The sequence below is a fragment of the Furipterus horrens genome, unplaced genomic scaffold, assembly GCF_987537825.1.
Source record: "Furipterus horrens unplaced genomic scaffold, mFurHor1.1.pri manual_scaffold_13, whole genome shotgun sequence".
Lineage (NCBI taxonomy): Eukaryota > Metazoa > Chordata > Mammalia > Chiroptera > Furipteridae > Furipterus > Furipterus horrens.
Genome location: NW_028327183.1, coordinates 45446834 through 45589540, shown reverse-complemented (window position 1 = coordinate 45589540; position 142707 = coordinate 45446834). Strand labels below are relative to the sequence as shown.

The 142707-nt window shown below is 47.4% G+C and overlaps 2 protein-coding genes and 1 pseudogene across 3 annotated transcripts; 2 read left to right on the top strand and 1 right to left on the bottom strand.

The window, feature by feature from the left end:
• Positions 1 to 2104: 2104 nt before the first annotated feature.
• Positions 2105 to 11354, bottom strand: AP2S1 (adaptor related protein complex 2 subunit sigma 1). Its single transcript, XM_090260259.1, has 5 exons — positions 11231 to 11354; positions 8177 to 8326; positions 3179 to 3292; positions 2665 to 2724; positions 2105 to 2471 (listed from the first exon to the last, which is right to left on the bottom strand). The coding sequence occupies exons 1-5, from the start codon at positions 11231 to 11233 to the stop codon at positions 2370 to 2372; spliced, it is 429 nt and encodes a 142-aa protein (XP_090116385.1). The 5' UTR covers positions 11234 to 11354; the 3' UTR covers positions 2105 to 2369.
• A 12097-nt stretch (positions 11355 to 23451) lies between these two features.
• Positions 23452 to 139668, top strand: ARHGAP35 (Rho GTPase activating protein 35). The gene is made up of 7 exons (XM_090259002.1): positions 23452 to 23515; positions 67171 to 71047; positions 81494 to 81638; positions 129938 to 130015; positions 131634 to 131765; positions 138377 to 138482; positions 139252 to 139668. Exons 2-7 carry the CDS (start codon positions 67364 to 67366, stop codon positions 139607 to 139609), a joined length of 4503 nt encoding a protein of 1500 aa, XP_090115128.1. The 5' UTR covers positions 23452 to 23515; positions 67171 to 67363; the 3' UTR covers positions 139610 to 139668.
• LOC149994938 (pancreatic progenitor cell differentiation and proliferation factor pseudogene) lies at positions 23459 to 33556 on the top strand (annotated as a pseudogene). Its single transcript, XR_016507597.1, has 2 exons — positions 23459 to 23515; positions 32551 to 33556. The product of XR_016507597.1 is annotated as a pancreatic progenitor cell differentiation and proliferation factor pseudogene (transcript).
• Positions 139669 to 142707: the final 3039 nt, after the last annotated feature.

Here is a 142707-nt window from a genome sequence, read left to right as displayed (position 1 = left end):
CATATTTACCAATGATACTTCAGACAAGGGATTGGTCTCCAAAATATATAAAGAACTTACACGTTTGAACACCAAGAAGACAGGCCAATTAAAAAATGGGCAAAGGACCTGAACAAACACTTCTCCAAGGAGCACATAAGAGGGTCCATAGACACATGAAAGAATGCTCAACATCACTAGCCATCAGAGAGATGCAAATAAAAACCACAATAAGATACCACTTTACACCTGTCAGAACAGCCATCATCAACAAATCAACAAGCAACATGTGCTGGTGAGGATGCGGAGAAAAGGGAAACCCAGTGCAATGTTGGTGGGGATGCAGACTGGTGCAGCCACTATGGAAAACAGTATGAAATTACCTCAAAAAACTAAAAATGGAACTGCCTTTTGAACCAGCGATTCCACTGCTAGGATTATACCCAAAGAACCCTGAAACTCCAATTCAAAAGAACTTATGCACCCCAATGTTCATAGCAGCCCTGTTTATAATAGCCAAGTGCTGGAAACAGCCGAAGTGTCCATCTGTAGGTGAGGGGATTAAAAAACTGTGGTACATTTACACAAGGGAATACTATGCAGCAGAAAGAAGGAACTCCTGCCATTTGCGACAACACGGATGGAACTAGAGAGAATTATGCTTAGCGAAATAAGTCAGGCAACGAAAGAAAAATACCATATGATATCACCTGATACAGGAGACTAATGAACAACACAAACAAATGAACAAAATTGAACAAGGAACAGAAAAACAGTTATCGGGGGGAGAGAGGAGGGGGAGACGGGGTTAAGTAGGGGAAGGGTCTAGTCAAAGAACAGGTATAACGACCCACAGACATGGACAATGGGGTGGGGACTGACTGTGGGAGAGGGGTGGGCTGGGTTGGGGGGAGCAATGAGGGAAAAAATGGGACAACTGTAATTTAAAGACAATAAAAAAATCATACACAAGTAGATACTTTTCCTAAATGAGGTATTATTTCAAAAACCAATAACGAATGCCCACTGTCATAAAAACAAACAAACAAGCCGAATACACGGATTGTCTCTGTAAAGGAATTACCTCTCCCAGCCTCTGCTCCCCACGTGTAAAACAACGGCCATCAGAGCTGGGGCTCCTTGTCCACCTCTTCAGACATCTCGTGTCTCTGACGGGGCCGTGCGCACAGAGGCACTAACGTCTGTTGAGTGACTGCGTGCTCACTACCCTAAACTTTCCCATGATTGGCTCATTTAATCCTCAGGCGCACCCTGTGAGGTAAGAGCCATCAACCCATTTTTCAGATGAAGATACTGCGGCAGGAGCACCGAGGCGACCTGCCCAGAGGTTACCCAGCGGGGCCGTGGCTGAGTGGGGGGCTGGGGAACGTTAATCAGAGCTGTGGCGACATGCCTGGTGTCGCTCTCAGCCTGCCACGGGCACCGGGCTCGGGCACGGGTGGGGCCAGCAGCCATCACCCTGGTCTCCGTGGGCATAGGGGAGGGGACACCGCCACCACACACCTGGGTGTTTCCTCATCACAAGGGCCAGAGGGCCGACAGTCCGGCCATGCCTGGGACAGTCTCTCACAGTGAAGAACTGTCCTGCCACGGGTGCCAGCAGTGCCATCGCCGGAGGCACTGAACGCCGGGCTCGGTGCCTGCCCTTGCAATAACCGTCAAGTCTGGAGGTTAAAACCACCACCACGAGGATGCTAGGGCCACCTGCCTGGGCTCAAACTACAAACATGGCTCAACCACTGACTGGCTCTGTGGCCTTGGCTGAGTCGGAACCTTCCTGAGCTCATCTGAAAAGCAGGGGTGCTCCCTGTCCCTTCCGCATACTTTCTGAGGATGAAGTAGACATGTCAGTGCTTAGAGCAAGGCCGGGGAGAGGCTCAGGGCTGTTCAGTGTTAGCTATGCATGTTGTGATTTTAGTAGCAAGTGCTTGCTTTCCGAACCTGTAGCCCCTTCCAGTCCTGGGGGCCCTCTGTGGGCGGGAGCAGGTGTGGACGTGCGGCACTCAGCACAATGAGGGGTGTTTGTTGACTGACTGACTGTCGCCCGGCTGTCAGGGAGTCCTGCATGCCTGTGGCTCCCAGGGAAGACGGACAAGAGGCCAGGTGGGGACCACAGGTTTATTGGGGGCTCCACGCACGCACATTCACAGCGTCACACGACAACGGCACAGTGACTCCACACACGCACGGTGGCCTCTGCCCGCAGCCGGGGCCCAGAGGCAGTGGGGTGCAGTCTCCTCCCTGGTGGCCCAGACCCAGCTGGTGCCTTCCTCCTGGGCAGCTGGGGGAGGGGCTGCTGGGGCGGCCCGGGCTGGGAAGGGGAAGCGAGCAGGCGAGTCCGGGGAGGCCGGGGCGGAGGGCCGCAGCCCTCACTCCAGGGACTGCAGCATCAGCAGCTGTTTCAGCACCTTCGTCTGGCTGGTCTCGCGGATCTCGCCTGCCAGGAACATCTCATCCACGACCGTGTAAACCTGAGGGGAGCGAGGGAAAGGGCACCTGGTGTGAGGAGGGGTCTGGCATGCTGGTCTGAGCCCGGGAGCTGGGGGCTCCGAGGCCCGAGAGCCAGGCGACCGGCACCAGCAGAAGCGCGGAGGCCGCACCGGGGTTACGGTGCCCTCTCCCCCGCCCGTGGTTCCCGCGGCCTCGTCGTCCCCCAGAGCCCACCTTGTAGAAGTTGAACACCAGGTCCAGTTCACAGACGTTGTGGAAATACTCGTTTAAGACCTGGGAGAGGAAGAGAGAGATGGTGAGATTCTGGGCAGGGGGAGGGAGACACACACAGACAGGAACGGAGGTCACCACACAGGGACCAAGGTGGGGAGCGGGGGAGGGAGCGAAAGAGAGGAGACGGAGGCAGGGATGGTGAGAAACAGAGAGAAACAAGCACGGAGGTCAGATGACGATAGAAAACGGTGGCAAAAAAGACAGGCAGAGGGAGAAAGAGACCAAAGAGGGACAGGGACGGGGATGGGAACGGGGACGGGCACAGGTGCTGGTGCAGACACAAGGAGAGAGACGAAAAGAAAGAGTAAGGTGGGCAGAGGAAGACCATCGGCGGGCCGCTGCCAGGTGCCGAGGGGGGCGGAGGAGGGGCTGCGCCTCCCGGGAGACGCAGGGCTGGTGCCCAGTCCCAGAGGGCCCCGGGGCTCAGCCCGCACACCTGCCCGCCCGCACACACCTCCACGAAGTTGTGGATGGCCTCCAGGTAGGCCAGGTTGTTGTCATTGACGTCCACGCAGATGCAGAAGTAGAGGCCAGCATAGCGTCGGTAAATGATCTTGAAGTTCCGGAACTGCGGGGCAGAGAGGCTGTCAGGGACCAGGCGTGCCCAGGACCCGACATGCTGGGCAGAGTGGGGCCCACACATCTAGTTCTTCATTCCTCTCATGGTCCCTGAGGCCCTGCTCTGTGTCCGGCTCTGTGCTGGGGACACAGTGATGGCCGAGATGGGCCTGGCCCTCCCTTCCAGGGCTCAAAGTCCAGTGGTGAGAGCGCCATCCTCAGATATCCCCAGACAGGGAGGGGCTGCGTTGCGGGAGCCTAGAAGAGGGGGCAGCTAAGGCAGCCTGGGAGTCCAGAGGGCTTCCTGGAGGAGGGGTCACCTGACCTGAGATCTAGAGCATGAACAAGCATGAATGGGCAGGAATGTTCCAGGCAAAGGGAACAGCCTGTACGAAAGCCCAGAGGGAGCCTGGCGTGTCCCACAGCATCTGTCCCACCTTTTCATGGCTCCCTGTTGCCTCTGAAGAGAGTCAAGTTCCTTAGCCTAGAACTAGTTCGTTCATTCATTCCACAAACATTGTGTGAGCGCCGACCAGGGGCAGGGTCTGTGGAACCAAGACAACCCCAGCCTTGCCCTTAAGTGAACTATAATATAAATATTACTGCAGTAACACACACACAACCCAGTACAAATACGCATGGACGGGAGACGCGGCCTCCAATTTTACTTGTGTGTGAGCAGACAGAGACAGGCAGACACAGAGACAGATATGTGAACGGAGGGCAGGCACCGCGTCATCGCCAACCCCTGAAAGCCCCAGCAGCGGTCTGGCAGGGGCGCGGCGCCCCCTGGCAGCAACTGCAAAGGCCAGCGTTAGTCCTTGATTTTTATTCATTTCCCCCCCAGCTTATCCTTTTGTTCATTTTTAACATCATTACAGTAATGCCTGCACATCATCCATAGATTAATAAGGAAGTATCAGGGTTCATACTCTGCTTAAAAAAAAAAAGATTGTATTTATTTATTTTTAGAGAGAGGGGAAGGGACAGAAAAGGAGGGAGAGAAACATCAATTGATTGCCTCTTGCACACCCCCAACCAGGGACCTGGCCATAACCCAGGCGTGTGCCCTGACTGGGAATTGAACCAGCAACCTTCAGGTCTGCGGGACAATGCCCAGTCCATTGAACCCCACCAGCCAGGGCTCTGCTTCTTTTTTTTTTTATGAATACAGATTGGGATCAATGGTTGAAGACTTCTGTCCTGGGGAGATGGTTCAAGACAGAAGGCCCGGGGCAGAAGTTTATCTGGGGACATTACCAGCTGACTGTCAGAGCCAGCGTGTTCCCCGCAGAATGCCACTGAGCAGCACTCTTCCTTCCTTGAGATTCTCCCTTTCCTGCCAACGCCCGCCTCGCTCCTTCCTCTGCCTCTGTGAATGCAACCTCCTGGCTTCTGAGTCTGCTGCTACACACAGTTAAGCCTCTTCCTGCAGGCTGGGGTGGGCCCCCTCTCTGAACACCTTGGGCCACTGGGGCCCTGTCCCAGCCCTGACCACTCCAGGTGTCACTGTCTAGGGACAGGTCTATCTCCGCATTGGGCAGTGAGGCCCAAGAAGGAAGGCTGGGGCTGTCACCACTGTGTCCCCAGCACTATCCAGCACCGCCCTGGACACTGAATAGGTGCTTCAGTGGACAGAATAATGTCCCCATCCCCCAACCCTCAGGGGTAGCCACATCCTAATCCTTGGAATCTGGGAACTTTTCCCACATGATGAAAGGGACTTTGCAGATGAGATTAAGTTAAGGATCTTGAGGCTGGGAGATGACCTTGGACTGTCTGAATGGGCCCCATGTAATCACAAGGCCAGAACAAGGGAAAGAGAAGGGCAGGAGACTGTGAGTCAAGAGAGAGCTTTCAAGATGCTAGGCTGCTGGCTCTGAAGACGGAGGAGGAGGCAGGAGCTGAGGAGCCCAGTCTGCCTCCAGGAGCCAGACAAGGCAAGGAAAGGGCCTTCTCTTCTCCCCTGGAGCCTCCAGGAGTGAGCCCTGCTCACCCTTTTTGGACACCTGACCTGAAGAACTGTAGGACTAGTTTATGTTATTTTACGCCACTAAGTTTGTACTAATTAGTTATAGCAGGAACAGGGAACTAACACAGGTGCTAAGGAATGTGCATTGATGAGTAAACAAGAGGAAGAAAGTTTGGATGGCTGCGCCTTCTGGCTGGCTACTCGCCCCTTTGTTTCCCCTCACAAGTCTCCTCCAGGAAGCCTGCTGTGACCTCAATCTCGTAAAAGAGACATTGAATATCTCTGCCTCCTGATACTCTCCAGTTTGTTGAGGGAGGGACCAATTCTTTCACTCCCCACTGCATCTCCTCCTCCAGGAAGCCCTCCCTGACCCCCAAGCTGGGTCAAGTGCCCTCCTCCTGCCAGGCTGCTCCATGCTAGCCCTGCCCACTCCAGGCTGTCACTGTCTGGAAACAGGTCTGTGTCCCTTATCGGGTTGCCTCAGTCCCCACTGTGAGCTCCGCACAAGGCTGGCCATGGAGGAGGCACAGAAGGAGGCGTTGGTGAGTAAATTCATGAATAAACACATGAATGAATGCATCTGGATTGGGAGGAACTGAAGATCTGAGGGTCAGGCCTCATGTGTCACTGACCAACCGGCCTCTCTGGCTGCTCTTGCCTGTCTGGGTCTCTGGGAGTCCCTCCCTGTACCTCAGAGGTTCATTCTCAGCACTCAGGATGCGAGCCAGCACCGCACGGGCCACCAGGGACCTCCACTGGCCACCTCCAGGGCCAGTCCCTGTCCTCCTCCTGGACATACTTTCCCCTCGGCTGCTGGGACATCCAACTCTCCTGGCTTCCTCCTCCTCTGCCACCTCTAGTTGTGGCCTCTCCTCATCTCTCCTCACCTCTGTCTGTCCTCACTCCCCTGGCGAGTCCCACGGCTGTAGTTACCCTTGATGTGCAGAACCTCCCGACACTGTATCCTGCCCAGCCCCCTCCCTGAACTCCAACTGGTCACTCCCTCCTGGAGGTCTCCACTGGAATGGGGACAGACATCCCACTCCTGAGCTTCACCTCCACCTGCGCTTTCCGAAGTCTGTCCTGCCTTAGAAAATGACAGTGCCGTCCTATCGGTGGCCCAGCATTCTCTCACACCCAAGACCCAATCCTCGGTCCTTCCACTGATGCTCCCTCCAAGTCCTCTCGCCACCCCCAGGGCTTCCATGCCAGCTCCAGTCACCAGCATCTGTGACCTGGACCACAGCCACAGCCTGCTGCGGTCTCCCTGCTTCTTCTACTTCCCCCTATAGAGGGATCCCTAAGTTGGCCCATGTCCCCCTTCAGCTCAAAACCCTCCATGGCTGCCTCCTCCCTCAGAGGCAGAGCCCAAGTCCTCACCACAGCCCAGAGGACCCTGTGCCATCTGCCCCTGTTACCTCTTTGTCCTCACCTCCTCCCTGCCCCTCACCCCACCTCAGACAGGCCGCCCTTCTCGCCATTCCAGGCATGTCCCAGTGTGTTCCCACCCCAGGGCCTTTGCACTTGTCAATTCCCTGGGCTTGGAATGTTCCTCTCTCAGATATCATGTCTTTTCACCCCATCAGCTCCTTCAGGTCTTGGCTCAAATGTCACCTCTTCAATGAGGACTTGCTGATCAAGCCATTCAAAGCTGCATTCCAACTGCAGGGCACACACCCCAGTATTTACACCCCCACAGCTGCTGCCTTATGCTCCGGGGCATCTATCCCCACCGGCCACACTGTATCTTTACCATCATCTCTCTGAGGGCGGGGACTGTTATGTTTGCTGCAGTATCCCCAGCACCTAGAACAGTGCCTGGCACACAGTGGCCTCTTGTACAGGCTACACCATGGGCGTTAAAGGTGGAGACAGAAGAGACAGCAACCAAAGCAAGGCAAGGCCCCCGAATGGCTTTGAACAATCGGCACTGACAATGTAAAGGAAACTTAAATATTCATTGGGTAATAGAGTAATATTAGGGAAGTATGACGAGTTTTATCAGGCCTGCTAATAATATTGTGGCAATGTGCCCTGGCCAGGTGGCTCACTTGGTTAGAGTATCATTCTGTACACCAAAAGGTCACAGGTTTGATTCCCAGTCAGGGCACACACCTAGGTTGTGGGTTCCATCTCCAGTGGGGGTACATACAAGAGGCAACCAGTCAATGTTTCTCTCACATCGATGTTTCTGTTTCCCTTCCTTTCTCTCTAAAATCAATAAACATACATCAGGTGAGGATTTTTTTTTAAATAATATTGTGGCAATGTAAAGAAAGGCCTTTGTCTTCCAAGATGCATCCTGAAATATCATGATGGCTATAACTTAATTTCAAACACCACTGTAAGGGATGGTTCGTTATAGTATTCTCTATACTTTTGGGTGTTTGAACATTTTATAGTGACTTTTTAAAAGGTACCCAAAAGCCCTGGCCAGTGTGGCTCAGTTGGTTGGAGCATCGTTCCATAGACCACAGGGTCGCAGGTTCGATTTCCAGTGAGGGCATGTACCCAGGTTGCGAGTTTGATCCCTGGTCAGGGCACATATGAGAAGGCATATTTGTTTCTCCCTATCTCTCGCCCTCTCTCCTTTTCTGTCTCTAAAAAGCAATGAAAAAATAATTTTTTAAAGGCACCCCAGAAATTCTTCAGCCCCCCCAAAAGAGAAAAAGGTAGAGCAAAAAGGCAAAATATTAATACCAATTAAATCTGGGTAGTGGGGGCACGAACCTTCAACCAACTTCTCCCTCACTGTACTCATCTGTATGTTTGAAATTTTTCACAATGCAAAGTACCCAAAAAAGCGTGCTGGGTGAACGAATGACTGTGGGAAGGACGGAGGGTCTGAGGGGCCACTGCACGCAGAGGCTGGGCAGGAGGCTGGGAAGCGGGCGGCCTGGGGGCGGGGCGGGGACCTGTCACCTCCACAAAGTTGGTGTGCTTGGCATCCCGGACGGTGACCACGGCGTGCACCTCCTCGATCAGCTTTTGTTTCTCATCGTCATCAAACTGCATGTACCACTTGGCCAGGCGCGTCTTGCCCGCCCTGTTCTGGATGAGGATGAAGCGGATCTGCGGGCAGCAAGAGGAGGAGGAAGTGAGAGAGGGAGAGGGGGGGGGGCCAGGGCCACACGCCCAACAGCCCCACCCACCGCCGCCAGGGCGCTAAGGGCCACGCCCCCCCGCTGCCTGCCTTCCCCGGGGCCCAGCCAGGCCCGCCTGGCCACAGGCTCCCAGCCTGGGTCCCGCCGACACTCCTGCAGTGATTTCTTTTCCCAGAGCAGCCAACTCTGAACTCCTGGGCCCTGTGTTTGAGGTTCCATCACCTCCTGCCTTCCTGACCTTGGACAAAAGATCTGCCTCTCCAGGCATCCATTTCCCACCCTGGCAAAAAGTTTCCTTAGAAGAAAGAGCCATCTTATCAGGCTGTCATTTTTTTTTTTTTTTTTTTTTTTTTTTTTTTAGAGAGAGAGGAAGCAAAGCATTGATGTGCGAGAGATTCATTGATTGTCTGCCTCTCACACTACCCCTCCGGAGACCCGGCCTTCAAGCCAGACACGTGCCCTGACCAGGAACTGAACCAGCAAGCCCTTGGTCCACAGCCTGGTGCTCAATCCACTAAGCCACACCAACCAGGGCGGTATTTCATTTCTTTTTATGACTAAATAACATTTTATACTATGGAGAGACCTCATTTGGTCTATGCATTCATCAGTTGATAGACACTGGGTTGTTTATATTTTTTGGTGATTATGAATAATGCTATGAACATTTAGGTATAAGTTTTTATGTGGATGTATGTTTTCACTTCTCTTGGACAAATAACCTAGGAGTGGAATCGCTGGGTCATATGCTAACCCTGTATCTAACTTCTTTCAGGAACTGCTAAGCTATTTTCCAAAGCATCTGCCACTACTTAAGGGACTTAACTGCTTGGTTCCTTAGTTTATCCACCTAGAAAATAGGGCCACATAAGGGTGTGATGGGTAGTACTCAGAGCAGTGCCCAGCTCAGATTACGTACTGGGGGTCAGTCACGATTCTCATCGTGATGGCTAGAAATTTTGTTTGTTTATTCTGAAATGGCAGGTCAATTATCATAGAACTACTATGAAAACTGAATGAATGCTTAGCAGAGTACCTATTACATACTGAACATTCAATAAAATTAGCTATTATTGTTCTGGCTGGTGTGGTTCAGTGGACTGAGTACCAGCCTGTGAACCGAAGGATCACAGGTTCAATTCCCAGTCAGGGCATATGCCTGGGTTGTGGGCCAGGTCCCCAGTTGGGGGCGTGTGACAGGCAACCACACATTGGTGTTTCTCTCCCTCTCTTTCTCCCTCCCTTCCCTTTTCTCTAAAAATAAATAAAACCTTTTTTTTTAAAAAAGCTATTATTATGACTGAGAGGCATTTGGCTAAGTGGCTAAGGCACAAACTCTAGAGTCTAAATGAATCATGGTACTGTTCACCATGTGTCCACGGGCAAGTCATTTAACTTCTCTAGGCCTTAGTCTCCCCTTCTGTGTAATGGACATAATGAGAGTCCCTCCCTTATAAGACTGTTGCACAGGTTAATAAACATAAGGAGTATAGTACAGTGACTAGCACGTACTAAGTGATATGTAAGTATTAGTTCTTAGTAGTATAGTAATTCATCCTCATTTGACTGAGAAAACCATGGCCCAAGTTCACCCAGCTAGGAAGCCTGCCTTTGGACCCACTTCACTGGAGGCAGGCTCAAAGAAAAATCCCACAGTCAGCAAGCAGAGCTGGGAGTCCAGTGACTTGGCTCTGCACCCGCTTACCCTGCCTTGTGGGAGTCTCTACCCTTTCAGGAGAGTCCACTCTCTTTCCTAAGCCTCATTCTCCACAGTCATGCCCCCTCCCCCAACCAATCAAACCGGCTGGGAACAGGATATTACACTCTCCTTCCAAGAACCCCTTCTGCTGAGCCAGAGAAAACCACTTCCTAGCAGGGCAAGGGTCGGAGCAGAAAGGAAACGGGCACGGGTGGAGGTGGGGTGGACCCACACGAGGCAGGCTGTGGCTCGTCACAGAGTGGGAGATACATGGGGCATTCAGAAAGGAGAGCTAGAAGCAAAGCAAACCTACAGAGCTGAGGGAGAGCTGTTTAGACACCCATCACCTTCATCTCTTTTCCCAGCTCCCTGCCCAAAGAATCCTTTCTTACGATCCAAGGCTTTGGATGCTTTGGGTTTCAGGTTTCGGGTGCCAAATTCAATTCCCATTCCTTGCTCCAAAAGCCCCCTCCATCTCTCACTTTCACGCCTACTCCGATCCCCCAACTCATCTCCCCCCGCCCCGTGGAAAGACCTGTTACATTGCACCCCATTCATTCCTAGTATCCATTCCCTACCTTCGAGCCTTCTTTCCTTTGCAGCAAACTTTCCCAGAGTCTAAAGGCCCATTTCCTACAATGGTCTACTTTCCGCATCCACTTCCCAGTCTCTCAGCAGCAGAATCCCGCCCATTCCAACACCCCCTCTTCCCCTGCAATGCCCGCTTCCAGCCTCTAGAGACCCCTTCTCTTCAATCCCGATGTTCCTCATTCTTCTCCCACGCTCCTGTCACATTCCCAGAGGGCCCTCTTCTTGTGATTCGCCCTCCCCATCTCCAAATCCTTCTTGTTACCCCCGAGACATTGCCTCGCCAACTGCCTCCCTGTTTCAAACCCTCTCAATCATCCCCAACATCCCCCACTCGCACAGCCCTCTCCCCTTGCCACCTGCCTCCAACGACCCCTAGCCTTCAGACTCTCGATATACCCCCGCGCCTAGAATCACCCGCCAGTTCTCCGGTTCCCGGCCTTTGATGGGCCCCAATACCAAGAGCTCGCGCCCGGCCCAGACCATCGCACCGCGACGCGAGGGCTTGTCAGTACCCGACAGAGCCTCTTTTCTGCACGTGGACCCACCCTCCTCCAGTCCCCAACGTGAGCGCGCCCCCGTTACCATGGCGACCCCCGTCCGGACCCCAGCTGCCCCGGGCCCTCGGCGACTGGGCGGCTCCGGCTTTGGAAGCTGTTGGGGGACCCAGGCCTAGAGCGGACTTCCGGCAGAAGAGCACTCGTGCCCTCTCGCGCACAGCCCGCTGGGAATTATAGTCCCCAAAACGGGTTTGCGAGTCCGGTTGACAAGCCGGGGTAAAGAGACGGTCCTTCTTCCCAAGGTGCTGCGCGACTGCCCATTTCGCATCGCACGGCACGGTTAAGGAGATGGGGTGGGGCGGGTTGTGTGTGTGTCTTCGGAGCACTACAGTTCCTGAAATGCGTGTGTGTGTGTGTGTGTGTGTGTGTGTGTGTGTGTGTGTGTGTGGGGTGTGTGTGTGTGTGTGTGTGTGTGTGTGTGTGTGTGTGTGTGTGTCTTCGGAGCACTACAATTCCCGAAATGCTTGCCAGCCAGCAAGGTGAGCGTTGCGTTCTGGGAAATGTAGTTCTAATAGGCCCTCCTCCAACGCGAGAAGGCCATGCTGGGAATAGTAGTTTTCTTTTAAGATCTCACTTGTTCTTTTTTTTTTTTTTTTTTTTTTTTTTTTTAGAGAGAAAACAAAGGAGGAGCCAAGAGCGGAAGAGAAACATCAACCAGTTGCCTCTCACACGCTCCCGACTGGGGGTCTTGTCCCAGCCCCTAGCCCAGGATTGTGCCCTGGCTGGGAATAGAACTGGCAACACTTAGATTTGCAGGCCAGCAGGCAATCCGTTGAACGACACGAGCCAGTGCTGAATAGTAATTTTAAAGAAAAACTGCGTCCTGGGGGTGCGGGGAGTAGAGAGCTGGAAATGTAAGTGTCTTTCCTGCTCACCCAGTGCTTTCTTTAAAATATGTTGAGTGTTTCCTAGTGGGAGACCAAGAGTAGTTTAAGAGCGTGAAGTTGGAAGCTAGAATTGTGTGCAAATCCTGCCTTTGCATTTCCTAGCTGTGTGACTTTGGGCCAGCAACTTCTCTGAATTTCCTCTGTTAAATAGGAGAGATCAAGGAGTCACCTCCTAGGTATGGTCATTGTAAAGCTTTGTGAGTTTCCAAAGTACTTAGCACAGGGCTTGACGCATAGTCGTCGTCGGCAGCCGTCCGTCTCGAGAGACGATGGTGTAGCTTCTTAAGAGTCTATCGGCACCGCCGAGAATGGTTGTGCAGTCCGACTCGGGAGTGACACGGTATCTGTCTCCTCCCGTGTTGAATCGACATCTTGCGATGACGCTGGAGTGTCCTCTCCAGTGAAGCTGAAGCTACAGAGCCTGGGCAGGGTGATATGGAGGGTCTGCTGTTGCCCATGCAGCAGACCCCCCCTCTCTTCGCAGCTGAAGGGTCCAAGGGAAAGACGGAGTCAATACAGCTTGGCTTCAGGTGCGCCGCAGGAGTTGCCGGTGTTGACTACAGCGTCAAACCGCCTTAGGGACTCCGGCTCCGGATTTTCTGTCGGGGTTTACTCCCTTAGCCTTTCCCCTGAAGAGGTATGCCGCAAGGCAGCGGAGGTTTTTTGGAGTCAGAGTTTTCCTTCTCTGATGTGCCCTGACTGGAAGATCGAACCAGCGACACTTAGCTCGCAGGCTGACGCTCAATCCACTGAGCCAAACCAGCCAGGGGCATGAAGTATTATGTCTGCAACTCACTTTGAACTCTTTTATATATATGGGGAGAAAGAAAGCAAATCTAGCAAAATGTTAAATATTAAATCTAGGTACAGGGTTTATGAGTGCTTTTTGTACTCTTGACGCATAGTAAGTGCTCAAAAAGTATTAGTTAACATCATAAATGTTCATCGTTAACATACATCCAGTAATAGGGATCTTCTTACTTCCTATCCAGAGGTACACTCTTTTATTTTCTTTTTTAAAGATTTTATTCGTTTATTTTTTAAAAGAGGGGAAGGGAGGGAGAAAGAGGGAGAGAAACATCGATGTGTGGTTGCCTCTCACACTGGGGGCCTGGCCGGCAACCCAGGCATGTTCCCTGACTGGGAATCAAACCAGCAACCATTTGTTTCACAGGCTGGTACTCAATCCACTGAACCCCACCAACCATGGCTACACTGTTTTCTTTAAGCTACTCAAATAGGCCAAGGGCTTTCCCACCTCGCGCCCTTACTTCGTGCTTGCTATTCCTGGGAAGGCCTTCCCCTTTCATTCTAAGGCTGACCTCTTTTCTTCCTTTAGTTTAAACACCACCTTCACAGACCTGTTTAGAACACCCTACTTACAAAGTTTCCTTCTGCTCCCCACAAAATTCTTTAGGTAAGCAGTTGGTTTAATTTTTTATAGCCTTTATTACAACTTTTAATGTTTTTATTTGGTGCATGTGTGTTATCTACATCTCCCATTAGGTGGTAAGCTGTTGAGGGTAAGAACACTTTCTATTAACTGTCTCCACATTACCTAGAATATGCTATGGCCCATGGAAGCACCCAACAAAGGCATTATTGTTGATACTGAGGGGAGACTTGCCCTAATAAAAACAAAGCATATCCTAGAACAATGTAAATTTAAAGTGTAGTATTGGCAGAAGAACCAACAGAAAACTCAAATAATTGCAGTGGCAAAAAGAGGTCAGTGATCATTTCTGTCCTCTGCACTACTCAAGTCTCCAGCAGGGTTGGGACTGGGATAAGATAAGCAAGGTGCTCAGGGTGGAAAATTTTAAAAGGCACTCACACTTAGGTGCTGATCGAGCCCTCGCATGAGCCTAAAAGTGAGCACATCCTTGAAGTTTGTTCTCTGAGCACCTTGCTTGCTTCACCTTAATCCCAGCCCTGAGCTTAGTACCTGGCACCAGTCTTGGTGTCCAAGAAATATTTACTGAATAAATGAATAAACAGGAAGACTATCCCCATCCTAGACAGCATTTAGGGGAAATAGACTTAAAGACATTATGCAAATAAAAAAAGTTACTTAGCAAACAATTGACATTTTTTTATCTCACAGTTTCTGTGGGTCAGGAGTTTGGGAGCAGCTTTGCTGGGTGGTTCTAGCATAGGGTCTCTCATAAAGTTGCTCACTCATGGGGTTGGCTGATTAATACTGGCTATTTGAAGGCCTCAGTTTCTCACCAGGGGAACCACTCCACAGGGACATGTAAGTGTCCTCACATGGCAGCTGTTCCCCTCAAAGCAAATGATCCAAGAGGGGGCAAGGCAGAAGCTGCAGTCTTTTATAACCTCGCCTCAAAAGTAACACCCTGTCGTTTGCACAATATCTTGTTGGTACACAGAGCAGCTCTATCTAATGTAGGAGGGGACATGAACACCAGGTACAGATCATTGCGGTTCACCTTGAACACTGGCTACCACAGTTGCTTATAGGGAGGCTCCTGGCCTAGCAGAAGACTTAGGGAAAGAAGATGAATGTAAATTAACCAGGTAAGCACTGGCCAGTGTGACTCAGTTGGCTGGAGCCTTGTCCCCGTTGATGTGTGTGGGAGGCAATGGATTAGAGTTTCTCTAGTGCATTGATGTTTCTCTCCCTTCCTCTCTTTCTTTTTTATTTTTTTTAAAGATTTTATTTATTTATTTTTTAAAGATTTGTTTTTTATGTTGTTGTTTATTTAACAAGGTTACTTTATTTTATTTTATTTTTATTTATCTGTTTTAGGCTGGTTTGGCTCAGTGGATTGAGCGTCGGCCTGCGAGCTAAGTGTCGCTGGTTCGATCTTCCAGTCAGGGCACATCAGAGAAGGAAAACTCTGACTCCAAAAAACCTCCGCTGCCTTGCGGCATACCTCTTCAGGGGAAAGGCTAAGGGAGTAAACCCCGACAGAAAATCCGGAGCCGGAGTCCCTAAGGCGGTTTGACGCTGTAGTCAACACCGGCAACTCCTGCGGCGCACCTGAAGCCAAGCTGTATTGACTCCGTCTTTCCCTTGGACCCTTCAGCTGCGAAGAGAGGGGGGGTCTGCTGCATGGGCAACAGCAGACCCTCCATATCACCCTGCCCAGGCTCTGTAGCTTCAGCTTCACTGGAGAGGACACTCCAGCGTCATCGCAAGATGTCGATTCAACACGGGAGGAGACAGATACCGTGTCACTCCCGAGTCGGACTGCACAACCATTCTCGGCGGTGCAGATAGACTCTTAAGAAGCTACACCATCGTCTCTCGAGACGGACGGCTGCCGACGACGACGAGAGAGAGGGGAAAGGAGAGAGGGAGAGAAACATCAATGTGTGGTTGCCTCTCACGCGCCCCCAACTGGGGACCTGGAGTGCAACCTGGTCATGTGCCCTGACTGGGGGTCGAACCAGCGACACTTGGTTCTAAGGCCGACGCTCAATCTACTGAGCCACAGCAGCCAGGAAGATTCTATTTATTTTTTAAAGAGAGGGGAAGGGAGGGAGAAAGAGAGGGAGAGAAACATCAATGTGTGGTTGTCTCTCGCGCGCCCCCAGCTGGGGTCCTGGCCTACAACCTAGGCATGTGCCCTGACTGGGGATTGAACTGGTGACCTTGTGGTTCACGGGCTAGCACTGAGCCACATGAGCCAGGGCCCCCTTTCTCTCTTTCTGAAAGCAATGAAAAAATATCTTTGGGTGAAGATTTCAAAAATTAAATTAAATAAGCAATGATCGGTGTGTGTTGGGGGACAGGGTGCTAAAGCAGGCAAACAGACTTTGTCTCTGCCCCCAGGAATCTCTCACAGCCTCAGTGGTTAGGAGTCTAAGGTGACATTCCACAGACATAGAAAGGACCAGTCCCAGTACTTTAGTATGGACCCTGGAAAGAGTTTCTCTTTTGCAATGTCATTATAGTATGCTTGTCTTTGGGAGAAATTAGAAAAGACAAAATATGCATCAATAGGGGAAATGTCAATTAGTCCATACACAGTCACATAACAAAATATTATGCAGTAATTAAGATGAATGAGAACCCTAGCAGGTGTGGCTCAGGGGGTTGAGCACCGGCCTGGGAACCAAACACTCGCTGGTTCGATTCCCAGTCAGGGTACATACCTGGGTTGTGGGCCAGGTCCCTGGTTGGGAGTGTGCTAAAGGCGACCAGTTGATGTTTCTCTCCATCTCTCTGAAAATAAATACATAAAATCTTTTAAATAAAAAGATGAATGAGAGAGATCTCTGTGCATTGACCTGGACAATCCCTAAGATGTGTTGTTGGAGAAACAAAGGGAGATGCAGAGTGATATCTACACATTGTATCATTTGATTTTTCTTTCTATTTATCTCTCCAACTTTTTATTTAGGAAATGTTTGTATCTACAAGTTGTGATATTAGCTCAGTGAACTCTAATATATTATTGATCTTAGATTCACTAATTGTTGACATCCTGCCGCATTTCTCTCTATATTTGTTATATATATTTATTTGAACCATTTTTAAGTGAGTTGCAGACATTGTGCCACTTCATCCTAAAAAGCTTTACGCTTCAACATATTCCTCTTAAGAACAAGGATGTTGCCCTGGCTGATGTGGTTCAGTGGATGAGTGCCAGCCTGTGAACCCAAAGGTTACTGGTTCGATTCCCAGTCAGGGCACAGGCTTGGGTTGTGGGCCAGGTCCCTGGATGGAAACGTGCCAAGGCAACCGATTGATTTCCTCTCACACGTTGATGTTCCTCTCCCTCTCTTTCTCCCTTCTTTCTCCCTTTTCTCCCTTCTCTCTAAAAATAAATAAATAAAATCTTTTAAAAAAGGAGAGAGAGAACAAGATATCTCCTCCATAACCACAATACAATGATCACATTTAGGAAATTTCACATTAATCCTACACTATTATCTAACATAGGTTCATATTAAAATATCCCTGATCATCTCAGTAATATTCCTTACAGATCTTTTTTTTCTTTTCCAGAATCCAATCCAGGATCACAGGTTGCATTTAATAGTCACATTCTTTACCTTGTCAGTCAGTATTTCAAGACATTAGCATTTCTGAAGAGCCCACATCAGTTATTTTGCAAAATGTCCCTTAATTTGGGTTCGTCTGATGTTTCCTCATGATTGGATCCAGGTTTGACATTTCTGGCAGGAATATCACAAAAGTGATGCTGTATCCTTCTAAGAGTCTCCCATCAGGGCTGTGTGATGTTGATTTGCCTCATCCTCGGTGATGCTGAGTTTGATCATTCGGCTTATGTCTGCCATGCTTTTCTTTTCAAAAGTTATATGATTTATATGACACTTTTAGCATAAGCAACAAAAGAAAAGATAAATTAACTTTATGAAAGCTTAAAATTTATATGCACCAAAAGGACAGTACTGAGAGTGAAACGACAGCCCATAGAATGGGAGAAAATATTTGCAAAGCACATATCCAGTTAGGATTAATACCTAGAGTATACAAAGAACTACAACTCAACAACAACAACAATCAACTCACTTCAAAAATGGGTAAAGGACTTGAATGGACAATTCTCCAGTGAAGATCTACAAATGGCAATAAGCACACGAAAATACACTGGACATCACTAGTCTTTGGGAAATTGCAAATGAAAACCACAGTGAGATACCACTTCACAGCCATTAGGATGGCTATTATCTCTCTCTCTCTCTCTCTCTCACACACACACACACACACACACAGAAAACAAGTGTTTGTGAGGATGTGGAGTAATTTGAGCCTTCATACATTACTGGTGGGAATATAAAATGGTTTAGCAGCTGTGGGAAATAGTTTGGTGACTCCTCAAAAAACATGGAATTACCATCTGACCCAGCAATTTTATTACAAGGTGCATACCTAAAGAATTGAAAACAGGGACTCAAACCAATGTTCATAGCAGTGCTATTCACAATAGCCAAAGACCTAAATGTCCATCAACAGGTGGATGGAGAAACAAAATGTAGTATATACATACAGTGGAATATTGTTCAACCTTAAAAAGCAATGGAGTTCTGATACATGCTACAACGTGGATGAACTTTGAAAACTTCATGCTAAGTGTAATAAGCTAGACACAAAAGGACAAATGTTATATAATTCCATGTATATGAGATACTTAGAACAGGCAAATTTACAGAAACAGAAAGTAGAATACAGGTTACCAGAGGCTGGGGCAAGGGAAGGAGGCAAAAAGGGAGTTACTGTTTCATGGATAGAGTTCCAGTTGGGTATAATTAAAGTTCTGAAAATGGATGGTGGTATTGGTTGAACAACATTGTGAATGTACTTAATGCCACTGAACTGTACCCCTGAAACTGGTTGAAATTGTAAGTTTTATGTTATTTGTATTTCAACACAATAAAAATGTTACGCAAGTTACATTAAAAAAATAACTTTACATCTCAGTCTTAGCTCTCACCAATATAGTGCTTAGCATTGTATGTTCCAGATATTTTTCTAAGCAATTCACCTATTGAAACCTCAAAACAACTCTGTAATGTAGTACTAATATTATCAACCTCATTTTACAGATGCGGGAATAATTGAGGGACTGAGAGATTAAGTAACTTGCCCAAGGTCACACAGCTTGTAAATAAATGGTGGAGCTGAGATTCTAGATCAGGCATTCTGCCTCCAAATATGATGCCTCTAGCCAGTATACTATGCAGCATTCATGTAAGTGTAGAGAGGGATCTGGAAGAAAACACATTTCTGGAGAGGCAAGTGGGTTGTCCAAGGAGACTGCATTTCAAATTTTTGCAAGGACAAGAAATTTATGAATTATTGTATAATTCAAAATAAAGTAATGAATATATAACACAATAGAAAATTTGGTAGAAGATTTGAACAGCCCTACAAAAAATGCTATCCAAATGGCTCATATATAGTATATATGAAAAAATGTTCAACCTCATGAATCATTGGGGAAAGACAAATTAAGACCATAATGGGACACTGCCACGCAGCCATTAGAATGGCCAAAATTAAAAAGAAAGACAGGCCCTGGATGGGTAGCTCGGTTGGTTAAGGTGTCCTCTCAAAACACCAAAGTTGAGGGTTCGATCCCCAGTCATGGTACATACAAGAACCAACCAGTGAATGCATGAATAACTGGAACAAGAAATTGAGGTCTCTGTGTGTGTCTCTGTCTCTCCCCTTCCCTCTTCCCATCTCTCTAAAATCAATCAATAACCAAAATTTTTTTTTAATAAAAAGTCAATATCAAGCGTTTAGGAAAACATGGAGCAGCTGAAATTCTTATGTATGACTCCAGGTATGTAAATTGGTATATTCACTTTGGGAAACTGGTTAAAGAAATTGAAGATATGCCTACTTTGTGACCAGCAATTTCACTCTAAGTTACATACTGAGCAGAAATGAGTCCATGCATAGTTTATTAAAGGACATGTTCTAGACCGCTCATAGCAGCACTATCCATTATTGCTAAAATGTGATCACTAAGATGCTCACCAAGAGTAAAACCGATAAATACATCGTGGTTCATTAACATGGTGGAATACTTACTACACAGCATTGAGAACGAACGATCTACATATACAAATAGTAACATGGATTTATCTAATAAAGTGTTGATCAAAAGAGGCCACTTAGTGTATACTTGCATTTATATAAAGTATAAAAACAGGCGAAACTAATCTACAGTCACATAAGTCAGAACAGTGGTTCTTGTTTCGGGGAGGGGAATGCCTGGAAGGAGACACCGGAGGCGGGGAGTGATAGTATTGTTTCTTAATCTGGGTTCTGGTTATAGGCATGTGTTCTCTTCGTGCACACTTGTGATTTGTGCAGTTCTCAGTATGCATGTTATATTTCAATTTTTAAAGTTTATAGAAATTGAGAGGTTCATCATCCATTCTTCCATTAGATATTCAGTGCGTGCCCACTACATGTCAAGCACTGGTCCTCAGGCGCTGGAATAATACAGTGAATCCGAGCCTTCCCGCCTCCCGTTCCTTTCTCGTGATTGGCTAATCTTGTGGCCAATGGCGGGAGAGCTCGCCGCTCTCGGACTTCTGCCGCAGTACCAGCGAGCTGTAGCTTCCTCAGATCGCTTGTAGGCGGCGCTGTGAACACACCGACGCCTTGGTCAATCGCAGACTTGGTCTCCACCCTCTCTGATTCTTTCTCCTTCTTTCCTTTTTTAAAAAAACTTATTGATTTCAGAGAGAGGGAGAGAAAGAGAAGAGAAATATCGACTCTGTATTTGCCCTGACCGGGATCGAACCCGCAATCCTGGTCTATCCAGATGATGCTCCAACCAACTGAGCTCCTAGGGACCTCTGATTTTTTCTGATTCTGAGAAATGGAGAGAGAATATGCTCCAGCACCTCCACCCTCTTTGCAAAACTCTTTTATGGGTTTTTCTGCCTGTGCATCTCACCCATGCAGGTCAGGATTCCCAGGTCTCGCCTCATACCTATTTTGCCTCTCGGGTTGGTGTGGAAATCTTGACAGCGGTCCAGGCCAGCAGTCGGCACTTATCTCTGTCGGGTAATTGTTTACTTGCTTGTTTATTTATTCTGGACCAGAGGCTAGTGGGGTGTGCGGGGGAGACTGCCCCCAGGGAAGCCTGCTTCCTGTGGTTGGCTTGCTCAGCTGACACCCCCCCTCTTGCGCACTGGAAAGAATTGCAGAGCTGGGAGGACCTTTGTTCATTCAGGGAAACCCTGCTTGAGCCCCTGCCTTGTGCCTTGACCTGTGCTGGGAATATCAACGGTGATGGAGAGTCCCAGCCTTGTCCTCACGGGACTCGCAGTCTGGTGGGAAAGAAAAAGACCCATCGCTAGACAGGGACGACCCAGGGTGGTCAGGGCTTGGATGGAGGACTCAAAGGGGCCGTGTATGGGAGCCTAGACAGGAAGCCTGATCCAGCCTGCCAGATCAGGGAGGGCCTCCTAGAAGAGGGGCCATCTATGCTAGCATTTGAAAGAGGAGTAGGAGTTAGTCATTGGACAAGGTCTGTGTGTTTTTGGATACCATACATGGCCCCAGTGCCTGCCATCATCCCCTTTATTTAGCATTGGATTCTTTCATTTATTCATTAACAAATATTTATTGTGGGCCATTTGCCAGACTGAGGAAGAGCCAGAGTCCCTGACTTCAATGGGCTCACATATAAAATGGTGATACCAATACGTAACTTCAAACTCTGGTGGAGTGCTATGAAGAATAAAGATAGTCCTCTCTCCAATTGTCTGGGTTTGAAACGCAAATCTGCGACTTACTAGCTGTGTAACCTCTCTATGCTGTAGTTTAGTAACTATAACCTCCTCAAAAGGTGTTGTGAAGGATCAAGTGCTTAGAATGTTGCCTAGCATAAAGTGTCCATTTTAACCAAAGAATGAAGGGTCAGTATAAATCCAGGAGGCCATTCTGAGCAAGTGGCTTCAAGCCGAGACTTGGAAGAATAAGGTGGAGTTGATTGGGTTTCAAAAAGGGGAGGGGTCATCTAGGTCCAGTGAGTGAGCCCAGTCTTCTCTTTTCTCTAGGTGCTGTCAGTTCATACATTTCCCAAGGTTGGAAAGACCTGGTACACTGCATTGAAGTAATAAAGACATTAATTGGAGCTAGGAGAATCCTGTGTCCCCTCCCTCCAGTCTCTCTGGTGTTTCCTCAAGGAATCTCAAAATCACAAAACAGGGTTTGCAGTGGCAGCCTAGAGAAAAATCTAGCCCACACATGTGTTTGGTCCACGGTGTTTAAAACAAACTTTAAAAAACATCACTAACATCTAAAAATTAGATGTAATGCATTAAAAAGTGCTTAATTTAAAGAAGAAAAAGGTCATGGAAACAACCGTGATCAGTAATCAGAAAACTTTTATTTAGTGGGATGTTTTAAAAAGTGAGCTCATGTAATTTTATAATCGCTTATAGAGCAAGGCATGATTTTCAGTGCTTTACAAATATAACTCATTTAATTCTCACAGCATCTTTATGAGGAAAGTTAGATGATTATTCCATTTTATAGATGAGGGAACTAAGGAAAGAAACGCAAAACGCAATAGGGAGCATAGCCTTTCTTCATGCATTCCATAAATACTGACTCGGGGCCCAGAACGCTCACCTTCCACGATCCATGCTTCCGGAGGGGTCCCAGAGGAACCCTTCCTCAGTTCAGAGGAACTCAAGTGTTACAGCGAGTAACTTTCTATTACTACTATTTCCCCTCGAGTCGCCCAAACTGACGTTTGCAGTCATTTGTATAATGCTGACTGGGAGGCCCCTCACCCCTCTCCCGGGTTTCTGGCGATCACAGAAACCAGAACAAGGAGTATTAACGCGAGCGTTGTCTGTAGATTTCCTTCACTGCCAGGGGAAAAAAAGCACGCGCTCCGCAGCCCCGCCTCTTCTTCCGCAAGGACCAATTGTGAGGCTCGGATTGGGCTGAGGCGGGCCTCGCCTCCTCGTGTTCCCCAGTCAACTTCCTTGCTGGGTGCGCTCCCTCCTTCTTAGCCCCTCCCCACCGCCCCACGTTACGTCTTTCCCTCTCTCCTCCTCCGTTATCCCGGGGGTTGCGGCTCGCGCGGCAAACCCACCTTCCGTTGCTTCCCATTGGCTAGTCAGGTCCCGCGCGAGCGGAATCGCGCTCCTCGCCCCCGCCTCCGCCGAACGGACCAGGCCTCTCCCCTCCAGCTTTCTCCTAGAGCCAGCGCGAGGTGGTGGTGGTGGGGGGGATAGACTTCTTCTGACGCGCGCCTCCGGTCTGCCACTCCCTCCGCCTCGTGCTAGTAGCTGCGGCGGCTGGCAGCGCCTGCCGCGCATGCGCACTTGCCCACCCCACTCTGCTTGGTCGCGGGTCGCCTCGAGCTTTATCTCGCGCCGCATTCACTGCAGTAGTGGCATTTTCTTGGGGCGCACGCGCAGTGCGCCCTGCGCGGCGGTTCCCAGCCACAGGCCGCGACGGTGACAGTGAGCCCCTCAGGCACGCACGCGCTCTCGCTTCTCACCCTACTTCGCGCCTGCTGTTCCCTCGCGGCGCGCGCCCAGGGGGCCGTTATCCTGCAACGGTCCCAGCGCCACGCACGCGCAGTAGCGAGGGGGCGCGCGCGAGGGAGCGGCGGCCGCAGGAAAGAGGGGCTGCCGCCGCCATTGCGAAGGAGGGAGGGAGCGCGCGAGCGAGGCTGGTCCGCCCTCCCCTGGTTCCCGCCCCTCCCCCTTCCCCTCCCCGCCCCCCCCCGGCCCCGAGGGAGAGCCGCGGCGCGGCGGGAGGAGGAGGAGGTGGAGGCGGAGGAGGGAGTCCGCGAGGGAGGGTCCGCCCGGCCCCCCGCCGCTGGAGCCGCCGCCACCGCCTCAGCCACCGCTAGACGAGGAGCAGCAGAACATGGCGCCGGGGCCGCCGTCGCCGCTGCCGGGATCCCGGAGACCGGGGCCGCACTGAGGGCGCCCAGCTGGTGAGTGCGCGAGCTCGCGAGCCCCGGCAGCGAGGCTGGGCGCCGCCCCGCTGCGGGGTCCTGGGGGAGGCGGGGACCGCGGGACCCGGAGCCCGCGAACAATGGAGGAGCCGGAGGGGGAGGGGAGGGAGCGGCCCCCCCAGCCCCCCGGGCCCCGTGGGCCCCACAGCTTCGTACTGCGGCCCGGCTCGCGGCGCCCGCCGGCCCCTCGGACATGCCCTTAATTGCCCCGGCCCCACGGTCCCCGCTTCTGTCCCCGCTCCCCGATCGGGATCTCGGGATCTGCTTCGTCCACCCCTCCACTTGAGCCGCTCTGCTCCCAATTCTGCGCCCCCCTTCCGCCTCCGCCCCTCCTGGTCTCTGCAGTGCTCATGGGACCCAAGTCCTCAGTGGCCCTTCTGCATCCCTTCATGCTGGATCCCCACTTGGAGATGCGTGGCCCCTCTGCCTCCTCTCCGATTCCGCTCTTCCCACTCTCCGGATCTGCCCCCTTCGCTGCCCTCTCCGCTCTCACTCCTCCTCGCGGAATCTGTTGCATCCCCAGGAGCTGTCCCTCTAGGACCCGCGATTCCACCTCGTTAGAGGTCGCTCCGAGACCCCGTCAGTGTCGCACTGCTGACCCCAGGTCTTCTCCTCGGACTTCATTCCGCCTCTCTCTCGGGCCCTGCTGCCCACTCACACAGACCTGTGGCGCCCACCCGCCCGCGCCTCAGTCCTGCCACCTGCTCCCCCGTGCTCTCTTCTCCCCGCCTCAGGTCTGGCTTCTCTCGGCCCATCAGCCCCTTCCCTCGCCTGCAGACCGCTCTGCCTCCCGCCTCCGCCGCTTGCCTGACCTCAGCTCCTGCTGCGGCCCCTAACCTGCGTGCTCCCCGACTCTGCCCTTTCGGAAGCGGCCCCCGCCCGCCCGGTCCTGACCCTGCAGTTCCCTTCTCTGCCGTCTTTTCCCGGCCCGGACCCGGCCTCCCCGCAGCCTCCGCGCTGCCCGAGGCCGCGGGCTGCCCAGTGTTCTTCAGCTTCGCTCCCCTCCTCCTTACTGGCGCTCGAGCTATTCCATTCATTTGCTCCTCCTTTCTTTGACCTGTCTCCCCTTCGTTCTCTGCTTTAGACCTCTTTTCTAGCCTCCTTGCTCCAAGTCCACTTGTCTCCGTTTGGGCCCTTCTTAGATTTGCCCTTTCCCTCATGAACCCGGCAGTAACTGCCCTCTGTCCGGTCCCCGCCTTCCTTCCCGTTGCTCATCTCACTGACCTGCCCAGTTCCTCTTTGCACCTGCTCTTCCATGTGTTGGTTTCTGCCCTCTGTTCACTGTGTTCCTCCCGGCCCCGTCCCTTTGGAGCTGTCCACTCGCTCACCTATCTTTTTGGACTCACTTCAAGTTTCCCTGCTGCTGCTCCCTGTTGGAGTGGTCCTCGGTGACCCCGGTCTCGGTGGGGCTGCCTCCCACCCCTGCTGCCTCTCAGCTCTAGGATTACCGCCTGACCTCTCCGCCACCGTTGTGATTGGGCTCTCAACCTGCGCTCCGTCCAGGCTTGTATTGTCCTCGCCACTTTGCCCTGCCTCCCTCCCCCAGTCCTGCCCGATATTAGAGATGCTTTCTCAACCTTACTTCCTATCATCGCCCGCCTCCCACCCCAGAGCCCCTCCTAGAGCCTCCCGAGTTCTCAGATGGATTCTTCCTCCCTTTGGAAACCCTGTTCCCAGTTCTGTGCCTCACTCTGCCTTCTTTTCTCCCTCATCTTTCTGTCCCCTTGTGTCCTGCCAGGCTCTTTCTCGTCCCATTCACTTTCTATCAGACTCGCTTCTCCAGGCTCCCCTCCCTGACCCGCCCCTTCCCCACGGAGTGCTCCCCCCTTCAGGTGTGCCTTCCTCTAGTCTCCATCCTCAGCTTTGGAGAGGAAGGGGCTGGGTCGGGCCTGGGGTTTTCTAGGCTCTGATTTAGACTGCGGATTCCCTGGGCTCCCGGATCCTGTGGGCTATATCCTGAGGGGTCCCCTGAGACCTGGGTGAATAGGTGGGCGCTGGCTGACTGGTTACCACTCTCTGAAGTCCGGGAGTGTTCCCCTGTCTCCCTGTCCCCTTTCACCAAGGTTAGTGGTGGAGGGCGTAGGTCTCCTTGCTCTGTCCCATTTTCTTCCCTCTCCCATTCTGCTCCCTGGCCCCGTCAGTTCCCTGGGCTCTGCCGCTTTGTGTCCTTCAGGGAAGGAGAGTGCGGCTGCTCTCGGGTCTTGCTTCTCTGTCCCCCTGGCCCTCCCCTCTGCTCCGAGCTATTGTAAAGATACCCTCTCCCCACTGCCACCTCCAAGCCAGCACCCCCTGGGAGAATTTAGGAGTGTGCTTTTTTGGTTTTAGTTTAGTTTTTTTTTTTTCCAACTGACAAGTAATATTTTTGTTTTACCCCTGGCTGGGGAATAGCCAGTTCTCAAGTTCTCCCAAATCTCACCGGGGGTTATGCACACACTTGGTGTTTACTGCTCTGGGTCTGCTCGAGAGGCTTGCCTTCCCCAGCGGCCTCTGGTTTGCAGTGTAACCTTTGGGGAGCGTGGGGGAGAGTGGGCCTGTTTCTTTTTCACCTCTGCCCCAGGAAGGTTCCAGCTTCCTGGTCTTCATAATAATGAGGGCCTGGCTTTGGAAAGCTCTTTGCGGTTGTTTGTTGAGAGAGAGAGTGCCAAGTGTCACTCAAACTTCTGCCCTCCGGTATTGCAGGCGCTCCCACCCACAGGAGCTGAGCGAGGCCTCTGGGCAGATCCATGCTGCACTGGGGGGAAGGGGGCTCCCTGGTGCACAGAGGTTTGTGTGGGTGGCCCTGCCATTCCCCGCCTTGTGAGCGACCTGACTCGATGGACAGAGAAAGAGGTGCCAGGAACTGGCTGATTTGATTGGATTTTTGGTCCTATTACCTGGGAAATGTACCTTAGCTACGTTGGGGGGTGGGGTTTAAGAAATTCATTCAGAGTAAGAGGTGGTTTTTACAGAAAAGCCATCCAACTATTTTTCTTCCTTTATTTAGGACAGGGAACCTTTTGCATGTTCTAGGTTTATTTATTTTGTTTCTTAAGTAAATCAAAAGCTTGATTTTTCTCCCCTAGGAATTGGCCTAGGGCAATTGCATATTAAAGCATTCATCCAGCTGTGAAGGAGCATTTACTGGAAGGACTTTATTTCTTAACTGAGCTATGATCAAATTTTATTTACTTCAGCACTGATTTAAAAATAGTTCTATGTGAACACATTTGAAAAAAAAATACATTTACTGTCATCAACAGATTTGGACCATTGACTCAAAACATGTTAGGGCATTTGTATGTAAGACATTGAGCTGGGCTGGATAGTAGATCCGTAGGGCTCTTTTAGCTTCTAACTTCTGAGGACTTTAAATTTTTTGACAAGCAGAGGCTGGTAATTTTAATTATACGTGGCATGTGTCTTCACCATTATTGACTTAAATGAATTTTGATTCATTTCCGCTGGTTTCTGTTCATCTCTGAGTTTTGGCCTTGTGAATCATGATTAAGTCTCTGAATTTGAGAAGTCATGGTCCCCATTTGGGTATAAATAGGTTTTTTAAAAAATTCTTAATGTGGAAGTGGCAGCTAATTAAGAATAAAAATAACTGTATGTAGCACCGCTTAAATTTGTGTCCCAGAGTTTTAACATCACTGGAAGGACAAAGTTTCTGCATGCCTATAGCCTAAGTTGACAAAATAGGGGGAGAGGACACAGCAGAACAAAGAGCTGGTTTTTTGCCCTAACTGGTACCTGATATTCCAAAGACTGTCAGATTTCTCTGATGATAGTGGAGGCTCTAACCCCAGTATTAGCGTTTGCTTCCATGATGGAACTGGGTGCTACAGAAAATCTGAGCTGGTAGCCTTCTCTAATAGTTAATGTGCCAGTTGAGGGGGGTTGGGTATGGAGCAGGCAGGCAATGGTGGTAGACCACTGTTTTCAACCTAGTGACGTGTCTTCAAGGGCTCTTGCCCTGTCTAGAAAAAAATCTGCGTAAGACTGGCCTGATCAGAGCTCTGCTCCTTTTTTTTTTTTAAACCTTTCTTTCTGGCTTTGACCCTCCTCCCTTACACATCTCCCCTTTTTTCTTGGCATGGTACATTTAGGACAATAAGAAATAAAAAATATTCATTCCTTTTCACACTGCACACATGGAAGGAGTTGTCCATGTTCAGATCCTTGGGCTTGATGGTGGCTTTCGGCAAAGGAAAGTCTGGGAAGGGTGAGGATTGCACAAATGACCGTAAACCGCAGCTTCATAGGCATTCAGCCAGTCTGGATGCGACTGGAAAACGTATCAGGTCAGCACAGGTGGAGACTGAAGGGGTGAGAGTGGTTTTCCCTCTGTGGTCTCCTTTGCTTTGCTGTCCTCTGTCTGCTGTGGGGCTCGGAGAGGCAGAGGCGTTAGGCCTCTTGCAGGGCCTGTGACCGGCTATATTGTCACTCACTGCCTGGTGGTCTAAACAGCCTTAATTTACCCAGTCATTGGGAACATTATGTGGATCATCTAGTCCAGCTGTTTAAATTACCTTTTCCACACTACATAAAATAGATAAACTTGGAGACTGCTTGAAGGGGAAGGAAGTCGACTAGCAGAAATCCCTTGGGTTTGGAGCCACACAATTTGAAAATCAGTGCCTGGTTTGGCCTCCTCACTTACACGTGGGGAAATGGAAGGTTTGCAAAAGGGGCATAGTGACAGGCTTCCTGTCATAGTTGAAAGGCTGCTGGACATCCTTCTGGTCTAAGTCTTATCTCAATTAGTTGGGACATTGGACAAATCGCTTCTCCTCTTCAGATGTCACATTTCCTAGTCTGAAGTGGAGTGTGCTGTTGAGCTGATTGTAGATTCTTGTTGTCCTGGGTCACATACCAAGTTAGAGCTTGAACCAGGCTCCTGATGCTACCCTAACCATTTCCCTTTTAAATTATATTCTGTAACCCTGAAGGGGGGGGGGGGCTGTTTCCTGGCGGATGCAGTAAAATGAACTGGATTACCTTTGTTGTATAGTTTTTCAAATGTAAAATAAACGTTGCCTCTCAGCTATTTGCATGAAAATTAGTTTATAATTTAGGGGGAATGGGGCATCCAGATTGTATTAACTATATAACTAAAACCATATACCACTTTTGAAAATAATATGGAGCCCTGGCTGGTGTGGCTCAGTGGAGCATTGGCCCAAAGACCGAAAGGTCACAGGTTCGATTCCCAGTCAGGGCACATAACCAGGTTGTATGTAGGTTTGATCCCCACTCAGGGTGCACACAAGAAGGCAACACATCACTGTTTCTCCTTCGCATTGATGTTTCCCCCGTCCCCCGCCAAGAGCAATGACAGCATGTCCTCGGGTGAGGATAAATAAATAATGAAAATAATATGGAATTTTTCAAGCTGAGTCATTGTTACCCTAGGCTCTCAAATAGCAATGGTCTGAATAGCACTTGAATTGCTGTTATTAAGAAATGCAAACAAATCATATTTATCCTGAAAGTTTATTTCCTTAAAAAAGTTTTTAAAAAATTTATTTGATTTTAGAGAGAGGAAGGGAGAGAAACATTGATTTGTTGTTCCACTTATTTATACATTCATTGGTTGATTCTTGTATGTGCCCTGACCGGGGACAGAACCCACAACCTTGGCGTATTGGGACAGTGCTCTAACCAACTGTGCTACCCCGACAGGGCCTTCTGAAAGTTTATTTTTATTTACGTTTTGATACAGTGCTTTGTCAGGCTTCATCTGAGAAGAATTCTTGAAAATAACTTTTGGCATCTGATAGTCTAATTTTCATTTATTTACTTCTCTGATATTAAGAAACACCATTGAATTGATGTATTAGCAGAGAACCAAGTACTTTCAGCCATGAAGCATCATCACAGGAGAGTAATAACTCATTTTAATTGAAAATGGCAATACTTGCCTATCTACCTTATTGAAATTAATGTTTTCATTTTATGAAATTTCCAACTGTTGCATTATGCGTCTATAGGTATTTCATCCCTTTTTTGCTCTTCTAGTGTCTCTGCATTCTTATTTGGAAATGTCCTTTTGCTGGTCACTATAGTAATATTTGCATTTGGTAATAGAATTTGAACGATTAAGAGGCAGCTTCCCATGGTATAAAGAATGTTGAACTGATAATGAAGAAACCAGTTTCCCAGCCATGGCTCTGCCATTTACTGGCTCTGTGTGACTTGGGCCAAATCGTTTTCACTTTTCTGGGCTGCAATTTTTTCTTTTCTTTTTTTTTAATTTTTTTTTTTTCTATTACCATTTAGTCCCTTTACCTGCCACCCCCTCAAAATCTGAGCTGCAATTTTTTCATTTACAAAATGAAGGGATTATACTGTTTTCCATTCTGCCTTATTTTGTAGCTAATAATACTCTAATATCTTCTCTCTCTAGTTAGTAGTCTCTTTGAGGAGGGGGACCCCCTCATATATCTTTTATTTCCCATCACACCTAGAAAAATACCTTGTACATAGTAAGCCCCCAGTACCTAAGATTGATTGAATCCAAACAGGTGCCAAATCCTTTTTTCTTCCTTCCTTCCTTTCTTTGATGGGGGGAGATGTGTGTGCCAACTATAAGGCCGTTTTTAGGCTTTAAACTCTTAGGGGGTATGCCTTCCTGGTCAGCATTTTAATTTTCATATATATATATACATACATCACAATTATCCATGGTTACACAGCTAATACGTAGTAGAGCTGTGTTATGAATCCATGTCTGTCTGATTCCAAAGTTTATGTTTATTTTATTAGGCTGCCTTTCCTCTCTGGGATATAACAAGAAGCTATAATTCATTCCCTTGAGGAATTTATAGTCTGTTATAAACAATTAACTATATGTATACTATATACTGTAAAATACAAGGTGGCGTGAGGGAAGTAAATGTTGTAGAGCAATCTGATTAATTTCTGGCTCCTTGGGAGGTACTTCCATAATAATAAAGATTTTCATATTCAGAGACTGAGCACACAGTGTGTTCCATAACACAGGATTTAGAATAGAATGTATAGCCACAAGTACCAGCCTCCCTTTCTAACCAGCGTATTGAAAAAGTTGAGCATTTTGTTTCTGATCTGAATTCAAATTCAGGTATAACAAAACTGTATATAAGTACACTTGTCTAACAGAAGATAGAAGTGTTTGGTCATGGAATGACTCTTAAATCTATATTTTCTTTGGCAAATAGAAAAGTATCTGAGTACCTCGGAATCGAGAGATTTTTCTTCTCTGAGAAAACTCTAGGCAACTAGTAATGTAGAGACAAAAATATACTTTTTGTCCCTTGATTTATTTGTGTGGAGATCACTATAATTAAAAAACACTGCAATTCAAAAAATTATTAACTAATGTTGGGGGGATGTTGGCCAGCTTCAGCTAATAGCTTTCTGAAATGTAAAAAAAAAAAAAATTAAATATTGTTGCATTGTATTTCTCTCATCTCCACTTAAAGAAAGGTCAAAACCATGGCTTCGTCTATTGCAGCCTGCACTACTTAGGAATAAGACAAAGGAAAATGATTACCCTTAATTGCCACCCGCAATTAAAAAGGATTCTTTGTTCGGTAACAAATTGATTGTGTACAAATGAAAGTCAGCACTGTATTAATACAAGATTATTAGATTCTTGAAATCTGCATCTTCAGCTAGAATGACTTTCACTTGAAGGAAATTGTTTCTCTGGGAATGGGGGACCTAAATGCATGGTAATAAAAGTAGCACCTGGCCTTTATTTTTCAAAAATGTTTATTAAATCTGTAGGTGGGAAAGCTGGTGGATGCTGCTTCTGTGGTACCATTTTTAATGGCCAGAAATTATTGAGTACTTTTTTAATGTTGCCGGCCTATAGGAAATTTCTTTCTCTGATTGGTCAGTCAATTGAGGAATGTAGATAAAACCTTTGATAAATGAGGAAAAAGGGGGTAAGGACCCCTAAATGCTTCAGGAGTGGGTCTCAGCTGTTGACGTATATCCAGAATTAGTGAACAGTCACAAAGGCTTAAAAAATGGCAGTGTTTGCTAAAGAAGTTGCGATATGATATTGTGTGTGTATACAAGCAATGCATATATTTTCTTGTGTACAGGTCTCCTTTTAATATTTTTTCCTTTCATTTACTTTTTTAAGAAAAAATTAGGTACAACTTTACATGTAGAAAAGTACATAAATCTTAAGTGTACATTTCTGAATTTTCCACATGGTGACAAACCCCTCTTTCATATGATGGGGCGTAATTTCCTTTTCCACACAATTCTTAATAAGCTGGAAATTATTTGAGAGTCTCTGTTTGGAAGGCACAAATATGAATGTGTAAAGTAATTTATAACTTTTCCAAATTTGTTCAAAACTGCATATCTGATAAAGAATGAGATAACATCGATCTGGTACAAATTACCACAAGTGTCAAAAGCATTCTTTTGATAACAGATCTTCCCTATCGGAACAGGTCTTTCCTATCTGTGTTGTAATTCCGGATTTTTTTGGGTTACTGCTGATGTTATCACAATGGCTGAACTGTGTGAACTTTATGGAAAGCTGTTTGGCAATGTTTTAAGAGATCTACAACCCTTGACCTACTTATGGGAATATATATGGACCAAGAAATAGAGATGAGGATGAAGACTGTACACAAAGATGTTAATTATAGTGATGTGTATAAAAAAAGAAAAGAAACAATCTCCTGTAAATGTTTTAGCCCTAGGGCAGCACTTTTCAACCTGACCGCAAGCGTTTTTAAAACATGCGATACCTGACCATTTAGTCAGAGGCACTGACCTCTTCTACCTTAGATCATCAGATAAAAAAATGACAACAACCAACACAATAGCTGTCCGGAGTAAATGAATCAAAATTATACCTACTTTTTGTCAGATTGGCAAAAAATATATATTTGGTGTGCCGCAGAATTCTCGTACATTATTAGTTTATGTGTACCATAAGATGAAAAGGGTCGAAAATCACTACCCTAGGGGAATGGTTCTTTATGGAAAAGTATGGAGTTGACCCTCGCACGTTTCGGTCGTAGGCTTCCCGCGGTCTCTGCAAATGGGCTCCGTGGCCTAGCGCCCCCGTTCCTGCCACCCGTGATCGCGCGCCGAGGTCCGCGACGGGTCGCCTCCGAGGTGTCCACCAGTCCACACGCAAGAGCATGGCAGCCATCCCCTCCAGCGGCTCGCTCGTGGCCGCGCACCACCACTACCGGCGCTGCCTGGGCTCCACTCCCGTAACAGCTCCTGCGGTAGTGCCGAGTACCCTGGGGAGGTCCTCCCCCTCAACCCTGGGCTCCCCAAGGCTGACCCGGATCACTGGTGGGCGAGCTTCTTTTGGGGACAGTCCACTCTCCACGGTGTTGGAGTCCCCAGAGCACTCGAAACCCGCTCGGCCTCCTGCAGCATAGTCACCTGGGAACCGGCTCGGGAAGCCACAAGGAAGCCGCCTGGCGGCCAGCCCGGCAGCGGCAACGCCGGCCCGCGTCCTGAGTGGCCGCCACCAGCCGCCAGACTCCCAGAGGCGCTAGGCTCTTTTGAGCTCCTCCCCACCCCTCCTGTGCCCCATTCCCCCTCCTCACCCCACCCTGTAGACTAGGCAGGCTGCAGCAGGCAGAAGCAGTGGGTTCTTTTATATCAAAACAGCAAAACATCAAAACACCAAAACGGAGGGTGAGAGCCCTGTCTTTACTACCCAAGCCACACGGAAGCCTCCTCAACCCCCGTGACCGTGTGCTTGGCCCCCAGTGGGAAATAAATCACGAGCAGCTTGCGTGGAAAAAAAAACAAAAACATGGAGTCATTCTTGACATGGGAAGGTGCATACAAAATAAAATTAAGTATGAGAAAAAAGCAGGGTATAGAACTATGAACAATAAGACTTCAGTTATTTTAAATATATACGGGGAAAAGTAGAATAAATACCCCAAAGTGCTATTAGTATTAATCTCTGTGCTTTTGAATTTTGAGTGATTAAAAAGTTTTTCTCTTTGAGTTTTCCACAAAGATTGTACTATTTTTGACTTAAAGAAAAAAGAACAAATATATATGTATTATGTTTGGTTTTTCTTGTAATCATATGAAGGAAAAATTGAGCTGAAAAGCAAGAAATTAGTAGAGATCAGTTGGGCTCTGGTACCTTAGAAGGTGAAGCAATTATGCTTTCTTAGAATGATAATTGAATTAATTATTAGCAGTCTTAACCAGTTAATAACAAAAAATATACTTCCTGTGTTGTACCAGGAGACTGTTGAGGGTTCCCCTCTATCCTCCTCACAGTAACCCTCTGAAGTAGGTGGGGGACCTGAGGCTTCTAGGGGGGGCTTGCCCGGCCCGCAGGGCTGGTAGGCCCCTGAGGCCCTGTGGTTCAGAGCCTTTGCCTGGAGCTCGAGCTCTCTTGTCGCCTTCTATGGTGTGCCTCACCCTGTACACAAGTGAGGAGGGCCCAAGTCTGCCTCACAGCTCTAGCTAAACCCTAAGTTCTCTCTTCAGGAAGGGTCCCCCCTCTCGCCGCCATATTTGTTGTAAGAGAAAGAAGCTATTAGTATATTACTTTTTCCGTTTCTTGGTCAAAATGAGGAATGGCCATGACAGTTATATCTTTTTCCCTTTCATGGGCCAAAAATCTTTAAGTAAATGAGATTTAAATACTATTTATTTAGTATATCTAATGTTATTTAAATATCTAATTCAGGGTTGTTTAGCAGAAGAGGGAACAAACTAGTTCTTTGTAGCTCCAGAGGATAGGTATTTTTTTCTTTTTCCTCCCATTCAACCAACATTTGCAGGTCTGCACTGTTTAGAATACCAGTTATACAAAACATGCCTCCTCCTCTCTGAGCATTTATACACCGTTTATAAAACAAAAGCAATTCTTCCCTTACAGGTAACACAAGGAACACCCTGTTTCTGTACCAGAAAGTAAAAAATTTAGACAAATGGTGGCCTGATTTTTTTTTCTGATCTTATCTTAAAGAATTAAGTGTGACTAAACATTTCAACTCAAGAATGCATTGAATAGAAAGATTTCATCTTATTATGGGAAAGAACCTCTTAAGAGTGTGGGCCAAGTTCATGTTTATCTTGTGTAAGAATTAATTTGGAGATTTAAAAAATTTACCTTGTTTGTTTTTATTGTTATTTAACAAGACATTTGCATACACATATATACCTACTTTTTTACTGGTAATTTCTTTCGTGAGGGAGAGTACCAGCAGAGCTGATATTCAAGTGCAGTATGAGGAGGGGGTTACATTCAGACATCAGGAAGAAATTGTGAAATAGCTTTGGAAGCTACACAGGATGTTTTTGTTTTTCTCCCCCTACCCCTGTGTATTCTGTGAACCTGTCATTTATCCTAGAACATGTCAATAGGAGCACAATATGAGTTGAAATAAAGGTAAGACTTTGTTAGAGAAACCAGGAAAAAATTGAGTCTGGAGTCTTTCAGGCATAAGATCTTGGATTTCCTCAAGTGATGTAAAGAACCCTTTCTGCTGTTAGTATTCGTTTTGCTTCTCAACATCTTTGTGACCTTGGACAAGTCATTTATTGTAATTTGAGGTTTTGCTATAAATAAGCCTAAATACATACTCTGTCTGCCACAAGGCTTTTTGTGTTGAAATTCCAGATTTTTTTTTTGAGAACCAAATGCCAAGAATGAATGTTGAAACTCTGTAAAGTTGGAAAGCCTTTCAGTTTTGTGGGAGAATGAAAGAGAACAATTTGCTTGATTAAACTGTTCAGGTATGCCCGCACGAGAGAGTGCCACAGAGGGTGGGATTCTGAATCGGTCGAGCAGCACATGCTGTTGTCCTGTTGTCTTGTAACTTGCCTCCAGGCAGCAGCCGCTTCGAGGGTCTGATCAGTGAGCGTCTCACACACGTACCTGTGATAGCTCATTGACCAAATAGCAGTTGTTGGGATCTGGTTGGTGTTCACCATGTTAGGACTGAGGCCTCAGTCACTTTTTCTCTCATTGTGACACATGACCACGATTTGAGTGCTCAACTGCTAGGGATTGTTATTCTCAAATAGGAAGTGAGGTATTCATTGGGTGCCAGCTCAGTGAAATCCACTATGCTCCCTGCCACTGGGATTCCAAGAAGGTAGGGTATTATGCTTGATTGTAGAAATCTTTTTCTTTTACAAGGTGGCCTTCTCTTTATCCTTTCTTCTTTTGTTTTCTCCTCTCTACAAGTCACGAGAGTCACTGAACAACATCCTAACTGTTACACTTCCCTGCTTGAAAACGTTGCTTTTGTGTTGCCTACCGGATAAAGTTCAGATCCTTAGAGTGGCTGTAGAATCTTTTACGGCTCGGCCCATCCTTCCGCCCCAGCCTCCTATTTATTGGTCTCTAGAACATGCTGTGCCCTTTTTTTCCCCTCTGTGTTTTTGATGAAGCTGCTTCCTCTCAAGAGGGCCCTTGCCAACCCTTTTTGGATTGGTCAGTTTCCTACTCATCCTTCAGTATCTCCTCAAGCATCCACTGTCCTGAGGCCTGCCTTCCTGGGTTCTCTGCAGCTCTGTCCCGTCAGCGATGTTATGCTTAATGCTTGTGCTTGTGCAGCAATACGGTTCTGTGTTAGTAGTCGCAAAATACCCGAACTATTTATTCCCGTAACCCTGTTCTTCAGCCACCCAGTTGCTGGCCTTAGTGTTTTACCAGAGATCTTTTTCCTTCCAGAGATACTTTGTGCACATACAAACCAGCAAATGTAAGTATGTATCCCCTCCCCACCCCTTTACAGAAATTGTAGCGTACTAGCGTACTGTAATTACCGTTCTGCTCTTGCCTTTTTCTTCACAGACTGTTTTGGGAGATCATTCCGTGTTAGCACAAAGGAAGCTTCCTCATTCTTTTTTGCAGCCTCACAGTATTCCATTATAGAGATATAGCATAATTAGCCAGCCGCCTATCGATGGGCATTGGATTTGTTTCCAGGGCTTTGTTTTGCAATCAGTGCTGTAAGGCAATCTTGAATATGTATCATTTTCCGCATGTGAGATTATACCTGTAGGAGAAATTCCTAGAAGTGGAATAGTTGTTTTCTGCTTTTTGAAGCTAGGAATTTTTTGTTTGTTTTCCATTTTTCCTAGTAAACTGCCTGACTTGTCATGGGTGCCTAATTAATGCCTGAAGAAGGATAGAATAATCTACTTGGGCAGACATGGCAGATGGTGGAAAAAGTTGAATACTGACATTCTACACCCTGATATCAGGGGTCCATAGCTAAATCCTGAAGCTTGATGCAGTTCTGGTGGCTGTCCCCAGGGCTGTGGGCACTACAGTGGCCCACGGGACATGGTGGGCAGGTGTCTGCTAGCTGCTCAGCCTGGAACATTCTGGGCTTTTCAAAAACCCTCTCCCAAGATGACAATCGACACAATAGAGCTCACCCCTAGGGAAATCCTGTAACTCTCCATCAGTGGAAAATCTAGGTCCTGCCCTGGCTGGTGTGGCTCAGTGGATTGAGCACTGACCTGCGAACTGGAAGGTCACAGGTTTGATTCCTGGTCAGGGCACATGCCTGGGTTGTGGGCCAGGTTCCCAGTTGGGGGGTTGTGAAAAGCCACTGATCTGTTTCTCTCGCACATGTTTCTCTCCCTCTCTTTTTCCTTCCCTTCCCCTCTCTCTAAAAGTAAATAAAATCTTAAAACAAAAACCCAGGTCCTCAGAGACTCCTACAAAAATAATAGCTGATGCTTCCTTAGTACTTTTTATGTGTGAGGCACTGTTTTATGCACTGTACATGGATTACCTTGTACCTATTTTACAGATGAGAAAGCTGAGGCAGCACGTATTAGGTAGTAGGCAGAGTCAGAGAAAAGATAGTAACGCTCCCTCCCACCCCGTCCTTGGGGAGTACCGAATTGTTTTACAGCTGCACCAGGCTGGCTTTGTGTGTGTGCTCTCTTCTCCACCCCCCACTGCCACTCCCCACCCCCCACTGCCACTCCCCGCCCCCGCTCCCCTCTCCCCCTGCCCTCCCTCTTCTCCAACTTGGGTTAATAACGTGTGATTTCAAGTATTGACTGTGATTTTTGGGAAATGCCTCTTCCACTGAAAGGTATTTGGATGAGCATAGTGCGTTCTTTGGTTTGTCCCCTTGATCCCTAGTTTAGCTTACCTGTTAAAGATTTCCAGAACGATGTAGCAGTTAATTCCAGTTTCATTTTCCCCTTCTCCTTTTTAATGAGGTCCTAAGTTGGACTTTACAGTCTTGTTTGTTCATTTTAGGGTATTTCACCTAAGCTTATCTCAGCAAAATACTATCAGAGCCTATTGCTCAATCCATCTCTATAATGCCTTCTTGAAGTGTTTTGCCTTTGGTGTGGGGGACTGGCCATGGAAGCTTTGGTGCTGCGTGATGCTGAAAGGAAGGGCCAGTGGTGTGTGCTGACTGTCCTCAGCCAGCCTGGAATGCTCACAGTAGTGCCCATCTCAAATGTATATCTTCCCAGGTCCTCCCTTCTTATTTCCAAGGTCTACATTGGCGCCAGGGCTTCTTTTTAGGTCATCCCTGTCTGCTAGAATGTTCTGCATTGTCCTTTATAGTAGCCACTAGCCAAGGTTTCTTACTTGAAATGTAGTTTGTGGGCCTGAGAAACTAAATTTTAAATTTCATTTAATTTTGATTAAAGTTAAATGGCCGAAGCATTAAAGAGGGAAGCTCTAGACTTGATGGGCCGCAAGGAAATTTTTCTTTTTTCTCTCTCCTAACTGGCACGGGACTGTGCGCTTTTTGTATTTGTTGAATGTTTGATAATTAACCCCCAATGGCTGAAATATGTGAGGTCTGGTCCAGAAAGTATCCAGCTACGTAATATGAAAAATAGAGATATTTCTTGAAGAAGATACAAGAAACATTGTACATAGGACAATAATGCCTCAGCCTCTTCAAAGCAGACTGGGACCTCACACAGGTCTCCCAATCGCCATCAGCTGCCTCATTTTATTTTCCTGAATCTCATCGAAGGTCTGAAATCTCTTCCCTTTCAAAGGTGATTTTAGTTTTGGGAAAAGCCAGAAGTCGCAGGGCACCAAATCTGGGCCGTAAGGGGGCTGAGTCATCTGGGTGATTTGATATTTCACCAAAAACCTGCATGAGATGTTGATGCATGAGCAGGTGTGTTGTTGTGATGAAGCTACCAATCACCAGCTGCCCATAGCTGCGGCCTTCTGAGTCATTCTATTAGCTTCTGTGGAAGAATGTCCAAGCTTAACACAAAATCTGATGCAGATCCATTGCTCTATTCGTTCAGTCATTTTGAATGTGATGGCCACACAGGACACATACTCAGTGGCGTCTACCACCCCCACTGACTAGTACAGTGAAGTCTTCATTGTTCACATGTGTGCATTCCAGTCTACTCTCCTTGGCTGCCAGGTTACATTGATATTCTTGTTATATTAACAATGGTTGGACTTTTTCCAGACAGACCTCGTATAAGAAAAGTTAAAATATTCCTTAGATTCTACTTCCCAAAAATAACCATTGTTAACAGTTGTGTTTTAGTGGTAGAAAAAATTTCCCATTTTTCTCGACATTGCAGTGATTTCTGCACAGGGCTCATCTTGATTCTAGAAATTGACATCACTCAAGGTGTAGGTTTGGGAATTTTAGGAGATGGAAGCTTAGAATAAAGGTTGTAAATGTAACACAAGTATGACTAACATCAGTTAAGTGCCTTTATGAAGATTGTTGTGACATATTGGAATTTTGTCTTAATGACTAGAGTCTGTAGTGAAAATCTGGGAAAGACAGGATGAGTCATATCTCAGATAGATTTTGCAAGCATGGTGGATTTCTTTTTTTTTTGTGGTGAGGGAGGGGCGCAGGGGGGTGAGTTAGGTGTTACTGCCTTTACTGCTTCTTGGGGTGGTTAGGTTTTTTGAAGGAAGAATAAAGGGGATTTATTAAATTGCTGGCAAGACTGAAGAAGCAGAAATGGGTCTGCTTAAATTTCTTTTCCACCATGGAAGCAGTACCACAGGCCAGGTCCTTTCTGTCAACTGTGTGTTAGTATATGTGTGTACACACACGTGTGTGGACGTGTATCTTAGTTGTCTAAAGATGTCACTGAATTCATTTTTTGTTAAATGCCCTTCCTTGAATCCCTAATAGTTCTTCCTATTCCAGATCATCTGTTCTGGTAACTTTGATGCTGTTCTGAAATGACGTGTGCACCTTTGAGTGGGCTGGTGGTGTTAGGAGATGCGGAAGCATCGATGGAGAGAGGGATGATAAATGATGAAATTGTGGTGGCCAGAAGTAAAGGAAGGAATTTTTAAAAGTCTCTGAATTGAGTGGAATGTGGGATCTTGGATTGGATCCTGGAATAGAAAAGAGAATGAATGGAAAAACCAGTGAAATCCAAATAAAGTCTATGGCTTAGTTTTTTGTACCAAAGATAATTTTTTTGTTTTGACACTTATACCGTGGTTATGTTAGCATTAGGGGAAGCTGGGTAAAAGGACATAATGGGAGCTCTCTTGGAAGATCTGCAACTTCTCTGTCCATCTAAAACTATTCCAAAATAAGTTTAAAAAAAAAAAAAAAACAGGAAGAGCAAGAGCATTTGAGAGCTGTCTGTGACTTCACCAAGTAGGGACGGCGTACGTACATTTGGATTCCAGAAGGCCTCCCAGGGGCTCTGCCTGTCTCTGTCGGCTTCTCCTTAACCCCAGCCCTCCAGCCACGCTGGGTGACCCGGGCGCTCCCAGAAACCCTGGCTTCTGGGCCTCCTCATATAATTTGCTTTCTCATGGTATATTCTGCTGCTCCCTATCCCAAGTCAAACAAAACAAAACAAAAGACCCCTAAAAAGCAAAAAAGGGGAAGGGCAGAGCTTAAAAAAACGTAACTGATTTTTCTTTTTTTTAATTAGGTCTGGCTTAGATTTTGTTTTCTCTCAAAAAGCCTTCCCTGACACTCAGTGTTCAGCCCTTTGCCTGTCTTTGCCTCCCGAGTTTCCCCCTAACATGGTACTTACTGCTCTGTGTTTGAGTTGCCTGTGTGCTTCTCTCTTTCTCCAACTGCATCGTAAGCTCCTTGAAGGCAGGGGCTGTGCCTTTTGTTGTTTTATCTGTAAGCATATAACTCAGGAATCTCGGCATCATGGATGTTCAGGAAATGTTTCTTGAATAAATAGCTCCACAAGAAGAAGCGAGGCTCCTGCTCATACCATCTCAGGCTCCTCTGGCAGTTTCTGTCACGCCTCAGGGAATGGTGGCCATAAGTGGCACACGTGTTATAGATGGCCAGATCCCTGCCGTCGAGAGAGAAATCAGGGCTGCAGAGATGAGAAAGCACATTTTTCACAGGCTTATTCTTGTATTTCAAGTTCCCTGAGGTCCAATTTAGGAAAATACTTTAAATTTGCTAGTCATGTAGCATTATATTTTCCTGTACACGTGAATTCATATCTCATTTTGCCATAGGAAATAAAAGTGGAGGTTGTTTTCAGTCTGTTCTTTAGTAAACCAGTCAACAGTGATAAATTACCTAGAATGTGTACAACCCTAAGTGGAATACATAGTACTGTCATATGGCCCCTGCTTTTGAATTTCTTACATTCTTGTTGGGAGAGATAGAATATTCTTACCCCACAGCTTGTTACTGAGGCTTAATAACATGAATCAGGTAGCAGGACGAGTAGGGGCCTTTGTGGCGGGTGGTGAGACATTGCGGGTACTGACACCAGCTCCTCTGTCTTCACTTTCCCTTAAAGTTGGATGACTTCTAAAAACAAAATGGTTGGTGAATTTTGGTTTCCTCTAGTTAGACGTGGCTGGAAATGCAGATTCTAAGCAAAGGTTATGAACTTGAGCATCTGTGTACTCTTAAGGGCTTGGGGAGGCGGGGAGAGTTCGTGACGCTGTCAGGGGTGTGAGCTGAATTGTGGTTCTGTTTCTTTTCTGTGGAGAGAGACTCTGTAGCTTTCATTTAATTCTCAGTGGGATCTATGACCCAGAAAAGATTAGAACCACTGGTTTAGAGTGACACCAGGACCCATGGCCTTGTTTTGTCTCCCTTTTACTTCACCGTTTCAGATCAGGCGCTGTGTTTTGTTTCTCCGCCTTAAATGTTAGAAGTCCTTGGTGCAAAGGACCTCTAAGGGAGGGGTGTGTAAGGTTTTTCGGAAGCTTGGTATTATGGCTCCTAAGCTGTATCTAGTGGCTCATTGTGCAGTAAAAAACAGTTTTTTTGCTTGATTTACATACATTGTGAAATGATTACCACAATAGGTTTAGCTAATATCCATCTACTCATAAATGTCATAAAAAGAAAGGGAAAAAATGTTTCTCTTTGTGATGATAGCAGAAATGTCATTGTATCATGATTACTGCTTTCCTAGGTCCAAGTAGCTGAGAGCAGTGGTCATAAAACATGAAAATGACTAGGTCCCGCCCGGCCCTAGCTCGGCTTTCGGTCATACACATGTAAGTGCTCAGAAAGGCAGCTAGTAGTCTCAGGGAACAGCACTCATGCACTGTCATGTCTGCAGTCTTGGGCATGTTCTGAGGGGAAGAGCAAGACGGGGGAAAATGACCTGGACTTTGTTTTATTGAAGTTTTCCTGTTGATTCATCTGATTACCTCACTGATATATTGCAAACCATTGCGTGCGAGGGTGTAACACATTAGGTGCTTAGGGCCGTTGCCAAGCGGGAGGGGTACAACGAGAGACACGGCAGGCAGTGACCGAGGCCCGCGCTCAGCCGTGGAACTCTTTTAAAGACTGTGGGACACCATTTCCCCCTCTGTGGACAAGAGTACAATCGTGTTGCTTTATGACGGGGGGATACGTTCTGAGAAGCGCATCTGTAGGCGATTTCATCCTGCGCACATTGTAGAGGGTGCTCGCACAGACCCAGAGGGCACAGCCTCCTCCGCACCTGGGCTGTGTGGGGGGCCCATCGCCCCCAGGCTGCAACCCTGTACAGTGTGTTACTGTACTGCGTACTGTACTGCACTTAGCGCAGGGGTTAAGTATTTGTGTATATAAACATAGAAAAGGTACAGTAAAAGTACAGCATGAAAGGTGAAGAGTGGCACCCCTGTGCGGGCACTCCCCATGATGGGGCTTGCGGGGCTGGAAGCTGCTCCAGGTGAGGCAGTGAGTGGGTGGGTGGGTGAGCGTGAGGCCTCGGGCGTTACTGAGCAGCACCGGAGGCTCCGTGCACGCTGTGCGCTGTGTGCTCGGGGTCTCCCTCAACAGTTTTCTTCCATAGTAAGGTAGCCTCAGCTTACTGTAACTTTTACTTTATAAACATTTTAATTTTTAAATTTTATTTATTGATTTTAGGGAGAGAGGAAGGGGGAGAAGGAGAGAGAGAGAAGCACTGATTAGTTGTTCCACTTATTTATGCATTCTTTGGTTGATTCTTGTTTGTGTCCAGACTGAAAATCAAGCCCGCAACCTGGTGTATCGGGACAACAATAACCAACTGAGCCACTTGGCCAGGGCTAACCATTTTAATTTTTAAAAACTTTTTGACTCTTGTAGTAACACTTAACTTAAAACACAAACACATTGTACAGTTGTACAAAAATATTTTCTTTATACCCTGTTATATAAGCTTTTTTCTGCTATTTTTTAAACAGATTTTTACTTATTTATCATATTTTTCACTCCATAAGACGCACTTCTTTCCCCCCAAAAGTGGGGGAAAATGTCTATGCATCTTATGGAGCAAATATTGCGTCAGGGACCATGATGTGTATTACCTGACCTGGGTTCCCAGAAAACTAGAAGAGTTCTTGAACCTTAAAGTCTCTCCTCATTTGTTAATGACAATGATGATGGTTCTTAATACCGCTGTTGACTGCTGTTCACTTTACATGGTTGAAATATTATTGTTAGATTTTATTAAATATTTTAGTACACCATTTGGTTCAGATTATTATTTTTTCTTGTTTTCCTCCTCTAAACCTAGGTGCATCTTATGGTCAGGTGCATCTTATAGTGCGAAAAATATGGTATTTATTTTTAGAAAGACGGGAAGAAGGAAGGGAGAAAGGGGAAGAGAAACATTGATCAGTTGCCTCTTGCACACTACGCGACCCTGCAACCTAGACATGTGCCCTGCCAGGGAACTGAATTGATGATCTTCTGTTTTGCAGGACAACACCCAACCAACTGAGCCACACGGGCCAGGATGCTTTTTCTGTTTTTAAAAGTTTTATTTATTTAGTTCTTAAATTTTTTTTGTGAAAAAACAAGCATAAATACACACTTTTAACCAAAGTCCACACTGTCAGGATCCTCAACATCACTGTCTTCCACCTCCACAGTTTGTCCCACCGGAAGGTCTTTAGGAGCAATAACGGGCATGAAGCTGTCATCTCCTAGGATAACAGTGCTTTCTTCTGGAACACTGCCTGAAGGACCTGCCTGAGGCTCTTCTTGAGGAGGTGTCACTCTTGAGAAATAGGTCCATAGGGATTTGCTTGGTTTTTTGTTTTTAAATCATATAATTGCTTATAAGCAAATAATGAACCTTGAACGATCCTTTCTATTAATTAAAACCTTTTGATGTTGGGATCCATGGCTTCAAACTTTTTTAAAAATTCTCATCTGAGGACATGTTTATTGATTTGAGAGAGAGAGAGAGAGAGAGAGAGAGAGAGAGAGAGAGAGAGAGAGAGAGAGAATCATCGACATGAGAAACATTGATTGGTTACCTCCCATACACTTGAACCCACAACCTAGGTATATGCCCTGACCAGGGATTGAACCTGCAACTTCTTGGTGTACAGGTCAATACTCCTTCCAACTGAGCCAGCTGGCTAGGGCTTTTCATACTTTTTAAGGAGCTTCTGCTTAACCCTTCACTGAATGTTTTTGGGGATTCTTTTTCTTCTGCTGATTCCTCTAGCCTCTTCTTTAGGCTGTGCTTTCCCATTCCAGCTCCAACAATTCCTCATTCTTCAGTTCCTCGGGAACCACCTCTAGGAGCTCCTCCATGTCATTGTCATCCACACTCAGGTTAAATTGTTTGCCACCTGAACTGCAGCCTTGTTGATTTTTGCTTCCTCCTTGCTGTTGACAAATCCCTTTGAAGTCATGGGCTACAACATCGCTAGTGACAGGAATTTTTCAGCTTCCATATAACCTTATGGGACCACTGTCATGTATGTGGTTTGTCTGGACCAAAATGTCATTATGCAGTGCATGACTTTGTAAGGTTCTTTTTGCCACTTAGCTCCCTAGGCAAATATTTATTGGACACCCAGAGTATGTGTAATTCTGAACTGGACCCTTGGACTAGACTGTTTATTTCCTAAGAGACAGCAGTATCTTTTGATCTCTCCTGGTAATCAGTATGCTCACAAGATCCCCTCTGCTGGGAGGCAGTGTAGATGAGCCTTGGAAGGAAAAGTTCCAGAGCTCCAAACCAGCTCTGCCATCTTCCAGCTGGGCAGCCTTGAGTCAGTTTAGTTGACCCCTCTGAGCTTTGATTATCTCAAGTGTAAAATGGGGGTATAGCTATTACCTGCCATACAGAACTTTTGCGTTATATTCTGCAGTCAACTGCTTTGCAGAGAGCCTGTCACATAGTAGGGCCCAATAAATGGAAGCTGTATTGTTACTGTGGGTGAGGATTAGAAACCTTGGAGAAATTCCCTCATTTTATTTATTCACTAAAGATAATTACTGTCACTCAGAAGAAAGAGTATTCTGCTTAAGTGAATGGGAGAAATGGGCACTCCTGGTTAGTATTAGAAACAGTGGCTAAGTCTTTTAGGGGGATATTCTTCCATAATTATTGCTAGGGCAAAAGCTCTCAATATGGGGTTCCTGAATTTTTTGTGTAAGTGCATTTTTCTGAGGGAGAGGTTCCAAATTTCCATCAGATTGTCAGAGGAATCCTTAACTGCCAAAAGATGAGGAATTAGTTAATTGACCGTGTGGGTGTAGAGCTATAGTTGGTACCCTAGATCCTGAAATTGTCCATCATAATATTACTGAGAAAACTTCTCTGAATAATTAATAATTATAATGAACATAGTAAGGATATAGAGTGAGTACTGAAAAATTTGTGTGTGGGAGGGTGGGTTGCAGGCAGAAGTGGGACAAGTAGGGAAGAAAGAGAGGTATCAGGAGGGAATAAGAAACTGCCTGGAGATGAAATGCCAGCTTCTTGTCCTAATACAGTATTTCCTCACTTACCGCGGGTATTACGTTCTAGACACCCCCCCCTCCCGCGCCGCGATAGGTGAAAATCCGCGGAGTAGGAACCTTACACTTATTTTAGTATTTACATATATTTTAAGGCTTTATAAACCCTTCCCACACACTTATAAACCGTTTCCAGTCCCTTTTTAACCTTTCCCACTCCCTTATTAACCTTTCCCACACTTTTATAAACACTACTTACGTTCTTAAACATATTCTACACTCTTAAACCTACGTAACTTTAACAACGTACGTATACAGTACCGCAAAATCCCATGATATAGCGAAAAATCCACGGTAAATAATTACATATAATATTTTTTAAAGCCCCGCGATACAGTGAGGCCACAATAAGTGAACCGCGATATAGAGAGGGACTCCTGTACGCAGTTCTGCCCAGAGGTCGAGTCCAGGCTGTCCGTCAGCCGCCTCTTCCCTGCACCGTACTTCCCATGGGACTGGACCGCTGGCTTTCTCCTGACACCTGTTCACGTTTTGTCAGCTGATACTGGTCCCTCTGCCTAGACTGTTCCTTCTCCCATAATGTGCAGCTTTGAAGTCCTTCCTGATGCTGCCTGGCTTTTCTTTTCTTTTTTCTTCTTCTCTTTTTCTTTCTAGGTTACCGTTTTATTACAAAAGGACACAGTTCAGGGACAGAGATGGAAGAGGCATGGGGAAAGGGTGTGGAGCTTCCATGTTCCCGAGCTGCCGCTCTCCTCGAATCTCATGTTTACTAACCTCTTTTTTTTTCTTTTTCTTTTTATGCTGCCTTTCTTAATTGTCATGGGCTTGTAAGTCTCTTGAGAGAACTGACTCCCATTCATCTTTGGTCCTCCGCGCGCACTGCCCTTTGTAAGGGGTTAGGCACTGAATAAAGGGCTGTGGGACTGAAGCGAGGAACGGTGTATGAGAAGGAACTAAAAACCTGCCGAGGAGAGGGAAAGGACAAGATTAGGGTTACGGAAAACGGTCACATGCCAGGATGAGTTCTGAGTTTGGGCGAGTTTAGAAACCGTCTTATAACCTCAGTGACAGTCTGGGTTGGGGGAAGAACCCACTCTGAATGAGGAAGCGGGAATGTGGGGACATACAGCCAGCATTATGGCCTTGGCCAGGCCCTGTCACTCTGGGACTGGGGTTATCTTCTCCAGAAAGTGGGCTGGACTTTTTGAACATGTAGTAGCAGTGGTATTAATGAGCGTCTACCATGTGCCAGATACCATTCTAGGTCCTGAGAATACATAGGGAGCCGCCACGTAAGACCACTTGCTTCTGTTCTAGTGGAATGTGGTGGGTGGGTGCTCGTCCCTTTGCCGGCCTTGAAATTCTGTGATCTGGAGAATGGGCACCAGGCTGTGCTTGGGATTGTTGTAAGGATGAAATGAGAAAGCACTTTAAAGATTATAAAGTGCCCTTATTTATTATGAATACTGCCATCTCTGTTACTTTTGACTTATAACAGATTAAAAACATTTTTTAATGTATATATGTTTATTGAGCTGAGAGAGAGAGAGAAACATCTACGTGAGAGAGAAACATTGTTTGGTTGCCTCCCAATATGTGCCCTGACCAGGAATTGAACCTGTAACCTAGGTATATGCCCTCACCAGGAATCGAACCCCCAACATTTTGGTGCATGGGACAATGTTCCAACCAGCTGAGCCACACCGGCCAGGGCTAAAAATGTTTAAAATGTGTACCAAGCTCACTGCCAGCATTTTTACATTAGCTGGTCCCCAGTGAGGTTTCCACACTACGTTATAAGCTAATTAGTGTAGGAAGACTGAATACAGCTTTTTACACCAATAGGGGTATGAAGTCATCATCTCAGGCTTTAGGTAGATTCAGGGACTTAATTCTTCCCATTGTAAGTGAATCCCTTAACAGGATTGGGGTATGGATTTGCACTACCATCTTTACTAACTAAAAATATATTTGAGGAGAGTACATTTACTTACGAGTATTTTTGAAGTGTTTCTATGGTTGGGTTTGTTTCTGCCTTTCTATTAAGTTCTTCCCTTTTATTTTTCTTCTTTTTTAAAAATTTTAGACTGACCGGCTCTTAAATTATTAAATACAGTCTCACATTGGTAAAGGCTGTATGTGGGGAAAACCAAATTCTCTACTGATTTTGGGGTTTTCTGACCATAAATTTAGGACGCAGTTATTCCCCAAGTGCTTCCATTTTTGTGATGAGGCGGAATATTTTTAAGCACAACTCTGCTGCTCTTAACAGTTGTCCTGAGTACCCTCAAAACAAAGAGCAAATGATGCAACTGATATGCAATCCAGTGCCTGTGGATTCAAGGAAAATTATTTTCCACACAACTTAGAGGCTTACAGATGAAGTCAAGCTTCCTTTTAGATCTAGCAAATTTATCAAAAATGACCTGATGAAGTGAGATTCTTACCTTGGGGTTAGAGTTTTTGAGTGTGAAGCAATGATGTGAAATTTCTAAGGTGGCTTTAATTTATGAATAAAATGTGACTTTTGATTGATCTTTGAGCTGGTTTATTTTTTCTTTGAAACTAAATGGAATGTACATTACTTAACACTGTATCCTGTCTGGTGTTTTCCACTTTTTTATAAGTATATTTTATTGATTATGCTGTTACAGCAGTGCCAATTTATTTTCCCTTTGCTCCCCTCTACCTGGTACCCCCCCTTCCCTGCAACAGTCCCTCCCCTCCTTAGTTCATGTCCATGGGTCGTGCGTATAGGTTCTTTGGCTTCACCCTTTCCTATATTATTCTTAACTTCCCCCTGTCTATTTTGTACCAGCCAGTGAACCCTAACCTTAGCCCTAACCCTTCGCTATTGGTTCCCTGTGGATTTGTCGTTATTTCACTTAGTGTAGCCTTCATTTCTTCCCTTATGCGTTTGCTGTACTCAGTGAGTTCTCTGAGCATCCTGATCACCAGTGCATCTGATAGGTTGGCTATCTCCGTTTCACTTAGTTCTTTTTCTGGAGTTTTGATCTGTCCTTTGATTTGGGCCATATTTCTTTGTCTCCTCAATTTGGCAGCCTCCCTGTGTATGTTTCTGTGCATTAGGTAGAGCTGCTCTGACTCTCTTGTCTGGGCACACCTGTTTAGTTGTAAGCGGCGGGGCCTTAGGTATTTGTCAGTGCTGGGCGACATGTTTCACTACCTTGTGGTGCTGTAGGGTGGGGTGGGGGGTCCGAGAGGGAACAATGCCATTTGCTCAGCACTTACCCCATTTACAGCCCTTCACCCACTTCCTGCATTTGACTGGTGCCCCTCTAGCTGCTGCCCTGGTGGTGGTTCCCAGAGTGGGTGAGTTTGCGTGCGTGTGGGGGCCCCTAAAGGGACTGTCCTGGGAGACAGGCAGTTTCTTCTGCCGCCCCAGCCCCCACTGGTTTTCACAGCCAGAAGCTATGAGGCCCTATTTCCTTGCACCATAGTCCTGGGCTGTGAGGTCTGGCCTAGGGCTGGGGTTGCTCCCTAGGTGTCCCTCCCGGCTTCTGTTCGCCACTAGTGAATGGGGGACTGCCCCTTCCGCTGGCGCTGCCACCACTCCGCATCCTCTCCACCCCTCCTACCTGTCTGGAGGGAATATTTCTTCTTTAAATCCTTGGTTGTCAGACTTCCATACAGTTCAGTTTTCTGGTAGTTCTGGTTATTTGTTTTGAGATTATTTGTGATCCTTCTTGTAATTGTGGGAGGAGGTGAAGCGTGTCTACCTATGTCTCCATCTTGGCGGGAAGTCATGTTTTTCACTTTTGGTGAAAGGAAGGACATTGGTCCTTTACTGCTGTCACCTGTGCTATGTCTGACTGTTGTTTTATGAGTTTGAAATTGAGATAAATGTAATGGATTTTCACCTACCCACTGAGTTTTAGTATAGCTATTTTAATTACTTTAAATTTGAGACTGATTTTCTTCCAATCACATTTAATCTTATGGTTGTTCTTACAAGGATTCATATGAACAGTGCTGTCTGATCAGTAAGAAAGAGATGTTTCTGGAGCTTTGAAAAAACAGTATTTCCAGAATAGTGAGATCATATAACTGCTTTTTTTGGTGATTTTTTTCGGGTATACTTTCTGTGTGAGTGACAATGAATTTTTGCAGTGGAACAAGAAAAATGAGGTTAAGTTTAAGGGCGCACAAACTTACAGCATCTTTTCTCTTCCATGGTTTGAGAAATGAAGAAAGGTGCAAATTCGTGTTTTCTCAGATAGCTGAAGTTATATTAATTCTTAATTGCAAACTACTAAAGTTTAAATACAACCATTTTTCATCAAATCTCACTTTTGAAATGGTCTTCGTGGTTAAAATTATGGCAGATCCTCTGTTTCTTTTGTGAGCCCTGGGTGACATCAGTGTGCTGGCGAGGGGACAGACTGCTAGGTCCTCAGGCCCTGGGCAAGTCACTTGAGCCCCTTGCCTCAGTGTCCCTCAATGTGGAGGGAGGACGCCTGTCCTTCCCAGGTGCGTTTAAGGCTCTCAGGTAAGTTACAGAAAAGTACTTCGAGCAACAAAAGGCACATACATGTGTTATGTGGGGATTATGTTGTTCAAGTGTTGCTGCTAGGTAGGTCAGAGACTGCCCTGCCCCACAATGGAGAGCCCTGCGGGGGGACCGTGGGTTATAGCCAGAGTAGATCCTGTTTGCTCCACAGCTGTTCGTGTCTGTTCTGTCTTCGTAGCAGGTGGGGTTAAGCCAGGTGCGTCGACTTCAGAGGCAGGCGGCTAAGGGCGTGAAGCTGGATGAGCTAGAAGAAGTCACGTGATCTCTCTGAGCCTTTCTTGTCTGTAAATGGGGATTATAATAGTGCTCACCTTCCTCGGTTATTGTGCAAAATGAAGTGAAATCATTGTGCTCATGAATATTTATTAATCTTTTGGAGTGATGACTAAAAGGGGTGTGTGTGTGTGTGAAGCCAGTTCTAGGGCATCCTCCTTTCCTTCACTTACCCACTTACAGTGAGGACAACTCATTGGCTTGGGACTCCTGCTTTGATTGCTGCTTTATTTTCCCCCGGCCCCAAGAAGGCCCTCAGTAAGTGTTAAATAAGTGATGAACCTGAAGCCCTTCCCTGTGAAGCACTGGCTTAATGATCAGAGAAAGATGTGATTGTCTGGTAATTGCTAGTTTTTTTGTGTATTCCAGTTTTTGAGAGTTGATTAGCTATGAAACATTCAGTAAATCCCATTTTATCAGACCTTCCTTTTCACTTGCCAGTTTCTGAAAGAAATTTATTGTGCCTAAGATTTGGGCATGGTTTTCTATGCTAAGGTTATTAGAAGTAATACTGGACCAGTTAAAAATATTCAGGCATTTATCTAGTAGGCATGTTGGCAAATGAAGTATGAAAACGATGAAAGCTGATGGCCTACTTTGCTCAGCCTGGAAATCAGCACGAGGCAAGCTTCTTTGTGCTCTTCCTGGGACTTACATCTTCTCTAAGGTTTCCATTTCATGAAACATTTTTTGTTAATGGAAAAGAAAACTGGGTCAGCAGACGTGATGAAGGGCCATAGGTGTGGTTTTAATAGTTATTAACCTCTGGAGTTAGCAGTTTTTATTTCGCTTTTTAAAATGTGTATACCTTCCAACACTTCTTATCTTTATCTTGGTGTGATGTAATACTGGAAATGAATTTAAGGGAAAATTTACAGATTTCTAAGTGATCTCTGAGCAGGTTGGAAACACAGACTTTTAGGAGTCAGGGGTTTGAATCGGCTCTGGATGGACTCAGTTCTTCATCCTTCTAAGAAAGGGAAATTGTGTTGTGGGCAGTTTTTTATAATGGGGTTTCCTGGCTAGATCTTTAACTGAAAAGGTTCAAGGGTGGCTTCGGCGAGGAAGAGGCGAAAATCCCTGCCCCGTGTACCAACTGAACTCCTCCACCTCTCCTCCTCAGAGGCTGCGTTTCAGGACTTGAAGGAGCTTTGGGATCCTTTGGTGAGTGGTTTGGATGAGATTTGTTTTCAAGTTGCTTTTTAGAACTAGAATGACTATTTGCTTGGTTTTCACTTCCAGTCGCTCTGAATTCCAAAGCTTATAACAGTCATAAGCCAGAGACACCAAGTACCTAAGAAGTACCTGCTTACTGTGAGGAGGTTCTGGGGTCATAATGAAGGACATACATAGAGATGGATTCTCCCTACTCCATAGAAACTCAGATGTGAAACTGACTTCCTTTTTAAAAAACTGTAGAGCTAAATTTATACTATAAATGTATAGCTAAATAGAAAACTAGCATTATAGTTTTTAGAACTCAAAACTTATAAGGGAATATATTTAGGGAGATATGTTCTTGGTTTTTTTTATGGGATATTTCTTAAAAATTGATGGTTTTCATTCTCTGTCTTAGTTGATATTGCTACTTTATTTCTTCACTATTGCTGTTGTATCAGTTATTGTCCAATCAGGAAAGTAGAAACCACGCTAGATACTTCAAGCAGAGAGGGATTTAAATGCAAGAGGTTTGTTACGGAGGTGTTGGAAGAGCTGGAGGCGCAAAGGGAGGAAAGGAGAGGGTGTGTGGAGGAGCAAGAGGAAGAAGGAGATTGTTACCCAGAGATCGGGAAGCTGCCTTTGGTCTGGAGCCCAGGAGTCTGCACTCGGACAGCTGCGGACTGGCTGCGGCTGCCGCTGGAGCCATTTTGCTGCCGTTCGCAGGAACCCGGGGGCCAGCACTGCCGGTGTGGAGAGAGCCCATGGTACGTGCGGTTGCCTGCAGTTTTCCACAGCTGCTTGCTGCTGCTGCCGCTGCTGCTGCCCACAGGCCGGAGCAGGAAAAAAGTGTCTCTCTCTTCCTGCTGTCTAGTCTCCAGCCTTGGGCAGAACGTAACTGGAGGCCAGTGGGCAAAGGAATCTTGGAAATACAGTAGTCCTTACCGCGGCCCCAACTGTATTGCGGGATTTTAAAAAATATTATATTTAATTATTTATCACGGACTTTTTGCTATATCGCAGGATTTTGCATTACTGTATACGTATGTTGTTAAAGTTACGTAGGTTTAAGAGTATAGAATATGTTTAAGAACATAAGTAGTGTTTATAAAAGTGTGGGAAAGGTTAGTAAGGGAGTGGGAAAGGTTAATAAGGGACTAGGAACGGTTTGTAAGCGTGTGGGAAGGGTTTTTAAAGCCTTAAAATATATATAAATACTGAAATGAATGTAAAATTCCTACTTCGCAGATTTTCACGTATTGCGGGGGATGTGTCTAGAATGTAATACCCGTGATAAGTGAGGGAACACTGTATAGTTTCAGTCTTCCGATTCTGATGACACAGGGTATAGGAAGTGCAAGTGTGACAGAGGAATGGTGTCATTGCTTGGGGATAATGAATTTGTTCTAGTGGGGATGGGCAGAGAAGGCATTATTTTAAACTGATGGCATTCAGAGAGGTGGAGAAGATGCAGAGTGGCATTCCAGATAAGATAAGGGGTAGAGCCTGTGTGGAGGTGGGAAGCAGGACTACAGGGCATGTGCAGGGAACAGTTTACCAGGAACATGGAGCTCTTGTTGAAGGACAGTTGGCAGTAAGGTTGGGAAGGTAAGTTAGAGTCAAATTGGGGCGGCAGCGTTGCAACAAAAACGTTTAAAATCAACACAGTGCACAGTGATTCGGCCTGGGAGAGGCCTGGGAGGAAACTCACAGTTTTCCAAGCTTGGGAATGAGAAGGGCACAGCTGAGGCTGTGGTGGTGGAGTTGGAGAAGAGCACTCCACCCACAACAGGATTTTGTAGGATGTGTTCATTGAGAGAGACAGACAGATAGACGCGGACACATTAATGTAAGAAAGAAAACGTTGATCAGTTGCTTCCTGCACACGCCTCTACTGAGGATTGAACCCATAACCCGGGTGTGTGCCCTGACTGGGAATAGAACCCCCAGCCTTTTAGTGTGTGGGACAACACTCCAGCCAGCTGTGCCACCTGGCCGTGGCCACGGTAGACCTCCACTGGTAGAGCTGTTGGTGGATTGGGGTAAGCCATTGGAATAAATACATTTTTGTACATCAATTGAATGTAATGATTACTTTACATTCTTTGAAGGCTTTCTGCTTTTCATGCTTTTGGCCTCTTTCTGGGCTGATGCTTAGATGACTAAGACTCATCATGATATTGTCAGGATCTCTTGAAGTGGCACTAAAGTCACTTTGGTCATGAACTGTATTGGGAAATCTGAAGCCCGTGTAACCCCTGCAGGGGCCTTGATAACTTTAGGCAACACTTTACTTTCTTAGGGACACCTTTTTAGCTTTTTCTTTAGAAATGAATTCACTTACCCCGTTTAGCAGGTAATTATCGAGCCAGGTACTATGTTTGGTGCTGAGGTTGGATGGAATTAACAATTAAACAAGAAACACATTAAAGGAAAAACATTACTCGGTTTAGAGCCTTTGCCAGCTGCTTTTTATTCTGCTTTTTATTCTCTCCTCCCAGATTTCCACATTATTGACGCCCTCACCTCTTTTTTGTTGTTGGCCCTTGCTTAGAACTGGAGCGCTCTGAGGGCAAAGGTCTCCGTCTCATGCCCATCGCTGTATCTGCAGTGCCCGGCACAATAGTAGGGATTTACAAAACCTTAGCGGTTCCTTGTTGAATGAGGATAAATGATTGGGGGATCCAGAGACCCAAAGGAAGGCCACAATGGCTAGAGTCTAGTGGGAAAAAGAATGGCGGAGATGAGTTATGTAGGGATGAAAGGATTTGGGGTTTTAGTAGAAGGACCCAGGGAAGCTCTGAGGGGTTGTAAGCAGGTGATTGACAAGATCAGATCTGTACTTTCAAAGGCTACTTCGCTGCCCTGCAGAGTATGGATTTCAGAGAGTGAGCGCAGACGCGGGAAGGAACACAGGAGGCGGTTGGGGTCCTGGCGATGCAGCTTCCCTGCCAGCTGATGTGCCCGCTTTCTCAGCGTTGGATTCCAGTGTCCATTCAACAGCAGGCATTGATTGTTAACAGTCCGGTTATAATTGCGTGTGCCCCAAGAGACCTACCTGTCTCCTTGAAGAACAACATTGTTTAGTGATCCTACTGACGGATGAAATCTGCCCAGATAGCTTGGCTGCGAGATGCCATTTAACTAGTTTGTATCTGTGTGGCCTCCCTGCCTCCTGCAAGATTGAATGGCCCAGTTAGGGAGAAAGCCCAGACCTCTTGGCTGTTCTCCAGGCGTTCCACCTCGAAAATGTTAATATTACCTTTCTCAGACTTCTTCTGAATCATTTGCTGGCACTGTAAGTGGCTTTTTAAACTTTGATTTTGCCACTTTTGAGACTGTTTGTACTAATCCTTTTCACTGTCGGAATTTGAGTTGCTTTGGTTACTTGAAGAAGGCCTTTTCACTGGCCTTTGCTTTTTAAAATAGAATTGAGGATCCAGTGATAGGTGGGAATGGTTCCACCTCCTGACATGTTAGTTGGCAAAGCAGTAGACGCAGCCGTAATAAAGGTCACTTTGGAAGAATATTAGTTGGGTACTTAACATTCTTGGCATTCTTGTGGAATGATACAGGTTTATGGCCTTTTTATTAAGTTCTTAAAATCGAATGGTCTTTAATTAGAAGCAAGCACATGTAAAACTTTGTGACTCCAGACAACACTGGCCTTACTGTATTAGATTATAGAGTGAGGTTTGCCCCTGTAGCAGTATGGGTTTTGGAGGGGGAATGGAGAAGGGGTGTGTGTCCACCACATCCAGCTCCGTCCACGCCATGCAGCCTTAACAGTGTGGAATGTGGACATACAACTTTTAAGCTCAGTTGCCTTTTGATTGCTCCTGACTAGGCTTCTTAGCTCTCATGATTCAGCTGGTTGAGCTGAGCTTTCTGTGAAATAGTCAATCTGGAAAATGGAGTTTAGTAAGCAAAGCTTTTTTTTTTTTAACTATTTTGTTTATTTACTTTTAGAGAGATGGGGAAGGGAGGAAGGAAGAGAGGGAGAGACACATCTATCAGTTGCCTTTCACATGCCCCCAACTGGGGACCTGGCCTGCAACCCAGGCATGTGCCCTGACTGGGAATTGAACCGGCGACCTTTCAGTTCACAGGCCAGCACCCAGTCCGCTGAGCCACACCAGCCAAGGCTAGCCTAAATTTTTTGAACTCATATAATTATAAGACTTGACAAGCCATGGTACATAGATTTTAATCACCATCTTTGGAATGGCCCCCCTTATGTTTTAAATAAGACAGTGGAGGAAATATATAAATTCAAGGACTAACGAATTATTACAACCCATGCCCTCCAAAAAAAAAAGAGAAAAACAACAACAGTTTTTTTTTTTTTTTATTGTGTATGATTCTTCCCTGGGCAGAAGGGACTCTGGAGAATGTGTAGTGTGTATCATCTCTTCATCCTTATGTGTGACCCAGGGTGTCCTTAATGAAGAAGGCTGAAGGGGTGGTGTGTTTGATACCATTTTGGTATAAACAAGTTATATAAGTTTCTGTGCTGACACGTGTGCTTGTGAGGGTAACCAGAGAGATTGTCCTGTTAGGGACAGCAAAATTAAGACCAATAGGCCCCTTTACACAGCAGGTTTTCTGAGTGGAAAATCGAAATAACAGATGGTTGCGGGCGCAGGTGAGTGGTCTGAGGAGTGGGGGAGGTATGTGCAGAAGTAAAGCAGCCTCACTGAAGAACCTCTATTCCTCACCAGGCTGTCTTTTTCTGCCCACTGTAGTGCTCACATGAGCCATATTAGAAAAGTTTTCATTTGAGAGTTTAACATGGTCGATCCTGTGGGTAGACAAAGTCAGTCTGCTGATAAGGTTTGATAATTTTGGTCTGCATTTCTGTTACGTTCTTCCTGGTGTGAGTTGGAACTCAGCAGCTATTTCTTGTACATCTATTTTTAGGCTTTTTGACAGAAAATAGCTGTGATAAGTTCCTAAGGCCATGTGTGGCCAACGGGAGTGGGAGGAGAGGTCACAGAGGGAAACACTCAGTAGTTTATGTTGGGATGAGACGGGGGGCATTCTGTGTGTGTGCCTGAGAAAGGTGTGTTCTATCCTGATGCAAGTACGTTTTTGATACTCTGAACTCAGAGACATGGTTTTCTGAATAGCAGCTAAATACCTGAGGTCAAGATGATTTCCTCTAGTATAGGGGTCCCCAATCCCCCGAACTGCAGACCAGTACCAGTCTGTGGCCTTGGAAAATTGTCTTCCACGAAACCAGTCCCTGGTGCCAAAAGACTGGGGACCGCTGCTCTAGTAGACAGGACAATGTCATGGAAGAGGAAGCTAGACCTGTTTTCCGTCAAAGTCTGAGGACTGAAGTAGTGATAAGAGGCTGACTCTGATCTTCATGAAAATTATTGACCAAGAACTGTCAAGGAATGGCGGTTGATAAAAAAGAAGGAACTGGTTTCTGCTCTGGTCTTTATCTAAGGGAAAATCGTGAAGCTAGCGTTTTATAGAAAATGCCATTTGTTCTCAATTCCTTATACGATTGCAAGTGTTTTCTTAGTTATTTCTGGACTCCCCAGCAGGATATGTTACCTTTATGGTTTGAAATGTATCTCGAAGTAGTGGGTGGTAGATAGGTGCTATGTGGAACATGGATCAGGCACTCATGCAAGTACACGTGGTACGGATGTAGCTGTAATAAATGGTACCCGCTGAATGTCTCTTTTTTTGTCCCCTTCCCAGTCATTTTGATTCCAAAATCTTGGTTAATCTTATCATCTCTTGTCTGGATGGCGGTGGGGTGGGAGAGATGCCTAGTTAGAGCACAGGCCTGACAGCCGCTTCTGCGCCGGACCCCCCTCTTCGTTTGCACGTGTGTTACCTGCAGGAGCTGGCCGCCGCTCTCCCCAGTTCTGCCTTCAAAGAGCAGCAGATCAGACCACCTAGACGTCCTTTTAGTTATTAATTCCAAGAAGAATCTTAGGAATTTTTTTCTAATTGGTCCATTTTCTCCAGATTTTGCTTCTTATTTATCTGCCCTTTCCCCTTGGCAGACTCGCTTGATAGCGGAACACAGGGTCAGTGGTTTAAGTATGGGAAGGAAATTATGGCCTTGAGCGCAGTCAGAAAGAATCTGGCTCTCAGGCGTTTCCTGTAGCACCACTAAATTATAAAGACGGGCCCTGGCAAGGCTTTTCAAAGGGGCACCTTACACCACTAGCGTTTTGGCGTTTCCATCCTATGCAGTTGTTCTTTCACAGTGCTTGTTATGATGAGGTTTGAAGTGGGCTTTACGTGGGAAATATTTACCTAGTGGTGTGAGGACAGACCAGCAGACAGAGTTAGGGAGGGAGGCTGAGAGTGCGTGGTTACTCTCAGAAGTCCCCTTTCCAGCCCAGACCTGACCATGCTGTTCTTGCTCAGCATCCTGGGAGCTCCTCGGAGGACAAAGCCCAGACTCCACTCAGTGTGCTGGGGCCTCCGCAGATTTGCCCGCGGCCTCTTGCTGCGCGAGCCTTCTGCTCTCGGCTCCAGTTCTCTGGCCAGGACGGGGTAGAGTGGGGAAGACCGGGAAGACGGAAACCGGGGGCCGGGCTGGGAGGGCAGGGCAGAAAGGCTGGGGATGGTGTCCGGAGTACTTGGGTTCTGGAGTGGGCTCCACTGCTCACTAGCCAAGTCTTCCGTTCTGTCTCAGCAGTCGCTCATCTGGGCAAGTTTCCTGAATGAGAGGAGAAGAGTCTGGGACAGACTGGAAGGCTCTTTTCGACTCTTGTCTCTTGGCAGAATCTTGGGAATCAGATCATCCAAATGTCTGATTAAATGGCTTTTTGAACCATGAAGTTTTTGAGCTTTTTAAAACTACAGATCTCTAATTTTTTTTTTTTTCATGTGGGAGCCCAGCATATAAAACAGATCAAATTTGAGTTGCTCTGTTTTACGGCTGGATAGTCTGATGCCTTCATCCCAATGAACTGCCAGTTACATCTGGGGCCCTCCAGGGCACTGCTTTTCAATATTTCTTCTCACTAGTTCCATTGAGGATTAGTCACTGTTTGATAAGACCCCCGGCGGCGGCGGAGGTCTAGTGAGGAATGAGGAAGAGCAGATCGCTGTGGGGGATCAGTAGTGGTTGAGGGAGGGCCGTGTTCAAATCCTGGCTCTGCTTGCCAGCTGTGTAAATGTGTGTGTCTTCATTTCTCTGAATTATATCCATTTAAAAACTGTAGAGAAAAGTCTATAAAGCATATACATTGTGAACACTCATGAGGTGAATACTCATGTAACCAACCCAAGTCAAGAAATACAAGGGACACTCCACTTGTGTCCTTTATATATCATATCTCCTTTCTTACCCTCACAGTAGGCACCTGAAATCGGTTTCTAAAATATTGAGGTGATAAATCTTTGATTAAGAAATAATGTTTTTCATAGTAAGTTTGTTGATAATGCCTGCGTGTACCGTCGTTTCATTCAGATAACCTACTCTAGTTTGTTACTCATATATGCATCTCCTCCAGAAGAAGGTAATCATAGACACCTCAGTTCAGCAGATTTTCACATATGATTAATTGAGCCTCGGGCACGATTTAGTGCTGATTCTGGGCCCCTTTCCATGTTCTGTCTTGTAACTGTTATTTTATTTTTTACCTCTCTCAGACCTGTTTTTAAGTTCATTCAAAACAAGGCAAGTATGTAAGTAAATGTGGAGGCCAGAGAATGCAAAGGAGGAGTCTGAGTATTGATTTGGCTGGTAGGAGTCCTGAATTAGTTCTTTAATCTGTGGGTCCAAATTGTTCCCTACTGAAATTTGCTGGATTTAAAGTTGGCTTTGTTTGTTCTGTTTCTGTATGACCATTGTTCTTACCGTTGGTACAGGTAATTAAAATAAAAGAAAACCATTTCTTCACAGTTTGTGCATGTGGCGTAACTTTTATTACTGTGGTTGCCCATTTTAGAACTGGCAGCTTATAGAATAATGCGAATGAGTAGTGAGGAATAATTAGAAATAATGGGGTGAAATTCTCATGTCGTCTTAGAATGCCATCAGGGAATAGAATAGTAAGGCTTCCTGTTGGACTTGAAAATAAGCTGACCTATTTTTCCCAATTGACAGAAATGCCTGTTTCTTCAGCACTGCCCTCTGCAAAGCGCACTTGGCTGGACAGTGCCTCCAGTCTTGCACATTCAGAGAAATTTTTAGGGAGAACATTCCTTCAAAAAGAACTCCTTTTCTACTGAGAAGTTACAAAAATTGAGCAGAGCATAAGTGCTCAGAAATAACAGCAGAAACGATTTTGTAAGTTTTCTTTACCATTTCAGAAATCAGTATAGAATTGGTCTGAACACCTGGAAAGTCAAAGGTAAGACCCAGCTGTGTTTTCGTGTTTGGTTTGGTAAGAATCTCAGCTCACTGTATTAGTGGTAGACAGCCTGTGGTGCTGAGGCTTATTGTAGTGCCTTCAATTTCAAACTGGCCTTGGTTTTGCATTTTCTTTGGTGTGGAATATGTTTACAGCTTATCAGAAATCATGTTTCATCGTTGTTTTTCTTAATATAGGTAACCCGGAGAAATTGTGCTGCTTCAGTGAGAAATATTTCTCAACCTTTGGTTTTGTCTCTGTTTCTAGTTGCTTTGATCAGATAGCTTGATTAGAACTCCAGAGCTACCTGATAGAAAGCTCCCGAGGATAAAGTTCAAGGAAGTGCTTTTCCTGAAAGCAGCCCCCTTTATTCATCAGGGGAATTGATTTCATGCTGTGAATAAGGTGGCTTAGCAATTTTGTGTCTTTGGGATGGGCTTGTAGAGCACTATAGTCCTCGGAGCATGAGAACTGTGTCAGGGTGAAAAGTGGGCTGCTCGCTTTGTTCTGTGGGGCTGGCCGGGGGGGGGGGGGGGGGGGCGAGGGAGCAGCAGGGTTGTTTTCTGACGCCGGAATGCAGAGGTGATTTGACCAGGCGTGGGGTGGGGGGCGGGGGCTTGGTGCTGGTGGAATGAGTAGAGAGGAGCAGGAAAGGACATTTGCAAACATTGTAAATGGCATGTCAGAGGCTCTTTCCTAGCTGCTCTTCAAAAAACTAACTGTAGGCCAGATTATTTTCCAACCAGACATCTGAGTTATCAGTTCTTGGAAACTGTTTCTGAGCCCCGGTGTTTGTCTCGTTGGGCGCTGCGGAGAGCGCTGGCCACTGCGTTAGCAGAAGGTACAGTGGGAGCCGGACGCGCACACATGCCCAGTGTCCAGGAGTAGCCCGTCTGTTGCGTGAGATTCCATGTTTCAAGACCAGATGGCTGAACGCTTAAATCAGTCTTTCCAAAGACCCAGATGACCCATTTCAGAGATTTCCTGTACCCCGAGCCCTAGGGATAGAGTGAGCTTCCATGGCTCTGAGGAAATCCTCCCTCCTACACTAAGTAGGAGTAGGTGTGTGTGGCCTGTCCTGGTGGGAGCAACCACCAGGACTATTCTGGGCAGATACCATTTGCTCAGTGCTTCCTTTGCAAATCCATGGTTTTCTGCCCCCTTCTCCATGTTATTTTAATTTGCATTGAACTGAAAGGTAGAAATATAATTGCCATAGTCAGCTAGAGCTGTCTTTTATGTAAATAATCCACTTCTTAGACTATGTTGATTTGTTGGGTGAAGAGGTGAAGTAGCAGTGTTACCACAGTATGTAACATTGGTGGGATACAAGATTATTTTCGTATTAGCTTCTCACAGGTAAAAGTATAGTTTGTTTGTAGTCTGAGCTTCAGCTGCCCTTCTTGTCTTCTCCTTCCCACGTGTGAAAACTCTGTTCCAGTCAGTCTGTCCCCAAACACGTCCAGTGCTTTTCCATCTTGGTCATATTGTTCATGCCCTGTCACGTGTTTAGGCTTGGGCCATCCCTCCAAGCCCCGCCTGTCTTTTATGTGCCAATTCACATTTTACTTCAGCTTCCCCAACCACCCCCAGAGCTTAATCTCTTCCTTTCTCTAGACCCCAGGAAATGGTCTGTGCAGTTTATTGTCTTGTGATTTAGTTATTTTTAAGTAAAAGTGTTGCATCTCAAGGAAATGATAAGATTCTCATCAATGCCTCATTCTTCGTTTCATCACACGTCTTTGCTGTATGAATCTGTGTCTGGTTTGGTTGATGGGCAGCTCGGTTCTCCATTCTAAAGATGAGAGACTAGAGGAATACAAAGTGCTTAACTGCTCCTTCACATGGAGGAAGGAGAGAACTTCGCTGCGCTGTAACATCAGATCAGTAGGAGGGACTGTGTTAGGCTTGTTGAGTGTGAAGTCATTTCAGAAGGCTCTTCTCACCTGGCAAAGAGGTGAGCAGAATTAAGGATATTGCTTCCCATTCCAACAGAAGTGACGCAGAGGAAGTGAAGGCTGTCAGTCAGGTTCACAGAGATGATAATTCCTATTTACAGCTAAGTACGCTGGCATGTCATTTGTGCATATCATTGACTTAAAGGTTTTTATATCGTCGTCGGCAGCCGTCCGTCTCGAGAGACGATGGTGTAGCTTCTTAAGAGTGAGTCTATCTGCACCGCCGAGAATGGCTGTGCAGTCCAACTCGGGAGTGACACGGTATCTGTCTCCTCCCGTGTTGAATCGACATCTTGCGATGACGCTGGAGTGTCCTCTCAGTGAAGCTGAAGCTACAGAGCCTGGGCAGGGGAAATGTTTCCTAATTAGAGCCTTCCTTTAGCTGTTCTCTCTCCTCTCTCTCTCTCTGTCTTTCTCTCTCTCAGCTCTGAATCTTATCATGTATCTACTTAATGCAAACATTTTAACCAGTTGCTGAAGGGTAATTCATAGCTTTGAAAACCCATTCAGAAATTTAAGGTGTTGAGAAGTATGAGGTTTAGAAAACACTCTTGTTTTCTGTTAGTTACAGTGCATATAGTCCCATTCCTTTGCCCTATTGGGACTAAGAAAAATCATGGTGACCAGTGTTTTCTTCCTTTACTAGCTGCTCCCTATGAAATTATTTCCTTATTATATTATTATATAATATTACAGTATTATTAGTTTGGTGGTGTTCCATATATGGTTGTTTGGAAGTAAATGCATTTTCAGATTTCATTGACTATTCTCGTAGGGAGAGATGGTAGTTTTGGTTATGGAAAATGGTGGTGGACCTGTGTATCATGGAGCTTTCCAGATCACAGAGCCCGAAGATTTTGGGGTGGGGGGTTGGGGCATGAGTTGCAGGGCGAGAGGGTAAAACACACTGATAGAGTGTTGACAAGACAGTGTGCACTTTGGCAGCCATAGTAATGCTGGATCACAGTGGCATTTCTGTGCCCTGTGAAATGTGCACTATCTTGGGAATGTTACCACTTCTTGCCCTGGGTGTTTTGTCGAGGTGTTAAAGAAGAAAACACTCTCCTTTTGCCTTCCAGTTGAGGCACCCTTTGGGGAGTTAGTGTCTTGGTTAAACATGTCAAATAAACAACTCCATGAGTCCGGCGACAGGTTCTGAAAAAGCTGTCATATGTTTGCGTTATGTTTTTGTGACATATATTTATGACAAAGAATTGAAAATACTCCTGAATTATTTTCCTTTCTGAAGTAGTTGACTTATGGCATAAAGCTAACTTTGTGTTTTTATTTTTCTAATACAAGTAGCTCTGTAAAGCCCAAAGATAAAAGGAGTTACTGTTTTAAAGAATAGTTTTCCTCTCCTCTGCTGTAACTCTTCGGTTTTAAAGGATTAGTATTGGCAAATTATTAGGTGGACTTTCCCATTTGGCTGTCTGAGACGCTGAGTTGCCCACTAAGAATGCTGGTTCCCATCAGATTTAAATGAAATATGTTGGGGAGTCTCGGGCATGCCTCGTCTTCTCCTTCCTCTTTCTCTGTGGCCTTCAGGTCATTAAATGCAGTGACTCAGCTAGATTTTTTTATTCACCTCTTAGAAAAGTTGAATGTGCTGTCACCAAGCACTTAAGGTTATTTCCTTTAAACCAAGTGTTCAAGACGTTTTTAGATTTATACCAGGCTTTGTTTACCGTGTAATTCAGTCCAATTGAGGAACTAGTAAAACTGCATTATCCAGACATCAAAGGCAGACTTGTAAGAAGAGCATACTTATACCAGGAAACCTATTAGGTTTCTAACAAGTAGAAAGTTACCAGGTGTCCAAAAATTAACCACTCCCATGCCAGCCTTTTTTTTTTTTTTTTTTTTTGTAGCTTTTTAAAGTCAGCCTTCTGGGTTTAAAATAATCAGTTGCTACATTCTTAGATCAAAAATGTTGCTTTTTTTTCTTTAGCTTCCTTCACATAACTGAGACTTTGACTTGAATGGACTACATAGAGCACATGCCATTTAAAAAACTAACTAAAAAGGTGTTGAATGGGTAATCTATTTTAGTTTAGTTCAAAATTGAGCCAATATCTTTATTTTTTGAGTTTTATGAGCAGGTTGGGGTGTGTTTTCCTGAGAGTTCTGTGAAGGGAGATCATTCGGCCCACTTTACAGAGCGTAAGTGGACTGATTGCCATGTGCATGCAGCAGCCACTTGAAGTAGGACCCATGTTACCAAGTTGCATTTCAAGACTGGTCAAGTGGGTGGCCTTGAGTCCTGTGAGACCCTGGGATGAAGAATTAATTGATAGAGAAGCGCCCTGTTACAGGAGCAGCACCTGTTGGCTTCCTGAAACCTTTATCAACATTCCCACCTGAGGCTCCGTTAAACCCAGGTCCTCTCATGGGTCAGAACAAAATTGTATATGTGCACTACAGAGTAATGTGCAAAAGCACTTAGTTTTTGTTCAGAGCTTTCCTTTTCAGGTATTTCAGAAGAGGTATGTAGACATGCTTTATTTAGGTATTCATAAGCATCTTATAATTCTACTTAGGTAAGCAGTCCCCTCGGGGTGGGAGTGGGGGTGGGGAAGGTTTGTTTGGTCTGTCCCGTGGTTGTCTGCTGGCTGCTGCTGCTGGAGTCTGGAGCTTGGCTTCTTTAGGAGCATGCCACCAGGTTATCAGGAGGCAACTGCTTGCAGCCACTGAGGTTCCTCTTCCGAAAATGGTCACAGAATTCTTACGTACCACATCCAGCCACATTTTGTTTCCATAGAGGGTTTGGCTTTCTAGGTTCTCAAAGGAAGATATGGGTGTTTGGGAAAGGTCTGTGAAGTTATCATAGGTGACAACTGTGCTCCCCCATTCATTGCCCCCTTGTCTCAGTCAGAATAATGTGTGGTGGTCTGGCTTCCTGTGACATTTTTATGAACTAGGCCACAAAAACATATCATGGTTGTGGAAATACTGGGTTCCTTCATAAATGAAATTCAAAAGAAAATTGCTCTGTTTATTTTCAATTTTCTTTTGGGAGATCTCAGGAGACTTCATTTGGCTGCAGGTTCAGCAATTGCAAAGTCATATTTGCACATCTAAGTAGACGGCGGTGCAGTATAAGCAGTAGTCACCAGGCCCTGGCCAGTGTGGCTCAGTTGGGTGTCATCCGTCATCCCACAGATTGAAGGTCTGCTGGTTCAGTTCCGGGCCAGGGCATATGCCTGGGTTGTGGGTTCATTCCCCAGCCAGGGCACATACAGAAGGCAACCAATTGCTGTTTCTCTCTCACATCGATGTTTCACTCCCTCCATCTCCCACCTCTCAAGAAAAAGAGGAAAAAAACACACAAAAAGAACAGTAGTAGCCGGAAGACCTTCTGTAGAGGCAGCCAAAGACTACACATTTGATCCATTTCAGCTGGAAAGTTGTTAAAGACTTTGTAAGACATCATAACATTCATTACTTCTTCTATTCAAACTTTGCATCCTGTGAGGTGCCACTTTCAGCCACTGTCTCTGGTTCTACAACCTTTGGGAAAACATCCAGACTCTTTGTAAGTGGCTTAGTCTGGCCCCTGTGCACTTGCTGAAGCAGCTTATCCGCCTCCTGCCCCCACGCACTTTGTTTCAGCTGCTTCCCTGGCTGCGCTTTCTTTCTGGGGAGAGAAGAGTGCACGTTTCATTCCCCCTACTTCAGGTCTCACCTGAGATGGGACTGCTTTCAGAAAGGCTTTCCTAAATCTGAAAGGGTGGCTTGAGGACTCTTTAATATGCTCCGATTGTCATTCATTTATTTGCTCTTTCAGTAAATATCTGTGTCAAGCACTCTGTCATAGGCTGAGGACACAGACGTGAACGAGGCAGGGGTGGGCCATGTCCTCACAGAGCTTATTTTCTTGTCAGGGAAACCCCTCTGTATTCACACCCTTAAAAAAGACTAGACTTTTTATTTGGAAGTAATTACAGACTTGTAGAAAGTTGCAAAAATTAAAATAGCAGAAAGAAATATCTTATATACTTTGCCCAAATTCACCTATTGTTAATATTTTACCTTATTTTCATTCTTTCTCTCTCTGTACCTAATTTTTTTCTCTGGACCAGTCACGTACATTATGGGCTTTTTTTCCCAAAATACTTCAGAATGTATTTCCTAAGAGTGGGACTGTTCTCTCACATGATAGTTACCAGCTTCATAAATTTACATTGATAAACGAGTTTTACCTAATATTTTGTTATAATCCAGTGTTGTTAACTGATCTAATAATGTTCTGTATAGCAACGCCCCTTCCCCCCTTCTGGTGCCACATTCAGCCTAGGGTCACGTCATTGCATTTAGTCTCTTTAGCCTTCCTTTAATCTGTAACGTTTATGTAACCATTCTTTGTCAATTATGACATTGATATCTTTTGAAAAGTATAGAGTGCCCCCCACCCACTTTAAAACAGAATCTTGCCCATTTTGTGTTTGCCTTACATTTCCTTGTGATTAGGATGAGGTCACAGATTCTAGGCCATCAGACTGCATAGTGATATATCCTCCCAGGGGATCACATCTGGAGGTCTGCGATGTCCTTCTAGCTCTCTTTGGTGACGATAATTTTTATTACCCAAAGTGTTGCCCAATTTCTCTACTGTATAATTAGGTAGCTTTTAAAATTCTTCCCTTTGCAACTAATAAGTAGTCTTTCAGAAGACACCTCAATTCCATACGAATACTCTGCTCCTCATCAAAATCGCCCCCCCTATTTAGCATCAAGTGATGGTTCTTGCCTGATCCAGTATGACCTTCATGTTTCTATTTTTTGCAGTGGGTCTTAATTCTTTACTACACTTAATTATTTTGGTGCTCAGACTGTCCTAGATTTGGTCATGGGAAGCCCCTTTGATTGGCTCCTGTGTCTCCGTGAGGCACCCCGTCATTGTTTTTGAGCACTTTCTTGCACAACAACATGATCCAGGCTCATCTTGCACCAGTGCTGCCCTATCCCTGGAGTCAGCCATTTTTCCAAGGAGCCCTCCTACCCTTGCTTCAGCACTTAGCACACCTGTTTACTTACGTGTCTTCCTCTGTCAGATGACATCGTCCCTCTCTGAGGGTGCATCGATGTCTGTCTTACTCACTCTGACATCTTCACCCAACATCAGGCCTGACACATTCACTGTTTACTATAAGTATTTGTTGAATAAGAAAATCAATTTTTGCTATCGTTCATTGATTATAATTGGGTTCCAAAATGATGATGCTGATGGGTTTTCTTTTTCTCCCCCATCTAGGAAGAAATGTTGGCTGTTTGGCGATGAGAAGTGACAAAAACTGACCTCGTACTGGTATACAAACACTATGGAACCTGATAGTTCCACTGTGTGGGCAGCCGGCCCCCACTGATAATGTTGGGAAGCCATCGGGTCCACTGGAAGACACTAGTCTGATCTTGGAAGTGGCTAATTGTGGCAGGATGTGTCGACGATGATGATGGCAAGAAAGCAAGATGTCCGCATTCCCACCTACAACATCAGTGTGGTGGGATTGTCTGGGACGGAGAAGGAGAAGGGCCAGTGCGGCATTGGGAAGTCTTGTCTGTGCAACCGCTTTGTGCGCCCGAGTGCTGATGAATTCCACTTGGACCATACCTCTGTCCTCAGCACCAGTGACTTTGGTGGGCGAGTGGTCAATAATGACCACTTTCTCTACTGGGGGGAAGTTAGCCGATCCCTGGAGGATTGCGTGGAATGTAAGATGCACATCGTGGAGCAGACGGAATTCATTGATGATCAGACTTTCCAGCCTCATCGAAGCACAGCCCTGCAGCCCTATATCAAGAGAGCTGCTGCAACCAAGCTCGCATCAGCTGAAAAACTCATGTACTTTTGCACTGACCAGCTGGGGCTGGAGCAGGACTTTGAACAGAAACAAATGCCAGATGGAAAGCTGCTAATCGATGGTTTTCTTCTTGGTATTGACGTTAGCAGGGGCATGAATAGGAACTTTGATGACCAGCTCAAGTTTGTCTCCAATCTCTACAATCAGCTTGCAAAAACAAAAAAACCTATCGTGGTGGTCCTGACGAAGTGTGACGAGGGCGTTGAGCGGTACATTAGAGATGCACATACTTTTGCCTTAAGCAAAAAGAACCTCCAGGTTGTGGAGACCTCAGCAAGATCCAACGTAAATGTGGACTTGGCTTTCAGCACCTTAGTGCAACTCATTGATAAAAGTCGGGGAAAGACGAAAATCATTCCTTACTTTGAAGCTCTCAAGCAGCAGAGTCAGCAGATAGCTACAGCAAAAGACAAATATGAGTGGCTGGTGAGTCGCATTGTGAAAAACCACAACGAGAATTGGCTAAGTGTCAACCGCAAGATGCAGGCCTCTCCCGAGTACCAGGACTATGTCTACCTGGAAGGGACACAGAAAGCCAAGAAGCTGTTTCTCCAGCACATCCACCGCCTCAAGCATGAGCATATTGAGCGCAGAAGGAAGTTGTACCTGGCAGCCCTGCCGTTAGCTTTTGAAGCTCTTATACCCAATCTAGATGAAATAGACCACCTAAGCTGCATACAAGCCAAAACACTCTTAGAGACCAAGTCAGAATTCTTGAAGTGGTTTGTTGTGCTTGAGGAGACCCCGTGGGATGCCACCAGCCACATTGACAACATGGAGAACGAGCGGATTCCCTTTGACTTAATGGATACAGTCCCTGCAGATCAGCTGTACGAGACCCACTTAGAGAAGCTGCGGAATGAGCGGAAACGAGCTGAGATGAGAAGAGCATTTAAAGAAAACCTGGAGACCTCTCCTTTCATAACTCCTGGAAAGCCCTGGGAAGAGGCCCGTAGTTTCATCATGAATGAAGATTTCTATCAGTGGCTGGAAGAATCTGTGTATCTGGATATATATGCCAAACACCAAAAGCAGATTATAGACAGAGCAAAGGAAGAGTTTCAGGAGCTGCTTCTGGAATATTCAGAATTGTTCTACGAGCTGGAGCTGGATGCAAAGCCCAGCAAGGAGAAGATGGGGGTCATTCAGGATGTTCTGGGGGAGGAACAGCGATTTAAAGCATTACAGAAGCTCCAAGCGGAGCGTGATGCCCTTATTCTGAAGCACATTCACTTTGTGTACCACCCGACAAAGGAGACGTGCCCTAGCTGCCCGGCTTGTGTGGATGCTAAGATTGAGCACTTGGTTTGTTCTCGGTTTATCCGGCCGTCTGATCGGAATCAGAAAAATTCACTCTCTGACCCCAACATTGATAGAATTAACTTGGTTATCTTGGGCAAAGATGGCCTTGCCCGAGAGCTAGCCAATGAGATCCGAGCTCTTTGTACAAATGATGACAAGTATGTGATAGATGGTAAAATGTATGAGCTTTCCCTGAGGCCCATAGAAGGGAATGTCAGGCTTCCTGTGAACTCTTTTCAGACACCAACGTTTCAGCCCCACGGATGTCTCTGCCTGTACAACTCAAAGGAATCTCTGTCCTACGTGGTGGAAAGTATAGAGAAGAGTAGGGAGTCCACACTTGGCAGGCGAGATAATCATTTAGTCCATCTCCCCCTAACGTTAATTTTGGTTAACAAGAGGGGAGACACCAGTGGAGAGACCCTGCATAGCTTGATACAGCAAGGTCAGCAGATTGCTAGCAAACTTCAGTGTGTCTTTCTGGACCCTGCGTCTGCTGGCATCGGTTATGGACGCAACATTAATGAAAAGCAAATCAGTCAAGTGTTGAAAGGACTCCTGGACTCTAAGCGCAACTTAAACCTGGTCAGCTCTACCGCTAGCATCAAAGACCTGGCTGATGTTGACCTGAGAATTGTCATGTGTCTGATGTGTGGAGATCCTTTTAGTGCAGACGACATACTCTTTCCTGTCCTTCATTCCCAAGCCTGTAAATCTTCCCATTGTGGAAGCACCAACTCTGTTTTACTTGAACTACCAATCGGACTGCACAGGAAGCGCATTGAACTGTCTATCCTTTCATACCATTCCTCGTTTAGCATCAGAAAAAGCCGGTTGGTCCATGGGTACATTGTTTTTTATTCAGCCAAACGTAAGGCCTCCTTGGCTATGTTACGTGCCTTTCTTTGTGAAGTGCAGGATATTATCCCCATTCAGCTGGTTGCACTCACTAACGGCGCTATAGATGTCCTGGACAACGACTTAAGTCGGGAACAGCTGACTGAGGGGGAGGAGATCGCTCAAGAAATTGATGGCAGGTTCACAAGCATCCCCAGTAGCCAACCCCAGCATAAACTTGAGCTCTTCCACCCGTTTTTTAAAGATGTGGTGGAGAAGAAGAACATAATCGAGGCTACTCATATGTATGATAACGCTGCCGAGGCCTGCAGCACCACTGAGGAGGTGTTTAACTCCCCCCGGGCAGGCTCTCCGCTCTGCAACTCAAACCTGCAGGACTCGGAGGAGGATATCGAGCCCCCTTCTTACAGCCTGTTTCGAGAAGACACATCACTGCCCTCCCTATCCAAAGACCATTCTAAGCTCTCTATGGAACTGGAGGTAAATGATGGGCTGTCTTTCATCATGAGCAACTTTGAGAGTAAACTGAACAACAAAGTACCTCCGCCAGTCAAACCAAAGCCTCCTGTCCATTTTGAAATGACAAAGGGGGATCTGTCTTACTTAGACCAAGGCCATAGAGATGGACAGAGGAAGTCTGTGTCTTCTAGCACCTGGTTACCTCCAGATGGGTTCGATCCCTCTGATTACGCCGAACCCATGGATGCTGTGGTCAAGCCAAGGAATGAAGAAGAAAACATATACTCAGTGCCCCATGACAGCACCCAAGGCAAGATCATCACCATTCGGAATATCAACAAAGCCCAATCTAACGGCAGTGGGAATGGTTCCGACAGTGAAATGGACACCAGCTCTCTAGAGCGAGGCCGCAAAGTATCCATCGTGAGCAAGCCAGTGCTGTACAGGACGAGGTGCAGCCGGCTGGGGAGGTTTGCTAGTTACCGAACCAGCTTCAGTGTGGGGAGTGATGATGAGCTGGGGCCCATCCGGAAGAAGGAGGAGGACCAGGCATCCCAAGGTTATAAAGGGGACAACGCTGTCATTCCGTATGAAACAGATGAAGACCCAAGGAGGAGGAATATTCTTCGCAGTCTAAGAAGGAACACGAAGGTAAGACACCAGTTTAGAGATGAGTCATAGGAGTGGCTTGCATGGTGTCTCGGTGTGAGTTGATTGATGATGATTTTCAAGGACAGTTTATTCTGGTAAAAATTAAAAATCTGCTGTGTGTGTGTCTGTGTGTACTCTTTGACTTATTATAAAAAGGTAAACAGTGCTTCTGATCAATGCGATTGGTAGCTCTCGATAGTAAGAACCTTGGATAGACAGCCCAAGTTGTCTTTGCTTGAAGCGATCATTAATTACCGAAATGAGCAGATAGTGTTGAACTCACCAGTGTCCTGATAAATAGCCAAGTCAGTGCCAACATGCTTGCTCTTCCTTCACTTAAACACTAGAGCCCAAAATTGTGTGCCTCAGTCTCTCCCTTGTCCCTTTTCCCCATAGGTCACTGCGTTTTTTAGGAAAAATTGATCATTATTTCATTAGCACACACAAATCAGTAAAGGGTCTTCGGGTACATAAATGACAGATAAGGACCTTACCACTGCAAGTTCTAAACATGCTCCATATTTGCAGTGTCAGAAAGGAGCAGGGCAGTGTCATTGTGTGCTCCGTTCCCTTCTCGCTCTGAACTGACTGGAAATATCATAGGCATTCTTTTCCTGTCTGATTTCCCCTCGGTTTGGTTTTTCTGCTTGGGTTCCTTTATCTGCCTTCAGTATTTTGTTCTCCCAACGTTGGTGGTGGACAGACCCATTGAAAGCATGCATGAAGCCAGAAAGTAGCCTGACCTGCCTCCCAGTATTTCCTTAAAGTTCTCCTGTGTAATGGTACTGGGGTCCAGACGTTTTGAGCATTTTGTCTTCTCTTCCTCCTCCACTCCCAGTGTTGCCAGAACAGCTTATCTAAATGCCCACGGTCTTCTAATGGGGGTGGGGAGGGTTTGCCCACCTGGGAATTAGGAAGGTAGCGTAATAGCACACTGTGGGTTATAACTGTTTTTGTGACTTTTACATTTTTAATACCTGTTGGAAATAATGCTTTTAAAACAAATTCCCAAACAAACCACGCTTTAAAGAGCACATGTGTAGGCTCAGCAGAAGGCAACTGGGGACAGTGAGCCTCAGAGATAGCTCTGTTCTTGCTGGTAATGCTCAGGATTGCTGGGTCAGCGTGCAAGAGTCCGACTTCCTGTCTGTCTTAGTTATGTGGGCCACACCTCTTCAAGTCAAATAAAAAGGATACCTCTGGCCCAAGAGCAGTGGCGTGCCAGGAGTCAGTTTAGGAGCACCCTTCGGAAAGAGTGAGTAAAGGCCGAAGCTGTCTCTTCCTGCCCTGGAAAACGGTGCCGTGAGATGTGTGTAGCAGCTTTGTCATCTCAGTGCGGAGATAAGCAGGGCCTTGATTCCCTTCCTGGTTGGAGCAAACCTCCAATTAAAGTTGCTGCCATTAACACAGACTGACACTTGCTTTACTGGAAAAGCAAGATGCCATGGGCCAGAGAATGTCACGCCAGCCCCTATGTGGGGGATTTGGCCTTTGGTTTGCATTGGCATGACAAAGCAGTAAGTATTTATCTGAAGCAAGGGGGGAGCTGGTTGGTAATGGAAAACACACCTAGTGCCTCCTGCGTGCCAGACCACACTGGGGAAATGGCACGGGTCCTTGTTGCCCAGACCCACATGCCCAGCAGGCAGCAGGACCTACGCAGACTGAATATCGGTGGTCTGCCCAGGGGGCACTGTGTCAGGGCAGAGCGGGAATCCTGGCTAAGGTGATGTAGTGAGTGATTAGGGGCTCAGGCTCTGGGAATGGGGGGTGGAGGAGACTAAATCCCAACTCCTCCACTTCCTCCCTGGGACTTCAGGCACATGGTTCACCTCTGCACACCCCGTCTGCAACAGGGGAGAACACAGCACCTTCCTCATAGGGTTGCGGGGAATGGAATGAGATTAGGTACCGAAAACACTGAGCATACTGCATGCTGGGTAAGCATTAGTTATGATATTATTTAACTAGGCCTTGAAGAAAGAGGTGCGGAAAGGCTGGACGATGAAAAAAATGCATGTTGTATTCAAAGAAAGGAGAAAGCTGGTCTGCTCTGGCTGTGCTTGGGGGACCAGCATTATCCCTCCCTTTTGTGTAAGTTTTAACCCCGCGCGTTACTGAGCGGCTCGCTCGGCACCTACCCTAGCAACAGTCCCAACAACAACAAGAACTATGCTCTGGGTACCCCAGTGACGTGAGAACGAGAAATTGCTCAGCCTCTTGGCTCATTTGCTAGACTAGTTCTTGACTGTAAAATTGGGCTTGGAGTGAGGGACTCGCTTTCATTTCTGCTAATGAAAGTGCAGACTGTAGAGCTGACTCGCATGCTGGGTCCTTTTCCCAGCTGAACCATTTAGCAACCCACCCTCATACTGGGAGCCTTCCGCACTCAGCTGAATGAAATTGAAAATCTACGATTGCACTTCAGTGGGGTCTATGAATAGATGCTTTGTCTGTAAAGAGTTGTTGTTGCACATGGTCTCTGTCTCCCAGTGCCATGCGTTTGCAAAGAGGAGATCAAGACCGGCAGGGTCTTATTTTAAAGCCAAAAAACGGGCAACAGTGCCTTGTTCCACAAAATGCCTTTTGGCCAAGCTCGAATTGCTGAATTTAGTGTGTTTGACCACGTATTAAAGAGAAGCCATTATTGGTTATTTACCCTTCTATATTATGTGCTCTTATTTTTGTGTAAAAAAAAACAAAACAAAACCAAAAACGGAATGATAAAGAAAATCTTTCACTCACTGGAGCTACCACATGACAAGACAACCTATTGAAAAGCAAACCGATTCAATCACGCATTGTTTGGTCTATAAGGCACCAAGTAGCCAGTTTGACAGTTTGTGTGTCCCGTCTCCCCCCCCACCCCCCCACCGTGAATTGGCTTATTTCATTGGATTCAGTGAATTGGCTGGTTGTTGTGGCTTTGTGTGGACACAGCTCTCATTTTGTGAGGCCTAGAACAGAGTTAGAGTTTCTAGTGTGAATAACAACCAGCTGGGGAATTTGTCTGCTCCCTCCCCAGGGAGGGATGTTGCATTTTGACAAGCTGAATGGTATGAAATATGATCTCTTTGTAACCTGCTCAGGAAAGACTGAGCATGTGCTTCCAAAAGGCTAGCTCTACTCAATGAGCTGTGAGGCCACATAAAATACCGTGGTCTTAAAAATAGGGTGGGAGCACCGACTTGACCTTGGATTTTCTGATTCCTAAATGAACCTTTATCTTTTAATAGCAATAATTTGGCTCCAGAGCTTATTCATTCTTTTCGGAAGGAAACAATTTAATTCATAGGCGTTTAGTGAGCGCTTTTGTTCATTTAATTCAAGTCACAGGGATGACGTATGTTAAACATGTGCTTACGTGCATTTTGAATGTTACTGGAGTACTGAGGAATTGTGGGGCAGGGCGTTTTAACCTCAACTAGGATATCTGGGAAAGCTCCCCAACGAAGAGATGTATAGATCTGAGACTCCAGGGTGAGTCAGGCGAAGTCACTGAAGATGGAGGTGTCAGGGGAGAGCTTTTGAGAAGATAGTGTGGAACCCTGAGCAGCAAAAACATGGCATGTGCAAAGAGTTTAAAGAAACCTAGAGTGGCTACTGCCGGAGCGAGGGAGAACCAGGCCAAAGAACAGGGCTGTGCGTATCCTGTGAAGGTTTTATACTTTGCTACCTTTATTGAATACCTACCGACTGTGCGCCCGGTACAGTACCAGGCATTTCCATAGCAGTTCTTCGTGTATATCTCTTAAGAGTCTTAGGTGATTTTTAAAATTCGGGGTTTTAGAGGTGAGATAACGGGCTCAGAGAGGTTAAACTCCCTACCCACATCAGTGTAGCTACTCAGTGGAGGAGCTGAGATTGTTGAAGCCCCGTCTGCTGACTTCTACTTCCGGTGGATTTTTAGAATCCATTCTACAAGAGAGAGAGTAAGATTCAGAAGCCAGGCATATTTCTGTACCACTCAATCAGTCCAGTCAATTTGTTCCTCTCAGACAAAGGACTTAGATTATTTTCCGAAAAAAAAAAATGCATTTCCCCAGCTGCCTCCTAAGCATAGCGTGGCGCTGTTTGTTCCTAGCTTCAGGGTCTGGCTGAGCAGAGCACCAACAGGGCATGGAGACCCTGGAATAGCAGCTGGAACTTTGGGAAATTGTTTTGAACTGGTATCATTTGTTTCTCAGTTTATTTTAAGCCCACAGCACTGCTGTAGTGTGTTTTAGTGACAAAAATAAACTATCTTTAACTATCTGCCTTAGCTTACAGCACACCTGCTCTTAAATATATATATATTACAATAGGCACCAAATCTAGTCTCAAAGAACAGGGAATTGCTCTGATCTTCATTGAGCCAACTTGTTCTCCTCCAGCACCCAGTGATACTGAAGTGTCTTTGTAAGAATCCAGATTATTTCAGCTCAAGTGAGGAGCCAAGCAGGTAAAAAAAGCTGACGTATAACTCTGGGGAGCCCACATTCAGTGAGTGTTGAGCCCGAAGGGATGTTTGTAAAAACTCCTGGAACTAGTGGACAGCGTGCTCCCCCCACACACACTTAGCCCCCTAGTGCATTGACCGTTCAGTCTGAAACAGCAACAGGGACTGACCCAGATTTGCTAGGTGTTATACCTTTATAGAGAAGAACGCTTTGGTCTTGGTTTATTTGGGGCCCCTGCAGGGACAGCCTGTCTTTCTTTTCCCCCATCATGTAAGAGAATTAGGGATACTGGGAAGGCTGAGACTTCATGCTACTTCCTGTCCCCTCCCTAAATAAAGGTGCCCTGAGATGGTGAGTGACGGGCTCAGAGTACCGACTGCCAGCATGAAGGAGACAAGTCTAAGCATTTGTGCTGTCATAATAGACTTTGCCACTGAGAACAAACACCCTCAGGTTTTCTCTTAGACGACTTTTTCAGGGCCAGCAAGGGGAGCACCAGTTAACCAGGAAAACATTTGGGGCATGAGCACATAGCTTAACTAGAAGGTCTTTTTGAAACTCTGTTGGAAATGTGAGGGGATCATTGGCAGTTAGAAAGCTGTAACGTTGATTACGGAGTGCAAGAAAGTGCTGTGGGGGGAACCTGCATTAACATAGTGATGCGTCTTCAGGTTGTTCCGTTGTGCCAGCTACAGCCAGTCCAGGGTACGCCACCACACAGCTGGGCAAACCATGCGACCGTGTGCGTAACCTTCTAGGGCTTTGCTTAATATCAGTTTCACTCTGCAGAGGGAGGCTTGTCCCCATTCAGAGGACACTGTCCCTGTTACAGACTGTATTCTGTATATGACATTTCTCCTTTAAAAAAAATGGAGACTTTAATAGCCTGGATTCTTCTCCCTGCCCCTTTTATTAGATATGTTACCAACCATTTAAAAGGCTGTAATAGGTGGCATAGTTCTAGAAACCAGGTTTTCTGACCCTAAAATCTGGATAAGTTATTTGATGTGTGTGAGGGCATTATTCATGGAGACCAGGAGAGAATATTTGAAGTTGACAGTTTAGCATCACTGCATAGCTATGCCTGCTGTTCCCACAGAAGACAGAATGTTCTTTATTGAGGAAGGGCGGCTGACCGCTCCATTGGTTCCATGGGAGACTCTTCTTTGCGGCTGAGTTGGTACATACTCATCTGATACCTGGATGGGCTTTGTTTACATGTGTGTTCTCTTTCCAGTTAGACTGTAAGTTCATTGAGGGCGAGAGATGACTTTGGTCCTAGTATTATCTCTGCTGCTAGTTTGCTATGTGACCTTGGCTATAATTCATTTAAAAAGACCAAGATTCTTGCTTCCTAGGAACTTAGCCCAGTAGGACAACGGCCGTGTGTGTAGATAAGTGACTGTCCCTGCATGGTGCCCACAGGGAAGTGACATATGTGATACAGTGCTGTTCATATGAACAGCACCTTCCAAGCCTCATGTCTTCGTACCCTAGTGAGAGCAGCACAGTGTTAGGAGAAGGAAAAACCTCTGTACACGCAGGGAACGTACTCGTCTAAACTTGAAAAAATACCAAGAAACATTGGTCCTGTGCATTATTGAAAACTGGTTTTGTGCAGGAAATGTATTAAGTGCCTACTACACGTCAGGCTCTGGGACCCATCATTGTATAGTTTGACGGAGCGGCCCTCTCCAGCCTGTTTGTTTTTCCCTGGCTGGCATTCTAATCTTTTTCTTGCCCCCGTGGACACGGAGGGGGTTGGGGTGGGCTTACCATCCATCCCACAGGCAGGCGACAGACGTCTTCCCACTCTGGCAATGTGGGGACTTTCCCCATTAATGCTCTTTTCTCATTTGGGAAAAGCCAAGAGGCCAGAGGCAAATTCCAGGCCCCGTTTCTCTTCAGTACACTGCCGTAAACTTTCATTTCTGTTTTCTTTGCTACCTGGTTAGTATCAAGACTTAAGATTATCAGGCAGTGTTCTTATGGAAACTGAAATCTGGAACAATTGACTGATATTCACTCAAAAATATTTATCCAGAAAGACAAGGTGAGGGTGGCTCAAGCTGACGCAGTCCTTTGTTTATGTCAGTGACATTTTGTCATGGAGACAGTCCATGTAAGGGCAGAGCGGGGTGCTGTGGCATTCATTGATCACTGACCTCTGCACCCTGGCTCTCTCCGTGCGTCTCTGTCTTTTCATCTGTGAAATGAGGCTCATGACCCTTACCTTGAAGGCTGGTTTTGAGGTTTCAGTTAATTGTGCAGAGCACCTAGCACAGTGTTCTGCATGTGACCAGCTCCTAATTAATCACTATTACTGTATTTTCCGGTTTTGACTCAGTCATACTCTAAACTTGGAGACACAGATGTGTTCATTGTTCTCAGGGCTTAGTTTCCTCTGGCTAGACACTTTTTTCAATCCAGCCTCTTCAGTGAGGGCCCCCAAGAAGATGGATGTTAGGATGGTGTTACTTTCCTCCCTCCAACGACCTGCTGCTAAGAGGGCTCCAGTGACTCCTAATGAGTGACATACGTCTGACCGGGGATGGAGGCACCTGGAAGGCCACTCAGAAGAAAGGCCTTCCCAGCTGACATTTGCCCAGTGACTGTGCAGGTGCCTGGTGTGGTGCGTGTTGTATCAGCAGCCTGGCCAACTCTTAACGTGCCCCACGGGGTCTGGTTCTCTCACTAGGAAGGTTTACAATTAGTTGTGCAAGAGTTCTTTACCCTATGGAGCCTTTAGTTATTTCAAGGGGGTATTTGACATTCTGTGAACCAGAATGTATTTAAATGAGAGAGAAAGAGAAGCGGGGAGAGAGGGAAACCCATGTCACGCAGCAGGGGAGCTGCCACGGCTGCTGAGGCTGTGGGCTGTGGCGTTGAACCGGCTCTCGGACGCTCCGAGGGGAAGGGGCTGGGGGCAGTTGTTTAACCTACAGGTTCCGTCCAAGGGCCACATCTCCTGGGCAGCAACCAGTATGGCAGGTAGGTTGCAGCCTCCTCTTCGCATACACTGCAGTCCCTTCCTTTTTAAACAGCTGGGTTGTTTTGTTTTTTAAGTTTCACTTTATATTGGCCAAAATTGCCTTTCTGTGTCTTCCTCTTGACCCTTTGAAATTATACGAAATAACCTGTTCTTCTTCCGTGAGATAGTCATGCAGCTATTTGAAATAGCTGTCATAATGCCCCAGTCTCCCCTTCCTCCGAAACCCACGCTCACAAACATTGAGATATGTGCTCTGAAATTATTTAGTTCCTTTATTTTAAAGCATAAGTGAGGAAAAAATGCTCTAAACAAATAGGAAATTTCCTAAAACCACAGAAATACAACTGAAATCTTGGCCTTTGTTAAAATATCTACTAAAGAGGGGGGTAACCAAATAGGATCAGGGTAAATGTACCCAGGAGTATCTCTAGCAATTCTATTCATTTTCAATTTAGTAAGAGCAGTTGAGAAAGTTTACTCACAGACGTGCACAGCCTATAAACCTAAATGTATTTAGGGGTCTCCACACAAATTCCACTAAATCAACTTCTCACTTGGGGTCAACTGTTTCCTTCCTTACCCTGCCCACTTTCATTCCTGTTGGTACCCTTTACGTGGGAACAGATCACTTCCTGTTTAGTCTGAGATTCTTTGAGGACTTCCTGTGCATGCAAACAAGTGGTAAACAAAGAACAGCTGAGAATAAAATATATATATGAAAGAAGGAACAAGCCATTTCTGGGCTGCTGGCTGACATTACCTGAAGTGACAGCCCCAGGCAGACAGTCCAGTCTTCATGTAGCCTGCTAACGGGTGCCCGACTCAGTGTGGGGGACGGAGTGCAATGTGAGTGGGTCCTGGGGCCCGGAGGAGAGCCACGCTCCACAGAGCCGCGCCCTGGCCCTGCGCCACACGCCCACTCTGTGGGGGCCCCTGACACGGCCTCTCAGGGTGCAGGGGTTGGCTGCTGCGCTCTCCTCTTACAGGCTGCCTGAGGCGAGCAGGCTCTGACTATGCTTTACAAAGGAAGAAAAACAAATGATTTATGATGTATCTTCACATGAAATAACCAATCTAGACGGTCTCCCTAGCACCTTCTACTTATATGAAGTACAACATAAAGAGTTTAAGCTTTGGACTCTAACAGACCTGGGTTTGAACCCTGACAGGCAAGTTCTGTGACTTTGATCAAGTGATTTAGCATCTCAGGGACAGCACCCTGCTCACAAGATACTTGTGAGGGTGAAATGACATGATGATGGCAGGGAAGTGGCTCAGCGCCTGGTATACTATACAGTAGTCACCCAGTAAAGGGAAGCCCTTGCTGAAGGAAAGGCAGGGCTGCTTTTATCAGTGCACGTGGGGCCGCCGGATAACACTGAATCAGGTGGTGTTCTCTCCATACTGTTGAACCTATTAACTCTACACTCAGAATATACAAAGAAGACCATCTGGATTTCAGTGACATTCTTTTTTCTTTTTACCAGCCCCAATTCAGCAGAATTTGCCTGTCAAAACTAACAGTAACACTATTCTTCTGAGACTGGAATTAAAGAATAAAAAGGGGAACTTTTAAGAGAACCTATTAGGAAGCTATTTCTAATCACCACAAAGTCTTCTAACCATAGTTCTAGTAAATAGACAATACATTTTAATCTATACTTCCTCTCCTCTCTCATACTAGAACAAGATGAAGATGTGTGTTCTAACAATCTAAGTTAGCTAGAAAATTTAGTGTTCATCAATTCAATACTTACTATGTAGCAGACACTTAAGCTTAAGTTCTTGCTATGCATTATTTCATTCCAGATTCATGACAGATCTGTGGGTGTGGGTGTTAAGAACCCCATTCTACAGATGAAGAAGCCGAGTCCTGGAAAATTTAGTTACTACCCACATCAGTTCTGTCTGACTACAAAACCTGTGCTCTTCATTGCCTTCTTCAGAAAGTTCTTGGGCTAGGCCAGCAGTAACTGGATGACTGGCTAAATGGCTAAGGGTCCGCTGCCATCTGGATGACTCCTAACAGTAATCCAGACCCGCTGAAAAAATACCAGGGCCTTTGCAGACAGACCCTCCTGGGTTTGAGTCTCAGCACTGTCACATACTAGTATCATTTAGGCATGCGACTTTTTTTTTTTTTTTTTTTTTGTAAAATGGAATGTCAGTGAGGCTTAAAAGAAATAATATTTAGGGGTGGGGGTACTGAAAGAGATTAACCAGAGAACATGTATGCGTAGCCCACGGACACAGACAGCAATGTGGTGAAGGAGTGGGAGGCCAGGTAGAAGGGGACAAAGGGGAGGAAAGTGGGGGACATCTGTAATAGTGTCAACAATAAATTAAAACAAACAAACAATATTTGGGACTTGCTTGGTACATAGCAAGCTCTCAAGTCATTGCTGTAGCTGCTACTCCTGCTGCATGAGGAGGTGACCGCTGGGGAAGAAAACAGCCACCTTCTTTGTCACGTTTGATGAGTGAGTCTTACCCTTTGCTTAAGCAGAAGCCTTTAACACCAGGCCCATGTAGAAGGGAATTCTTACTGGGGGCTTTCAGCCCTAGCAGGATATATGCCTGTCTTTGTTCTTTAAAGAGGAAATTATTGGTTTCCAATTCCATCTTTTATCTTTTTTAAAGAGTTTAGCTGTCTCTGAGTGTATAACATCTATTACTCATTCAGGGAGTTTGGAAAACTTCCTGTTTACCCCAGAGCACCCCTGATAAAGGATGTAGATAGTCATCTCATTGTTGTTAAGTAAACGTGGCCTGCTGCTTCTTATAAACACCTTTGTTCTGCTTAATGCAATCTTAGGGTCAAGGTGTGACTATGTGCTAGCTTGCTGGCATCTTGTGTGATATCTGGAGGTGAACAGGTGGGTCTCTTTATGTTGCTTGGAACCTTTCCAGCGGTTCCCACACCACCACGAGCTCCGCTCTGGAAGCCTTCCCAATGTGTAGGTGTGTGATGAGACTCACTTTGTTTTTCTGCTTTCTTTCCTCTTTCCTGGACAGAAACCAAAGCCCAAACCCCGGCCATCCATCACAAAGGCAACCTGGGAGAGTAACTATTTTGGGGTCCCCTTAACGACCGTCGTGACTCCAGAGAAGCCAATTCCTGTTTTTATTGAGAGATGCATTGAGTACATTGAAGCCACAGGTAAGCGTGTTACCTCGGAGCCGATTACAGCTTTCACTGTCTGCAGGACGCTCTCCAGGGCGCTAAGCCATCTGGAGGTCCTGGAAACCACTCCCCTCGAGGGTGAGAGCTAAGTAGCAGCAGCTCTCGGTACCCCCTGCGTCTCCATAGCTGTGAGGCTGTGGTGTGGGGTCAGGGGAGCAGTCCTGTCCTCAGGGCTGCAGTTGGGGCCTTTCGAGGTGGTGCCTTCTCTGTCCCCACCCCACCCCCCCTCAGCTCCCTGTCACAGCCTGCGGCCCGTTTGTCAGCTTCTTGAGGGCATTGTGTCCTCAGCGCCAGACTGGACACATTTGGTTTAATAATACGAATGACTAGTTGTGACTGTTATAGCCTTTGGCCACTGATCAGGTGCCTGGGATTCTTATATTGATAGATTTTTATTTATTTATTTATTTTTACACTGAGGTTAGAAACCAGTTAGATGCTTGGGTGTCTTCTGGTCAAGGAGCTGCATTTCAGCTAATCTAACAACTTGGTGTCATTGCAACGGCAACTATCTGAAAATTCTTCTGCATTGTTCTTGAAGTGGCACAACTTTACCTGTGTTAAAACATTTACTTCATTCATTTAGAGCTGTCATAACGTGTCTTCTGGCCTCTCTTTTGAAATCCCTGGAGCATCCAGTTTTATGCTGTTATTTCCTTGTTCTTCTCCTGGATGCTTTCAAAGCTGATGAGCTTTGAGGAGACGGAGATACAGTGTGTACAGGGTAGCGTGGATTCTTGAGAATTAATAGTTGAGCTCAAGAATATAGGCTTAAACTGATTGGAACCCATGGTGGGGATTATGGCCTTCCTATGTGTTCTTCTTGATTACAGTGCTATCTGTAGTGATATTAAGGATTGTGTTGTGTGGAAAGCCTGCCAGGCTCTGCTGATAATTTCAGCAGTAGCGTATTAAGTTGAGTGACTGGTATTAGTATTTTCCTAGGATATGTGGAATCAGGAAAACTAGGTTTCAGGTTGAAGCCCGCTAAAGACTCGTTATTTCCAGGGTTTTCTCTGCAGCACACCAGGGCTGAAGCCCAGCTGATCTGCGTCTGTGTTTAGCCCATTCTGTACCCAAAGCTCCTTCTGCGTGTCCATCTTTTGGACGCTGTTTTGTATTAGTCTCTTCCTGTCACTTCTCCCTTGGTCCAGGAGGAAATCTACACAAAGCAGTTCAGCGATTGAAGCCTCTGTTGTTGACCCAACATTTCAGAGAGACAGTTTGTGGCATTGAGGGGAGGTGGGGGGGTGGCACTTCTCCTTTTTTAAAAAGGAAAAATTATTTCAGATTTATAGGAAAGTTACAGATATGATGCACCTTTACTCCTAAATACTTTAGTATTTCCTAAAGACATTTTCTTACATCACCATGCAATTTTGAAAACTAGAACATTAGCTCCAGTCACTACTAACCTTTCTAATCCATGGACATTTTCCTCTCATCAGTTGTTCCCTTAATGTCCTTCAGAGCGGAAGACAGGGTGTTGGTGTGGTGTTTGGTGGGGGGCGGGGGTCCAGGATTAATCCCAGACCACATGTTACATTTAGTTGTCATGTCTCTTCAGTCTCTTTTAACTTAAAACCATACAGTCTGCCTGTTTTTCATGGTCTCCATAGTTAAAGAGCACAGATCAGTTATTTTGTAGGATGTTCCTCAACTTGGGTTTTTGTTTTTTGTGGCTTTTTTTTTTTTAATGTTCCCTCTCGATTAGATTTGAGTTTGTGCTTTTGGCAGAAACATCAGGGAAGCAATGTTGCATCACACCAGGTGACATGTGATGTCAGTTTGTCCCCTCCCTGGAGATATCCACTTTGATCCCTTGATTAGGGTGGTGGTGTCTGCCAGGCGTCTCCACTGTGAAGCTCCTCTTTGCCCTGTGTAATGAATAAGGATTTGGTGGGGAGGTGCTTTGAGACCCAGTATCTGGTTACCCCTAACACTTTCACCTACCAGTGTTAGTACCCACTGATGATTCTTGCCGGAGACAGCAATCACATGTTCTTCCAGCTCTGCAACTCCTTCTACGTTTATGAGTTGGGATTTTCCTGTCCGGCAGAGTTTCGCCATCTCAGGAGGAGCTTTTGTGAGTGGCCTCCTTGAGTGGCTCGCAGGTAGCACCAGGGGCCTGAGTGTGGCCCAAGTGCCCTTAGCGGAGCACAGCAGTGGTCTTGATCTACCTGATTGCCTTGCTTCTCTCACTCCTGGGTTGTGATTAGCTTTTTTAACACCCAGTGACAAAATTTTACCTCCTCTTGCTCTTCTACTTACATATCCTTACAGGTATGAAGACCCCTCAACCGTGCCCACAGTCCGCCACCAGGCTGCTGCCCCTCTTAGAGCTCTGTTAGACTGCTCCACTGTCCTCCCTGCCACCAGAAGGTGTGGTGCTTCAGGGACATCTCTGACTCATCTAGTCGCTTCCCAGGTTTGGTGCTTCTGCTTTGAAATCTCCTGGCTCTATCCTTGACTTCAGTTCCACTGGCCCACCCTCCTCGGTCCGTCCTGATTGTGGGACAGTCCTGCTGACAGCCTCTCCTGGCCTCCTGGCTGCCTGCCGCGTGCCGACCACGCTCGACTGGCCTTCTGCTCCCGTCTGCAGTACGGGCCGGCCGTGATTGCTGCCGCCTTCCTCTCCCTCCTCCTCTCCTCTCCCTTCATTCTTCCTTTACTCCTTCCTTCGCCCCCTCACCCCCACTTCGTTCTGTTTTCTACTGTGGCAGGCATTCATTTTCAAACCGTTTTAAAGAAGACAATATATTAGAAGAACATGAACCAAACAGTGTTTCTTTGCTTTGAGTGTGCCCTTCATACGTCTGAAACGTGTCCCACATTCCTCCTGCCTCTGGAACTTGTCCTCATCCTTAAAGACTCCCCCACCCCTGCAGCGCTTCGATGTTACCTCCCTGGCAGTTCTTCTCAAGCACATTTCTCCCCGCCTGAGAACAGGACCCGCTGTCCTCCTATCTACCTAGAGCCTGGCACCCAATACACATTTAACTGTTGATCGAATGAGTGGTTTGCAACCTGAAACACCTGAATCCTACTGTTTTCTTCTTCCTTTGCCCTTTTACATTTTGGTCGTGTACTTCCCTTCATTGGCATTAGTTTGTGCTTTTATAGAATTTCAAAGAGAAAATTCAACCTGGTATCTGTGAGCTTAGTGTGTGTGTTGGGGTATGGTACTTGTGTACTCCATTGTCTTTCTTTTCTTTCTTTAAATCTTCACCCGAGGACATGCTCATTGATTTTAGAAAGGGGAAGGGAGGGAGAGACAGAGACAGAGAGAAAGAGAGAAACATTGATGTGAGAGAGGAACATTGATTGGCCGCCTCCCATATGCACTCCAACCGGGACTTAACCTGCAACCCAGGCATCTGCCTGGCTGGGAACTGAACCAGCGACCTTTCCATTTACAGGACAGTGCTCCAACCAGCTGAGCCACACTGGCCACGGCTGTACTCCATCTTCTAAAAGAACTTTTTTCCTATTTATATTATAAAGTATGTTCATTTGTAGAAATTCAACAGAAGAATATGAAAAAGAATTTAAAGATTCATTGATTTCCACTTAGTGAAAACCACTGTTAATGGTTTAATATATTTCCTTACAATAGTATTTCTCTGCATATGTGTATAGTTTTTACTTTTACATAATTCAAAATAGGTGGTGTGATAGTTCTCAGAATGTTTTGAACATAATTTAGATGAGGCAAAAGAGCCCAGAATTCACCCACTAGTTTACCTAATTCTATTTTCCTGCAGAAAAAGAATTTAATAACCAGGATTGGTTTGGCCTTGGCTGGTATGCTCAGTGGATTGAGCATCAGCCTACGAACCAAAAGGTTTCTGGTTCGATTCCCAGTCAGGGCACAGGCCTGGGTTGCGGGCCAGGCCTCCAGTTGGGGGTGCTCACGAGGCAGCCACACAGTGATGTTTCTCTCCCTCTCTTTCTCCGTCTCTCCCCTCTCTCTAAAAATAAATAATTTTTTTTAAGTCGGTTTGGAGGACCATTTTTTGAGAACCACTGATTTTTAAATCAGACATTGTTTTGGGAGCATGCTCCCATCATCAAATACTCTTTGAAAACATGACTTTTAATTGTTGAATCTTATTCCATTAAATGTCTCTACCACAGATTATTTAACCATTCCTCTGCTGTGTGGCCTGCGTAGCTTTTTCCCGGTGTTCTTAAACAGATTCGCTAGGGAGGCACTTTAGGACACTGACACAGAGCTTCGGATCTAGCTGGCCTGGGGTGTGAACCTTTGCCGTTTGCTCACCTGTAAACCGAGGGCGATGGCAGGGCCTGCCTCCCGGGGCCGCCGCGAGGGCGCGGGCGTGGACGCTTGCCCGTGAGGCGCCGCGGCGGTGCCAGCACCCAGGAGCGCACAGGGCGCGCTGGTCCTCGCTGTGAGCTTCGGCCCCGTGCGTTTGATCTCCCTTTGTACTGCCTGTAAGGCTTTCCTGTGACTTTTGTTTCTTTCCTCCCCAACTTTTAACTTTGAGCATTGTAAAACCCATCGCAAAGTTGTAAGAGTTATTCAACAGTCCCCCAGTGCTCACCGGTAGTTGACATTTTGCAGCATTTCCCCTTCCTCCCCTAGTTTTTATAGCTGTTGAGCCATTTGAAAGTACTGCAGGCTGTCATTTCACTCCTAAAAATCTCAGCATAGGTCCCTAAGCGTAAGGACTTTCTCCTCCGTAACTGCAATAACTTTATCACTTTTAAGAATGTTAGCATTAATTCAATAGTATTTTACGTAAGTGATCTGTGTTTAAATTAAATGTACTCATCTGACTTAAAACTGTCTCTTAGAGCTGAATTTTTTTGTTCTGGGAGGCAATCAATATTCACAGTACGTTTGGCCATTGCCTCTTCGTCTCCGTTAGTCCAGAACAGTTCTCTCTGCCCTCCCCCTTTTAATGATGACCTTTTTGAAAAGTCTAGACAGTTGTCTTGTGTAATGTCCCTTTGCGTGGTGTGCTGTCTGTTCCTCTTCATCATCCTCAGCCCTGCTGACACCGTCCATAGCCACCTCATCGTTGGCTCCTGTCTGAGCAGAGGGCCGGGACGGGAGACACAGTGACCCTCCCTGGACAGGGCGCACCGGCGAATCGGCTGTGGGGCACCATAGGGTTTCCTTGAGTGATAGAATGAATTATGGATTAGGTTTTTTCCCAGCCCCCACTGACTTGCACTTTTCGTAGGGAAACCTGTGCTGCCACCTGACCTCCCCATCCCATCTCTCCCTCTTATTCTTGGTAGAAATTGCCATTGACCTCATGGGAGTCGCTTCTAGCTCATTGGAAATGATACTGCAGACGAAGTGTGTTTGCCAGGCCTGCCCGGAGCAGTTCAAAGCTGAAAGTTGTTTCCCTGTTTTCGTGTCTGTCTCGTACACCTTGGCGCTGTGCTTGTTCTGGCAAATGACATAGTGCAGCATCACTTTCAAGGGCAGCGCTCGGGACCTGACACTCTCGCAGGTGGCGGAGGGGAGGAAACCCCGTATGCCTCTCCTTTCGTGCCTCCGGGCCCCTTCCCAGCCAGGGTTACAGCCAGCGGTACTGTGGGAACAAGCCCAACCAAAACCTCGAGGTGGGGAGGGGGTGGCATGACCCTTAAGATTTGCAACAGCTGGAACCATTCCATCACCTTACAAATATTTTTCTAATTACAACAGCAATACACTTGTTTGTTATTAAAAAATCCAATCATTACAAATACCCATAGATTTTCTATAGGTATATAACAGAAAATAAAAGTCCCTTATAACGCCAGTCTCCAGAAGTAATCTGCAGTAATAGCTGGAGTATCTTTTCTGGTAATGCTGCTGCTCAAAATGTTTAAACACCTGAGACCACAAGCCAAGCCTGTGTGGCTCAGCGGACAGAGAGCCTGCCTACAAAGTAAACACCTGGGATCACGAAAGTTTCCTTCTTTCTTTCTGCTATATAGTACTCCACTGTGTAAATGTACCAGTTTTTTGATCTGCTTATTTACTGATGAGCACTTAGGGTGTTTCCAGCACTTGGCTATTGTAAATAGCGCTGCTGTGAACATAGGGGTGCATAGGTTCTTTTGAATTGGTGAAAGAAATACCATATGATCTCACCTATAAGAGGAACCTAATGAACAAAGCAAAAAAAGAGCAAGACAGAACCAGAGAATGGAAACAAGGAATAGACTGACCATGACCCAAGGGGAGGGGGGAGGGGAAGAAGGGAGAAAGGAAGGGGAAGGGTCTAGTCAAAGAACATGTATAAACGACCCATGGGCATGGACAGCGGGGTGGGAATTGGCTGGGGGGGTGGGCAGGGAAGAGCAACAAGGAAAAATATTGGGACAACTGTAAAAGAACAAGTTTTAGCCCTGGCTGGTGTGGCTCAGTGGATTGAGCACCGGCCAGTGACCCAGCAGATCGCTGGTTGATTCCCGGTCAGGGCACATGCCTGGGTTGTGGGCCAGGTCCCTGGTTGGGGGCATGAAGGGCAACCAACTGATATTCTTCTCGCACATCGCCGTTTCTCTCTCTCTTTCTCCCTCCCTTTCCCTCTCTCTGAAAATAAATAAAATCTTTTTAAAAACTAAAAAAAATGAGCAATTTTAAAAAGGCAAAAATTACATAAGTAAATAAAACAAGATCATGTGCATACTGTTTTGCATGTTTTCTGTTTGTTTTAATTTAATACTGTATACCTCAGGCATCATTTTTTTATTTCACCCCTGACCCAGCTGCATATTCTAATCTTGGATCTGAGTCGGGGGGCGGCAGGATTTGATGTCAGAGGCGGGTCTGTGGCAGTGTAGGCAGAGAAGCTTTGCAGGCAACTCCACGGTCCAGTGGTGGCCTGTGGCCAGGCCCTGTGACTGCTGTGTCCCCTCCCCATAGTTTGTGAGTCAGTGTTAATTCCTCCTAACACAGATCACAAGGAAAGGACCACTGCCTTGTCACTTGGAAGTTGGCGGCTCCTGCGGTCAATTGCCATGACTGTGTCTGAGCTGCTCCTTCATGTTTCGGGGTCAGCCCAGGACCTTGTGGGTGGAGACTGCTCGGGTTTGCACCTGTCTTTTTCCTGATCTTTCGGACCAGTTTATTTACCCTTGTATTGTATTTTCTAAAATTGGAATGTGTTCCAGCCAGTAGGTAGAAGAGCTTCCAGATTGATTTGCGGATGCTTTTAGCCCCAGCACAGGGACAGCCTTGGTGCTTGCTGTGCTAATAGGGTATTAGATTTTCACTCTCAGCTCTGGTTACATTGGGGGGAGGGGGAATTGAAGAGGCCATGTAACTACCACAGCTGCTCTGGGGTCGTCACTGGGAAGGGGATATGCTGGGGGTCAGACAGACTATCTTCCTGTCTAGAATGCTGCTTCTTCCCGTTTTCACTCACGTGGAAAATTGATCAGAACCATGGAGTCCCTGCTCCTTTCTATAGCAGTGTGACTCCTGAGAGAGAGAACACTGGCCCCGATAATCTAAGCTCTCTCTGCATGGCTGGAAGTAGCAGTATTCATTTTGGTTCAAAGTGTATCTATGGAGTCTGGGTGAGTACTTACTTTTAGAACCTACTCACAATTCTCTGGAGAATAATTTCTCATGATAAGTATGCTATCTTTGCACCTCACTGTGGTCACAGAACTAATAAGGATTTAAATCGTGGGTCTCTGGATCAATTTTAGGACAAAGCTTTTTTTCCCCACAGCTGGTGGAGATATTCTCGTCCTCCAGTGGCAAAACCTCCTGCGGGAGTTTCCAAGTGCCTCTCCTTCCCACACCAGGAAGTGTCGTATCCTGCAGGCTAAGTGCCTAGTACCTGCTCATCTGGGCTCTGCGCATGTATTCCCCACACCCAGGCCTCGCCTGTCAGTGATTTAACTAAAAACAGCATTATGGCCCTGGCTGGTGTGGCTCAGTGGATTGAGCGCTGGCCTGTGAACCAAAGGGTCTCAGGTTCAATTCCCAGTCAGGGCACAGGCCTGGGTTGCAGGCCAGGTGTCCTGTTCGGGGTGTGCGACAGGCAACCACAGGTTGATGTTTTTCTCCTTCTTGTCCTCCCTCCCTGCCTCTCTCTTATATATATATACATATATAAATAAATAAATATATATAAAAATAAATAAAAATAAATAAAAACGACATTATTTCTAAGTGATTATTTTTTACATTTTTGCTGGCAGTGGGAGGGGCAGGGCAACAGGGCAGTCCTTTTTCTTAATTGCTTTGCTTACTGAGATGCAACCAATCCCCAGCATCTCTAGCAAGTGCTGCAGAGGGCTGCGAAAGCACTTACTCCCAGGGAGAAGCAGTTTCATTTAGGCAGAAGGCCCCCTGTTTTCTGTCTTGACTTATAATGTATTCAAACCTTGTCATATAAATAACTGTAGGTCACAGTTTTGTTAGTGCATCTTAATTTCAGTTAGTCCCTGTGGAATGGAAAACTCCCCGTAGTCAAGGAAGCCTAGCAGCTGATTAAAATAGTAAGGCCGAAGATGGCCTCCATCACACTGACGCTCCCGTTTTCTATTCCTGACACATTTATTGTGTGCTTGCTGTGGCCCAAGCATTGTACAGGGCACTCGGCACGCGTGCTCTCACTGACAGGAGATTTTGTTGCTCTAAGATAGCAGAGGTGGTGGGAAGCTGGCCCTTGGAAGGGAGTCAGGGTACATCACTGTGGGGAGATCGTGGTGTCATCAAAGTGCAGCGTTAACCTGGCTGGAGAGAAGGCGGTGGCATTTATATTCTCTTCCCTACAAAACCTGGTGACAGAACTGGGGCTCGGTCTTTGGGGCAGCACAGATCCTACCTGGGCACAGTATTGCAGCTGAAATCTATTTTCAAAGCCCTTTGCCAGAGGGTGTAAGATTCAGCCACCCTGCCCTGCCTTGGGGTCTCGGTGCCTGCACTTAGCAGGCTGTGTAATGCAAGAGGCCCTTTTTCCGTTTGCCTTCTGGGGCACGGTTTCTGAGGGGCAGCAGAATCAGGTCCAGTCTGACCTCTTATCTCTGGGTGAGTGGGAAAATGCAGGATCTAACACCAAGTGGTTGTAGAAATACAAACTTCCTGACAAGTCACTCTTAGATCTAAAAATATTTAGTTGACTATCTTGTCATTGGAGAGGTGGCAGATTTTATTAACTCAACATCTGTATTGAATATTTCTATTTATTAAGCATCTGCTGTATTCTAGGCACTGTGTTGGACTAAAGTTTGCCTGCATAAGGCCCAGGGCAGCTGGAGACAGACATAATTACACACATGCGTAACAAAGTCAGGTAAGGAACACTGCTCAGTTTTAAAGTCACTGGGGAATAAAACGGCAGACAAGAGGACCAAAGGAGGATCCGGGGCAGTTAGAACCCTCTCCCACTGCTGCTGGGAATATAAACAGGTATATAACCTCACTTTGGAAAACTCTTTGGTGGTTTATTAAAAGTTAAGCATACACTTACCATTCCACTCATAGGTGTTTGCCCAAGAGAGATGAAGACATGTTCACACAAAGACTTGTACTCAGCTGTTTGCAACTGCTTTGTTCATGAAATCCCAAGCTGGGAACCACCCATCCACGGGTTAGTAAATGAGCCGGGCTCGCCTACAACTGGAATACTACTCAGGAGCCAAAAGGAATGAATGCCTGCTACGTGCACCAACGTGGCTGAGGCTCAAATCCTTAAAAGCTGAGAGTGATAGAAGCCAGACACGAAAGACTGCAAGTTACGATTCCAGTTATACCCAGCTCTGGAAAATGCAGACTAATCTGTAGTGACAGCAGGCAGGTCAGTGGTTGCCTGGGAGCTTGGAGTGGCAGGAATTGATTGCAAAGGGACATGGGAAAACTTTTGGGGATGATGGAAATGTTTTGTATCTTGATTGTGGTGATGATTTCAATCCTGTGTACATATTTCAAAGTTATCGAATTGTGCACCTTTTGTTGTTGTTGTTAGTTCATGTCTTTTTATTAATCCATATACAGTTACTTGTCTTCTGGTTTGTAGAAGCAATAGGTCAGACAGTATTTGCCACAAAAATGCCTGTCCAAGTGGCTGGCCATAAAACCTCCCGCAGCACATTCCTCTGAAGGGCACCCCCGACGAAGGTGACCAACTTGTGCCATTCTCATCACTTCAGAGTGTTTCAGGACAGCCGACCTAACCTTCTTTCACGCGCGCTCATTCGTCTGGGGAGTGGTGTGAGCTTCCTCTTCCTCACTTAGCACTGCCACACGTCAGCACGCGGTGAAGAGTGGGCTCCTTCTGAGTGCTGTAGTCAGACCAGGTATGCCTGTCTTCCAGTTGCTTGCCGGCAGAGATCAGCCTTTGCTGATCAGGAGGAATTCCTTCCTCGTTCGGGTCTTGGCCTTTACGTTTTCTTTTGTATCTGAGGGTTCAAACTCGAGAATCATGGCCTTCCCCGTAAGGGTGTTCATGAAAATCTGCATTTTGGCAGCAGTTCCACTGCAAATGGTGGATCAGAAAGCCCAAAATGTGCACTTTTAATGGGTACCATTTACTGTACAATATATAAATTATGCCTTAATAGTTGATTTTTTAAAAGATTTGCCCTGGCTGGTGTGGCTCAGTGGATTGAGCGCCAGCCTGTGAACCAAGGGGTCGCTGTTTCGGTTCCCAGTCAGGACCCATTCCTGGGTTGCGGGCCAGGTCCCCAGTTGGGGGTGCACAGGAAATGACCACACATTGATGCTTCTTTTCCTCTCTTTCTTCCTCCTTTCCTCTCTCTAAAAACAAATCTTATTTTTATTTATTTGTTTTTAGAGAGAGGGCAAGAAAGGGAAAAGAAGGGAGACAAACATCAGTGTGCAAAAAGGACATCAATCGGTTGCCTTTCGCACGTACCCAACAGGGGACCTGGCCCGCAACCCAGGCATGTGCCCTGACCGGGAATCAAACCGGCGGTCTTTTGGTTTGTGGGATGATACCCAACCCACTGAACCACATCAGTCAGGGCAATAGTTGATTTTTTTAAACTAAAAAAAAAATATATCAATGTGGAAACGTTTTCTGGGAACTTGATATTTACATGGTTTCAGAATATCAACCAGCACATAAATTACCAATTACGAAAGAAATGTACCTTTATAACGGAGCGATATGGAGGTTTCTGCCTTAACAAAATGATCACCCAGCACCCTCACTAGCAGTTCAGGCTAACATTGTGTGCCTCCTTGCCAAAGATAATTAATCTGAATCTTGTCAGGAGGAAACAATCAGTTAAATCCAGAATGTGATACAGAACAGCTGGCTGAGACTCAATAAAAAGTTCAGGGTTGTGAAAAAAGAGTTTGGGGGCCTAATGCAACTCCTGCATGTAGAACATGAACCCATTTCCCATTTAGATGCCAAGTCATGAGCTTTGGCGTCACCCTGGCCTCCTGACTTCCCGTGCAGTAGCCAGCCTTAAACTATCTAAGCCTCGTTTTCCTGTTTCTTCAAATTGGGAATAAAAATAACAGCTCCTTCAAAAGGCAAATTTTTAGAATTAAATAAACTCCTGTTGGTAATGTTCTTAGAATGCCTGGTCCGTAGTAATCACCCAGTCAGTGTTAGCCATCATTTTGGTGGCTCCTATCACTGATTGGCTGTGGCTGCAGAAGTCCAAACAGGACATTCCCCCAAGCAATAATGAATGAGATTGGACAATGCCTGTAGGCAGCTTTTAAAATCTTTGCACTTATGTGGACATGGACGGCAGGGCGGGGATTGACTATGGGAGTGGGGCGGGGTGGGGCAGTGGAGAGCGATGGGACGGAATTGGGACAGCTGTAATAGAACGACAATACCAAAAGATATTAAAATAAAAAAATTAAAACTTCTCACTTAAGTGTAGCATCCATTAATAGAAGTATATTCACCCTGGCGAGGTAGCTCAGTTGGTTAGAACATCGTCCCAATACACCAAGGTTGCAGGTCTGATCCCGGGTCAGAGCACATACAACAATCAATGAATGCATAAATAAATGGAAAACAAATTTCTCTCTCAAATAAATAAAACTAAAAAAAAATTTTCCACCTCCTGCCGCCGAGTTTGCTCATCAGGCATAACCACTACCTGGTGTCTAACCCTTATAGAATAGTTATGTCTGCCTTTTTTTAAAATTTAATTTATTGACTTTTAGAGAGGAAGGGGAGAAAGAGAGAAACATTAACTTGTTATTCCAGTTATTTATTCATTCATGGTTGATTCTTGTATGTGCCCTGACTAGGGATCGAACCCACAACCTTGATGTATCAGGATAATACTCTTAACTGATTGAGCTACCTGGCCAGGGCTAGTTTGGCCTAATTTTGTTCTTTAAAAATGAACTCAGACCAAATGCAGTTTTGGTCTGGCTTCTTTTACTTAACATTATGTCTGAGTTCATCTGTGGTTGAATTTGTAAATTTATCCATGGTTGTGTTGGTCGTAGATCATTTATTCTCATTGCTGTATGGTATTCCATCATGTGAATAACCCACAATTTATCTATTCATTCTAACTCTTCATGGACATTTGGGCACTTCCAATTTGGGGCTATTAATGAATATTGCTGCTAAGGACATTCTTATGCATGGATTTTGGTGCATTTGTGTGTGCTCACATGCTTCAGATATATAGCCAGGAGTGAAACAGTTTTTAATAATTAATTCTAGCATGTTGAACATCATGGTTTAAAAGATGTCTTGAAGCACATATCAGTCCCTGAGGGGTAATAATTTACAAGGCTGAGAGCTAACCAGTAAGGGGATCTCTGCTACCTATTTGTGGCTTTGTAGTTCCTATCGTTTAAGGGTACAGGGGTCCTGCTGACGGAGGTGTGGGTGCACAGGGCTATCTCACCCACTCTTTGAGCAATTGGATTTTTCCCATTTGCAAAGTGTGCCTGTCTGGAATGATCTTGAATCCTTCCAGGACCTTGTAGTGTAGTTCTGCTCTTTGCTGGGGCCTCCCTATGGTTTCAGAGTTGACACTGTGGTTTGCAGAGATCTTGATAACCCCTCAGTTTTTCCTCCCCGTCACAGTAGGGAATTGCTCTCTGAGTAACTTTTGGCCATTGGTAGCACAGATAAGTTGTTGTTATTGACACCTACCAGTGAGACTCCAAAATGAAAGGTTCAGCCCTGTGGGCAGTTTGGGAGGGTAGGAGGGAGGAGGATGAGCCCAGAAGCAGGCTCTTATCCTCGAATCTCTGAGGTGATCGAAAAGCAAAGCCCTGCATCCATGACTTAAGGGCTGTGGCTGTAGATGAGCTTGTCTGCATCGCTGGCAGGTCAGAGGTGGCCCTTGACTCCTCTACGCAAATGGAAGCCCTCAATAAAAATGGTCTTTGACAGAATACTTAGAGCTGTGACCTCCCTTCTGGTTTAGCTCATTTGCCTGGGTAAATGAGCAAAGTGCTTTCTTCATGGCAGATTTAAATTTCACCACTAATTGAGGGGAGCATCTTCAGGGAACGACGCTTGCCATTAGATCGGAGGCCTTTGGGAGACCACCAGGCAACAAACACATCAGGGCAGATTAAAGCAGGAGGTGGAGATGGGGCGAGTACAGAGTGCAGGTGTTGCTGGTAACGTGGGATGGGCCACGTGAAGACTTTTGCCCCTTGCCTGTGGGGACCATGCGCCTGTGCAGGTGCATGTTATGTTTTGGTGGCCTTTCGCCCTTTTTTCCTTACCATTGAATAATTGTTCAGGATGAACCTGGACCCAAACTGCCTGGGTTCAGATCTTCACTCTGCTGCTGCTGCTTCTAAACAAGTGTTTAACCTGCCTGTGACTCAGTTTCCTTGGCTGTAAAATGAAGGTAAAGGTAGTACTTTGAGTCATTGAGATGATTCAGTATGTTAAAGACCTTTATAGTAGTACCTGGCAGGTTATAAGTGATCAGTTAGCATTTGCTGCTGTTCTCGTTATTGGCACTGAGATGCATCTTCCATTCTTGTCGGGCCTTTCAATTAGTTGCTGGGGCTCGCATTTGCCAAGCCCTCTTGGCCACTGGCTTCGTCCCCTCTGTGCCTGTGCAGAGGCCCAAGCTCTCCTTCAGGGTCCAGCCCAGGCTTCTCCCTTGGGGCGAGTGACCTCCTTCCTGAGTCATTAAGGGCCGGTAGCAGGGGGGACCAGGCATGGCCTCTGGAACCAGTAACACTACATTTAAAACCTCCCACCTCTGCCGCTTCTCTCAGCTAACCTTTTTACATCTCTGAGCTCAGCTTCCTCTGTAAAACGTAGCAAACGATGGCAGCCGCTTATAGGGCGCTAAGGGTTGAATGAGGTCATGGGCATGACGGCACCGGGCACGTGGTGAACACTCAGCGAACGGGAGGGGACTGGTTATTTTGAAGTGAAATGTTCAGTGTTAATGCCTTGCTTATCCTCTGATGATCTCATGGGTTGATTCTGAATTCCTATTTAGATGTCCACTCCTTGCTGTTGGAAATCTTTGTTTCTCATTTAGATCTTGTCCCTGCTCACTTGGCCTGTGATGAAGACGTGCGAATCTTTTCCACAGAGCTGTCTTCATCTCCACTTCACCTCACTCTTTAGACAAGTAGCCCTTTGCCTGGCTCCAGGGGGCCAGAGGGGGGAGGGCCGGGGGCTGTGCGGGCACTGTCGTCTATTCCGCACACGGCCGTTGAGCGCCTTCCGCGTCACGGGCGTGCACTGTTCGAGATACCGATGACACGGTATTGGGCAAAACAGAGAGGAGCCCTTGGCCCCACGTGCAGCGTACAGTACAGTCTAATAGGGGAGACAGACAGTAATGAGCCAGATATAAAGAACGTTAATGATCAGTGCTCAGGAGGGAAAAGTGAAGCGGGACAGTGGGTGTGAAACGTCTGGGTGAGGGTTAGCATTTTGGATAGGAGGGCTGGGGGCTGAAGGGAAGGAGAGGGAGCCATGCCGGTTCCTGGGGAAGAACCTTCCAGGCAGAGAGAAACGGAACAGTGGGTGTAAAAGTCCTGAGACTAGAACATTCTTGGTAAAGACCTTGGCTTTTACTCTATGTGAGGTAAGAAGCCAGTGGAGGGTTGTGAATAGAGGCAGCATTTGGCCTCTGTTTAACAGAAGAACACTGTCTGCTGCGTGGAGAGCAGTCCTGGCCCTTGAAGACTTGAATGCTCCTGATCTAGCTGTGTTTTGGCAAATCTTCCTCCATTCTGCCCTTCGTGTCTCTGGATGTGTACCCAGTCCCCCATACTGTTGGCATGGGTTTACCTAGACTCTTAGTTTAGACCTGAAAGGATGGAGGTGTGTGAATCAGCATGGGGACAGCCTGGGTTGGAGTAAAACTGGGAGAATGCCAGAAACAGGGAGCTCCTGGTCCTGACTGGCCTTCCAGGCCTCGTCTTTCTTCACACTTGGTAGCTTCATGCCTCCGCCTCATTGCTCATCACTGTTCTTATTGCCTCACATATAGTTAAGTTTCCCCACGCACCTGACAAATCCCTGCTCTTTCTAACGCCTTCCCACTGTCAACGTGCCTCTGCTATAGTACGCTTTCTCTCCTATTAAGGTTAAATGAGGCCATGAGGGTGGGGCCGTGATCTGATAGGGTTAGTGTCCTTTTAAGAAGACCAGAGCTCTCTCTCCCCAGAAACCAAATCCTTCAGCACCTTGATTTGGACTTCCCAGCCTCTAGAACTTTGAGAAAATAAATTTCTGTTGTTCAAGCCATCCAGTCTATGGTATTTTGTCGTGGCAACCTGAACAAATACAGATGGCAGGGTGACTGATATGGGCATCAGAACTCCTGAGATCCTTAAGGTCAGGGCTGAGCCTTTCTTCTTTTATGTGTCCCCATGGGGCCTGGCTCTCCAGAGACCTCAGTCAGGGACCTTTATGTTCACATGACCAGAACAGAGCAATTGGGTCAGTAGGAATGGGAATTGAGGCAACAGAAAGTCAAAAGGACTGAGACTGGTGGAAGGAGACGTGGAAGAATACCACTTGAGAATCCTGGTCTAAAAAGATAAGCCCGCTCCTTTGTGTAATGCCTGGCTCTCGGGTAGTTTATTTGTTTGAAATGTAAGATGACTTGGGTATCAGACAATTCAGTCCCACTCTTCAAACAGAGATGGTGCAAGGCCTTGTGATTTCACCCCAGTTTACGTTCTTTCACTCTTGGCTAGAATCCTCTGGCTATTTAAATTTGGTGGCCTCCCAACAGTTAAAAAACAAAACAAAAAACAAACACACAATTTATCTTTTCACGTAAGCTGCAATTTGGTTGAAACAAGACCTTTGTAGTATGTAGTCCAGAGCTCCTGATAACTGGAACTACAATCAGTGTTTCTGTTTTGTGATCTATTTTTTTGTTTCAAAAGCCACAACAGAAAACTCTTTCTTCTGTTGTGGTTGTCAGGAGCCAGCGTCTGGGTCCTGGCAGCAAGAGAGTGTTTTTGTAGAAACTTAATCTATAAAGAGATATTTCACTACCTGGGCTGGGCTCTACAGAGAGTCCATATTCCTGTATAATCGATGGAGGGAGGGAAGGACCCCGAATCTTAATTCAAAATTTTCCTGAGCCTTAAAAAATGTGGGTTACATATTTGTTGTTGATGTTTTAATGTCACTAGAACTAGAAGAGGAAAAAAACAAAGTAAAAATACCTAGCATGAATTGACCTAAATACAGCAGTTCTTGATTCTGAAAGGTCCCTTGTTTCTACACGGCCCCCATCTCTGTGGTGATAGCTGCTGGAGAAAGGGTCGTAGGCAGTATTGTAAGATTAGTATGAATGATCATCCAGCCTGGTTTGGAAAAGTGAGCCGAGGTATACATCATTGGCTGGAAGGAATGTCACAGTTGCTGTTCTAACAACAATAATGATGAGGATAATTAACATTTAGGAGGCTTCATCCTAAGCTCTTTATAAGCATGATTTCATTTCGTCCTCACAGGGAGGGGCAGAGCGCCAGAGGAATCATCCCCTGCCCACACACAGCTAGCCTTTCAACTGCCTTCTTGGCAGCAATTATGAAAGGCCGACAGTATCTTCCTAATCTGAACATCACTATTTCATATTTCCTGTATTTTGGGTAAGGAAGCTTTATCTTCAGAGTGATCTTTGAAGGGAAGGACTTACAGAGCATTTAAATCATATAAGCAAGATTACGGGGAGCCCTGTAAGCCGTTTAAGAAAAAAATACTGTCTTTCTTACAAAAAGGAAATTGCTATGTTATTGTCATACTTTTCTTCATGAAAAATATGAAGAGAAAGGAAACAATGAGCCTCAATGCTGCCACCCGGTTATAAGCATCATTTAACAAGTGAGAGGATTGAGCAGAGTGGTTAAGAACAGTCCACTGGGCTCAGCCTGCTCGGATGCCAGGCCGAGTTCTGCCACCTCATTAGCTCTGTGATTTGGGGCAAGTTCCTCTTTATTAAATGGGAATGATGATACAAACAATATATTGACATATCCATATATCCTCCTAGATTTAACCAACTACTTCTAAGCATTTGAGAAATAATTGTTTATGCCTCTCAGCATAGTAATTACAAATGATTCTTAACTGTCCTTAAAGCAGACCTTCTGCTACTGCTAGTCAGACGGTACCATCCTTCCGTCTTTTTGTAAGTCTATTTTGAACTGTTAAATGTGCATCCAAATCGGTTTTCTCGGTTACTTCACATTTGTGAAGTTGGGCGTAGTAACTGTGTGCCAAGGTGACATGGTGACCGCCCCGGGCGGCGAGGGTGTGTGACGCGCACCCCCAGTGGTGCAGGAGACAGTGACGAGGACCTGGTCCTTGCTGGTCCCAGGGAGGGAACGAGAATGGGGGGAGAGAGCAGGGCGGAAGGGTTGACCTGTGTGTTCAGAAAAGACTGAGGCCCCCGGTGGTGGTGGTGGGGGGTCGTTCCATCCCTCACACCCCGCGCTGCTTCAGCGCAGAGTCGAGGCCGTGTGCTTCACCTGTGCTGTCGGGAGGGCGGCACTGAGGATCAAAAGACAAAGACGCACGGAGATGTTTGTGAATTGTAAGGCTTCTTTGCAGCTATTCTTCTCTCGCAGTATGTTGGTCTCATAATTTGAAAAGCAGAAGGTTTTCAGCTACTTTTGAATAGGTATGTGCTAGGTGCTGCTGCACCTCATCTAATCCTGACAAAAAAACTGTGAGGTAGACCTTCTAATCATCCCCTGAAGATTGGAGGTGATTGGCAGCCATGTTTTCCCAGGTCAGGAGCTGGCTTATCATAACTGGTCTTATTTCTTGCATATCTTACCTATTAAAAGGTTGTCAGCTCTATCTTGACTTGCAGTACAGAGTCTCCCAGACTTTGATTTAGACCAGCACAGTTACCTGTAGCATTTTGGGGTGACAGAGGAATGTCAGCTTTTGCTCTGCCAAGCAAGGACATTAAGTTTTTAAAAACTTTTTTGACTGTTATTTCACAAAAGAGAGTACTTAATCGACTCCAAAGTAGTGGAAAGGATGCTTTCAGACAAAATACAAGCCCAGACCACTATTAATATTTTAAAAATCATGTGTTTGATACAAAATTCAGGACAGCATACAGTGCAAAAATATGTCTCCCCTCTCTTAGCCTTCTACCCTTGTCCCCTAAACTAGCAGGCCCCTCTATCTGTATGTGGGCTGCAGGTATCCTAGTTTGTTGCTTTGACTTGATTTATAATCTCCCTTCAATATAGAATTTATTCCTTTTTTGTTTTTACAGTTGAATTTTCTATTGTTTCTTTTGGCTTCTCGGCTTTTGAGATATTTAGAAAGGGTTATCCCACTCCAAGATTATTTATGATTTTATGGCTTTTTTTTTTTTAATTGATTTTTAGAGAGGGAGGAAGGGAGAGATAGAAACATCAATTTGTCATTCCACTTATTTATGCATCTAGTGGTTGATTCTTGCATGTGCCCCGACTGGGTATCAAACCCACAACCTTGGCGTAGCAGGATGACGCTCTAACCATCTGAGCTACCTGGCCAGGACTGTGGCTTTATTTTTATCTAAAATTTATTTTGTGGATGACGCAACATCATTTTAGTTGTGACAACAGTGTTTATTGCTTAATCTGTCCTCCCTGCCACTGATCTGAAAGCCACTTATAATATATACCAACTTCTTGTATGTACTGGGCTGTCCTTCTGAACCCTGTCACTTTATTTACCTAGCTGGTGAGCTGCCCATCTAGCCATGTGCCAGGGCTACACTGTGTTAATTCCTGCAGCTTTATAGGTAGCCACTTTGGAGATTTCTTGGCTTTGTTGCTTGTTTATTTTTCCATATGAATTTTAGTATCTACACTAGTCCCTCTCTATATCATTGTTCACTTATCACGGCCTCACTGTATCGCGGGATTTTAAAATATATTTAATTATTTATCATGGATTTTTTGCTATATTGCGGGATTTTGTGGTACTGTATATGTATGTTGTTAAAGTGACGTAGGTTTAAGAGTGTAGAATATGTTTAAGAACATAAGTAGTGTTTATAAAAGTGTGGAAAAGGTTAATAAGGACTGGAAACGGTTTATAAGTGTGTGGGAAGGGTTTATGAAGCCTTAAAATATATATAAATACTAAAATAAGAGTAAGGTTCCTACTTCGCGGGGGGTGGGTCTAGAACATAATACCGCGATAAGTGAGGGAATACTGTTATTTGTTTAGTTAAAAAAAACTTGTAATCCTACTGACATCATATTAAATCATACATTAAATGTTGATATTGATATCTTTATGATGTTACGGCTTTTGTGCCCCTCAGTAGCATTTTAAAGTTTTCTTTATATAGCTCTGGCTTTTTTTTCTTTTTTTTTTGGATACACATTTAAAAGCACTAATAGGGTGTTTGTATAGATGAAGGTTTTTGGTTTCTTTATATTAACTTTGTACCCAGGATCCTACTGATTTTTTAATTACCTGTAAAATTTTTTCAAATGATTTAGTCAGCATTATTTAAATATACTTTACAAAAATAACCAATTTTAAGTGTATACTCAGTGAGTTTGGACAAATGATTATAGGTGTGTAGTCAGCACCACAGTCAAGATATAAATTCAGGTAAATAGTTTATAACATCTGTAAATAATTATTGTTTACCTCCTTTTCCCTATATTTATTTCTTTTTCTAAGTATATTTTATTGATTGTGCTACTATAGTTGTCCAAATTTTCCCCCCTTTGCCCCTGTCCACCCTGTACCTCCCTTCCCTCCAGCAATTTCCCCTTTAGACATGTCAGTGGGTCATGCATATAAGTTCTTTGGCTTATCCATTTCCTATGTTATTCTCTTTTTCTTTTTAAATTTTATTTATTTACTTTTAGAGAGAAGGGAAAGGAAGGAGAAAGAGAGGGAGAGAAACATGAATGTGTGGTTGCCTCTCACACACCCCCAACCGGGGACCTGACCTGCAACCCAGGCGTGTGCCCTGACTGGGAATTCAACCGGCGACCCTTTGGTTTGCAGGCTGGCGTTCAATCCACTGAGACACAGCAGCCAGGGCTCCTACATTATTCTTAACATTCCCCGGTCTATTTTGTTCCTACCAATTATGTTTCTTGATCCGTGCACCATTTCCTCATTCTCCCCCTCCCCCCTCCCAGCTGATAACCCTCCATGTGATCCCCATACTCATGATTCTGTTCCTGTTCTGCTTGTTTGCTTTGTTTTAGATTCAGTGTTGATAGTTGTGAATTTGTTGCCTTTTTAATGCTCAAGGTTTTGGTTGTCAACTTTTCTTAAATAAGTCCCTTTAACATTTAACATTTAATGATGGCTTAGTGATGATGAACTTCTTTAGCTTTACCTTGTCTGGGAAGCACTTTATCTGCCCTTCCATTCTAAGTGATAGCTTTGCTGGGTAGAGTAATCTTAGTCGTAGGTCCTTATTTTTCATCGCTTTGAATACTTCTTGGCAGTCCCTTCGTGCCTGCAAAGTTTCTTTTGAGAAATCAGCTGATAGTATTATGGGAACTCCTTTGTAGGTAACTCTTTGCTTTCCTCTTGCTGCTTTTAAGATTCTTTATCTTTAACCTTTGGCATTTTAATTATGATGTGTCTTGGTGCAGTCCTCTTTGAGTCCAACTTGTTTGGGACCCTGTGCTTCTTGGGCTTGTATGTCTATTTCCTTCACAAAATTAGGGAAGTTTTCTTTCATTATATTTTCAAGTAAGTTTTCAATTTCTTGCTCTTCCTCTTTTCCTTCTGGCACCCCTATGATTTGGATTATGACATGTATGGAGATGTCCCAGAGGTTCCTAAGCTTCTCCTTGTTTTTTTTTTTGAACTCTTGTTTTTTCTTTTTGTTTTGGTTGAATGTCTATTTCTTCCTTATGTTCCAAATCATTGGTTTGAATCCTGGCTTTCTTCCCTTCTCTGTTGGTGTCCTGTGGATTATTCTTTATTTCATGTAGTGAAACCTTCATTTCTTTATTTTATTTATTTTTTTGCTGTATTCAAGTTCTCTGAGCATCCTGATAACCAGTGTTTTGAACTCTGCATCTGATAGGTTGGCTATCTCCATTTCACTTTGTTCTTTTTCTGGGATTTTGTTCTGTTCTTTGATTTGGTTCATATTTCTTGGTCTCCTGAATTTAGCAGCCTACCTGTGTTTGTTTCTGTGTGTTAGGTAGAGCTGCTTTTACTCCCTGTCTTATGGCCTATGTAGAAAAGGCATCTATCTGTAAATTGTGCGGGGTGGAGCCTTAGGTAATTGCTGTGGCGGGGCAACCCATTTCACCAATTTGTGGATCTGTGGCCAGGGCTCCCAGAGGGGACAGTGCCACCGTCTGGCTTCTGGCAGTTCACCTGGCCTTGCCCCATTTCCAACCACTTCATCCCCTTCCCATGTGCAACTAGCACCCTTCTAGCTGCTGCCCTGGTGGTGAATCCTGGAGCGGGTGGGTTTGCATACATTCTAAGGCTATGCTGGCCCTTTAAGCTGTGAAAATACAGCAGTTTCTTCCACCACCCCAACTCCCACTGGTTTTTACAGCCAGAAGTAACAGGGGTCCATCCTCCCAGTGCTGGAACAGTGGGCTTTGTGGTCTGGCATCACTCGCTCCTGAGGTGTCCCTCCTGTCTGTGCCGCCGCCTCTCTGCCAGTCTCCGTGACTCCGCCCCTCCTACCTGTCTGCATAGATGTGTCGTCTTTAAATTCTCCGTTGTCGGACTTCCCTACGGCTCAATTTTCTAATGGTTCTGGGTGCCACTAGTTTTGAGATCAGGCTGGAATTCTTTCTGTGGTTGCCTGAGGAGGCAAAGTGTGTCTGCCTATGCTTCCATCTTGACCAGAGTGCCCCCATACTTATTTCTGTGATTTTTTCCCCCTTTGGGATTCTTTATTGGTTAATAGTACCTCCAGGGCAATATTAAAAAATGTTAATAATAACAGACCTTCTTAGCTTGTTTCTTGATAGCTTTTGGGAGGAGATATATTGTTTTCATTTTAAGAATTTATTTATCCATCCTTTTTTACTAAGAATTTTTTCTTTTTTATCAAGAACGGAGTTAAATTATATGAAATACCCTTTGAGCTTTTATGAAGATGCAGTCATTATAATTTTTATCTTTTTTAATTTATTTAGGAATACATTAAGTTTCTAATTTTCCACTGTTGGTTCATCCTAGCAGTCCTGGAATAAAACGTGCTTGGTGTGGTGTAACGAGAAATCGATATTTGGTCTTCATCCCCAGGTTCAGGCACAGAGCTCCTAAAACCCTCGGGACCTCTGGGGTGAGGAGTGTCCTGTAAGCCGGGGGGCGTGATGATTTGAGGACTGGTACTTTGAGCTCTACCTCCAGCCTACTGGGAGGGGCAGGAAGCCAGAGACAGAGCTCAAAGGCCGAGGCCAAATGCTTTCACAGCCCTGCCTGGGGGGTTGGGCGGCCCGTGCAGGGTGGCCCCGGAAGCCCCGTGCAGGGTGGCCCCGGAAGCCCCGGCCTCTTCCCCCGTAACTTACCCTGTGCGTCTCTTCCATTTGGCTGTTTCTCAGTTGTAAGCTTTAGTAATAAACCAGAAATAATAGTGAGTAAAATGTGTTCATGAGGAAAAGGTTGTAGGGAACCCCAACTTCTAGCCTGTCAGCCAGAAGTACAGGAGGCCGGGACTGCTGACTGGCATCCAAATTGAGGCCAGTCTGCGCTGAGCCTTAGCCTCTGGGGTCTGTGCTAACTCCAGGTAGTTAGTGTCAGAGTCGAATTGAATTGAATTGTTGAACACTCAGCTGCTAGTGAGTTGGAGAACTGGTTGATGTGAGAAAAAAACCACACACACTTGCTGTCAGAAGTGTTGTGGGTAAAAACAGATCAGTTGGTCATAGAGTATTATTTTTAAATGTGTTGCTTAATACTCTGCTAATAGTTCTTGCACCGTATTCATAAGCAGGGTCATTCTGTAGAGATTTTTCGTCTCGAATGTTCAAAAATGTTTGTTGTTGTTATAGTTCAGATGGCATTTTGGCTGGATATAAAATTATTGGGTTAGCCTTTCTTCCTTGAGGACCTTATAGGCACAATTCTGGTGTCTTTTAGCATGCACTATGTATTTTATAAATCTAAGGCCACTCTCTTTTACCTCAATGCCCCAAAGATTTTTTTTTTTTTTTTAAGTTCAGTAAGTCTACCAGGACATAACTTGTGAATTGAACAAAGTCTGTTTTCCCTGGAACATGGTGTGATCCCTTTATTTTTTATTTTTTTAAATTTTTATTTATTTATTTTTAGAGAGGGGAGACAGAAGGGAGACAGAGAGGGAGAGAAACACCGTTGTGCAAGAGAAACATCAATCACTTGCCTCTCACACCCCCCCAATCAGGGACCTGACCTGCAACCCAGGCATGTGCCCTGACAGGGAATCAAACCGGTGACTTTCTGGTTCACAGGCCGGCACTCAACTCACTGAGCCACACCAGCCAGGGCGGTGTGATCCCTTTAATCTGTAGATTCGCGTCATCCTGACTTCTGTTCTACATGTCCCTTACTGGGTTTTCAGCAATGTCTTTTCTTTTCCACGTGGGTTCTTTTTCTGTAATGGAAAAAATATCATTTTTATCTTCTGTTTCTCTGAGCTCTTGCCTCTAAATGTTTTATCTACATTTGTTGTCTTATATCCTTTCGAAGTATTCGTGACTCTGCTTTGCACACTTTGCTTCATAGAAGGGATTGCACTATTTATTTGTTTTTTTAATTCATGGGGCTATGTTTTCATTTACTACATGGCAACATTTTTTGATGACTGTTCTTTGCAGTTGGTTTCTTCCTGTACCTCCCGTGTTTGCTGGTAGTCTTCCTAGAGATCTTGAACGTTAAATTTAAATGTGCCACAGAATTTAGATGTATAGTTCAGTATGTGCTGGCTGGCTCCTTTTAAAACTGTCATTCATCTTTGAGTGAGGTGATTCCTTCCTAGTCTTAAAATTTGCAGAAAGTTGTTTTGGGGAGGGGCTAGCTTAGCAGACGTTCTCCTTCGATATTCTGTGTGAATGGTGCTACTAGCCTTTCTTGTCCTCAGGCATCTGGAGCTGGACATTGTAATGCCCCGGGCAGTCTGTCTCTGTCACCCTACCTCCGTGATAGACTGCTTCCTATAGGTTTGACTTGTGTGCGTCTGATTCTTCGAGCCAGACTGGGTCAGAGGAAGCCTCAGTCACCAGTCCCTGAGTCAGTTCCCACTGTTTGGAACAATGGACTGCTGGTCTTGTCCCCTTAGAGTGAAGCATTTACTTTGTAGAAATGGACTCACATGCTTTGTCCAACATCTGTACCAACAGGCATTCTCGTCATTGCTTTCCCACGCCCTTATTTGACCTTTGTAGCATTTAGTGGTTCTTACTCATGTATTGGGGTTCGAGGTCACAGATGTCTGGTTTTGTCAAAGACATGATGTTTCTGTTTCGCATTCTCCTGGTTGCTTTTGTGTGATTCTCTAAACGAGAAGGGGTAAAGTCGTTTTTATTCTGCCACTTTAAAACTAAGTATAGTCTTCCAACTGAAATAAATTTAGCATTCTGAAACCACCTCCCCCCCCCCTTTTTTTTTTCCTACTGATGAGAACTTCCTTACTAGCACTGGTTGGGAAATTGCTGCTTTTGTTTAAAGGTAACTTGATCTTGTCTCAGGAATGGCTTGCAGGGTTTATTTAGTGAGAGGGATGTGCTTAGATGCTTTCCTGCCCTCTCTCCACTAGCCCGCCTATATCTGCCTTCCTCTGATTTTATTAGCATTTCAGTTAGATCCTTGTCCTCCGGTACCCGCTTCTTGAGTACAGATATCGCTCTGCCGAGAAACCTGAGGAAGACGCGTCTCCTCTACCAGCAGGCAGAGTGCGCTGCGGGAGACAGTGCAGGCCGGCCTAACCACCAGGACGGGGGCTGTGGGTGAGCTGGGGGGTGTCCGACCGGCAAGCCCTGTGGCTTCCTGAGGTCATGCACTGTGGAGAACTTACTAGCTTTTCATTTTTGAGACTACATAAAAAGGACAGTTCCTTTTCAGATAATTTTTTTATCACCACAGTCTTAATTATAGCTATCATTTGTTTAGCTAATTTTTTTCTCCTATCAGCCACATTAAATCAGTCAGGTTAGGCCAGGTTAAGATTTCGGTGGTTTAAAAGAGCAAAGATTTCTTTCTCATCCATAATATATGTCCTGGGGACTCTGCTCTGCATTGTCCTTACTCAGGGACCCAGCTGACGGAGCAGCCCCCGCTTTGAATGATGCTAGGCCCAGAGGACGGAAGGCCTCTGGAGGGTCTCGTTCCAGCGATTAAATGCCTCGCCTTCACTTCACTTCTCCTCACAAGTCATTGGTTAGAAATGGTCACGTGGCTTCACCCAGCCATAGCAGGACAAGGGCGTTCATTCTTCCTTGTTCCCAGGAAAGGAGAGTGGGACGTTGGGACAACCACAGCCACCTGTCAGTTGTCTCAGCAGAATTGGCAAGTGTTCCGTGTAGAATTTCTGGTGGTTGGATTTGTACATTTTTCTTTTAGCGTTCCAGTGGGTTGGAATGTCTGCGCCCGATTCTGCACAGACTTCCTGGGTGACCTTGCAGAAGGAAAAACTTCTAAGCTAATCTCTCTGTTTTTACTTAATCCCCAATAGTCCTGTGAAGTAGAGGCTACTATTTTCCTGTTTTAATGCTGAGCTGGTATTGAGAAAAATTAAATCATTTAACGAGAAGTGGCTTAACTAGCCCTGGCCAGGTGGCGCAGTGGGTTGGAGTGTCCTGTACACCAAAGGGCTGCAGGTTCGATTCACGAACCTAGGTTACAGATTTGATCCCCTGTCAGGGCGCATGTGGGAGGCAGCCAGTCAATGCTTTTCACATCAATGCTTCTCTCTCTCGCTTTCTCGCTCGCCCTCTCTCCCGCTCTCTCTCTCTCTCTCTTTCTTCCTTCCTCCTCCTTCCTCTCTCAAAAATCAAAAAACATATCCTCGGGTAAGGATTTTTCTCTTGAAAAGGTGGTTTAACTAATAAGTAGAGACTCAGCTCAAAGATCCATCTATCCAGTTCCAGAGCTCAAGCTCCTGACTTTATTTATTTATACCTTAAGGTCTGAATGTCCCCAACTTTAAAATGAGAGGCTTATTAGACTAGCTAATCTACAAGGGCCTTGCTGACTTAAAACTCTGCCCCACCTCCTACAACCAACTGCCCTGGTTGACTGCCAGCCCTTATAAGACTTGGCCTCTCCTAGAAGCTGGGAACCAGGGTCTACAACTGAATAATTTAAAGTGGAAGTCTTCACATGGCAGGGAACCGTGGATCACGGCAGCACGAGCTTTATGTCTCTTGCCTGATTGTAACACAGACCTCGCCATCCGGCAGTCGTGGTGGGTTGATTGTTTCTGATCAGAAAGCCATGGGCCGGCATTCTTTGTGGTGGGGACATGTGCACAGCAGCAAGTCAGGTCTTCCCAGGGCCGCCTAAGTCAACCGGGCCATTGGGACTAGTGTTCAAAATAGTCCCCAGCTATTAAATGTAAAGCTAGGGTTTTTGATAGGGCTTTAGATTTCAAACTCCTTTTTAAAGCTTTTGTTGTTCTTATAAAATAGGTTCTCCTTGTTAAAACTAATCAGAGGCAAAGTGTTTAGAAATTGGTGCACTCATGTACTGTTCGTGGGAATATAAATAGATATAGCCATTAGGAAAAGATAAGTTGTCAGTATCAGTTAAAAATTTAAACTCTTATGCCCTTGGTCTTGGCCCTTCTGAGAATTTGTTCTTTGAAAATGTTGCCATATGTCCTCAAAGGTGTGTGCAGGTAATTTGTTAACAGGAGACTCATGCATCCATACAGCAGCGTACTAGGCAGGTATTAAAAAGATGAGGTTTACCTATATGTACCAGTATTACAAATATGTCCCCAATTTATTGTAAGTGAGAAAAGCCAGTTTCAGAATAATGCGTGCAGCATGAGCCCATTTATAAAGTGGAGAAAACCTATGTGTATGTTTATGACTTGATGGAAATAAAGATAAATTTCTGCTGTCAGTATTACTTCTCCTTCCTTCTCCTCCTCCTTCTCTTGTGTTCAACCCTTCATGGCATAGTACTTCTTGGTCTGGATATATCATAATTTATTTAATCAGTCTTCTGTTGAAGGGCATCATTTCCAGTCTTATTATAAACAATACTGCAATGGGTGTTTACCTGTAGGATAAATACCTCAGGATGGACTGAAGGGCATGTGCATTTATATTTTGATGGGTATTGCCAAAATCCTGTTGAGAATACACTCCCATCAATAGTATGTAAGAGTGGCATGGTGTTTCTAAAATGATAATATGTTAGATTTGGAAGCTGCTTTAAAAATCATCTAGTTCTATTTTCTACAGTATGGATGAATCTCACAAGCATGTTGAACAAAAGAAGTCAGAAACAAAAAATACATACTTTATGATTCTATTTATATAAAGTGGAAAAACAGGTAAAACTTATCTATACTATTAGAAATCAGGACAGAGGTTATCCTGGGCAGGGAATAGAGACTGAAAGGAGCTTCTGGAAGGCTCGGACTGTTCTGCATCTTGATCTGGGTGCTATTCACATGAGTGTGTTCCGTGTGTGAAAATGCGTCACTGTAAACTTACTAATGTGTGTTCTGCTTTAATAAAACAGGATTTCTAACACCTAGTCCCAGTCTTTAATTTTACAGATAAGACTCTGAGAATTGAAGGGCTTTCCCCTCTCCCACCCAGTGCCACAGAGGCTTCCTGAGAGCCTTATGCCGGAGGCCCGAGCCCTGGCCTCTCTTGCCCAGATCGGCCTTGTGGTGCTCCTGGCACTCGCGGAGGCTGCAAGTGTGCGGCATGTCTGTCACCTTGGGGCCCTTGAAGAATAATGATGTCTGCGAACCAGCTGATGTGTCAAATGGAGTTTCTGGTTTTATAGCTCAGGTGGCTGTGGGAAAAGCCCAGCCCCAGGCCTCACGCCTGGTCAGCAGACAAGCTCAGGAAGCCGAGCTGCTGAGGAAGAGTCCGGGTCTCTGTTATTCCAGCCTCCTCGTTCATGATTTCTTTTCCTTGAGCTTGCTTTTCACTGCGTCCTAATCTCTACTCTGCTGCTTCTTCCTAGTCATTTTCAGGTCAGTCCCTGTTTCAGATAATTTTATCTTTTACAGTAAAATTGTTTGCTCAGAATAGAAAGAAAACAGATTCCTATTTCATCTTCCCTGGCCCACTCCTGGAGGGTGGTGGAGTGGGGATTCCAAGGATTGTTTGCATGGTGGTGTGACGCCAGGACGGGAAGTTTTCAGCAGTCAGGATGCCTTCATTTTGCTGCAGAGGTTCTACCTGGAAACTGTGTGAGTCAAGGCATAGTTGGATGTTTGGACATCTCCTCTGGTCAGAATTACCACCCTTGATTAGGGATTGAGATGGATTCTGATCACTTGCTGGCATACACACACTATTGACCTACCTAGTGCTGATAGCATATCTTTGTGGAATGTTCTATTTTAGCACAAGTTAGAAATAACCGCCAAGTTACAGGAGCCAGCCCTCTTAATATAAGACTGCCTCACTGGCATGGTCTTCCCATGTCTTGACAATACCAAGAGATGTGTGTAAATTTCAGATAAGTGTCTAGAGGCCTCTTCTTAACTCTTTCACATCCACCATTCATGGAGGAACTGTTAAAGAAAGGCGGTGGTCTGTTCTGAGGGGGCACTGGTAAGTACAGCGCCGGGGGAGACATTCCAGATAGGGCACTGAGCTAAGTCCTGTTTTGAACCAGATTTGGCCTTCTGTAATTGGGTACTGTAACTAAAAATTCCCCTAGTCCCTTCACCCTCTGCCTTCCGTCTTCCACTCTGGTTTCAGCGAATCCATCTGTCATCAGAGACCCAGCTGGAAGTGCGCCCTCTCACTGACTGTGACACCCTTGCTCAAACTGGCTTCGCCATCCCTCCTCTCCACTTCGGGGCCGGTTATTGTCTGTGTGCTCTGCTGAGCGATCGCTGTTCTCCTGTGGCTTAGCTTTTATTATGTTTAAGTATGATTTCACTTTTCACATCTTTGCCTTTTATCTCCCTAAGTTACCACCTCCGGAAAGGACACAGCAGTGCTGTTAATTCTTGTGTCCCCACTATACATGGGACTTAGTATAGTGTCACCCAGGTAGAATGCTTTTGATAATGGCTTATTGCTGTGACACTCTTGCCCCGATGCCCCCATATTTCCTACCACATCATGAGTGATATTATTATAAATTAAAACTTTAACTTCTAATTTGTTTCATGAACTTGAGTAGGTAGCATCTTTAAGTCTTTTTTTTCACGCCAGCGATTTTCAACGTTTTTCATGTCATGGCACACATAAACTAATTGCTGAAACTCTGTGGCACACCCAAAATTATATTTTTTGCCAATCTGACAAAAAATAATGGGTGTAATTTTGATTCATTCATACCAGACGGCTATTGTTGTATTGGCTATTACCATTTTTTAATTTGACAGTCTAGGGGGGGAAATGTCAGTGCCCCTGACTAAACATTCAGATATTGCATATTTTTAAAATTCTTGCTGCACACCTGTTTGAAAACCAGTGCTTTACATCATAAGTCAACCTCCACTGAAAACTGACAGAATAACTATTCAGTTCAAACTGACTCAGCTGACCCTCTGAACTTGGGATAGGATCTGCTTGACGGCAGTTTCGGTTCAGAAGAGGGCTTGACGTGACTTATTGGAGCTTAGTGGAAGATTTGACCTGGGTTTTAAGGTCAACATGGGATTTCTTTGAGAAGAAAGAATGGACACAAGCTAACATGGACCCAGGGTGAGACTAAAAGTCTCAAAAACTTACAGAAATGGAACAGTCTGGTTAATAAGCCTTTGGTAGCACGGCTCTAAAGTGCTTTGTTTCCTCTCCATGTTTTTATTTAGTTATCATAATGCCACCTTTGACATCCTTCCCCTGTATTTTGTGACAATTATTTTATCAGCTACTAAATTGTAAAAATTGAATATTTTCTAATTTTTGTTTTGTTTTATTTTACAAATGTCACTTTCTGGTTTTCATACCAAAATCATGTTTCTTAAATTCTCAGGGCTGGTAGAATTCATCTTTCTCATCTTGGCTCTCTTTACCAGAATACTTTTCAGCCTCACAATGTTTAGTTTTTACTCTCCTGAATGAGAAATGAGCCAGTGCCCTTAGGTGCCAGAGAGTCATAGACGAACAGGACAGTTCATATTGGCCTAAAGGGCAGTCAGTCCTGTGAGGACTAGAGTCAAGGCCAAGGCAGTAAAGGGAGTAATTGGCTGGAACCGTCCCTCTTCTGACAGCCCTGAGGCCCGGCTTCGTCTACACACCAGCCAAGGTCCACTGGGTGATTGTTCAACCTCCGCCTTTGCTGTTGGCTCTGTAATGATAGTTTTACTGTTTTTTTCTTTTTTTGCAAAATATCTATGTGGTTTCTAAAAAATTATTTTGTTTAGTGAATTTTAACCACTCCATTGAGATTTTTATTTGGTTTATGTTTAAAATTAGGTTGAAAAAAATAAAATGCAGCTGAACATCTTTGTAAAGTATCAACATTGAATGTTTCAATCCAAGGTCATGATTTCTCTGCATTTTTTTTTTTTATTATATTTAGTCATTGCTGGGGTGGTGGCGGGCAGTAAATTAGTTTGCCAGCCTATAAATATTTCTGGGCCTATTGAGAGCACAAGACATTGTCAGTGCTGAGGAGGTCCTGAGGAAGCCCAAGTCCAGGTCCCATGGGAGAGGTGGCCACACGGGAAAGAAAATGAGCAGTTACTGGTCTGCAGCGGTGAGGTTGCCCAGTGTCCACAGGCCGAGGCATTAGGTGGAAGTCAAGGAAAGAAGGAAATCTCTTGAGTGGACTTCGTACATGCCTGGGCCCGGGGCTGGGCCGGAAAGATATGTTGAATTCTGTAACGGAGAGGATGTGGAAGACTCTCCTGGGCTGGGGGGCGGGCCAGACGGGAGTCAGGTGTGGGGGTGAGAGAGGCGCTGGTGAACACGCGGCCCTGTTGCCCTAGAGCCCTGTGACTGTCAGCACCCAGCACTTGGGCCCGGCCAGGGGCTGTCAGACCCGCCCTTGGGTCCCTAGGGGTCAAAGTAAGTGCTTCTTCATGGAGACAGGGAAGGCAGGCCACCAGGGCTCGGGGCCCTTCTTCTCCCTTATGGTTCAGTTTAAGATTTCATTTGGGAAAAGGATGTCACTCCCAAGAAAGCTTGTTTTCATCCAAGAGGATTTGCTGAACTCTGTCAGCATAAAGCTCCCTGAGGCCTTGTACCTTCTCACGTCAGCTAACCCAGCTAGTAAGTTCTGCTGTTTTTACTGTCTCAGTGGGTCTTCGTTCCGGCCCTTGCCAGTGTGTTTAGTCTCTGCCTCTCTTCCTGTTCACAGTCATAGCCTCTTGGTAATTGTCTTTCTGCTTCTGGTCTCATGCCCTTTCCGTCCCTTATTCACACTGCTGCAAATATCTTTCTAAAGTAGATGAGATCACATCACCTTCCCTGGTTTAAAATTCTTCAGCTGCTCTCCATCACCTCCAGGAAGAAGTTTAATACTGTCGCCAGGCCATCATCTAGCCTGACTTCAGCCACACAGGTTAGAACTACGCACAGTTCCACCAGCTGTCTTGATATTACTCGCCCGTCGTGCCTTTACGTACTGTTCCAGGGAAGTCGCCTTCTCTGACCTACCCTCGGAGCAAGGCCACCCCCCACCCCCACCCGTGCTCTGTAGTGCTCTGTGCAGGCTGTGTGAACACTTATCACACTGGACCCTGATTGTCTTCCTTCCTCAATAGAGCCTAAGTTCCGTGAGGGAAGGGATCGGGTCTTCATCATTATATCCTCCAAACCAAGGACACAGGGCTCTGATAAATGACTGTGAGTGACTGAATGGTATAGAGACGTTCAAAAGGCCTCTTCCCTCAAAAGTTCCATTCAGTGGAAACAGAAAAGGAGGAGTAAAAAGACGCATATAATACTAAGGTCTTGCGCAAGAGCATAACATCTGAGTAGGAACAAATTTCCCTGTGTTCTTCGTGTGAGGGGGCCGGGTATCTTGCTGGCAGCGCAGGGCGCACGTGTGGACGTCTGAGGCGGGGCGCTTACACAGAGGGCTGGGAGGGGGGCGCTGCGAGGTGGCAGGGCAGGGGGGCTGCGCGGAGCCCTGGCGTCCCAAGGGTGGGCTTGGCCGTGGAGTTTCAAACGCATCTTTCCCAAGTTGGGGGAGGTGGTTGTCAATCACTTTAGAATTTAGGGTTCACAATAATATGGAGAGACAGTATTATTCAGAAGGCACAGAGTTGTGACAACCCAAGTGTCCAACTGATGATGGCATCATACCGTGCGGCCTATCCATACCGGCGGCACAGTCATGCCTCAGCCTTGTCAGCGTCAGAACTTGTCCCACCCTGCACTCACTGAATTTTGATGGGAAAAAGTGTTCCAGCGCTCAGCGCCTGCTCGCCACTCGGCATCCCTCTCTCGTGGTGAAACAGAGGTCGATGCGTCAGTTTTGTGGTAGTTCGTGAGCATGTCGGTACTCGTCAGTTCTGGCGCTCATCACAAGTTCCGGAACGAATTAACAGTGAGATCCGAGGTACCACTTGTTATTTATTCATCCATAAAAAGGAACGAAGTCCCTATACAGCCAGCCGTTCATATCCATGGGTTCTGCATCCTTGTATTTGACCAACCGCGGAACCAAAAAAACGTTACCTTATTGCCGACATGTACCATGTAATTAGGCCTATGATGGGGGGTGGGGGGTCTTTACTGAACACATACAGACCTTTTCCCTTGTCACTGTTCCCTAAACAATACAGTATAACAACCACTTACACAGCATTTACACTGTATTAGGTGTTATAAGTAATCTAGAGATGACTTAAAGTATACGGGAGGGTGTGTGTTGGTTATATGAACACACTGTGCCCTTTTATATAAGGAACTGGATCACCCATGAAGTGTGGTATCCGTGGGGGCTCCTGGAACCCACCCCTGATGGACACCAAGGGACGACTGTGGTTGCTACAGCGTGGATGATTCGTGCAAAGAAGCTGAGTTGAAAGATGCCTGTCACAAAAGATTACATATTGTAGGATTTCATTTATATGAAATGTCCGCAACAGCCAAATCTATAAAGACAGAAAATAGATTAGGGTTGCCAGAGGCTGTGAGGAGGGAGGAATTTGGAGTGGCTGCTAGTGGGTACAGAGTTTGTCTGGGGGTTAATGAAAATGTTTGAAAATTGATTGTGATAGTTACAGAACTCTGTAAATTTACTTTAAAAACTATTGAGTTGTGTACTTTCAGAGGGTACATTGTATGGGTATGTCAGTAAAGCCGTTTAATAATAATAGTAATTGGAGGATGGACGACCAGATGTTTTTTACTTCAGGTTTGATACTTAAATTTTTTCAGTCCACAGCAGCCTGTATTAATTCAGGGGTAGATTCTTAGAGAAGAAACCTGCTCTGACAAAGACTCCTCATTGCCTGGAGCTCTCCTTCTCCTCTCCTGCACCCTGGGACTGCTCAAGGCTCAGTTGGCAGCAAGCAGGGGCTGAGGGGGGCCGCCTTAGAGTCTCAGCGACTCTGAGCAGGCATTTACATCCGGGCTAATCTGAGCAGCCGTGGGCAGACCGTCAGAGAACACCGTCTTCCTCCAAGGGTCTAACGACAAAAGTGCTTGACTGACGTGTCCTGACTAACTGCTGAAGGAATTGTTGTCTGAGGGGCGACACTGGCCTCAAAGACGCGGTGACTTCTCCCCCAGTGCTCTGGAAGAGACCCGCTCGCACCGCGGTTAGACCTCCCTGCCACAGGTGTGCCTGGGTTGGATTCGGCTTCCACGTCTACCTCCGCCGTCATGTCTCTGCCCTCTCCGTTTCCAGGAATCCTCCCCAAGTACATTTTCTCCCAGCTGCCCGAGGCAGGGTGAGGTGCCACCACCGCAAGGACCGTGGGTTCTCTGTTGCTGTGCTGCCTGCTGTCGTGTCACCGCTCCGCGTTGTCTTTGCCACCTCGCGTCACCGCTCCCTGCGGCCCTGCCGCACTGTAATGTAAGGGGCTCGAGGGCAGGGACTGGCCCTTCTTTGCCGTCACCTGACCATAGTGGGCACTCAGGTAGTTGTTGAAGGTGTAAGTGATTTATTCTTCCTCTGTGCCAAATCAGATGAGGGCAAATAAAGGTGGGCACTGGGAGACCTCTTGTTGGCTAGTCTGCCTCCCCTTTGGCTTCTCCTTTGCCTTGCACAGGTTCTTACCCTGCATACAAGTTTTGTTTTGCCTTGGAAAGCTGTCCTGCTCCCTGCACAGGGCTGTCTTTGGAGTTGGCTCTCAGAGTTGTTGTTGAGGGACCCAGTGCAGTTAAGAGCAGTAACTTGGAGCAAAGCAGGCTCTCAGATGCTGGGAGGCTCTGACCTGGAGGACTATGCAAGCAGGTGGATTTACTCAGAGGTGCTTAACCCGAGGTCCGTGGTGGGCTTCGGAGGTCTGTGAGCCCCTGGAAATTACTGCAGAGATTTCGTGTGTACATGTGTGCGTACTCTGGATGGAGCAGAATCTACAGCCTTGGTTAGGCTGTCAAAGTGAGCGGAGTCTTCTCCCAAGTTAAAGTCAACTGTGCGGCCCCATGTGGAATACAACCAGTGACTCAGAGCAAGGGTGGCGGCACACCCTTGTCCTCAAGGAGTTTATGATCCAATAAAGGTAAAAGCATTTGGCTCTAAACCACTTGGAACTTCCAAAGAGGGATTGGTGAGGGCTGGAAGGAAGAGTTTGGGGGACTTAAAGGATGAATAAGATTGAGGTGACTGAACCTAGATCAAATAATTTGCTCTTCCCAGCAATCCAGGCAGACCTCATAGCTTCAGGGAGGATTCTGTGGCCCCAGTGGCCCCACGGGGTTGTAGTCCACCTGCAGCTGTACTGTGTGCCCATCCCCTCCCGTTGGCTCCCTTCCAAGATGCAGTCACCAATCACGTATATGCTTGACAAACAGCAGTAATTGCAGGCAGTAAACCTGTTTTAATGTGGCAATGTTAGCTCCTGGCTTATTTCTGGTCTCTCACCTTCATATTATAGATTGAAAAGAGACAGCCATTGGGGGTGCCAGGGTTTAACAACTCCCTCAGTTTCCTCGCTCCCTGCAGAGGTGGCCGGCACGGGCCTGTGCCCTTGTTTTCAGCGACCACGAGGAACAGACACCTGCGTTCGGGAGCGCTTTGAGGGGTGGTGCACAGATCTTCAGAAAAGGCCGGCCCAGTCCTTCTTGGAACTGCCCTCCAAAGCCCACCAAACTAGTAAATGGCAGGCGGCTGCTAGGCGTTTGGAACTAGTACCATGCATGTATTCTGCTTCATATCCAACTAGGAGTAAATAATAACAGTGCCCTGATTGGAGACGGCAGGACAACAGGACAATCGATGACTCCAGCTGATGTCCCACAGCTGGCAGTGCGCTCCCGGGTGCTTAATCTCAGTGGCAAAGGCTTGGTATTCAACCCTAGCATGCTGCACGGAGCCTTCCCCAGAGGGGCCGGGGCAGGTGCAACCCAGGGCAAGTCACTTCACTTCTCTGAGTCTCGGTGTCCTTGACCGTAAAATGAAGATGTAAGTAGCTCCTTCGCAGGGTAGCTGTGCACGTTAAGGGAGACTGTGTACCGCGTGCCGGCTGGGAGCTCACAGGGCCGGGCCGGGCCCAGCGCTCAGCATTTCTGTGAGTCTCATTTCGTCCTCACAGCAGCGGTCTGAGACAGGTGTCATTTCCGATTTCCGATGAAGGAAGTGGGGCTCAGAAAGGGGAAGACAGGAGCTGGCATTCTGACCTGGAGCCACGGCCATCTTGGCCATGTTGCCTCCCTTCGCTGCGGGCATTTGAAACCCAAAAAAGACAGATCAGGTGGGGCCCCGGTGACTCATGGAGCAGTGGCGTCAGGCCAGCTAATACTGGACTCTGCGCCCTACACCAGGCATCTTCCTTTCTCTCTGATTGCATGAGAGGGAAATGTCTGGGGACTTCCAACACCACTTCTACTCTGACTCCATGTAAGTGTCCTACACTCAGTTCTGACGCTACCCAGAGCTGCCTCAGACTCCACTGGGCCTGCGAGGCTGCCCTCACTCTAGGCACCAGTTGCAAGTGTGGGGTCCCCAGGTTCCCACACAGAGATCCCATGCCCTCTCCCGGCACGTCACCCTCCCAGCGCCTCTATGTGTTCACCATCTTGGAAGCTCTCCAAGCCCTGTTGCTTAGGGTTTTTATGGAGGTTTCATGACGCAGGCATAATTGATTAGATGATTCACCACTGGTGATTGAACTCAATTTCCAAGCCCCTGTTCCCTGGAGGTTGTGTGGAACTGAAAGTTCTGATGCTTCCATCAAGACTTGGTCCTCCTGGTGACTACCCACTATCCTGAAGCTGTCTAGCACCCACCTCCCCAGTCACCTCATTATCATAAAGGACTTCTGTGAATAACAAAGACACTTCTATCAGGAAATTCCAAGAGTTTTAGGAGTTCTGTGCCAGGAACTGGGGACAAAGGCCAAATATATATTTCCTATTATACCACACAGCCCCCCTGCCCTCCCCACAGGGTTCCTAAGCCTGAGACCCTCCTCTGCCCCAGGGAGGGCACCTGGGGCTGAGGACGCTGAGTCCTCTGAGGCTGGGAAGGAGCCGCGGGAAGATCCCAGCCGTGGGCCAGCGCAGGGGGAGAGCCCTGTGCTGCCCAGAGCACCTTATATACTTTATTAGCTAATCTTTCATGATTTGGAGAACAGTGTCAATCTCAAAGTAGCACTAACTCCTTTTCATAAGAGGGAAACAAGTCCCGTAGTTCTCTGGGCAGCCTGTCAGAACAGAAAGGGCCCACCTTGCAGCCCTTTCCTCTGTGAAGCTGTGAGCTTTATAGCATCAGACTCAGCTGGATTCAGAAGCTGACCAAGGATGCTCTTCCCTCTCGGGAGCACGCCCACGGCTTTCTTCCCCGCAGACTCGCTCCTTAACTTTTCTCTCCTGGCTCTGGGGGTCCCCATGAGGTGTGCAGCCAGGGGAGCAGTGGGCAGTGGCGGCTCCTCCCGGGCTAAGCCGGTGAAACTGTCCCCAAGGCCCCCTCTTCTCTGACGTGTTGATGAACCAGCAGCAGCCCCACCCGGGCTCTCCTGTTGCTGCTGCTACCATGAGTCCTTCCTTGTTTCACTGTCCTCAGCTTCAGTAAACACACTCTCAGTCGCTTGGACTCATGTTGTAAAATCATTCCTGCACGAGGTCAAGAGCTCACACACTTAAAAAAAAAAAAAAAAGTTTCCCAAGTTCCTTCCCACTTGGGGAGGAGCTACCTGAAAAAGGAAAGCTTCGGTATTTTCATCCACATTCACGTAGGCACCTCCCAGAGCTGTCACGCGGGAGATGTGGTAGGGCTGGAGCTGTTCAGGGCAGTCAGGTACTTCCCTGCAGTCAGCCTCGGTTTCCGTAGTTCTGTCCTTCAGAGAAGGCAGCTAATTTCAGGAGAGGGACTGCCACCTGTCGCTGTAACAGTTTAATAGGTACCGTGACAGAGTGAACACACCAACAGGCTTTATGTGAGTAATTGCCATATTTATGCTGCTTTGAGTTGATGACAACGTGCTAAATTAAGAGGTGTGCAGTTTCATACGCTGTGATTTTTATGGGGGATCTCTGTTATTTAATCTCTCTCTCCCCAATAATTCCAGGTTAGCCAGTTGCTTCCCCATTATCCAGATAGTTTTAAAACAAAGCTTTCTTTACTGCCTTTGACTACCTCCCGTGTGCCCTCTTCTCACACACCCCCATTCTGTGCTTGCTTGTACAGTAAACACAAGTCACTTGCCTTCCAGAAATGCCCCTGTGCCGTCAGAGTGGGCAGGCGTTCCACTTGGCCTCCTGAAGATAAGCAGAGGTCACGGAGCTTGTGACTCGGCACTGCTGGCAGATTCCTCGGGACCCCGTGCCCGGCTGGAGCAGCACTGCCTGGCAAGCTGCCTGGGGAGCCCAGCAGCCAAAGAGAAGGCAGGCTGTTCCACAGAGTGATCCTGCCCTTCGGGCCGAGACAGAGCTAGTCTGGGTGGGAGCCCCGTCCCCTCCACAGCTTGGACAGGCCCTCCTGGCCTGGCTGTTCCGCTTGCACTTTCCCTCTGCAGCAGCGAGCTCAGTGAGACCGGCCGCTTGCCCTTGGCCCACTGAGTGCCCAGGACACTGTGCTGCCCCACAGGCAGGATGGCAGGCTGTCTGGGAACAGTGGCCCAGGGGATAGTGGTACCCACAGCTAGCTGCCAGTTCTTCTCTGACCTTCATGGAGTTGGCCTGACTGTGCCATCTAATTGTTACCTGGGGGAGCTCCTTCCTCCTTCGTGTGTGTGTGTGTGTGTGTGTGTGTGTGTGTGTCCAACTTCTTATCTCCACCAAAGCCAAGCCATATTCCTGCCGTAGAGAAGTGACCAACCCAGCCCTGGCCGGGTAGCTTGGTTGGTTAGAGCGTTGCCCTGATATGCTGAGGTTGTTGGTTCAGTCCCCCATCAGGGCACATATGAGAATCAACCAACGAATGCATAGTTGCATGGGACAACAGATCGATGTTTCTCTCTTGCTCTCTCATCAATCAATAAAAATTTTAAATAATTTTTAAAATTTCAAAATAAGTAAAAGTGAACAATCCAATTGGGAGAACTCAAACAGGAGAACAGATGCCTGACTTCTGGTCAAGATGGAGACATAGGTAGACACGCTTCACTTCCTTATGCAACCATAAGAAGGATCACAACTACTCTCAAAATAATAACACCCAGAGCTGCCAGAAAATTGAACTGTACAGAAGTCCGACAGCCAAGGATTTAAAGAAGCCATATTCATCCAGATGGGTAGGTGGGACAGCGACAGGGAGCAGGGGCGGAGAGGACATGAGGCAATGGCTGGCAGAACGGGCAGTCCCACGTTTACGTATGTTGGATAAAAATCGGGAGGGACACCTTGGGAATGAGCAATCCCAGCCCCAGGCCAGACCATGCAGCCCAGGGTTCCAGAACCGGGAAACTAAAGCCTTATAACTCCTGGCTGTAAAACCAGTGGGGTTTGGAGTGGCAGAAGAAACTGCGGGTCTCTCAGGAGACTCCATTTGAAGGGCCACATGATCCTAAAACATACAGAAACCCACCCACCCTGGGACCCACCACCAGGGCAACAGCTAGAAGGGTGCCAGTTGCATATGGGAAGGGGATAAAATGAATAGAAACAGGGTGAGTGCCAAGCAAGCCTCCAGCAGCCAGAGAGAGGCATTGTCCCCTCTCTGACCCCTTCCCCTCATACAGAGCCATGAAGCCGTGAAGCAGGTTGCCCTGCCCTAGTGAATACCTAAGGCCCCACCCCATACAGCTTAACAGGTACACCAAGGCAGGGAGTCAAAGCAGCTCTACCTAATACACAGAAACACACACAGGAAGCTGCCAAAGAAATATGGCCCAATGAAAGACCAGAACAGCCCAGAAAAAGAACTAAACGAAACGAAGATAGTCAACAGTCAGATGCAGAGTTCAAAACACTGGTGATAAGGATGCTCAGAGAACTCACTGAGTACAGCAAACGCATAAGGGAAGAAATGAAGGCTACACTAAGTGAAATAAAGAAAAGTCCACAGGGAACCAACAGTGAGGGGAAAGAAGCCAGGGTTCAAATCAGTGATTTGGAACGTAAGAAGAAATAAACATTCTACCAGAACAGAATGAAGAAACAAGAATTTTAAAAAATGGAGTGAATAAGAAGACTCTAGGTCATCTCCAAAAGTGCCAACATCAGAATCATAGGGGTGCCAGAAGGAGAAGAGGAAGAACAAGAAATTGAAAACTTACTTACATTGTAAATTGGAAATAATAGCCCTGATTGATGTGGCTCTGTTGGTTGGGTGTCCTGCAAAGTGAAAGATCGCTGGTTCAATCCCTGGTCAGGGCACATGGCCTAGGTTTTGAGTTTGGTACCTGATCAGGGCACGAACAAGAGGTAACTGATCAATGTTTCTCTCTCACATTAATGTTTCTCCCCCCCCCTTCCTTCCTTTCTCTCTAAAAATAAGTTAGTATTTTTTTAATGGGAATAATATAGTGGTGGTAGGTACACCACGATTGGGTTGTCATGAGGGTTTGCTGAGACAGTGCAGGGAGGACGCTTACCGCTGCGCCTGCGCCTGGTGTACGCACTGCGTAAATGTACACAGTTACTGCTGTAACAAACCTAATTTGGACCAGGGGTCGGGAGACCTCCCTAAGGGAGCAGCATTTAGACAGCCAAAAACTGGAGGTAAAGGTAGAAGGAACAACTTGTAGGAAGGCCCTGAGGCAGGAAGGGGTCAGTGCTCTGAGTCCCTGAAAGACCATGTGACTGGAGTGAAGGGGGCCGGGGAAGGGCACAGGCCGGGGCAGGGATGCGGGCCACCCAGGCCACGTGTGGAGAAGTGAATGTTTTATCCTAGATGTGGAGCGGAAGGATTGTAGGCCCGTGGGGACTACAATCACCTTTTCTGCCAGAGGATTACAGGCTTCTAACCTATAAAAAGTGATCTTTCTTAGTGAGGGAAGAGAGGCCAGAAAAGGAAGGACACTGGGCTGTTGTTGGTGGCATGGTTGTTCTTTTCGTTGTTTGTTGGCTGTCCAAAACCTGAAAGACATTAAACTGCCCTCATTAATGCTTGGCAGGAGCCTGTCTGCTACCTGGGGGCCTGCCGCAGAAGGAAAGTTGGCGTGACATGCGTGGAGCTGGTGGTGATAGTGGCCACACACTGTACCTGAGTGCTAGTTGGGGCTGTTTCTGTTTTGGCAGTTCTTTGTTTAGCCAGTGAGACTTGTCAGTGTAGTGGCACCAGCTGGGCTGGGCTTGCACTGGTGAAGTCACACTCAGAGCCCAAAGGACACTGGCACTCCTGGCAGGAGGGCCCCCAGCAGCTTGTGGCTTTGAACATTTGTGAACATGCTGCCGAGTGCAGTTTGCTAACCTTGATTATGGGCACGCTCACTTGACCTCCATCCCAGACTGCCCAGAACGGGCACTGCCAGCTCTAGGCTGGTGTGAAGTTGCCTTTGTCATTGTGGTTTCTTAAACGCATCTATTGGGTATGCATTTTCTTGAAAGTCAGGAAAAAACAGAGCCCCTTGTTTGGCTCAGCAGAGGCCAGAGCCCCCTTTCACAGTTAATGGCAGTAACGACATGGGTAACTTATAAAGGATGCCAGATGCGAGAGCCATATGATGCCCCAGACCTGGTGTGATATTTTCATCTCTTTCCCTCCAGATCGCTCTCCCTTCCTCTTCAGCCAGAGATTTATGATGTGGCTGTGTGTATGTACAATGGCGTTGGAAATTTATAAAAGCCACAGCGCCCAATTGTGGGGCTAACGCCCGGTCAGGCAGTCCTAATAGTGTTAGTGGAATTCTGTCGTGGGGAGAGAGGAGGTCTGGCATTGCCAGAAACAGATCCTGATTGACGAGGGCATTACGGAGGGAAGGCAGCTCACAAAGGAGCACTGGAGGGGCCAGAGTGACCGTAGTGTTCAAGTGATAGAAGAGCCAGAAAATCATTCCGAGCACATCCAAAACAGGAAGGCAACAGGGAGACCTGGTGGGGACTCGGTAATGTCATCAACAGTAGAACTTTATCACAGGAATAAAGCGAGGACGCTTTCCATCGGCTCCTTTCTATATGGAGAGGAGGCTGCATTTTCCCTCCAGCTCTTCCTCTTCAGTCCTCCAACTGACAGACGAGAACACTGAGCGTGTGTGAATGAAGACATGAATGCACATGACTAAACAGTGGAGGAATAGAAAATCCTCATAACCCATAATGAATCCGGCATTTGTGGGATGCACCCGACATGCAGTACTTGAGGAGAAGGGACGGAGTTAACATCGGAGGAAGTAGCATGTTTAAATGCACAGACAGTGGAACAGAGTGAGCCCGTTCAGATCCTGCCCCCGCCGCCTCCTCAGCTCTGTGGCCTTGGGCAAATGGCTTAGCCCTCTCGGAGCCTCCATTTACTGTCTGTAAAAAGGGAATAAAAATAATATTTACCTCAAGGATTCACTTGATACTTCTAGTGAAGAGCTTAGAAAAGTGCCTGGGCGCCTGGCTTTACTGTTCCCATGCACATTACTGCTTCAGTGCCCCAGCCAGGGGCACATTACCTCCCTTCCTCTGTGCGGCCTCAGTGCTCACACCTCACCAAGTCATTACCAAACATCCCGAAGTTTGATAAGGGCCCCCGGCTCCGAGAGGCGGGGTCGTTTGTCCCCAGTCACGCAGCCAGCTAGCTTATAAGACAGGGCCAGGATCAGAATCAAGGTCACTGTGCATGTTTTTAAATATTTTTCGGCAGACTGGCTTGTTTTGGCTGAGCCCTCAGTATAGGCCATGTTTACAGGCCGGTGCCTCCGCTGAGGCTTGTTCAGAGCATAGAGAACAGGCAATGGCAGGCCTCCACTGTGGGCTTCGCCTAGGTTATCTCGTGTTCCCCTCGCCGCAGTCTGAGAAGGTAGGTGATAATCCGCTGCGAGTCAGATGATTCGAACCCATGTCTCCCTGACAGCAAAGCTCCTCCACTCGCTCGCTTCCCACTTAGGTCATTAGGATAATGACCGTAAGGTAATGTCTAAATGCACACCAACCATCAGGGGATGAGATGGGCACTGTTCTCTCTGCTGTGCAGAGAAGGGAACAGAGGCACAGCACCCTGCTGTCTGCAGCCAGCAAGTGGCTTCTGCTTTTGACCTAAATGCTCTACTGTCCCTCATCTTTTCGTCTTCCATTGAGGCTAGGGTACTGCAGTGTGACCCTCAGGCAACAAACTGCAGATACACAGATGGCGTTTGACCCAAAAGCAGGGCTTCTTATCCGGTCTCCCTGCTCAGGCTTCACCGAGATAGTTTGGATTTCTGCATGCTCAAGGGAGTTCGCTACTCTCCCTGAGTTCTCGCACCCCTCTGGCCTTGAAAGCCGGCCGGCTGGAGACGTGACCTCTGAGAGGCAGGCGGGAGAACGAGCGCAGTTTGTCACGTGCATTTCTCTCGACCGAAGCTTAGGAGTTAAGGCCTATCTGGTGTGGAGCACTTTAGAGCACTAGCAGCTCTAAAAGTTGTTTCTTTAAGGGATTAAAGCGCTGAGTTTTATATCTGAATATAGAAAGTAAAAAAACGAGTCAGAGTTTGTCCTGGAGGAAGCATTGATTTGTACTAGAAAGGAAGCAAGAGGACCCGAGTCCTGGTGTGACTGAGCAGGGCCACGGTCTGGCCCGGGCTGACTGCGGCGTGACTTCTGGCCGAGAGCACCAGCGTGAGATGTGGGCCTGAGATCCAGGAATAAAAGCTGTCTTGGACATTTCAGAACACCAGGCGCATTCCAGGACAGGAGGTAATTCTCCCCCTTGAGTTCCAAACTCCTGCTGTCACCCGTTCATTTTCCTGATGCCCCTCGTCTGCCAAGTGAGTGCCGCAGGCATCTGTCCGTAGCCAGGGTCAGTGGCATTTGCCCTGACGGGAAACTCAGGGCAAAAAGTGCCCATTCTGAGCCCCCGGAGCACCTCACGGCTGGCACTGGGGGGCCATCCAGCCTTCTCTGTCAGCGAAGTACTTTGGCAGGAGACCGTGCCTGAAAGGCTCTGGAAAGGAATGGATCTGCCATCTCAGTGCTCAGTAAATATTGAAAGAAAGAATAAAGTCTCTTTGCTTTTCTCTTTACTATTTTTTAACATTTTTATGAAAGTCATACCTGGCCAGGGTTAAAAGTGGCAATAATTCATAAAGGCTTGCTTACATAGAAAAAGCAGCAATTCTAATACTTTTTGGAAGTGGTCTTTGTTCCTAAAATATCTGGTATTTATTTTTCTTTGTGTATCGTGCCTCCATCCCCACCCCCACCCCCCACCCGCCAACTTTTTGAGTGATAGGATTCAAGAGCCAGAGAGAGCTTAAGGGCGGGGCCATCTCCTGGAGTGGCGGTCCTCAGGGCGGGCTCCCTGACCAGCCACATCAGGTTCACCCGGAACGTGTGAAATGCAGGTTCTTGGGCCCACCCCAGACAGACAGAATCAGAAACTCTACAAATGGAGCCCTGAAACCTGTATTACAGCAAGCCCCCAGGTGATGCGGATACAGGTGTGATTTTGAGAACCAATGTTTCAAACGTAAAAGAACACAGGCTCCGGGATCGGATAGGGTTCAAATCACAGCCCACTGGCTCTCTAACCTTGTGCATGTTACCCCTTGGCCTCTGCATTCCCGTCTCTAAAATGGGACTAGTAATAACCTCTCTGGGGCTGTCGTGAGAATTAATGTAAAATGTGTGGTAAGCGCTTAGCATTATATGCCTCACACATAATAAGCGGTCAGTTTATTGTTAACTATCTTCTCAGAGCAGGTATTAAGGTTTTTGAACAGCATTCTAGACAGACGGCCATCCAGTGAGGGGGGAGTTCAAAAGCTCTGGCCCATTCCAGGGAAGACAGCTGTAGCTGCGCATAATTATTTTATATATTGAGAGAATATTTGCCTTCCTGTATTTTCCATTCTTAGTTGGAGCTCTGTTCTCTTGAGCCATTGGAACAGAACTGTTCTGCATGGCAGTTCAGATATTTGAAGCTAGTGACCTTGGCCATTCTGAACTTCCTCTTGTTCTATTCCCAAAGATTAACTGAAACATAAAACCAGTAGATTGTTTGTTGTTCTTGTTTAAAGGGGGGGAGCTGTCACTGGAACTCTGCTTGTTAGCGGGTCTGTGGCAATTTCTGGTGTGTCAGGACGCCTCAAAGTTTGAGGTTGAAGCTTTCCCAGGTGGGATCTAGCCACGGAATAGACATCATGGTTGGGGGTTACTGTAGGAAAGGGCTCTGCTTTCTGCTGGCAGGTGTGAGCCCGTCATCCCTGAGAGTTTCTGTGTGGGCCCGTGGGTCCCATCAGGATGCACATCCCTGGGAACCCAGCCTCTGCCTGCAGGACCCCAGGCCTTCCCTGCTGTGGTTTGGGCTCCTCGGCAGCGACCCGTGCCGTGGCACATCCTGGTTCTTGCCCGTGTCCTCACCCTGGTCCCACGCTATCTCCTTCACTGACAGTCTTCGTGGCGTTCGGTCTGCTCCATGATTTGTGTTTTTATTTAATTGCTATCTAATTAGTAGTTGTGGAAAGTCACACTGGCCAAGCAAATAACACCTTTCCTAGATAATGCCATGGCATTGTGTAGGGCAGCGGTGGAATTGCTTTTTTTTAATTGGATTTCATAAAATAAACAAGTGTTCACATGACAGGAAATACTAAGTTGATGATTAATTGACACTGAGGAGCTGGCCTTGCACTTTCCCGCACCTTCCTTTCTGTGATCGTGGATCCAGGGCGGTTTCAGCAACCCACACCTGGTAATTTCCAGGTGGCTAATGTGCACTTTGTTTTCTGCCCTGTGATGTTGGGCAGGTGACCGTGAGGGGGCACTGCAGAGGACTCCTCTGTCAGAGCTGAAGGGGGCGCTGCCGGAGATGATGGAGTGGCCCAGGCTGCCGCTCTGAAGCGCAGGGGGCTCAGAACTGGGGCGGCGCCTCCTTGGCAGGCGCTTCAGACGCTCCCGCTCCTGGGGCCTTGTTTGCTTTGTCTTAGGGAGGGCTCATAGGTCAGGGGCGGTGCTCAGAAGACAGTTATTAAGGAGACTGGATAGGCTCATGTGTAAGCGCGTGATGTCACTTGAGATGTGAGGTAGATAGGAAGGGTCAGTACATCTGAGAACAGTTTAAAGAAGTCACAGTTTAGAGAAGAGACCACTGTAAAATGATGAGCTAGGGATGGAGCACAAGGTCCCAAGCGCAGTAGGGGATGTTCCAGCTCAACAGCTGCCCACCATGTTGGGGCCAGTGGGCTGCACTCACGTGGGTTATTTATTTCTGGGAGGGAAGACTGCTCTGGATGCCATGCGACGTCCAGAGCAGTGTGGAGACGAGGGGCAGGCGAAGCCATGTGCTTAGACAGCCTGCCTCCTACTCGCAGTTCAGTCGGAGCCTCACTCTTCTTGTTTGCATTCTCTTCGTCTAGGGGCTCCTGCCACAAGGGACTAGGGGCGCGGTGGCATCATCATTCTCCAGTAAATGGATGCGTGGCGGGCGGGTGCAGGGAAGCGCCTTCCTGCTCAGTGCCCAGTGCAGTGACCCTCAGGACCTGTGAGCACCAGCAGGGAGGGCGGCGGGGACGGTCACCACCAAGCAGGGCGCCTCTGGGGCCTCAGGTGTGGAAAGTGTCCACGCTTCTACACCAAGCGCAGTGATGGCAGCTCCCTCGTAAGCTAGACATTGCGTGATAGGGTGTCCTTGGGACTGATCCGTTAAACCCCTTTTCTCCGGGGTGAAAGACCTGTGTGCAGGTAACAGCTTTTAAGTCAGGGGATTGATGACTTTTGCTTCAGTGTTTTTCAAAGTTCACCTGCCACTAATCTGGGGTCACAGAAAGCAGGCAGGCTGACTGCTTTTATCTCGCTGGATGGCTGCCTCTCCAGAGGCGACCATTACAGTTATGGCCGATGTGGAGAACTTGGCTCTTAGGTGCTGCTAATTGACTGCAGGGTCTGCTCCCCTCCCCACTGCCTGCACCGCCTTCTGGTGTTCAGCGGTGGCTCCAGGGCACTTCCCCAGGCCCGTCAGCCAGCCAGAGCTGCTCCAAACCAGTCTTCAGAAAGCACCAGCCTTGGTTTGGCCACGAGAGCCCAGCTTGGTTGTCACAGTGACTTAATCGTCCTTTAGACTGTGGTCTAAGGGGGCGACAGTGGACTTGTCTTCCCTGAGAGGGGGAGGTGGAGTCAGGGTCTTGCTTAGAATCTGCTCCTCTGCCAAGGGGTGGGGACTAAAGGGTGCAGGACATCAGTCTGTCACTTGATACTTTATATTCTTCTATACTGTTTCATCAAATTTTAGGATTGGTTTTTCCCTTAACCTAACACAGTACACCCAGTAAGTTCCAGAGGATCGTAGAGTTAAATGGGTTTTTTTAGAAGGTATAAAAGAACAAGAAGAAAGAAATAGAACCTGTCTCACCTAAGAATAGGAACATTCGTTCTAGGCATAAAAACGAAGGAAGATATAAAGAAAATGACTGGTCTTGAAAACCCAAAATTTTTGAATTATGTACTTCAAAAAATTAAATATACAAAAGTAGAATACAGATAACAGAAAGGGGAAATGTAAATGTTTATAACATTAACACAGGCAATTGTTTAATATTCTAAGACATCTTTCAAGTAGAAAATAAGAACCACTCTTATAGGAAAATGATCGAGAATGTGAATAGGAAAGTCACAAAGCAAAAAGTTACACATTGCCAAGAATTTGTTAAACTTACTCGCTATCCAAAAAAAACATAATTGTGGGTTATTTCTAACAGTGAACACTTGGGAAAGCCTTACTGATTAACAATAGGACTATTTTTAAAGTTGTTATATTCTTTGATGTCTTTAAAACCATGTAAAAAAAAAAGAACAGTTAATGGTTAGAGTAAGCTAACAACATACTTTGTAAGTGAAAGGAGTGGGTTCAAACAGTATTATCTTCATTTTGTTTAAAAAAATTAAAATTCAGGAGCATACATCAAACTAGACAAAGTTATCTTTGGCTGACGTATTTCTATATTATTTTAATTTTTACAGAATCAAGTATTTTAAAATTTTAAGTGAAAAAGAGCATGGGGGAAGTCAGGTTGATGCACACAGGAAACGCCTGGCCTGTTCCTGCCCCTGAGGGGCCCCGGGGCCCGCTCCTGCTCTCCGCTGCCCGCCCCTGACACACCTGCTTGTTTCTCCTCAGGACTGAGCACCGAGGGCATCTACCGGGTCAGCGGGAACAAGTCAGAGATGGAGAGTCTGCAGAGACAGTTTGATCAAGGTAAGGCCGCAGCCCACCGAGCATCAGAGGCCAGAGCCAGTCAGGACAACCGCGACAGCTGAGCTGCCAGTGGGGGAGCAGCAGTTTGGCTCTGGGGGTGCTTCTGCCACACACAGCCCCAGAGCAAGGGGTGCTGGCTCAGGAACTGAGAAAGAGAAAGCATGTGCCCAGTGAGCGTTGCTTCCATGGTCACACTGCCACAGAGGAGAGGGGAACAGGCTCTGTCAGCAAACGGAAACATTACCCTGCCAGGCCTGTGTCAGCCTGTCACCATGCACAGACACCGTTCTGGGTCACCGTGGCACATGCCTCGCTCACCACTGAAGGGCCTGGCCTCCCTGGGGCTGGGCCATGCAGGAGCAGTTACGTGCGTGGGGTATAAAAGTTAGGTTGAGGGGACAGTCCTGCCTTGCCAGGCCCCAGGAGTGCCCTCCCGAAGTCCCAGCACAAGAGAAAGAAAGCAAAGGGACCTGTGATTAGCAGAGCCTTGGGACCCAGGCTTCCAAAGCGGAACTCTTGTGAGTTAGACTCACTCTCAGCAGAGACTCCCATCCCCTAAGCTGGTCAGCGCTGAGAGGCCACGTCTGTTCTACCACAACCAGTAGCCAAACACTACCTCTTAGAACTGGGCACACTGTGGGACAAGAAGTCTCACCCACTGGTGCCAGAAGCAAATGAGCCAAAGCAATCAAAGTTCTCGGGTGTCACTGGCCAGAGAGGAAGGTAAGCTAAGGATCAAGTAGGATTTGACTCAACACGTAGCGGGGCCTGAGGAGCCCAAGCCGGGCTCAGAAGCCAGGCAGCCTGTGCGGGCCTGCGTGACAGCAGCGGCCCGTGCACAGCGGGAGCAGGCACCCTGCCCCGGCACCCAGGGCCACAGCACTTCGCGACACCACAGGTCCTGCGGGCGGGCAGTGGGAGCGGGCGCCGCACAAGAGGAGGGAAGCGCCTGTTAATCTTTTGGGGCAGGAAGCATGAGGTCAAAAAGAGGCTGCAGCCGTGCACTTTTACTGTATGTACGAGAACCTGTAACATCGCTTACACCCCAGATAGGAATATCTAATGACTGTGAGCAGATGATTTCCTGCAAACCAGGAGTACAATATGGTCTGAAAAGGGAAATCAGAGAGAGCGGTCAGTGGTGTCACGAGCTGGGAGGGGCCCGAGGGGGAAAATGAGTATCTGTCCTACCACCATGAAGGACGAGGATGGGGCAGCAGTCACGATTGTTGGTAATGTGTTTGTAACCCACCATGAAAAGTGGGCTGGCCTTTTGGGAAAACCCCCCTCTTCCTTCCCTGGGGAGCGGGGGGTGCCAGGAAAAGGGAGCAGCACATCCCAGCAGACACAGGAGCTACTGGGTGGCACAGAAGGATGACTTGGAAGGAGGCGTTGGCTGTTGGCCTCTGTCTGCAAATCTGAGAGCCTTTTTTAGCAGCACCCTGGCTGCTCCCATCCAGTCTGTGGTAGTGCTGAGCCCCTGCCCAGACTCCAGGGCAGCCCCGGGCAGCATCCCAGGGTCCTCGAGGTGTCTCTGACTTGCCCCAAGCACTGAGTTTCCCTTCTGCTTCTGCCCAGCTTGGGTCGGCCTGCCCTCACTCTCCCAACTTCCTTTCAGACCACAACCTGGACTTGGCAGAGAAAGACTTCACGGTGAACACGGTGGCTGGTGCCATGAAGAGCTTTTTCTCAGAGCTGCCCGACCCCCTGGTCCCGTACAGCACGCAGATCGACCTAGTGGAGGCGCACAGTGAGTCCCGGCCACCCAGCCTGGCTCGTGGGCCCCAGGCAGCAGCGGCACCACCGCCTGTGCTGGGCGAATCGAGGGGGAAGGGAGGGGGTGCAGCACCGTCAGATGGGTCCTGCCCTCAGGGAGCGGGCACTCTGGCTCTTGGAGCTGAGATTGAAAGGACATAAGGGAAAGGGGTCTCACAAGATGACACCAAAGGGGCTTGCAAATGGGGCCCCTGCCTTTATAGACCAGAGGGGCTTCTCTGAGGGGCCCCCAGACTCTCCGAGGTCAGAGCCTGGTGTGGGCGTCAGACTGCTCGAGTCCCTGCTCCGAGTGCCATGTCCTCTGACCTCCACTTCCTGTGTGACTGACTGTCCGTACTCCTGTTTACAAAGCGAGGTTGGGGGGGGGGGGGGTCTAGAGGCGGGGCTACCACAGACCTGTTGAGGGGTAGGTATTACTTTCCTTTCCCTCCTCTCGCTCTCCCCTCTTCTCTCGTCTCATTCACGGAAGCTAATGTGTAGTCTGGGGCCAGGCAGCCTCCAGACGGAAAGGGGCAGCACCAGTGGCCCCGACCAGATGGTCACTTGGGGGCTGCAGCAAGTCAGCACCTCTGGTTTTAAGAACCAGCTTTGCGTGCTGCCCTGGCCACCCACCAGCTGTTTCTGCCCTGGCCTGCCTCTCTCAGAAGGCATTTGTCCATCCAGTTGGGAACCTTCCCGCTGGGCCTTTGTGTAGTGCTGCAGAGTGGGGCTGACCTCTCGTGTGTGGCACTTTATACCTTTTCTAGCCAAAGGCAGCCTTTTTTCTTTCACTTTTTTTAAGATTTTTTTTTTTAATTTATTTTTAGAGAGAGAGGGCAACAAAGGGGGAGAGAGAGAGAGAGAGAGAGGTCCCTGTGTGGTTGCCTTTCACGCACCCACAACCCGGACACATGCCCTGACTGGGAATCAAACCGGTGACCTTTGATTCGCAGGCTGGTGCTAAGTCCACTGAGCCACACCAGCCAAAGGCAGCCTTCTTAATTTGCACTTCTGGTAGATCAGAACCCCCAGAAACAGGCATTGTTCTGCAGCAGAAGGGAGTGTCTTTGCCAGTGACCAAGTGGGTAGGGAAGAGGAAAGGGAGCCATCGTCCTCAGACCCCAGGACATTAGTCTCATCCTGTCACCACCCAACTGAAAAAGGGCATTTTGAGCAAGCAGTTTACTCTCAAGGCTGATGATGTGGCTTCAGGGAGCAGAGGGGCTGGCAGAAGCCCACCCTCAAGCTGTGGAGGTGCCCCTGTCAGGACCCGGCTGTTGCAGGGCTGTGGGCCCCTGCAGCCACCTTTCCGTGGCCTGCGTTTCCCGTGGTGTTTGTTTCCACAGCCTGGTGCAGCCTGCAGCTTTTAGCCACACAGTCTCAGGGAATTACAGTTGCTCACAGCTCCTAATCCTGCCCACGCCCAGCAGGGATGGGGCAGAGGCACATAGCTTTGGGACTGTCATAGGCTCACCTGGCCTTCTTTCCCATCTGCCTCCTCAGGACAGGAGTCAGGGTTTCTCCAGATGCGTTGGGGGTGGGGACAGGTGTTGGCTCCTTCTCTGACCCCGCTGTCCTGATAGAGGTCCTCTCAGACATCCCTTCTCCATGGACTGCAGGCTGGCTCAGATATGAAACGCATAGGAAACCGCCACCGGAGCCAGCTTGCGTTCTATCTACCTGAGCTTGTCTCTGGGCGGAAGTTGGGAAGAGGGGGTGTGGGCTGGTACCCAGCTTGCTGGGAACTGGGGCATTCCGGCCCTCATGTGTCTTGAGCTGGCGCCATCTAGAGGCTTGTAGAGTGTCCTGGCACCACAGAATCCCATTGTCTCTGCCGGGGAATTGCTGACTTAGCATCTTTTTGTTTTTGGAGGGGGTGAGGGCTGAGGAGGGAGGTGTTATTGATAGGGAATCTGCTGCCCTTCCTGCAGCAGCTTCCGTAACTTCCAGTGCCGAGGAACCAAGGAACTGAGCTTCTTGCTGCTCCTGCAGCCTGAGAAGGGGTGGAGGTTTTCTGCTTCCTATTCCTATTGTGTGTTTCCTGTGCCCCGAGCCAGTCTGTCAGCTGGGCTGTGTCTGCAACCTGGTGGCACGGGGAGTGTGCTTCGCTGACCTGGCACCTCTCACAGCCCAAGCAGGCCCAGTGAAGAGTGGGGCCAGCTGAGCCAGGGACACCAACCAGGAAGTGTCGCAGTGAGTGGTCAGGGACTTGGAACAAAGATCCTCAGGCCCAAAAGTAGCTGTTCACAGCCTGGCTGAGTTTCCATGGCAACATCAACTTGACTAGCTCTTTCCACTTAATACCTAAGAACTGTTGTCTGTGTGTGTTCAGGGCTTGGAAATGGTTTCAGATCGCATCACAACAAATACTAAGCTCACTATCAAATCGTTTTGTTAGCTCCATAATTTCACAATATTAAACATGCTGAAAATGTGCCCAAAACTAGATTTTTTGTGTGTATGATTATTCACCAGTTAACTCTGCCACATTCAAGGTGTTGTGTGGGAGATTCAGAAGTGAATAACAGCACACCGCTGGGGAGTAGAAGTTGCGGCTTGACCTTGGGTGCTGAGATATTGTCCCTGCCCTCCCCGGGTGCACATTTAAGCTATCTGCCAGAAAGAATGAAGCAAGCTGAGCTGGAAATGCAGAAAATGCAGTGAGGTTGAGTGAGGTAGAGGGCTTCATGGAAGAGGCGGCATGAGGCAGACACAGAGCTTTGAGTTCCCCATTCCCTCTTATCCTTGTACCTCACCTCAGCCTTCACTTGTTCTTGCTCCACATCTTTTCCTCCCACGATACCCATGGCCCCACCACCACCTACCTGGAATCCCTCTGGTTCACCCAGTGCCCCACAGCCCTGTCCTGTGTCCTTTGTGCCAGAAGGGGCCCTAAAGCTGCCTCTTTTTCAGTGCAGAGGTTGTGAGCCAAAGGACCTTTGACTCCAGGGCGTTATCCCCTCCCCTGTAACTGCATGTAAGGTGCAGGCGTGCGTTGTAGTCCACAGAGAAGACCAGTAGCTTTCATCACGTTGTCAAAGGGATGGATGCATGACCCAAAATCCTAGCACGGGCTAGCCCCTGCCTCAGTCTGGTGGGCTGGGCAACAGTGAGCAGTTATGCATGGTGATGCCTCCAGGAGGTGGACACCCAGAATCTTCCAGAGTGAGGTCTCGGCCCCAGAGCTGTTTCCCGCCTGAAGCAGAGGTGCGGCCTGCGTGCCTCACTGAGGGGTGCAGCCCTGAGCTGTGTGCTGTCCTCTTCTGGTGGTGCAGGTGCGCCAGCCGTTCAGACTATCAGGGATGCTCCTGGAGGCACTGAGCTGGGCAGCAGTAGACCCGAGCCTAGAGCCTGGTTGGCAGCCGGGGAGCCACAGATGGCAGCAGAGTGGCACAGCCAGGGCAAGAATGGTGTTTGAGACCAGAGTGTCTGGCACCAGTTTCTGTGACCTTGAACCAGTGTTTTACTTCTTTGAACCTTGGTTGATCTTTATACCATGAGGGATGTGTTCAGTTAGACTCTAAGGTCCCCAGTGGCCTCTATCTGTCCCCTTCTCTTCCTCCTAAGTTCTTGTGGTCTCAGTTCTAAATTGCCTGGTCTCTGTCCAGACTTGGTCTCGGCTCAACTGGCCTAAAAATGCCTCTTCTGTAGGGGCTTGCTGCCTCAGTTAGCTGGCACCTGATTTCAAAAATGTGCATTAGCTGAGGGGGCCAAGTCCTGTAACTGCCACCCTTCGAACAGGATTGCTGAAGTCGGAGAGGGTGCCGCAGCCAGGCAGCAGGCGGGCGGGTGATCCAGAGCAGGTGTGCCGACCGGGAGGCAGGGCCTGGGGCCCACCCCACCGCCCCTCCCCCCTCCCAGCCTTGTGCCCTTGGCGTTGCCTCTTGAGCAGGTTTCCTCAGCCAGCCTGTGGGGTGAACCCAGCCTCACCTTCACTCAGGTGGCGGTGAGGGCTACAGAAAGGGGCTGTAAAGTCCTCCTGCCAGCGTTCCAGCATATCTAGAGGTCCTTAGTGGTTGGGACTACTGTGGGAAGCCTGCCAGTTAGGGCGGGAGCAGGCCCCCCAGCACTGCTGGGCTTTGCTTGCTTGAGGGAAGTGAACAAGGTCAGTCAGAAGGAAATCAGCAAGATGGGCCTTGATTTTCGTGTGGCAGATGCAGGGCTGGGCTTTGCCCTGGGAGGCTTCCTCTTGCTGTCCTTGATGGCCCCCTCCTCCCACAGCACGCTCGTGGGCACGTACCACGCAGCTAGTGGGAGGACAGGAGAGGGAGCACGAGGAGGTGGCCATCGAGGTCCTTATTGGCCACCTTGCTGCCTCAGCAAGGTAGCTGGCATTCCTGGGAGTGGTCTGTGAATTTCTGCCACAGCAGACTCGGGCTCAGTAACCCCCACCCCGCCCTCTCCGCCCCCAGCGCCACCCGAGGAAGAGCGAGAGGAAGCAGCCCTCCTTGTTGCTCAGGGGATAGGAAGGAGAGGGCATCCCAGGCGGCCGGAGGCCTTGCCAGCCCCGTTTCCTGCCTCCAGCCAGGGGAGCGGGGGTGGCGGGCCCCACGGTGAAGGTGCTGCCATTGAGCGCCCGATGGCAGCAGACATAGCCGTGTGTGTCATGGCACCGAGGGGAGAGCTGGGCGGCTGAGCTCGCGTCCGGGAGGGGCACGGCGACTGTTCAGTGAGACGCCCGAGCCGGGCGCATGCTCCGAGCGTTCGCGCGTCCTCTTAGCGCAGCTCGCTGTTTTTAAAGTGCATTTGTTCTTGAAACTTAACAAGAAAGGGTTTTGAAACTCGAGGCCGGAAAGAAAGTGGGCCCTTGAGGTTGAACCCTTAAAATAAATCTTGGATTTAAAGAAATGAAACTGATAATGGTTCCACATAATTAGTTTCTGTGGGTTTTTCAGTCATTTTCTAACAAGGCAAATGTTCCCAAGACATGTGTTTTTATCAGGTCACTCTAGTCAAAAAATGTGCCCCGTCTCATGCCCATTGGCCTGCCAGCAAAAGCCCTCCACAGCGCGTCCCTGCCCGTCTCACAGCCTCCCCGTCACTGGGGTTCTGAAAGCCAGCCTCGCCACCGGGTGTTTGCTGTCAGGGCTCTTCGCGTCGCGGGGCATCTTCACTGAGTGAGGGAGGCGCTGCCATCAGCCCCTTTTGCAGACAAGGGGACTGACACGGATGGTTCACTTCCCCAAGGTCACACAGCTGCTTGGCGGCAGAGACAGGCCTCGTACCTGTGACCACGCGGGTCAGACTTGGGCTCTGAGCCCCTGCCCAGCCCTCTCTGTGCCTCCCCAGCCTCCTGGCTGGCTGTCTCTGTCCCATGTGCCCCTCCCTGTCTAGCTTGAGCCAGGCTCTTCTCTAGCACCTCCCCAGACTGTGACGCTCTGGGCCCGTTGCCTGCAGCAGAGGTTCCGAACTCAGAGGCCACGAGCTTCCTGAAGAACACACGGGTCTGGGGAGCCCACGAACATCCAGGCTCAGGCAGACTTGTACACTGCTTGTTTGTGGGGAGAGGGCCCAGTGCTTTCCTCCATCACAAAGGAGCCTGTGCCCCAAACCAACTAGGAACCATCATCATATTTATTAATGGACCCCTCCCACCCACCCCCACAATCCTCAGCTGTGGGACAGCTGCCATTCTTCATGGGACAGCCCTCCTGTGGGATTTCTAGGCCCTGGAGTCCTAGACACACCCTTCAGTGCCAAGCCGTAGCCATCGGGATGGCTGCCCACACTCAGAGAAACCTGTCTTGGCCACCTGGCTCTAGGGGGCTCTGGGTCCGTTTACCTCACCGGCCCCAGCCGGCTGTCCCAGCCAAGATGGCCCACACCCACTTGGGGAGGGGGCAGCCCAGACCCCAGCCAGCACACTGGTCCCCACTCAGCGTCTGCAGCCTTTCTGGGCCTCAGATTCTCCACCCTTGAAATGGGCTGGTAACAGCCCCTGCCTGTTAGGCTTGTGACGGCTAACTGAAGCAGGCCTGGCGTGGGTGAAGCGCTTCGTTCGGGTGAGCTCATATTCACGGTCCTAGTACATTAGGATTCTAGGATGAGCAAAGTGTGAGCAGGGGGGGAACAGGTAGACCCTTGGATGGACTGCATGAGAATCCCCCACATCAGCTCCCCCGGTAGGAAAGCACAGAGCCCTAGTTTTGTGACAAACCGCCCCCCCCCCCCCCCTTGACAGTCTGCTGGCGTGGGTGGGTGGCAGCACTCACCCGTCTGGTCAGGAAGCAAGCAGGCTTTCTTCCTTGAGATGCCTGTCTCCACGGGCAACCAGATGAGCAAAGAATGGTGTTCTTTCTTTATGGTGGAGTCTCGTTGGATCGTTGAGTCTCGGGTGGTGGGGGCCAGGAAGCTCCAGGCATGTACTGTTCCCCTGGGCGGGGACCTGGGACCCAGAGGTAGGCCTGACCCCAGGCCAGGCCACTGCCAGGTGTGCTATGGTGGGCACCAGCTCTGGGGTTGGCCTTGTCTAAAAGCCCTGGGCTACCCTCAGAGAAGGTCCAGCAGAGCCACTGGTCTCAACAGCTGCCCAGGACCAGTGTCTGCTTTGGGCCCCAGGACACCCCAGCCGTGGCCATGGGAGTCTCGGGTTTTCTCTCTCCTCAGAAATCAACGACCGGGAGCAGAAGCTGCATGCGCTCAAGGAGGTGCTCAAGAAATTTCCAAAGGAAAACCACGAAGTCTTCAAATACGTTATCTCTCACCTGAACAAGTATGTTGCAGGGCTTGCTGTGCAGTCTTCCCTCCTTCAGAAGTCGCCCATCAGGGCCAGTTAGCAGCAGGATGAGGCTGAGCAAGGCTCCGTCCTTGGCCTGGTGATGGGGGCCCCCCGGCCTGCCAGGGGTGCTGATCCACCTCCGCGGTGCACATCTGGTTCAGGGTTCCACCCTAGTTCTGCTGAGAGAGGGCCACATTGCCCCAAGCAGGCCGAAGTCCTCTCTCCAGTAATCTGGGTTCTTCGGTCTGTGACAAAATTCCTCACCAGGACAGGCGTGCTATGAAAAAGAGCGAGCCCCAGACAAGGGGTGCAGGAGCTGCGGTCAGGAGCCTGCTGACGGCGTGTGTCCCAAATCATTCCTGCAGAGCGTCTGTCTCCCAGGCAGGCCTGTTTTGCATCTTGGCAAGGCTGGAGACACACACTCCCTGTCTGTGCACAGCCAGAGCATTGTCACCCACGTTGGTGGTCTGGGAGTGAGTCCCTGAGGCAGTGTGTTCATCCTCGAGGCTTGGGGGTGGGGGGGACACGGCTCTCATGACCTAGGGCCTCGGAGCTGCTCCTTGGGGCCTTGCTGTGTGGGTCACTAGAGCAGAGGACAAGACATGGAGAGCTGTGCCTGGGGCTTTTCTGTTCTCAGGCTGTGGGAGGGCAGGCGGGGTGGCAGTGACCATGAGCACACACATGAGACGGGGCAGGGCATAGAGCCTCAACCAGGGCCCCCTGTCCCGTGCGGCTCTGACCATGGGTTTGCTGTCACCTGCAGAGTCAGCCACAACAACAAGGTGAACCTCATGACCAGTGAGAACCTCTCCATTTGCTTCTGGCCCACCCTGATGAGGCCCGACTTCAGCACCATGGACGCGCTCACGGCCACGCGGACCTATCAGACAATCATCGAGCTCTTCATCCAGCAGTGCCCTTTCTTCTTCTACAATCGGCCCATCAGCGAGCCTCCCGGGGCCACGCCCAGCTCCCCCTCTGCCATGGCTTCCACCGCACCCTTCCTCACCTCCACGCCCATTGCCAGTCAGCCGTCACCCCCCCAGTCGCCTCCGCCCACCCCCCAGTCCCCCGTGCAGCCACCACTCCCTTCCCAGCTTCAAGCTGAGCACACGCTGTGAGTCAGGTCCTGGGGCAAAAGGAGGCCGTCTTCTCTCTTCAAAGTGGTGGCGTTTGGCCTTGGACACAACCAGGTCCACTGGGGCAGGGGTGGGGAGGGTGTCCCCTCTCCCCTGTCACCTTCTCAAGACCTCAACGGTAGCACCAGCCAACAGCCCACCATAGGTTGGGCCATCAGGTGCCCTGAGCCCGGCACTCGGACCTGGGGCTGGCTGCAGGCAGTGGCCAAGGGGCTCTGCCCTTTGACGTGGACCCCGTTGAGGACTGAACTGGCCAGGCAGCGGCCCCAGTGGCCGTCCGCACGCTCACTGCTCCCCAGACCGCCTGCCGTGCACACTGGCTTCGGGGCGTCACCCATTGCTTGGACAGAGCCCCGGCCTTTGCCAGGGGAAGGAGGAGGTTCCGAGCTGCAGGCCGCCCAGGGCAGGCCTGGCGGCCCCTAAGAACACCCCCCAGCCATCTCTTCCCACCTTCCCTATCTGCACCCCCACTCCAGTGGAGGGTGTGGCCCATCGAGCGTGTGGGCCGGGGCTCTGCCGCCCCGAGGTACAGTGCTGGCCCGGACAGAGGGAGCGAGCTCTGCGCCCGCACCAGGCGGGAGTGCAGCCACCGCCCAGCGCTCCCACGCCCCCCCTTCCCGGGCTCGGGGTGCGTTCCCTTTGCAGCAGAGGAACACTGGAAGAAAAATGGAAAACCCATCTAATAACGTTGAAAAAGAAAAAGGAAGAAACTGCCGGAAGAAAAACGCAGACCTCAAGATTCAGCTCTCCTCCCACCTCTCATGAGAGGCAAACAGGCGGAATGTGGCCCTTCTCTTGCGAGGCCCCGGGCTGGTTGCCTGAGGTCCTGTCGGGGTCCCACTGACGTTCTGTCACCAGACCTCTTTTCCCCAAGAAGACAGTTTGAGTCCTTGGTGGGCAGAGCTGGGGAGACCAGCAGACCCGCACAGAACGTGGTCTGCCCTGAACACACTACAGTGCTATGGAAACACTACTTTGCGTGTGTTTGTGCGCGTGCGTGGGGGGTGGACAGCTAAGGGTGCTGGGGGTGCACTTGGGGTTTGGTTTAGTGTGTTTGGTGTTGAAGTGGAATCGTCATCCTGGGCCATGAAATGCCGTGTGGGCAGTGCAGTTTGCGGGAAAGTGGGCAGGGCAGGACGCTCTGCCGCCCCCGAGGAAAGCGCTGTGCCTGCCTGTCACACCATCACCTCCACCCCTCCCCTGGCCTCCCCGTCCCCTCAGCTTCCTGGTCACTGGCCCTGGGGAGGTCCTCTCACACCCACCTCTGCCCCACAAACACAGCAACCTCGCCAAGGCTGCTACAGAGACGGCTGTCCCCCACTCTGTGTGGCCCAGCCGTGGCCTCAGCAGTGGAGAAGCCCAACACTAAGGTACCCGGGGTGTGGGGTAGAGGGCCCCGCGTGCCACCCAGTCCTCCGGGCCTCTTTGCACTTTAAGCAGCACCTGTGGTATGTGGCCGATGCCCAAGGTCACCTCGGCTGGGTGGCCTGACAAAATTAAGAGGTGCCTCAGAATGAACCCCTTGCTCACCGACTTCTTCCTCTGGATAAGCTGGATACTTACAGTTTTTAGTTCTTGTATGGCAAAATAAGGTGCTTGGAAAAACTAAACTATCCTGCGAGTTTTCACCCCCTCTTTAGGAACACAAGTCAAAAAGCAAACCCAAGGTACATGACTGCTTCACGTGAACGCTGGGCGCTGAATGTCTCCTCTTCTGGGGAGGACGCTTCAGCTTGGGATAGGCTGGAGGGTGATGTGTGTGCGTTCTGACCCAGGTCGGCAGACCCCCAGGCAAGTACGGAAGTTGCTCCATTAAATTCATTTCTCCCTTTTTCTAGGTCATGCTCACCTACTCCCAGTCAGCCCTTCAGGGGTGCCTGCCACTACAGGGAAACCGTGAGGGTGGCATGGAGCCCCTGTCCCTGGTGTGAGCTAACAAGTGTGGCTTGGTTCCCTCCCGTTGCCCAGTGTGCACTGCCACCTCTGTGCTGACACACCCCTCCCCCACCCCGCCACCCACAACCTGGGCCCTGAACCAGGAACTCACAAGCCCTCAATGCTCCTCCCTTCCCAGGCCGACGCCCCATCCCCGAGGCTGCGCAGACGTGCAAGTGTTGGGGGGCAGCTGTGCTGCTTGCCCTCACCCCTGCGGAGACCGCCTCTGGCCGCACGGCGCCCCCTGGCGGCCGTCTGGAGCAGCCGCAGGGTCCCCTCACACCCCTTGTGTCCCGCCAGGGCTCTGAGGCGGTGCAGGCAGGGACTGGTGGCTCTTGCCTCATCAGAACCACAGTGGGCCGGGAGCACTGGAGGTCCCCTTTGTGTCTGCTCTGTTAACCTTTTAGCTTCTCTTTCTGCTTTTCCAGGCTGACTCGGGCTAGAGGACATCTCTTGGTGGTTCTGAGTTGGCACTGCCGCTAGCAGCAGTCCTGGGCCCTGGGCTTCAGCTGCCAGTCAGAGGTCTGCATTCGGACCGAGTGGGCACTCGGATGGGCCCCACAGGGAGAGCCAGGGTGTGTGCTGGGACACTGCCTTGAATGGACTGCACGCCACAGTTCGGAGCTGAGGGAGGGGCCGGCAGGAATTCGCCTTGGCCAAAGGGGTCAGCCAGGGAATGGGACTTGCTCCATGTCCCCAGCTCTCTCCCAGCCCCCCCAGCTGGTGTTCTTTTAAGTCCACAGACATGTAGCCACCATTCAGGGGATGGACAGCCGTTGGTTGTAAGCAGAAGACTGATCCCAGGTGTGGCAGGGATGCTGCCGGAGGGAGGGGGGTGGCCCACGGTTAGGAGCGTGGCACGTGGATCTGCCCTGACTTCTTGGCTGTGTTGCACATCAGATATGACCCTTCTATCATGTCAGGCTTCCATCGCTCGACATTTTGAGGCGGGGCGCCGAGTGAAGTATGCAGTGCCGCTTTTGTGTGCTCAGCACCCCATGGCCACCTTGGACTTCCTGCTCAGGGCAGGACACGTGCTCCTGGGAGATTGTTGTAGTGGAATGTGTGTCTGCTGGGGTGGGCAGGAGGCGATGTCATAGGAGCAGCGCACTACCCAACAGGCCCAGGAGAGTGCCCTGTCCCCT

Bases quoted from the DNA above. Each gene is read 5' to 3' on its own strand.
- AP2S1 (XM_090260259.1), bottom strand. The intron at 2,725-3,178 runs GTGTGTGCGGGC...TTCCTCTCCCAG, and splicing joins CCATCCACAACTTCGTGGAG to GTCTTAAACGAGTATTTCCA. The intron at 2,472-2,664 runs GTGGGCTCTGGG...CGCTCCCCTCAG, and splicing joins TGGTGTTCAACTTCTACAAG to GTTTACACGGTCGTGGATGA.
- ARHGAP35 (XM_090259002.1), top strand. From the start codon at position 67,364: ATGATGATGGCAAGAAAGCAAGATGTCCGCATTCCCACCTACAACATC. The intron at 130,016-131,633 runs GTAAGGCCGCAG...ACTTCCTTTCAG, and splicing joins GCAGAGACAGTTTGATCAAG to ACCACAACCTGGACTTGGCA. The intron at 131,766-138,376 runs GTGAGTCCCGGC...CTCTCTCCTCAG, and splicing joins CGACCTAGTGGAGGCGCACA to AAATCAACGACCGGGAGCAG.